General features: G+C 38.2%; 1 protein-coding gene and 1 long non-coding RNA gene across 5 annotated transcripts; one reads left to right on the top strand and one right to left on the bottom strand.

The window, feature by feature from the left end:
* Positions 1 to 2193: 2193 nt before the first annotated feature.
* On the bottom strand, positions 2194 to 7785 carry LOC125282792 (uncharacterized). Its single transcript, XR_007190074.2, has 3 exons — positions 7662 to 7785; positions 5539 to 5644; positions 2194 to 2232 (listed from the first exon to the last, which is right to left on the bottom strand). It is a non-coding gene; the product is annotated as an uncharacterized LOC125282792 (long non-coding RNA).
* A 3619-nt stretch (positions 7786 to 11404) lies between these two features.
* EPC1 (enhancer of polycomb homolog 1) lies at positions 11405 to 104912 on the top strand. Of its 4 annotated transcripts, none has more exons than XM_026483477.4 (15): positions 11405 to 11711; positions 75203 to 75362; positions 86083 to 86228; positions 86643 to 86849; positions 87218 to 87366; positions 88249 to 88408; positions 89828 to 90004; positions 90085 to 90174; positions 90258 to 90406; positions 91980 to 92332; positions 99842 to 99960; positions 100041 to 100127; positions 100940 to 101081; positions 101416 to 101779; positions 103542 to 104912. In XM_026483477.4, exons 1-15 carry the CDS (start codon positions 11709 to 11711, stop codon positions 103612 to 103614), a joined length of 2379 nt encoding a protein of 792 aa, XP_026339262.1. In that variant the 5' UTR covers positions 11405 to 11708; the 3' UTR covers positions 103615 to 104912. The 4 variants fall into 4 exon arrangements, with proteins under 4 accessions (XP_026339262.1, XP_048075311.1, XP_026339260.1 ...); XM_026483475.4 differs by lacking the exon at positions 11405 to 11711 and adding an exon at positions 36619 to 37075; XM_048219354.2 differs by lacking the exon at positions 100041 to 100127.
* The last annotated feature ends 39267 nt before the right edge of the window (positions 104913 to 144179 follow it).

A 144179-nucleotide genomic window follows, 5' to 3' on the forward strand; every position in this document is an offset into this window, starting at 1 on the left:
GGGTGGGGGGATCTTTCAAGAAAGCAGATGTGGGCAAGTGTACAACAGTGACAGAAAGAGCTCTGTGCTCTGGGAAACCCTTAAAGTCTACTAAGGACATTGTAAGTTGGGGTTCTTTGCTTGGTATTTATGGTATTTCTGTTATAGGAAGTATTCTTTTTAGCTAAAAATAATGATAAATATCTTATTTAAGTGACAGGTAGTTGCAATGGTAATTTTGTTCTTGTCAAAACCATAGGTGAGGGACAGAGAGAAGAAGGGGTAGGGAGATTGATACAAAGATCTGACCCTAAATTCTTAGCAACAGGGCAGAATTTAGAAGAGGAAGCTCATGTTTTTGTTTAAGAACAATTTTTACCAAAAATTAGAACAATATTTATTAACCTTGGGAAAGTCTTAAAACTTTTATAAGCTTCAGAGTCTTCATCTGAAAATAAAGACAGCAATAACTAACACGTCTCACACTAATTATTGTGTGGACTACACAAGATAATGAATATAAAGCACCAGGTCACACTAATGCTCAATAAATGTGACATCCCCAGGAAGCCAAAAGAACTCAGGTCAAGATCTGAATCCCATCATAGGTCAGTTTATTTATGTATGGCTCAAAATTCTCCAAAATGTATATGAGGCTGATTATAAAAATTCCAAGTAATAAAATGTACACATAAAATTTCAGAATCAGGGAAAATATAAATTAGAATAGAAAACCAAGATGAGAAGAGAAAGTATAACATAGACGTTCAGACCAATAAGTCTTTCACAAGTACCAATGTCTACTAAAGTACAAAGTTAGCTCTGGGCTTCCTAGCAACCCAAAAGAAAATGGGAAAATGTTTGATTACAAAATATCCCTTCATTCGCCATAAGGGAGAAAAATATCAAGTGCTCATGGCCATCATATTTTCAAAGCTTTAATCTCCTCATCCTTAAAATGATAAAAACATTATCTAGCTTTCAGGTTAGATGTTGAATACCAAGTGGAATAATGCATATGAAAAAGTACTTTATAAACTTAATGTGCTATCTAAATGTCACTTATTATTCTTTATACTTTAATTTATCTAATAGAGCAGGTTTCTCACACTTTGGGGTCTTCACTTAAGTTACTGAGCTAAATTATTTTTGCTATAGGAGTATCTAGCTTCCCTAGCACTATTCTAAAAATTTACATGTATCCCATTACTCCTCACAGTAATAGTAGGTACTATTTTATTTTCCTATTCAGATGAAGAGATTGGGGCACAAAGAGGTTAAGTGACCTTCCCAAGATTACTCTGCTAGCAGGTGACGGTGCTAAGATTGGAAATTTGGCCCCTGAGTCCATGCTTTTAACCACCCTTGTGCACAGATACAACTAGATATAATCGCCTTATACTGAGGGGGCTTACGTAACTATAAAAAATACTATAAATCGAATATAAACAAGCAATAAAACCAGTACGTTTTAAATTACAAGCCTTAATTTTATGTGACAGAAGATATTGCTTTTCTCATCACCACTTGTAGCATGAATTTGATAGTATGACAGTTGGGTTAAAACCAGGTGCTGCGAGACAACATTACCTCATCGCTGTGTTTCGTACAAATTACCGATAAACCATTTGTTCGTACAGCTTGTAGTGCTCTTATGCCTTCACTTGGTATAAACACATCATTGACATAGTAAGCCTGCTTTGGTTCTTTCCTCATTAATTCCCTGATTAAACTAGAATTGCTTGACGCTAATTCAATTGTAAAAACAGACTAAAATTGCACAGTAGTACTTGGCTGGAGGGAGGTCATTCAGAGGAGCCACAGTATACTTATTACTTTTAAATTATTGCTTAAATGAAAATTAAAAATTTTTAAACTGTCACAGAGAGCTCACAGACACTAGAGTCTCTTGTTGGAGAAATCCCACCAGAGAGCATTCTTTAAAAACTGGTTGAGGGGCGCCTGGGTGGCTCAGTCGTTAAGCGTCTGCCTTCAGCTCAGGGTGTGATCTTGGAGCCCTGGGATCGAGCCCCACATCAGGCTCCTCCGCTGGGAGGCTGCTTCTCCCTCTCCCACTCCCCCTGCCTGTGTTCCCTCTCTCGCTGGCTGTCTCTCTCTCCATCAAATAATAAATAAAATCTTTTAAAAAAATAAAATAAAATAAAAACCAGTTGAGCAGATGATCTCTTTGTACTAGGGTGTGCAAACCTACCCCAGTCCATTGCCAGAGAACCAGCACCAGAGCACCGCCTCCTGCCAATAAGAGAAGAAAATCTCTAAGCAATGCGTATACTCCTCCAAGTTTCCACCTCTTTCTATCATGTACTTTGGGGCATCTTCAGGTGGAGAGTTCAGCTAGTCTGAGTCCTATTTTGATGTAGGCCAGGGGAAAAGAGAGAGACCTTAGGGAGAGATTTGGCTACAATAAATCTGTTCTGATGGTACCACGTGCCCCATGCTGACCCTAAGGGGCCTCAGACTGACAAAGGGCTCTCCTGGGGTTCTTTGGGCAAGAGCAAAGTCCCTGCATCATGCTCAGCTTGAGTTCCGAGCTGAAAGGGTTGCGGTTCTCAAGGAACAGTTCAGCCCCAGGGTGAAAGCAGGTCCAGAAGATTCTAGGTAGGAATGGAGTCTTGTTGCCTAGTGCAAGTCCTCCTCAAATTATGGTTTGCAAACTCAGGTCTGTTGTATTGGTTTCCAAATATGTACAATGGACACAGCATACTGATTTGAAGATGCAAACAGTTTAAGATCTCTGTTACTGAAAATTACATATTAAGACATCTATGAGGATAGCAAATACAGTGCAACAACCTCTGCAGAGAAGCAAAGACAAGGGTCCAGCATGCCAGCTTCTGGCTTAAAATTACCATAAAATAAAGAGCCAATAGCACAGATCTTTCCTAGCAGTTCTGAGAATGAAGTCTGGGCCCTAAAATAGAGTGACTAACTCAATCTCATGATGACAGAAATCTGATCTTGGCCTCATCAACATTTTACACTAACTCCTGGGTAAGCAATCTCTTTAAAGAACCCTCAGTAAGGATAAATAACACCCACCTGGCATTTTCTTTTGCTAGTGAAAACTGATAAGAGGTAAATGATGGTGAGTCAAAAATTAAGGAAGGTAATATCAAGAACTTATATACATAACAAAAGTAGTAAGGAGTTGGCTGCCATCAGGGCTGTAGGCTTATTTATAAAAAGTTGATCTAAAATGACCGTATTTCCTGATTTTCCCCTGTATAATTCAGCCTGTTGTACCAATACAATTATTAATAGTGCCATTTGCACTCTTGAAAATGTTCTGGATTTTACTATAAATGACCTAGACACCTTATCTATGGCACCATCTCACATTATTTTAGGCTCCACTTCCTCTTCTGATCCTCTTCTCCCTCATCCCCTAGGAATCCTTTATCTTCTTTTTTGCCCATTGGCTGTCTTCCCCTGTTTTCTGAGTGTTTCATGCTCCGAAGTTACTCCTCTGTTCAGTATTCAGTCTTCACTACTATGTAACCCAATTCATTCAACTCAAATGATCCTGGTAAATGATTAGAAAGCAAGCAATCTGATTTTTACATGTAAAGCAGTTTTTATTTGTGCTCTCTGTGATTTTACAAGTAATTTAGAACTATGGAAGGGGGGACAGTTTTCTAATGCCTCATGCAAAATCTCTGCCATTTGTCAAAGGTGCAGTTGTGTTAATTATGTAATCAGTTCGGTGTGAGTTATTTTTGTGACTGCTATTATATATACACTTATTCAGTTATATAAGAGGGATCGCTGACTTGGCACCCTTTATTCTGAAAGTTTGCCAACACAAAAAGAAGTACAAGGAAAGACACTGGAAAGAGATCCAGAGAAGCAGAATTACATATAAGTGGTTAGTATATTCTTTATTACACATTTCCATATTTTCCAAATGGCTGGAATTGAGTTTATTCTACCTTTATCACCTGGGGGAAAAGATGAATACAATAGAAGAGAATAATATGTACGATAAAAGTAAAGGTCACTTAGACTATTACTTATTTTTATCAATAAGAAAATCTCAAAGCTAGACTTGACATGGGATAATAGTCTGCTGGTTATAAATATATATATTTATATCACATATATATCAAATAATGCTTCTTTCAATGGTCAAAAGTTAGAGTGAATCATCACACTAGCAATCCAGCTTTGCAAGAACTGCTTCTCTCTTATTGGTGACCCTTACTGGCCAGAGAAAGGTCCCTCTTTCCCGTTGTGTGGCACAGTAAGGTGTGAACCCAGAGAGACAGGAATAAGCCTTGTAAAGGCATGTTTTGTAAGCGGTGCTGTTTCTCTGCACCCCCTACTCTGAGCACCAGAATTTTTATTTCACTTGTTGGTTGAGAGCTATTCAGTCCCCAAATCTAACCTATAACAATGCCTAGTGTTCTTTTCATGCAGTACACTATAAAGACAGACAATTCATTATGAATAACTGACCTAAATACTAAAATACAATAAACTACCTGTATAGATTCTGTCATGAAAACAACCCCCAATCCCCCACACTGAGGAGTTATAAGAATTCTTAGCTAGATACAGCTGGGGAAATTATTTATGATTTGATCCTATTAAACCCTTCTTCCTCTGTCATCCCAGGCCCAAATTATTTGCTGAATTGTTTCCAATAAGAATTCATGTTCATTAACAATAAATGATCTTTCTTGTATGGACGCTTTAATGATTTCTTATAGAAAATTTTCATTTCTCTTTCTATAATTATTCAAAGTTCATACATTAAGCAAGAGTCCTTACCAACTGTGCTTCTATTGCTCTGATTAGCCCAGTCTCTCTCTTACCTCAAATCTACACAAGGCTTAAATTTTAAGCAGGATAGTCCCCATCAGTATATGACCTTTTTCATCACGAATCTGAAGTTGGGAGTGGTGGGGGTCATGGAGGGGCACATGTTCTCTATAGTCCTGGGGTGTTTTTTTTTTTTTAATAACAAAAAGAATAGCTTCCATATTGAATACTAGATGAAAAATTCCTCTCTGTTGAATTTTTACTACGATACTGCCTATAGCATAGTACAAGAAAACTCCAAGCTAGGTCTAGGTTTACTGTTTAACCATTTCATGTCCATAGGTCCACAATAGGTCAGTCACCAGAGAGTCTAGAATTTTGATAAGCCACATAGGAACAAGCAGCTTGAGTACCAGCTGAGATCACCCAAGATTTAGGGTTCATAAAATGAAAATGGCTGCTGCTGAAGGAGGTATGCATGTAGCTGTCAAGAATAGAAGAAAAAGAATCCTCAGAGAGTGAATAGTGATGGAACATGCAGTTCTAGAATGCTTGCCAGCAACGTGATTACAGGGTAACATATAAATATAGGAGAGCCATTCTTTAATGAGAGAAATGAGCAGCTGTCTTAGGCATTTGGAACACAGGTCATTGAATATTTTTGAAAGAATTATATCTGTCCAGCTCCTTTACTATATATGTCTACGTACAAATCATCAGATCCCATCACTCTGTAATAATTAAAATAGCTTCTTTAATTAAGAGATAACAGGGTACCTGGGCGGCTCAGTCGGTTAAGCATCTGACTCTGATCTCGGCTTGGGTCTTGATCTCATGGTCGTGGGTTCGGGCCTTGCCTTGGGCTTCAGGCTGGATGTGGAGCCTATTTAGAAAAAAAAGAGAGAGAGCGATAAGATACATACTATAAAACAGAGTTAGTGTACTAATCAATGTATAGCTCAGTAATTTTTACATAAATATGTATACATATATGACACACATACATACATACATACATACATACATATGTGCATATCTTGTATATTGGTAAGCACAACCCAGATTAAGACTAAGGATTTCTTGCATTCCAAAGTCCCCTTGTTCTCCTTCTCAGTCTAGCATACAGGACAATTAAAAAATAGCTGGTTTTAACAGAGAAAATACTTTGAAGATTACTCACACTAATTGTCTTAGAAATTGCATTAGCTGTGAAAAAGAGACCCCATAAAACAGTGCCTCAGACAAATTAGTGGTTTTCTTTTCCCCTTATGTGAAAAGAAGTCCAGATGGAATGAAGATTCCGGAGGACCTAGTTTTCGTCCATCTGTGCCGCTACCCTTCACCATGAAGGATCTTCTTGTTGTCACACAGCTCCTGACTCCACCCAGGCGTGGTGACCACACTCCAAGCAGGAAGAAGGGCGGAAGGTGAGGAGCAAAAGGCCCTGCCTCCTGAGTCAGGCCACTGTCGATGCTTTCTCAGAAGCTCCACCAAATCACGTCTGCCTGAATCTCACTGGTGAAAACTGTGTGGCAAATAGTTTTGGGTGGCAAGCCCAAAATAAAATTGGATTTTTTGAGTAAGAAAGGAAGGGAGGTTCGATATTGGTTAGTCAGAAGTCCCAGCCACACCAATGGTCACCAATTGCTCCCTTGAATGACCTTTCTTGAAAATGTCACTTTGCTTGTAATGGATAAGTGCAATCTGAAATCGTCCCACAACGGGTAATGCGTCCCGAAATAAACATTCCTAAACCCCTGCTACAGATATAATATTAAAACATTTGGAAAAGAAGTCTAATGAGGCACTACTTCAAAAATATGTTTCCCAAAAAAGCATAACTTTATTCTTAAGAAGGAAAATACAGGGAAAATATTAAAGGGTAAAATTAAAAGAACTTAAGACCACACAAATCACTAAAGAAATCTGACAGCAGGTGTGTGTTAATTCGTTAGGGCCCGCGAACGAAAGTTAGGCCATTTCCACATTGTAACTCTGTTCATAACCATGAGGATGATGAGCTTTGATTTAAACTAAATGATTTTTTTCTTTTCTTTTTTTTTTAAAGATTTTTTAAATTTATTTATTTGACAGAGATAGAGACAGCCAGCGAGAGAGGGAACACAAGCAATGGGAGTGGGAGAGGAAGAAGCAGGCTCATAGCGGAGGAGCCCGATGTGGGGCTCGATCCCAGAACGCCGGGATCACGCCCTGAGCCGAAGGCAGACGCTTAACCGCTGTGCCACCCAGGCGCCCCTAAACTAAATGATTTTTTTCAACAAACTGAACGGGACTAGCATCTACAGATGCACAATCTCTTATCTACACTTACGAATTCCCAAAATTTGAAAGCTGAAAACTTTTTCGCAAGTTGTACTATTTGTTTGGTGACAAAAGCTGACCCGAATTGACATGGGGCTACGTATAGTCTTTATTTACTCCATTCAGTATGATTGGTCATATATCTTGTTATTATATTTGGTTATGGGGTGCGGCATCATATTCCTACTTTAAAATTACGGAAGTCTCCCCCCCATTCGTGGGGGATATGTTCCTAGACCCCTAATGGATGCCTAAAACCTCAGACAGTACCAAACCCTATATATACTACGTTTTTTCCCCATACATACGTACCTTTGATAAAATTTAATTTGTAAACCAGGCACAGTAAGAGATTAACAATAACTAATAATAAATTATAACAACATACTATAATAAATAAATTATAACAACATACTATAATAAAAGTTATGTGGATGTGGTCTCTCTCTCTCAAAACATCTTATTGTGCTGTACTCACCCTTCTTGTTATGATGATGTGAGATGATAAAATGCTACGTTATGCATGAAGTGAGGTGAATGATAGAGGCACTGTGACGTAGCGTCAGGCAAGTACTGACCTTCCGATGATGGGGAAGGAGGATCGTCTGGTTTCTGTCAGAAGGTAGGCCCCGTGTAACTGAAACAGCAGAAAGCAAAACTGTGGGTAAAGGGGACGACTATATTTTAAAACTCTGAATTCCAAAACACAGCTTTCTTCACCTCACAGTTCTGAGAAGCAAAGGTCTTAAAAACTGCATTACCTAATTGGTTCACAATTTGACTTGTTTCGAGATTCCTATCACTATCAAAGCTCATTCAAGGAATTACACATCATTGCTTTCAAAATTTTTCTAAGTCTTCGAATCTAAGAAATCGAACACATTATTTCTGCCCGTGTATACACAGCATTTTGGTTTGCTGATGAAGAGTAAATTCAAAAAGGATAACTGTTTTGATTCCAAGTGTATTAGTTAAATTCTAGCTTTAATAATGCTTTGGCTCATTTGTTTTTTTAAAAAATGTGTTAATTGAGCTTTGTTCAACTGATAGGAAATACAAGGATTTTTTAATAAAAAAATACCAAAGTCAACACTTGAAAAGAAGTAGAAAATGAGGCAAATGGTTGCCTGACTTCTTTCTTTTCGTTTTACTAGTACTATGTATAATCTATTTGTTTTTTGTTCATATTCATTTATGAACTGAATCATAATCAATGACTATAATGATGCAGATGAAATGTAGATTTTTTTTATTTTTTAAAGATTTTATTTATTTATTTGTCAGGCAAAGAAAGTGCACAAGCAGGGGGAGCAGCAGGCAGAGAGAAGCAGGCTCCCCGCTGAGCAGGGAGCCCGATGTGGGACTCAATCCCCAGACCCCGAGATCATGACCTGAGCCGAAGGCAGACGTTTAACCAACTGAGCCACCCAGGCATCCCTGAAATGTAGGGGGTTTTTTTAGAATATAATACCAAAACACTGTGAGCCAGCTATGTCAATTCACAATTTGCATGGAGTTTAGTTTTGTTTTGTTTTGTTTCTCTATTTCACCAAAGTTTCTCTGGATCTTATCATCACTAAACCTCTAAAATCTCAAATTCGAACCTTCTACTCTGTGAATATGATTCACTTGCTTAGATACAGAACTCTCCCCTGTAGTTTACAAACCTCTGCAGGATATCACTTCATTTCTGACCTCATCTGATGTCATTTTCCCTTTCTCTCAATATGCTGCCCCCACATTGGCCTCATTTTACTTCCTGGAATACTTCAAGCCCTATTCAGCCTCAGGACATTAGCACACGTTGTGCCCTCCTTCTGGTCTGCTACGTCTCACATATATTTCAAGTTTGGCTCCTTCTTATCCATCAAATCTAGTTTCAATGTCACCTGCTTAGAAGCAACTTTCCTTACCACCTTATCTATGTGTTTCCCTTCCTATTTCTGTCTACAACTTCACCGTTTATTTCTTTAAAGTACTTATAATTTGCTTGTTTATTTCTCTGTCTCCCCACTAGACAGTGAACTCCTTGAAGGAGATGATAAACTGTCTCTTGTTTATTAATATATATGTAGCACCAAGCATCATGCCTGGCACATTCTAAACTCTTAAGAACCTATTTCAATAAACAACATGAGAATAATCTATCCTATGTCTTTCAGTAATAATTTATCCAAAACATCTCACTGTACATTTTACCTTTACCAAAACAAAAGATGTTCAAGTCTTGTATATCATGAATATTGGCTCAAAAACTCTGAAGAAAATTCTCCTATAAAAAAGTATATAATTAGAAACATGCACATTGTAGAATATGCACAGAAGATTCTAGTCTATAGATAAAGTATACATCAGCATGCATTTCTACGTAGGTATATACGGATGCACATATATAGTTATATATGTATAATTGTATGTATACATACATGGATGTACGTGCATATACAGGTTTGGGAGAGAAAAGAACAGGGCGAGGGTGATGGAAAGACAAAAGGACATAGTGAAACTGGACTCTAACAAATTTTTTCTATTGGAAGGAAAGCTGCTTAAAAATTACTCAAGAATTTTTGTCTACTCTCCTCATTAGATGACTTCTTAAGGATGTTTTCCTGATTATAATCAAATATCACTGAATTTTATTCTCATCGGGTCACTACTGATGAGATTACAAAATAAAATGGGTATTAAGATATTCTCTTTACCACGGTTGTTCATTAAATATATCTGAATCCAAGTCTTTTGTCATCTCCTTCAGTTGACATGAGAGCAGGGACAGAGAAGGGGTCTAGCTCAGGTTCTGTCTAAATCGGCCTACAACCCATGCCTGCAGGTGCTTTGTCTGGCAAAAGTTATCAAAGGTCTCTCTGAAGACATGGTGAGCTCTACCTCCTGGTTTACCGTGGACAATCCCTGTTTATTCCAGTCGTCATAGAATTAATAATATGCCCCCTTTCACTGTCATGTGTCCTGGTTAAGATGGCAAATTGTATAGTCACCCTAGCTATAGCTCCTTAAGGATGTTACCTACTAAATCCCAGGCAGGGCTAGGGATGCCGGACTCACAAGTTGGGGGCGGGAGGCTGGGGAAGGGATCCTGAAGGTAGGCAATTCCCCACCTCTGTCTTCATCCAATTCCTTTAAACCTTGTTCTCTCCTTGGCTCCTTAGAAATTTAGCTGGCCAAGAATTTTATCCTGAACATGTTCAATTAACACATAGATGCAGTATTTGACACATTTTGATACTTGCTGACTTTTTGACTTTACATTTGCAATCGTCGTGTCACATTTATTTAGTATTGCAATTTTTTTTAAGTCTCAGACTTCGTTTTTACTTAAAAGCCCAGTTGCAAACACCCAATACCTGACTCAGCTCACAACTAGAGACAGAGCATCAAATTTCCCAGCCCACTTAATTTGAAAGCCTGCCAAGATAGGTGAAAGACCTTATAAATATGTAAAGCAGGAAGTTCAAATTACAGCCAAGTAAATCTCTAGTGATTGATGTTCTTTTCAAAACAATCAAAAAAAAAAAAAAAAAAAACCTCATAAAAGCAGCACATGTCTGAGACCCCCCCTTACGAAAGGTTTCACCCGAGTTCAGACTGGACAATGTACTTTTCGTACTGTATTTATTTTGGATTTTTACCACTTCCTGGAGGCCAGGAGGAGGCACAGTGGGAGGATCCAAAAAAACTCAGTACCACAGCCATTTTGTTTGTAAGGCAGAGCGGTCGAATTCTGTCAGCCAGGAAAGGTTTTCGAAACAGAATTTTTAAGGAGGAAAAAAAAAAAAGTATGCCTATTGTTTTAAAATTTAACCACTACCACCCTTTTAGGCAGTTATTGCGGCTAACGAATTCTGTTTTTACAAGGAATTGAAGCTCTCTCAGCTACGGAGTCGTGCATTTCGTTCATGGACGACCGCCTTCCCTGGGTACCTAAGGATGTCAAATCCGAAATGCTCTGAGGGCCGTAGTTCTCAAATGGCCGTATTTGCATCCCCATTACACGTCGACGTTCGCGAAGTGATCAACAATTTGCTTAAGAAAAGCGGTCTATTCCGTAAAAACACCCACAGACAGGACAGGAGCGTGTTCCCCGAGCCGTTAAGAGGGCATTTTCCCGAGCTCGCAGGCAGTCGTGGGTGCTATTGTTTTGCAGTGTCACTTAATAGCGAGCTTCGACTTTCGTCGTTGGGTGGCTGTGCTTTTAAAAGCCCAGTGTAAAATGGCACACACACTGCATTTTTTTCCGAGCTGCAGGGGGCGGGGGCGCGGGGGATAGTGCAGACTGTAGGGACGCTGCGCTCCCAGCCAATCAGAGCGCGCCTGCTTGCCATCGCAAAGTTGTTAACCCCAGAGTCTTCTGGCTGCCGCTGCCTCCTCTGCTTTTAATCTTCGTGGATATTTCTCCGATTTTTTCCAAACGCCCACAGATCCTGGGGGAAGCCACCCTGTTCAGCCACCCATCATGGAAGAAAGTATTACTTTTTATTTACCAAATATTTTGAAGATGTTTGAAGATCCATATGTTGCCCGGAGGCTGTTGTTTCTAGGGACACAAGTATCCAGCCTATATTGTTACAATTATTTTTCAAGAACTGGCTTCTTCTTTGCCTACACTAATGGTAAGTTTGTAATTTTAAACATTTATGTCATTAAATCTTCCAAGGAGCCACCAGATAAAGAGGATTTTCATTGTGTTTCTTCTAACAAAACCAATCTTTGTATTTTTCTTTAGCTTTGGTCTCTGCATATTCCACCTAATCCTGTCTGGTAAATTTTTACTAAAAGAAAAAACAAACATAGTTGGTTTTTTTTTCATTATTAAAGCTAAATATTTGCGATATAAATTATACTTTAATTACTGTGAACTACAGGGGAACTCAGCTATTTCAAGATGGACTTGTTTTGTGCCAGCAGTGTTGGTAATGCCAAATATGTGCATATCCTCTTTATAAAAATTATGTATTACCTAATTTGTCCAGGACTAAATTATCAGCAGGCAAACTGTGGATGTAGTTTTGTTTCTTTTCTTTTCTTCTTTTTTTTAGTAGGCCTATTGTGGTTTTCTTGATGGATTACTTGGATACAAACTACAGAAAAGCTGCCCTTGGTATAATGAAGGTGGAGATTGACATAACCGGGTTTATATTAAGTTATGGCTGTTACTAAATAGTGGATCTTTTATTTGCTGATCAGATCTAAACTTGTATTCCCTGATATTAATTCTTTGAAGCTCTTCATTAGATGATCTTTGCAGATCTAGCTTGATTTTCTCCAAAAAGGTGCATTTGGGAGACATTTTGTAATTTTTGGCATTTTTCTAATTTTTTTTCTTTTTGCACACGGTGGGAGATCTTTTTTGTTTTGCATTGATCTGTGTTGGTGGCGCTGTAGTGCTCCTCAACAATTTATGTCAGTTTCACTAAAAGAAAAAAGGAGGAAAAAAAAGAGGTGGGGCAAGATTTGATCTATTATCTTATCCCTTTATTTCCTTAAAGAAAGTTCAATTTGGTCAGAGGAATTATTCAGTTGTATTATTTAAATGTTTGTTGTGAACTGTGAACTGTGGGTGAGAGCAGACATGTCGTCACAACCCGTCCAGGGAGCATCAGGGACAAGCATGCAGTTTGCAGTTGTGTTTTATCTGATCTGATTATCTCTAGATCAGAATTTTTCAATAATAAGCTGTTGGTTTACCTTCTCTTGCCTTGGTAACATTTTGCATTTTCTTTATACTACAATACCATATCTGCTAATGTTTTTTCAATGTAACAAAATGTTTGAGTTTTAGCTCACTCAACATTGTAAAAGTTGAATTTCATTTTGAACCTAGTGATTTCTTAGATAACTATTCTAAGTTTCTCCAGGGAATTTTCTAGTAGTTTGACATGTAGTAATGCCTACATCATTATTTATTTTGAAATGATACTTCAGTTGAATTTATGTATCTCCTTGTTTTGAAAAGAGCAAATACTTTGGAATCAGATAATTTTTTGAGAATATGTACACAACTGCTTCTAACTTTAAAAATACTGGTATTCATGTATCTAAATGCAAGTAAATGTTTTTCATCTTTGTTCTTACTGAGAGTTATCTGATCAGAGAATATGGGGTTTAGGCCCAAAGCCTCCCAAGAACAAAATGTATATTACGATATGACATAGATTATACCCGTCTCTGTGAACATTTTAGTTGTTTATGAAGATAGTAAGTATATCCTTCGTTCAAAAAGGAAGTGGGAGGAATCAATAATTGTACCGAAAAACAGATTATTTTGCCAAATAAAATAAAAACTGAAATACTATCCTAGACCACCTTACCATATGATGGAATAATTTCTTGAGAGAGTGAAAATTTCTTGAGTTATTGTTTTTATTCACTTTGAAATAGGTAAATGCTTATTTCCCTAATCATTTATAATTCTGAAGTAAAAAGAATGTGTGAAATAGTATTTCTCGTTTTTGTGTCCCTATAATTTATTTGTATAGGACTCTTTTCTTGAACTTCAAAAATAATTATGTATCATGTCCATATTTTGTTTATACTATGCTATAAAAATTTGAAAATGTCCACTGTAATATTTTATCTCTTTATAAAATTTAAATGCCCCCATCAAGACTAGTTCTGACATTATAGATTATTTATAGAATGAAATACAGCAGGTGTAAATATACTATCTAACCCTCTGGTTATTCTGGAGAGTTTAGTTCTCTGAAGTTGATCTAATGAATAAAATATACTTCCCAATATGTTTGTTGCTAAAATATTTTGTTATTCAGCTGGTGATATATTTTATTTTAATTTGTAAAAACTAAAAATGTTTATATACTGTAGCCCCCCTTTTAAAAACAAACTGATGCTATGAAGTCCATATGTAGCTATGCAATGCTCTTTGTTCTCCTACATCATTGACTATTACATCATTGATTATGAAGTAACCATTATAGTTAAATCTTCACTTTTTAAAATCACCCGTGTATATTTATGTTAAAGATATTCTTTTATATGTGCCTCTTACATCACTAGGTAAGTAGGAGGTTTAAATCTATAAGGCAAAAACAATATTCTTTTATATTATTCTCCATTTTTAAATCCACCTTGTGCTTCATTTTAGCTCTGGATTCTTTAGACATTAATTCTTTTTTTAACTGATAATATTTTTGTGGGCGTTAGTTCACAAGTTTGGTGTGATTTAGATTAGAATTATTATAAACTATGTTTTTTATCATGAAAAAAATCTTTATTTATTAAATGTAGTCTAGAGAGAACTCAGTTTTCCATAGTAACAGTTGCTAGATCATGAACAATAAAAAAATTATATTAAAAAATCCTGAAATGTCATTTTAGTTAATAATTACACATTTCTTTATTTCTTGCACACCATTTTATCAGAGATAGTAGCAAGTAGCAAAATTGACTACATTAAAATGTCATATCATATTTTTTTAACCTGCCCATCCCTCTGGTGGAAGGGAGGGGTCAATGAGTAGTGAAATAGCCAAAAACAGGTTGCAGAAAAAATAAACAAATGATACCAAAGACATGGAGAATCTATAAATCAAATTCTAACAATAAACCTCAGAAAAATGAACTTGATATTACGGAGTTTGGTCAATAACAGAAACAAGATGAAAATTTTATTAAGACTTAATGTAAGGAACCAATAAAATTCACTAATTTATTAATTTGTAGTCATTAGTATTGCTAAAAATTGAGAAAATTTTTACGTTAGCCAAACCTATTAGGAAAGATGAGATGACAAAGGGAAGAGATATTAAGATGACCTAACATAAATACTAAAAACATTAGCCAAGACCAATCTAATATACCTTGGAATGAACTTCTTTAGAAGAAGAAAAAGAGCTAAAAATTTTGTCCTCAGAAAACCAAGTTCAATACAGATCTGAAATTGTGCGTTTCAAATTCCACCCACTTCTTGTGCATATTTTCCTCTGCTGTTTCTTGGACATATCATTACTTTCCACAAGACCATACAGATTCACTACTGGCCTCAGCATGGTTGTGTGAGGAAAGAGAAGGGGAAAGTAATAGACAAAATAGGTATTTACAGTATAACTTTTTTTATGTATTTCTAAAAAGATTCTTAAATGGAGATTCTAAAGAGAAAATAAAGCAAAGAAATTATTTCTTTATGAAAAGGATGAAAGGGTTTTACTTTCTACTTGATTTGTTTAACATTTATTTTTATTTGGAGATTTATTTATTTTAGATTTTCCTACATATTATTTGCTACTCTGCTAAGGTGCTGGGGTATAATATTAAGATGAGCCAAGCATCCCTGCTTTCATGGAGTTTATTGTCCAAGACGGTTCGAGTTCTAATCTAAGGTGTTAGATATGGGGGGAGAGGGCTCCCATTTGGAAATAAAGACCAAATGAGATTTCTGGAGTAAAAATAAATAAATAAATAAATAAATAAATAAATAATAATTTAAATACAATCACATGATTTAACAAGTGTCCCTCTATTGAAGGGCCATTATTTGGGCACCAAATATTCACACACTGAGGGGGAAATAGCCCTCAGATTTTAGATATAGCCCAAATAGATGCTGTATAAATAGACAGTTGATTAATACAAAGTTCTATTGCAAAATGAGAAATAAAACACAAACTTGTTTGCTTGTGAAGAGAGATGGAGAAGATCACTCTGTTAGTAGGAATTTGGGGTGTGTCCTTGTAAGGTCCATTTGGTGAAAACTTTTGAATGTGGTAGAGCCTCATTTTGTACATTGTGTTCACTTTGTCATGAAAAAACTGTCAACGTAAATATAAATTGTGAAATGAAGCAGGAAAATATGATTACAATGTTAAAGGATTATATCAAAATTAAAATATTTGTTTTTATTTTAAAATCTTCTGTAATATTTTTAATGATAGATATGCCAAATTTTTTAAATAAAAACAAATATTTTCATTTACAGAGTAACATAATTATGCAGTTAGCTAATAGTTAATTAGTTAAGCACATCAGATATGGAGCAGGAAAGTAAGACAGCTGTTATATGCAGATGATTTGGAGAAGGATCTCTTCATTAAGAATTCTCTATGTGTGGTTTAAGATGACCTCAAGAATAAAGTCATTATATCATTTTGTCATAGAGCCAATTAATCCATACTGGCTATACATCTAGCTAGAGATGTATTATGTCATTTAGTTTGCTTTGGTACTAACATAGAACTTTACTGATAGTGGCATAAAAAATATGCTAAATTCAGCTAAATCAGTAACAGGAAGCAAGCCAGTTATAGGTTTGGTTCAGTAGCTCAACAGTGTTACCAAGTTCCTTAGCAGGTTCCATTCTTTTACATTGCCACAATGTCAGCAATGTCTTTCCTCATAGTCACAATGCGGCTGCTGCAGCTCCAGGCATCATAGCTTGATATTATAATTTCCAAAGGGAAGAGAGTTTCTCTTAATGCATCCTATAATAAAGGAAGAAATTCTTTCCCAGTGACCCACAGCACACTGCTTCTTATAGCTCTTTGACTAGGTTTATAGGACATGCTCATACCTTAACCAGTCATGGACAAGGAGGTTAAAATTCCCATGATTAATTTGGCTAGGGAAGAGCTCTTGGAAGGGTGAGTACCTGCTCAGTATCCAGTGTTCAGTATGGTTAGCTTCTATTTGCTTTGTATGAACTTTAACTGCTTTGTATGAACATTCTTGAGTAATAAAGCATAAATACTGTTTTCATAGAGACCAGACTGGGCACGAAGGCAGCTACTAAAAACAAAACTAAACTAAAAACAAACATTTAATCAGAGCTTACCATGTTCCAGCTTCTAGCCAAATGCTACCTTTATTATATCCTTAAATTCTCACACAAACTTTGGAGATAAGACAATTATTATACCCATTTTACAGACAAGGAAACTGAGGCTTAGAATGGTTTAATGGTTACCCAATAAATGAAAAAGGTGGAGTTTGAACCTGGGACGTTTGAAATCAGAAGCTGTATACTTACCTGCACCTCTATGCTATCCCATTAGACATTCGTAAAATTTATGTTCTGTAAATGGACGTATTTTAACGCACTGTACGATGTCACTGTTTAAATGAATCCTCTAGTGAATCATTTTATAAATCTAATATTTTCATTAAAACAGTAATTGGCCCCCTAACTTATCGGTTGTATACATCTGAATTTTTGTATGTTGAATTTGCTGAAGGCCCACTTGGATTGCATCTAATCTCTTCAGGAACATCTCATGAAATTCTTTCAGAAATTTGATTTTTATAGGGAAAAAAAAGATCAAAGACTAGAGATTCGGTGAGGCTTAGTTGAACTGGGTAAATTCATGATTCATAACACTAGGTCCAAATGGAATATTGGCGTCTATTTCACAACGTACAAGTTCAGTTTTATGTACAAAATGTTTTGATCTTAACCAAGTGTGGGATGTATGGAAGTCTACCCCTCTGGGACGTTTTTGGGGGATTCAGTGTACTCTAGATCACTGTATCTCAAACGTCATTGTGCACCAGAATCGCTAAAACACAGATTGCTGGGCCGCACATCTAGGGTTCGTAGCTCAGTTGGTCTGGGGTGGGGCCTGAGAAACTGTATTTCTGGCAAGCTCAGATGCTGTTGATGTTGCTGGTCCCCTTTGAGACTCTGCCCTAGAGAATCAGATGGTACCTGCCATGATAAATACTTTGACTTTGAAATATGCCGAACTTAAAAGGATGTCATTTAATATTTGGCAAATATATGAATACACATATATTGAAATATTGAATAGGGTTGTCAAGATGGCCTCACTGAAAAGGCAAGAGTTGAGCAATGACCGGAAGGAGGATTCTTCTTATGCCTCAGCATGAATATCACATTTCAGATTTATTTGCCAATGAATCATATATGTGTGTATTTTTAACCCTTTTTTAAAAAAGAAATAGCAATCCACACTTTACAAATTATTTTTTAAAGTGGGTAAAAATAGAACTTCGTTGTGTTCAATAGCAAGTTACATCTGAGAAAGACTTCTGTATCTGTGGCATTTTTCTGGTTTTTCTCAAGACGTTACCCCCCCAGCCACTAATGCCCCACATTCATTAATAGGACATGGTTTCAATGAGACTGAGGAAGAGGCTGCCATGCCAGTGACCTATATTTAGCTTTGAAACTCAGTCCACTGCCCCAGTCCACTGGAAACTCTCCATCATCCAGAACAAAGGTCGCAACCTCCAGTTGAAAAACACTATCATATGCCAAGGAGTGAAGAAGACCTTTCCCAAGAGTTTAATTGCTCCACTGCTTTGATACTTAAGAAATTTTTAATTGTGAGGGCCTCTGCTCATTTTTCATTAAAGTATAAAGTCCAAGAAACAAACTGCCAGCATAAATGAGTAAAAAACAATCAGCAAATTCAATGTCCTAATATTCTCAGAGCCTATATAAACTTTTTTCTTTTAAAGATTTTATTTATTCATTTGACAAAGATAGAGACAGCCAGTGAGAGAGGGAACACAAGCAGGGGGAGTGGGAGAGGAAGAAGCAGGCTCCCAGCGGAGGAGCCAGGACACCGGGATCACGCCCTGAGCCGAAGGCTGATGCTTAACGACTAAGCCACCCAGGCGCCCCAAGAACCTATATAAACTTTGAGCTATCCTTTCATACTACTAGAGGCTTCGTCAAGAAGCTAGCGTGAAGTACCCCGAAGAGAAAAGAGTAGTAAGAGTGGACTGGTGTGGTCCAGTATCAAAAAGAGTCATTCAGCATCTATATAATAGTAAACTCAGATCATTTTAAATTGGCCTTATCCTGCCAAACTGTACTGTCCAACACAGTAGCCACTAGCCTCCTGTAGCTATGTAAATTTAAGTTTGGATTAAAATTAAAAATTTAAGAGCTACACCTAGCTAATGGCTACCATATTGGACAACAGATTTATGGAGCATTTCTGTCTTAGTCTGTTCAGGCAGCTATAACAATACCATAGCATGGGTAGGTTATAAACAACAAAAATTACTCATGGTTACAGAGGCTGAAAGTCCAAGGTCAGGGTGCTGGCAGATTCAGTATCCGGTGAGGGTCATAGTGTCCTGGTTCATAGATAGCCATCTTCTTGCTGTGTCCTCACACAGCAGAAGGGGTGAGGGACCTCTCTGGGGTCTGTTTTACAGAGACACTAATCCCATTCCTGAGGTTTCTACCCTCGTGACCTAATCATCTCCCAAAGTCCCCACCTCCAAATACCATCACACTGGGGGTCAGGATTTCAATATATGAATTCTGGGGGGGGACATAAACATTCAGTCAATAGCAATTTCCATGATTGTAGAAAGTTCTATCGGACAGCATGGCGCTCCAGACCTTGCTAAGCTCACACTGTTACACCAACGCTTCTCAGCTCTTCCTTCAGTTACCATTATCCAGAAACTTAAAAACAATGCCCAGAGGTTTTGGTTGGTCTGGGATCAGATCTTGGCATAAGCATTTTCCAAAAGCTATTCATAGGATTCAAATATACAGCTGCAGTTGAGAATCGCTAAGTTCCCTATTGAAGAGGTCAGTGGATTAGTGCTGCTACTTATCATCTCAATATTTCAGAAGCTATAATCCCATCTCCTAGAAAGTGAGGAACGTTCAAACCAAAATAGAGAAAAACTGGACAGTCAGGCCTGTTCTGTGGGATGAAACTTTAAGTTGACCGCCTAATGAACACCAACTTTAGCTGGAAGAAAAACAGCCCGATTGCCATTGTTAGTCTTGCATACTGAACGACTATTCTGAAGTTAATTTGAGTTTTTAAAAGGTAGTTTGAAATTTATTAATGTTAATATCCAAGGAAGCTCTTCCTTATGTTTTTAAATTTAGTTTACAAATCTTACCACTGTGAATCTTATAAATTTTAGAAACCGTGGTTCTTTAAAATTTGGTCTTATTTATACTGTCACTTGATTAAATACCTTCCAACTTTTTATTCCCCTTTATACCGCATTTATAAATTTACTGCATACAGCTGCCTCCTTTGGTATCTAGTAAGTACTTTCAAGAAGTCAAGAAAGTCTTACATATCTAATAAACTTAACTTCTAAGTGTGGTGATTCTTAAGTTCTCTTTAACGTTTCAACACTATAGATAACTTTGTGGGAATTGTACTTAAAAGTCTAATAGGCTGGCCTCTTACTCCAATAGGTCAAGTGTTCTTAAACAGAATAATTACCTACATTAAAAAACACTTCTGGGGCGCCTGGGTGGCGCAGTCATTGAGCGTCTGCCTTCGGCTCAGGGCGTGGTCCCAGCGTTCTGGGATCGAGCCCCACATCAGGCTCCCCTGCTATGAGCCTGCTTCTTCCTCTCCCACTCCCCCTGCTTGTGTTCCCTCTTTCACTGGCTGTCTCTATCTCTGTCAAATAAATAAATAAAATCTTTTAAAAAAAAATTTCTGTACTAATTCTAAAATCTTTCTGGAGTTAAAAGCTTCTTACCTACTAAGAAAACAGTTAGGTCCTACCAAACGATTTTGGGTGATGCCTCGCCAAGTGAATGTTTTTATCTGCCTTGCCTTCTCAACTTATTGTGGTTCCTTGATGAGCAGAGGTTTTGGTTGGAACACACTAGATCCTTGTCTGAGACACTGATGTAACATTCTGAGCCTTACTTATATTCATTGAATCAAAAAAAAAAAAAAAAGTAAGCTTATTTGCCCAAGATAGTGAGTCGTATCTTTACCTTTTTCCAAGTCAGGTTAGAATCTTTGGTTCTTACACCCACAAGTGGCTACAATAATGAACAAATATTTAGGTTGTGCATATCTTAATCCTTTAGAATATATAACTATCCTTTATATCAAATCTAGACACCTTTGAACTTGGCAGAATCCTTCACATTCTGTCTTGTAGGACAATCAACTCTTGAAGATACAAACAGATACTTAATTGACACTGAATCTCTCTCATGGCTTTGTCTGACTATGTGGTCACAATTTCCAAGCATATTCTGTTGACAGGGTTTTGTTTTGTTTGTTTTTGGTTTTGTTTGTGTTTTTTTACCCCTCAAATAGCTAACTCGAAGCCTCCCCATACACATTTCTATTGAAGACATTATGAGAACACAGCTTTGCCCGATCTGTTGGAGTTCCTAGCTCTGCCCTTCACTACATGTGTAAACTTGGGCCAGTTGCATAACTGTGCGGACCCTCAGTTTCTTCTATGAAACAAGGTAATATTCCCTCCACACCTGGCTATTGTGAGACTATAATGAGTGAAAGCACTTAAAGCACCAAGAATAGTGCCTGATATGTCATAAGCATTCATTATATGCCATAAGTTCCTTTTTTCATAGATACCCTTGATTTCAGGGATCAAAATAGGCTTTACACAGTGTGATGGGAATTATAAAGTTCAGCCCATTTAGGCATATGGATATCACAGTATTATCAGAGAAGCTCTCATTATCCTCTGTAGCTACTCTCAGAAGTCAGGAAGTCAGATGGCCTTTCCAGCAATTAAGGTTTCTTTGTTACCTGCTCTTCACTCACCAAATAAATCTTTATTGAGGTCTACTGTATTAAAAACAACAGCAACAACACTGTCTTGAGCCTTAACAGATTAGAGAGAAGAGAAGCAGTTGGGAATTGAGCTAAACTTCATGGAGAAGATAGTTTTGACCAGAGCCTCGAAAGGCACATAGACTTTCAATATGTAGAAATTGAGAGAAGACATTCCAGGTAAAGAAAGCAGTGTGGGCACAGGCAAGAAGAGAAAACACATGGCATTTGGAAAGACCAGCTAGAAGTCCCATGTGGATAGAAAGTTAGCTATAATGTGTGGGGGTTAGTGTCCGGGAGAGATGACCTGTGATGGTAGCTTGGAACCAACACCAGGAAGATTTGGAATCCCAAGCTAGGGAATCTGGATGTCAGCCATTTCTGATAGAACAATTCAAGTGCTTGTAAGTAGCCAAAAAAAAAAAAAAAAAAAAAAAAAAAAAAAAAAAAAAAATGGTGATGGAATAAATAGGAGGAAATTAGTTCTTTCTTACATTACCATTTACCCGTTAGCCTGAGTAGAGGAAAACTTCAATGGTCTGGTTCTCTGGCCAGGTAATTTTTGATGGGGACAATAAAGAGAACTAGCAAAGGTTGAAAAGTTTGGGACAGTTTTCAGTAAGTGTGGACACTGGGCAGCAGGGGGCAGCATGAGGGCACCTAAAAGTCCAAAGAATGCATAAGGCGTTTGCTTCTGCAATATTTCTTGACAATTATAAATTTACATAATATAGGCTACATATATTAATAATAACTTAGTATTCTTTTCCCCAAAATGAATAGAAATTAAAAGAGAAAAGAAGAAAAGTAGCAGGCTGATGACAGAATGACATTGCTGTTTGAGAGCATAGAAATTAATGATTGTCTATGTGTTATTTCCTTTCAGAGTTCATGTAAATTTGAAAATGTCTAAATTTCAATTGGAAAGCAATTGCTTTTCATTTGGAAAACCTTTATGGCTCTTAAAGATTTTACATTTTTTTTGAAGGATCCTTGTTCAGTTATACTGTGTTTCTTAGAGAAACTAGTAAAACAAAGAGAGAAAACACTTGAAAATAAAATTTTAGTTAAGTAATGGATAGAAATTTTATTACATATCCTATTTTACATACCAAGTATATGGACTTTTAAATTTTTTTATGCTTATGAAATTTTTGGACTTTCAAGTGATTTTTTTTTATATATATCTAAAATTCGAGACTATCTACACTAAATTTCATTGTATTTTTCTGGTGAAATTTACCTCTTACTAACCTTTTCAAAAGTTTGGATGGTTCATGGTATAAGAGTAGAAAATTAGAAGTTTCCATGTAGATTTTTTTTTAGCTCTGGAATTTGCCATTGTGAACGCTACATTACACCCACCAGAAAATAGCTCTTTCTCTCATTGTATGAGGAAGATGGTATAACACTGCTCATATCCTATACACAGAGAAACTTTCTCTTTGTTCCTTCATGATTTCTCTCAGTGACATCACACGTGTTTAGGAGGTTGTGATCCCTGCATGGACCATCCTTCACATCCTTCCCTCATTTCACCTTTCTGTATATGCTTCTTTCCATGTATTGACAGAATATGTTACACTTATCACTTTAAACGGCCACAGAAATTGATGGCTGACTATTCCACGATTGTTGAATATCGATTTCCACCTTCATTAAGGAAAATCTGAAATGATGAACAAACTTTTGGTTTAAGGTAGTTTACCTGAAGGGCTCCTGGGTGGTGCAGTCAGTTAAGCACCTGACTCTTGGTTCGAGCTCAGCTTGTGATCTAAGGGTCGTGATATCCAGCTCCATGTTGGGCTCCATGCTCAGCACAGAATCTGCTTAAGATTCTCTCTCTCCTTCTCCCTCTGCCCCTCCTGCTTGTGTGCTCTCTCTCTCTCTCTCTAAAATAAATAAATAAATCTAAAAAAAAAGTTTACCTAAAAATTAGTTCTTAAATATCATGAAAGGAAATGAAAACAAACGACTTTGTAAATTTATGAAGCATTTCCTGTATATTTTATTTCCATCATTTCTAAATCTGAAAATATAAAAATTAAAAAAATTATTTAAGATGTTACCTTTCAAACCAGGATTACCAGGATATACATACAGGACATGCCATGTTTTTATAGGAACAAAGTTCATTAAGTGAAATAACATCTTTTTCTTTTGTATCTCCCATGGTCCATAATACAATACTTGCACAGAGGCAGGGCCCAATAAATGAAACATTAGGAAAACTTATTAAAGTATATGTAACACAGTCTAGTTTTTTGATGTAAGATTTAAATGTACTCTTCATACTTTCATCATACTTTTCAAATTGTTAAACTGGTAAAATTGTTACTCTTACTGTTCTGGTTGTTGCTATTTGGTATTTTTCCCAGTACCTGGATAATAGTATTGTGTTATTTTCTTAATTTATTACATAGAAATTCCCAGTGTTTTTCCAGTGAGAATTTCAGGCTAATTGCAGATCTTTTATCACCAGAATCTATTATTTTGATCATTTCTGCTTCAGCTTTTGTTTTTAAGTTTGTCTTTCTTTTGATATTAATTCTGACTCTTTATTTTCCAGTGTTAATGATACAAGCTACATGGATTTCTCAGGTCACATTTGACCATATTTATGGCAAAGCTGCTTTTACTAAGCATTCTCTAAGAACGTTTTGTTTAAGCATCAAGTGTTACTAATTACCAACTAACAGAGCATTGTATCTCTGACTCAGTGAAATTACTCTCCCTAGGGCATAGCTTCCAGGACTCTGTTTGCTCTTACACTCGTCATAGGGGCTTTCTTTAATATGTAAATATGTAGCCAGGAAACACTAAAGGCGTACTTACTATAGAAATCGTACATCTCAAATTTAATTATCTTTTCTTAGCTTTTTACTTTTAAAAATTTTTTGTATATCCTCATTTTTTTTCCTACCAACTATTAGTAAAGGGGAGAAATTCAAAAATTTTTTGTATATCCTCATTTTTTTTTCCTACCAACTATTAGTAAAGGGGAGATATTCGCTAATTATTTGACAGTTGGAAAAGTTGGGAGGGATCATTAAGTCTTAGTCCTTTTTTTCGAAGTTGAGGAGACTGAGGCCAAGGGATTACGATCAAGATCATACAGCTAGATATGCCTGGGTGGCTCACTGGGTTGAGCGTCTGCCTTTGGCTTGAGTCTTGGGATCGAGTGCCGCATTGGGCTCCCTGCTTGGCTGGGAGTCTGCTTCTCTCCCTGACTGTTCTCTCTCTCCTTCTCTCTCTCTGACAAATAAATAAATAAGATTTTGAAGAAAAAAATAAGATCATACAGCTAGCTGGTGGTAGAAGCAGAATTGGAACCTCTATCTTTTAACATAAAATGTTCATAAATAACCACTTGATACTGGTGAGATAGCCAAGCATGTGTTATTTTTTAATTCGTTGATGATTCAATTATAAAAATATAACATGGCTTAAAAACCTTTCCTTCCTGGTTCACCTGGGTGGCTCAGTTGGTTAAGCATCTGCCTTCAGTTCAGATCATGATCCAGGGTCCTGGGATCGAGCCCCACATCAGGCTCCCTGCCCAGCGGGGAGTCTGCTTCTCCCTCTCCCTCTGCCCCTCGCTCCTGCTCTCACTCTCTCTCAAATAAAAAAATGAAATCTTTAAAATAGTTGAAGAAAGTTTTTAAAAACCTTTTTTTTTCCTAAAAAGTCTTAAAAACCCACATGATGGAGGCAATACTATTAGAAAGTTACTCTTTTCTATACACTTAAAATTGTTTTTGTTTTTTATTCCTACTGAGAAATAACAAAATAGAATTTTAAGAAAGACCATTAGACAGAATATAGTTAAAATTACTCCTGAAGAACTATGATTTTTCAGGTAGACCATGAAAGTTTATTTGAAGAAGCACAACCCAAGAAAATAAAGGCAGGGAGTTCTATTAAGATGGAAGACTGGAACTAAATACTAACGAGACACACAATAGTGTCCCCTACAAGCCTGATATAAAATGTGTGTGTGTCCTATATGTGTACATGCTAGCATTTCTGTGAATGGAAGGACAAAAGATAGGGTTTGAAAAATTGTCGAAGAAGGAATACTTTTTCATTCCCATAGCATTTCCTTCTTTTGAAGGTTTGGGTTTTGAGTATTTCTGTTCAAAGAAAAGAAGGACTGAACAGCTAGTGTAAACCCCGTTTAGCATTTATGTTTAAGTGAAGGTAATTAGGACCTGGTTAGCCTACTCAGGGGCAACCAACTTCTCACCCTACACTGACAAATATTCCTTAATCTTTCTTTGAGAAAAATGCTCAGCTTTTTTGTGAAATAGTATTATCTAAGAATACTTACTGAAATCTTACTACAATGACAGGCACTGAAGCTGTTTTATAACATTTGTGGGATTAAACGAGATAGTATATGGAGTGCCCAGCACAAGTAAGAACTCAGTAAATTTGGTTACCTGGCTTCTTTATCTATTCCAAACAATACTTGGAAGTATGAACTATCTCCATGCTACAGAGGAGAAAACTGCAATTCATAGATGTTAATCGTTTTATTTAAGTTTACAGAGCTACAAAACCCAAATCATGTCTGACTCTACTCTGGAGCTAGTGTTTTTAACCACTACATTTTAGCCATTTGTTTTCTTAGCATGTCATCTGCTAAAAACCTGGAATGCTGCTTTTAAAATGAGGGAAATTAGAGAGCAGAGAAATTCAGGAAAAAAAAACATTTTTATTGATTTTCTGTTCTTAATAAGGTGATGATGAGGAAGCGACAATTTTGAGAAAAATACAGTAAAATTATAAAAATTTATAATTGTAGAAGTTCTAATACAGGTACATGTCTTATCTTAGAATAATTCAGTTATGATAGATTTTTTAAACTTCTATTTTGTGCTAGACACTCTTTAGAATAATTGAAAAAAATATGGCCAGATAAATTAAAAGGGGTGAAAAAAGATTATTGAAAAATAAATAAAATGGGTGAATCTCGGTGTCATGTTAAAGATTTCCCATTTACGGCAATGTCGAAAGCACTCTAGTCTCGCAGTGAAATCTTCTGTGATCAACTGGGTGATTTGGATAGGTCATAGATTTTCTCTTCCAGTGTGTTCTTTTGGGACATGTATACATATGCCTTTCCTAGCCACTATGGTGAAACTGAAATAAATTATTCTTCCTTAATATTTATATTTGTGTTTGCAGCTGTCAAGATTTTTCGCTATATTATCTCATTTGTTCATCAGAGTGGCGTAAGAGAGAGGAAAACAAGTATTCTTTAGACTAAGTATATGAGATACTTAAGGCTCAGAAATTAAATCACTTTTGGGGCACCTGGGTGGCTCAGTCGTTAAGCGTCTGCCTTTGGCCCAGGGCGTGATCACAGGGTCCTGGGATCGAGCCCCACATCAGGCTCCTCTGCTGGGAAGCCTGCTTCTTCCTCTCCCACTTCCCCTGCCTGTGTTCCCTCTCTCCCTGGCTGTCTCTCTCTGTCAAATAAATAAATAAAATCTTAAAAAAAAAAAAAGAAATTAAATTGCTTTTGTAGGGTCGTACTGCTGGTAAATGGTAGATACAGATGAGCGCCGGGCTCTTCAAAGCCAGTGTTCGTCTCACTGCACCTTGTTTCTACTTTGAATGCAAAATGTTACTTATCATTTGACTGTTTTTACACAAAGCACTCACCCTAAGGGAAACAGTAGCAGCCTGTACAGAAAGGCCCTGACCCCCTGGGGAGCTTGCTTGACCAGATTTCGAGATTGAGCAGTCCCTGGGCAGCCACCTAAGGAATCATTTGGCAATGGCGGGGGGGTGTGGGGGGGGGTGTGGGGAGGCGTACCAGAGGTCCTTGTAGATTCAAACATAGGAATGTTACAAAGCTACTAAAGAGAAACAAAAAAAAATTCTAGAAGATGGGTATAATGTTTTATACAAATTATATATGTGTGTCCATGTATATGTATGTACACTCAAATATAGTCTTTGGTTTCATTTGAGGACATTTTTAGCTTGGTTTTGTTTTGTTGCCTTAGCTAAGAGTTTTGAAAGCCTTTACAGTTAATATTGTTTTATACTGTATATATGGTGGGGGGAGCTCAGAAAAATAAAATGATCTGTGGGATAAAATAGGATTAAAATGTCCTTTAAAAATAGTTCATGTTTATTGAGCATTATTTTTGTGTCAGGTTGATGATAAACTCTTTGCATTAATGATTTTATTGCATCAAGGTATCAACCTGCATGATAGATTCTGTTGATTCCTATTTTATGGATGGAGAAGCTGCAGCTCCAAGAGCTTAAGTTAAAATAAGAATCTGAATCAAAGTGGTTCACTATGTTCTTCTTAATAGAGAAACTTTTGGAAGGAAACATAGCTAAACAATTTCATTAATTTGGTATTAATACCAAATATATTGCTATCAATCTGCTTAATTCTGTGTTGGTTAGAATTCTGTTCAGTTTTACACTTAAATGTCTTATTTTGCACTGTGTTTAACAGTATAAAAATCTTAACTGGTAATAAGGATAGTATTTATAAGATCTTATGCTTCTTCCAAAGTTCACGTGTCTGGCTTCTTAAGCAATTAAATGAAAAACTTGATTAGAAAAACTTTCATTTCCTTGTATTGCCTAGATTAGAATTTCCCAAAGTGTGCTTTTATAGAATTAAAGGTAATAATTAATAGTACATAGTAAGGGGTTGCATGGTTAGACAAATTTGAAAAATACTGTGATAAGCGTTAGTAAGTAGATTACTTTTCTGTCAAGACTTGTCCTGATACTATGCCTTGTGAGCCCATACATATTTTTAAAAGAAAGATATAATAGACAGTATTTTTCTAACTTACTGGTTTTATATGTAACTATTTATGTACCTCATCTCAGAATGTAACCTCTGGGATTAATGTTTTATGGATCATACTTTTTTAAAATGCTAAACTAATATCTGGGAAGAGATACTTACATTTTAGACCTTAAATATTGATATTTAAGATATTGAAGACCTGTATTTTGCCATCAACTCAGAATGACAGTAAAATTGTCAACCTTCATTTGTGTAGACTTGGCACTATTGTTATTTAAAGAAAGGCAGGGGTACCTGGTGGCTCAGTCTGTCGAGCATCCTGCTTTTGATTTCAGCTCAGGTCATGATCTGAGGGTGCTGGGATCCAGCCCTGAGTGGGGCTCGGTGCTCAGCAGGGAGTCTGCTTGAGGGTTCTCACCCTCTCCCTCTCTGTCAGCCCCTCCCCCTGCTTGCGTGCATGCGTACATGAGCACACACTCTCCCCCTCCCTCAAATAAATAAATCTTTAAAAAATAAAAAATAGGGCAAACCTCTTGGGTTCCCTCCCTCCTCGGGAGCTTTGTACTATCTTTTTGCTAGCTCTCAATAAACCTTGCTTTGCTGCCCACCAAAATAAATGAATGAATGACTGAATGAATAAATAATAAAAATTAAAAATAAGCAAAGAACAGCAGATATTTGTTCTGTGCCTTAAGCCATGAAAATTCAAACCCACTGTTTACTTTAAATGTTCTATTAAGGCAATATGTGTTCTTTATAATAAAGAAAAGTCAGTACATTCCATAAAGTCCCTGAAGAGGGTATGCTTAAGTGAATCATGGTATATACATAGGATAAGTATCTGTCAAAAAATAATCTTATAGAAATATTTAATGAGGTGAGAATATTCTCAGATTTATTTAGAAGGGAGGACCACAAAACAATAGTCAGGATTATTCCAATATTACAAAATAAACAAATGAAAAATAAAAGAAAATCCAGGAAAGACTGGAAGACACAAAAACATCAAAATGATAACCTGATTATAAAGAAATCAGTTAAACCCAAAATGTAATATCCAAGTACATGTGCTACCACATTGCACCTGGGTTGTGTTGTGGCTGCTGAGTCAAGTGTTTGGGAAACTTAATTCAGAAGAAATCTTCAGATCTGGATATGACGTATATCTTTATCGCTAACTCATTTAAATAAATTGGCTTAGTTTTTTGTTTACTAGTTTCTGCAACTTTAAAGATGGTAGATATGTTTTACTTCCTCCTGTAACCAGGATTTTGTTGTGAAATAATGGAATGCATTCTCTTTTAATACGTCTAATAGGGAGGTGCTGATGATGTCTCTGTCTCTGGCTATGTCCTGAAGCTAAGCTGATTCTTGGCCTCGAGGTGCTCTCATTTGGGTGGGCAAGTAACAACAGAAGTATCACAGAAAAGTAGTGGGAAATCACTTCAAAATTTTACTTGGCTTGGGCTTGCCTGGTAAATGATTAATTAACATGCTTCAGGCACCACTCAGCGGATGCCTCCTCCAATTCACGTCTCCACTCACCAGAGTGTATTTTCCGCCCATGGCGTCTTCTCGAAGTCATACTTGCTGTGATCTCCAGTGACAACCTCCGTCTTTTTGGTCCTCCTCATTGACCTTTTTGGCCCTCCTTGAAATAGTGACCTCACCTGGCTTCTCTGCATGCTTCTCCCAGCCTCTTGTCTCTCCTCTGTTCTTTCCCTGGCTTTTGTCCCTCTCCTAGATGTTGGTATTCCTCCGGCTCTATTCTCCATGTCCTCCTCTTCTCACTCCATGAATCATTCTTCACACCTATAATCTCACTCCTTGGGGCTGAAATTACTCACTTTCCCTTCCCTATTCTGGAAGAGAGGAGAAACTGGATTTAGAGTGCTTATCTAAGTAATTGGCACAACGGTTACTCACAGTAACGTGAAGAACAGAGTGAAAGTAAAACTTTAAATTTCAACAATCCTAATTTATTAGGTAATAGGGAAGATAATCCTGTGCCCCAAGTTTCAAAAAGGAAAATGATTTCCTTCCTGTAACTCACAAAAGTCTCTCTTGAAAGCCCTCTTCCCTGTCAATCTTTTTTTGTTTACCACACACTAACTTGATTTAAACCTTCCAACATAAAATTCTACTTCGTTAACAGTTTTTCTCTTATTTCTCCAAGTTTCATTTCTTCACCCCATGTACCATTTATACCACACTGATTTGTATATGTTGCTTAGTAAAATTAGTGCCTAAAGTATAGCATATTTTATGTGCTCAGACTGTAAGACACCTAAAGGTTACTACCTTCCCTTTCCCTCCCTCTCTCTCCCTTTTCCTCCTCCTCCCCTTGGCCCTTTCCTCGGGTCTCTCCCAACTCTCTTTGTACCTTGGACTAACTAATACCTGGGCTATACACAGTAGTCTGTCGGTAAGTGCCAGTCATTGGATTAAATGGGTTAATAGTAATTTAACAAAATTCAATTTAGATAAATACTACCACATATGTTTTAATATTTATGGTTTAGTTCTTCAATTTTCCTTGTTTTCTCAGACTTTTATTCTCCTGGCAAATTAATTGTTGGAACGTATGACATTCCTCTAAAGTAATAGTTAGTGTTCAAATTTCAAACGATTTCTTGCTTATGACTCCCACCTATGCATCCAACTGCATCAGAGTCTAGTAGGATCCTCATTACAATAATGCCGTACAGGTCTCATCAGCTGCCTACCAGGATTGGAGGAGGGGGAGAGCAGATGATGTATAGGACCTGGGAATTAAGGAATCCAAGTCCTAACAATGGATAAACTTACCTAATCACCTTTTTCGTTTCCAGGGGGTATGGACTAAATTTTGGCAAAATCCTTGCTGTGTTCAAAAGTAGATTTTCTATAAATTTAGAATTTTATATTCTACAATAAGATGTATTATGTTTCATTATCTATGTATTATATTTCATTATCTTTTTAATTTTTAAATTTCAATACTGTTGGCACCATTTTGTGAATTTTAAAAAATATTCTAATTCACTCTCAAACAGGCCCTATTTGTTAGTGGTTTTTTTTTTTTTTTCTTTTTCTTTTCTTTCCTTTTTTTTTCAGTTAAAGTTTGTATTGGAGATGAAGGTAAACTGAAATAACTTTGAGTCCATCCTGCTACAGTTTGCTAAGAATAATAATCTGCCCTTTATTCTTTTAAGGTAGAGATAGATTATTTCTGGATATATTCTGAATATTTTATATCAAACCTAGACCTTAAATATTACATACAGAATTCCATGTATAAATCTACTCTGTAAAGAAAACTAGTTCAGATATTGTTTCTTTGACACCCTATTAAATATATTACAATATTTAATTTCCGATATTTCCTAGGGGGGAAACACATCATGAAAGCATTTCTAGTTTTTATTTTCCTAAATGTTATGTTGGAAGAATTCTTTGATGCCATTTCCTTATATAGCTTGTCATTGAAAATAAAAAGCAGAAGGTTAAGAAAAATGATAACTTGAAGTGAAAATGTATTAAGTCAGTATTTAGTGCTTTTGCACAATGCTGTCAATTATAGCACTGTATCACTGTCTCATGATGAGATCATTATCCATTCGTACATTTTAAAGAAATTAATTTCATATTTTTCCAATTAAATGTAAAGCCAATATATCACTTCATTATTAGCTCTGTGAGGCTATATAGGGATCATGTCTTATTTATATCGTTGTTCTCCAGCACAAACTGCTTTACCTAGTTCTTAGTAAACATACAATTAATATTTGTTGAAGGCTTGAAGGAATGAAGAATCTAGACTCCTGCTAGCAACACTGGGATCATGATTTTTGAAATCTTATTATCCCATCAAAGAGAGTTTAACTTCTTTGGATCACTATCCATTCTTGCCCTCCTTCCTTCCTGCCTCAAAGGAAGACAGGTCTAAAGTTAATCCATTTACATGAGTCTTTGCTTTCAGTGTACAAACATGCCCACATCTCTCCCACCTTCAAAAACAACAAAATCTGTGACCCAAATAGCTACCCTTTTGTCTCTGCCTTTCCTCCCTTCGTTGCCAAGCCTCTTGAAAGGGTAGCCCATATTCAACATCTCTCTTTCCTCACTTCTAGTTCACTCCTCACTTCACTTTATAATCTGGTTATGGGTGCTTCACTCTGGAATCAGACACTAGGGATTTCAATGTCAGCATTGCCTCTCGCCAACTTTGTGACCATGGGCAGGTCTTGCAACCTCTCTAACATTAGGACAGATCTCATAGGACTCTCATGAAAATTAAATGAGATCATGCATTTAAAATGTACTTCTGCATTGCCTGGCACATAGTAAATGGTGGTTATTATTCTTACTGATTGAAAATGTAATAGGAGTTCAGAGATGAGAAGGAATGGTGTAGGCTTAAGAAGAATTATTTTGAGTTCACCTAACCTCTCACTCTTCAGATTAGGAAATTAGAACCTAGAGAGATTAAGTAGTCAAAATTTCATGGAGGACATGATATTTAATTGGATTTTGAAGGATAATAACAATAGTTTACAACTACTGAAGGTTTACTCTGGGTCAGAGACCATTCTAAATATTTACATCAATTGTTTTATTGAATCTTCAAAACATTTCTGTGAGGTGGCATTTCGGTAGCTAGAAATATAGTCAGTCTGAAGCTGGACGGGGAGAATAGAGAGAAAGGAATGAATGAAAATCTGGAGGCAGGAAAGACATGCTGATTTCTAAAGATGGTGATGAGACTTAGAAGCCAGAGTGAAGAGCTTGTCTTAGACAATAATGGGAAATTATGTTAGACAGAGTTAATCAAAGTTATTGAGGCGCTCTAACATCCATACAAAAAAAAAAGGTTTTATCTAATGGACAAAATAAAGAGCAGATATAAATAAGTGACGTGGGGAGGGGAGGACACACATGGAACGGGGATTTAGGCACACTGATTTGGTGGCGTGCACATGAAGCCCTGAAGGGCAGTTTGTACTGTGTTCTTCATATCCCCAGGAACCAAAGCTTCTTCCAGCCATTATTGGTTACCACTAGCCACTATGAGAGTACCTGCAGTTTCCTGTAAAGTAGGTGGTTAATAATATTTTATTAAAGGAATGCATGAATAAAGGATGAATTGGATTGGAGGCAGTTTCTAGGCCGGAAGTGATGAGAGCTGGGACTATGGTTGAGACGATGGCAATGGAAATAAGGAACGAATCCTGGGTACAATTTCCAAGAAAAAATAATAAGACTTGGGCACATATTGGACATGAACTAAAATTCAGAACCATATTTCAGGTTTATTATATATAGCAAACAGCAGTGCCAAAGCAGTTGCATTTCACACATTCTTTGTTGTTTTCAGCATAAGTTCTGTATTTGGTACAAACTGGAATGAAGCACATTTCAGCATGATGATATTATCAAGTAATTATTATCACCATTAAAACTTTATCTCTTTACTTTCTACCCCTACTCCCTCAACCCAAGTTCTTACCCGTTTTACCATATACCTGGTTGTCAGGAGTCGGGAGTCTCCTCCTGAACTCTGGCCAGATAAACCTTCTCATCTTCACACACCAGCCAGTTGCCTCCTCTCACTGTTTTGTTCATACAGTTCCTTTCTCCCATGAGTACCCTTTCTTCTACCAGTTCATTGCCATTGCCAACTGGAATAGTAGTCATCCTTCACAACCACATCACACACTATCTTCTCCATGTTGTCTGATCAGCCCAGCTGGAACTGACTTTTCCTTCCGAACTCCCATAGCACTGTACTTCACCATACTGCCTTGAAACTGGTCATTTGGTTAACTGGGTATCCCTTGATCAGAATCTTACTTGTATTCCCTGCATTGAAACCTGAACCTTTATAAGGCTGCACTCCTGCCCGTTAGGAGGGAGGGAAGTGAATTGAATTATGAGGCTTGGGATTCCAGCCTTTAGGTCCTTGGGAAACCAGTAGGACTGGGAGTCAGAAATCCAGGGCATTGAGGTGGATGGAGAATTGATGAAAAAAGAAAATGTCTCTCAGCAGGCATATTATCTGCAAAAAGCATATCTCCGAACCTGCCATGGAGGATGATTCTAGAATTTCTAGTGAACAGGAACTGATTTGTACAGTGCCCATTAGGGATGTAGAAAATATTATCCACAAGCTGTTATTTTAATGCAGTTTAAATATATATATATATATTTGTTTCCTTGGTGGTTCACTCATAACTTAAGACCCTATTTTGTTCTATAAAATTTTTAGTCCATAAAGTCTGTAAAGACTTTCCTGCATGAAGTCTTTAGTAAAATCAACAGAATTCTACTTTTAGGATTTTCAGAAATCTAGTACTGCAGACAGGAGAGAACTACTATACTAATACTGAGCCAGAACTCTTAAACCTGCCGAAATAGGTGTCTGTTCCACTGTATGGTTGGCAATTCTTGAGGCTCCCAGAATATGACGTGGGCTCTCGTGGCTGCCTTTGCACATGCTGCTTCCCTTGCCTAATATACTTTTCTTCTTTTCATTTTTTGGCAAGGTTAACTCATATTTATCCTACACAATTTTGCCTCAGATATAATCTCCTCCAAAAAAACCTTCCCTGAATGCTCTCATTAGAGCTGGTGCCTGTGGATTGCGTGCCTCTCCTGCCTGTTCCCACAATAGCCTGTGCTTTCATCATAACACTTACTTCAGGTGTGGCAGTTGTCATCTACAGGTCCTTTCCACGAGCTCTGTGGGTGACAATCAGCAGCATACTTAGAAGTCCAAAGGACTCAGTAAATGTTTGCTCATTGAATAAATGCATAGTCTTAGTATAGGAGATGTAGATGAAAGTCCCTCTGCCTCACAGAGGGAAGTTGCCAGTATTAGTTTGAGGGTAATTTTTGAGAACTGCAATCTGAGCGCTCCTTGTCTTCTCCCCACCTGGTAGAATGTAGCTAAACCAACCTGGAAGATAGCAGTTTGCCTATGTGCCTTAAGCAAGTAACAGTTCCTATCCAACCCGGTATTTAAGAATAGTGACTATTTTTACTAAGTAGCCCCCAGGGAGAAAAGCAGACTTATAAAACATTTTTGTATCTCAGTAAATGTTTGAAATTTTGCTGGCCAACCTACTAAACCCACCCCAACAGTCTCTGGATTTTTAAAATATCCCACTGAAAAGAGCTTTCTAGATACCAATTTTCATGTGGTTAATGATCGATCACATCCATCTAAATCTCTGTAATAATACAGTTCCCCCCCTTTTTTTTCTTTCGCAGGAGCACTACATATCTTTATATAATTCAATTTTAGAAAGTTTTTCAGAAAAATGATAAGTGTGAACCCATGGCTATTTTGAAGCAGCATTTTCTTTCAGTAAAAACAAAATCATGAGCTACATATAACAAAATGGCTCTAAAATTTTGAAGTAGGACTTAAAAATTTTTTCCCTTAGGGTTACAGTGTCTGATAATAACTCCTTTTGCTTCGATTACAATAAAAGAGTGAATATGGATAGATAAAATGCAAGATTAAACAAACAAAAAACCCCACCTACTTTGGAGCAGAGTAGGATGTCTACCGTTTACATTAAGCCCAATGGATGGGAACTGACCAATGATTTGTGGCGGAGCCTGTCAAATATTATAATCCAGAGTTTCATTAGACGTAAAAATAATCGCTGGTAAAAGTTCACCCAAAGTAGCATTTTGCCCCTAATTTCGTCTGTATTTTTGTTTTAAAGATCTAAAAAGCCGCGATAACTAAGACGTGCATTCACCCACTGAATTTGCCGTCGGTGCGCTGCGCTTCTTGAGCGCCCCTCCTAAGCCCCACCGAGGGCGGCTTTGGCCCCCCGGCGTCTCCCCCGCCCCTCGCGCCGGCAGCTGGTGGGGGTGACAGGTGCCGAGCCCGCCTACCCCGGGGCAATAGCACCACCCCGCAATTCTCCCGCCGTTGCCTTTCGCAAAGCCGGCGTGCGGGTGGAGATAGTTTGCCTGCACCTTCACCTGTCAGAAAACGGCGCTGGGAGGGAGCGAGCGTGAGAAAGTGAGCGCGTGCCCGAGAGGGAGAGGAGGATCGAGGAGCCGGCTCCCGGCGTCCGAGCGCCCAGTCTGCCCCGTCCCGCCCGTCCGCCTCCGGGCCCGCAAAGGGTGGGGGCCGCGAGCAGCGAGGCCGGCGGGCGCCGGGGGTTGGCGGGACGCGCGCTCCGTGCCGGCGCCCGGCCTCGAGCCCGCGCTCCCCCCCCCCGCGTGCCCGCGCCGCTGCGCGATGCAGTGTGGGGAATGGCTGGGGTTGGCTGAAGAGCGCACAGTGGAGTTTTAATGTCCGCCATGTTGGCCATGGCGTATTGAAGAGAGCGAGCGAGAGAGGAGCGGAGCGGCACAGCCTCCCACCCTCCCGGCTGGTGTTAGTGCCCGGACGGCGGGCTCTGCGCTCCGCCCCTCAAGTCCCCGGCAGCGGTAGGCAAGTGGGGACCGAACCCCCGGTTCTCCATGATCCCGCTGGCCGGGGCCGTTTCCCCAGAGCGGAGAGGTATCTGCTGCGCCTGAGATGAGTAAACTGTCGTTTCGGGCGCGGGCGCTAGACGCCTCGAAGCCGCTGCCGGTTTTCCGCTGTGAGGATCTGCCCGACCTGCACGAATACGCCTCGATAAACCGGGCCGTGCCGCAGATGCCCACCGGAATGGAGAAGGAAGAGGAGTCGGTACGTGTTAACTCCCCTGTCCGACCCAGCGCCAGGCCCCGCTCCCTCTGCTGCCTGCGGCGGCGGCGGAGCAGCATACCCACACAAAATGGCCGCCATCTTCTCTTCGCCGCCGACTCTCAGTCGCCGGCCGGGCCTTTACCCCGCCTCCCCCGGCCTCGACCCCCGGCCGCCGCGGCCCGGCGGGGCCTCCCCTCAGGCCACCCGCCGACCCCGGCCACTTGTACCCGGGTCCCGCGGAGTTCGGGAGCCCGAAAGGCACAAAGGGGTCACGTGACGAAGCTGCCGGCAGCCATTTTGTGGTCTTAGTTCTTGGGTTGGGCCTTGTGCATCCGGAGAGGGGAACGGGGTGGGTGGCGGTGGGGGTGCGGCGAGCCGGGAGCCGCGGAGGACCCGCCTGCAGCCCTCTCCGCAGTCCGCTGGGTGGCGTTCTAGGGCCACCTCGGTCTTCGCGCGCTGCCGGCGCCGGGGAGCGCAGGTTCCTTGCGCTGTGGGGGAATTTCACTTCCCGGTGGCCTGGAAAGGTGGCTGGGCTCAGTGGGGCCTGTAATGTTGACAGCACGTCTGTGAGGTTTATATTCCCTTCACCCCCTGCAACAGAATGTCGAGGGTACAGCGTGTTTGCCCGGATGACTGATTTTCATAGAAGATAAGACTTAATTTCTGTATCCTCTTTCTGGGACTTTTATTCCTCCCCAGTTCCAATTAATCGGAGGGTAATAAACTATCCCTGACTTTTTTTTTTTTTTGATCTTTGAGACTGTGTTGCAGACTTATTTTGGAGTACGTAGCTCTTCTAAAGCCTGTAACTTTATTATTGCCTTTTTTTTTTTTTAATAAAGTGTAAGTTCGACTTCTTTCTGGTTTCTCAACATAGGGGAAGAAAAGACCCAATTTAAGAAGATGTTATAGATCTAGATTTCGAAAGAGGTTCCTTCCTTATCGATAACCGAACTAAAGTTCAGTGAGTTCATTCACGGAAATCTTAACATTGAGATGTCTAAATCGGGTGGGTTTCAGTATTTAAACTGTTTACACCTAGTAGACATTTTGTCATAGCTATGGCTTTACCTTGTTGTAGAAATGGGGTTCAGACACAAGGGTAATAGAATCTTCCTCTCATTTCCCCCAGATCCTTGACAGTATAACTTGATGACTTCTAATCCTAAGGAATTGCATACCTTGGTTTTCAGGTACAGCCATTTAAACAGGGTGCAGTGTATTGACAGTTCAAGGAAATCAAGGAGTCGCTGGATTTGTGTGCTACAATTTTGTTGTGGAAAATTGTACTGTAATACTTCTATTTGGTACTGTAAGAATTTTAAATGTAGAAATTATGCTTTGTAATGTTGATTTTCAAAATAAAGCTGTTTAAACTGTTTGGGTTATTTAACCTTTTCAAGTAATATAGTTGTGACAGTTGAATGTTACTTTTGAGAGTAGTGTTTTAAATCTAACTTTGCAGATAAGCTAAGTGATAAGTGTATGTAGTAGTTGAGATTGTCTAGTGTAGTACTGACTTTTCAGCACTTATCTATGAGACAGAACCTCTTAATTTATTTTACATGTATCAACTTTAGAGTAGACTGGTGCCATTTGTTTATTTTTTAATAAGTGATTTGTTTTTAAAAATTAAAGTACTTGTGACTGCAGAATCTTGTCTTTTGGTTTTATTTTTGTTTCTGTTTATAAGTTTTACAGATAATACTTTCAAGTTGGGGTGCTGGTGTTACACTGCCTTGGAATTTAATTTATAGTTCTTGTTTTGCAGCCAGGGAAGGTGGGGAGAGCCTTGATAAAAGCAAGGTAGCACTACAGTACACTTTAGACATTTAGTTGAGTCTTGCTTCTGTGAATACTTCGGACAGTCCAAGAGCTACAACCTGAAATCAGAGCTGAGCTCAACTGAAGTATCAATACTTGTTAAATTTTACAGATAATTTTTGTTCACAGAAATAATTTTGACATTTTATAGTGCAGTGGATGTCATTAGTCACATGTGGAATCTCTATTTCTGAGGGAGATGAGGGCCTTTTTTTCATCAGACTTCTTTTTCCATCATCTATTGAGAATTTGTTTCACTTTACCTACAACTGAAACTGTGATCAGTGAAGCACAGAATTCAGGAATAGGTCTGAATACTGAATACTGAATTTAATAGAAGAATGTAAACAGTCCCAGGTAAAGCGCTGCTCTGCAGTCCTGGGTTCGTGCTGTTAGTAGTAATAAACCATGTAAATCACAGTATTGAAAGTAGCATGTTACACGATATTGAAAATGTAGACTAAGCATAAAGGTAGTTGAATTCTGAACTAGCCTTAGAAAAAGAAAACTTCTTGATAATTTGCCAAGGCAAATTATATATTTCTTAAAAAGGTGAATGGTTAAAACAAACTTTTGCTTTTGACTGATGCATTATTTATGGTATCCCTTAGGTCAGAGTGCCCTAGAACCTGAATTGAGGGTCTAGTTTAGAAAAAGTATAACGGTATGTTGATCATGAAAAATGGGGCAGACTTAAACGAGGACAGTTTTGTATACACCACCTGATTAAGAAAGCATTTCATGATCAAAATGTATCTGTAAAATTGTCATGTAAACTGTATCTGGTTATTGTTACCATATTTTGTTTCTATGGTGAATAACAAATTCTAGGTCTTAACACTGAGAAAATAAAACTTATTAATGTACTCCCATTTAACCAATTTTAATAATGTAAGTTGAACACAATGACTTAATTAGGCATGCCTCTTAATTTTTAAGAAACAGCTTTAAGCAGAAATCCTCAAGTTCTCTGCCCAAAAATGACTTAACTCAATTTTAAAATTTATTTTTTTATTACCGTAGGATTGAAAAATAACTCCAGATTGTAATAAATTGAAGGACTTGACTGAGTTTTAGATGTTTAGGGATTAAATGTTTGAATTGATACATTGTAATACATTGTAACTTGTTAAATCAAAAAAATAACTTTTTTTTTTTTTTTTTTTTTTAAGTAGGCTCCTTGCCCGGGGTGGAGCCCAACATGGGGCTTAAACTCACGACCCTGATATCAAGACCTGAGCTGATGTCAGGAGTCACCCAGGGGCCCCCAGAAGTAATTTTCAAATAGGAAATCAATAGACTGTCAGCTCTAAAATGAGATAAATGAGTCCCTTTGGGGGTTAAAAAAGACAAAAGTTTAAGCAAGTTAAGAGGGCAGATGTTGCACCATTATAATACTTGAATATTTTTGTTAAGATTATAATCTTAAATTTGAAATCTTAGCTTTGAAGTTAGGAATGTTCAAATACTAAGTTTAGTGCTATGGTATCACCTTTAATTGAAAAGGTAGATTTTCCAAGATGTCAGTACTATTGATATGTTTTTATTAAAATTGATTTATGTTGGTTAAAATTGGAGCTTTACATTAAATTATAATTTTCCCTTATGGATACTTACCCTTTAGGAAAGACATTCTGAAAACGCTGGTTTTAAAGTGATATTTAACAAATTGGAGTTCACTGGTTCCTATAGTATAACATATTCATTGGGATGTCTAGGGTGTTGTGGCTCCATTAGCAGTGGAGAGTTAACCTTTCTGCTCCTATTACCCAGTCTGATTTGGGTGGGATATGTGATGTAATTGACATACTAATTGTATCACAGCCACGTTTGAGACTGTTAGAAGTAGGGTCTAGCCATTGCAATCCAACACCTTGTTTTAATAGGGTTCTAACCAGACAAAAGGGTCTCCTACACGTGCTTTTCTCTCCTCTTCAAACTACCACCTTTCATTATTGGTCCTGTATACAATGTTATTAAACCCAAGTTAAGGACCATTCATAAAGTGGGCAGGTTTTTGTTTGTCTTTAATTAGGGGGAAATTGGAAATATGTACTTCTCTGATATGAGGAAAAATAGCCACTACATTTTCAAAACTTAAAGTCTAGTTTTCCTATTTTATAAAAAATGAAATAACTTTAAACGATCAACTTAAAAGTTTGATTTCTCATTTTTCGAAAGAAATCAAGAATCGTTTTTTCTCTTTAAAATTGTATAAACTAAGAGCTTTTAGTCCTTGTATGTGGACCTGTAAAATTAATCTAGATTTCTCCCTTCTGTCTTGGAAGTGAAGAAAAATATTAGGAGCAAAGTTTAATTTTTTCAAATAGTTTGAATTAGAAATTGAGAGGTTTTTTTGTCTTAAGTAGCAAATAGTCTATTTAGAATCAAAGATAATTGAGAAGTAGTAAATTTTTATTTCTACCTTTCCAAGATTTTTTAAATTTTTACATTTTATTTATTTTTTTTAAGTGAGCTGTACACCCAGCATGGGGCTTGAAATTATGACCCCAAGATCAAGAGTCACACTCCACTGACTGAGCCAGCCAGGTGCTGCTCCCTACCAAGAAATTTTTAAGTAGAAGTTTCTAAGCTGGGGTTCTAAGGATTATGCGGAAATGATCCTGAAAGTAATGAATTCCCACAGTACACCTATAAAATTTTATGATGGTATTTTTTTTAGGAGAAAAGTTCGTATTTGTCATCAGTTTCTCAAAGTATTGGTAATGAGGTGGAGCAGAACCCTCAAGGTTAAGCATTACTTCTAGAAATTTCAAATGAAGTTATTTTGGTTTTGTGCGTGTGACAATTACATAGACTTACTACTAGGAGAAGGATAATTGAAAAAAAGCTAATAGGCAACTCAGGAAGAAACTGAGTACTCTTAACTGCAAAAGGAACCTCTTGAAAACTGTAATTCCTAGGTGCCTAAAGAGCTCTTGTTTCGGTGTACTATTTGATATTTAAAATTTTGGATTAGTACCATTTATACTTAGACTTCATTTTCTTATAAAACAATAGTGATGACAACTGACAGGCTTACGTATCTAATCACGTTTTGTGAAAGCTTTGTGATCTGTAATGGAATTTGTGCTGAACTACCATTTCTTTTTCTTAATTAACAGTACTTAATTAAAAGTACCATCTAAATGTAGGATAGCTTTAATTTTGTAAACAAGGAATAATAACCTGTGTTTACATGTTCATGAATTTGTGGTTAGATTGAATATTAAACCAACATCCCTAAAAACTAGGTTTTAGTTTGATATTTTGCATTCTACACCGTGGGATGTGGTAGTAGTAAAGTTAAACAGATAAAAGATACATGTGTGTATGTACATACATACATAGCTAATGACAAGAGTTTTCTTTCTATATATAAAAATGTGGAGCCTGACTGTATGATTCAGTTTTCCTGAAAAGTTAGGGGTATTTGTTACCAACAGTTGGTTAAAACAGTAAGTTTAAAGCAGAAGATAGCTTTTTAAAAAGAGCAGTAATACCATGAAATGATGGTATAGTTTGTAATTCTGCTTCTTAATATAACCAACAAGGAAATGAGAATTTTATATTGTAATTTGAGAATAAAATGAGTTGTGAGTTTCTAAGTATAAAAGTGGTATGAAAATACGAAGTACTTCTAGAGACAAGGACTAGAGTATGTCTTTTACTTTTTAAAGTAATCTTTGGAATCCTTAAGGTGTGATTTACGTTAGTATTTTATAATACCTTTTCTGTAAGAATATATCAATTTATTAGAAAATCAGATGTTTTCAATAAATTGCTGAAACTACTTTCAGTCAGTTACTTGAAGCTAACTGTGTTGTCTTCAGCACTTTTATAAATTGTGGCAAGTCTTTCTCGATCAAGTTTATGTAACTTAAAGCCTGTGATTATAGGTGGTGATTTTGAGCTCTTACAGTATTTCAAACATAGTGGAGACCCAGCTTTGTTCCTTTAAATATATATGAAGTGAATTTCTTCCACCATCCTCCCAGTGGTAGGTGGGTGAAAACAAAAACATGTTGTAATTAAATCCATGACCCATTATTTGAGTTGTAGCTGTGATGAATGGGGGTATAATCAGTTCTTTAAAAGATAAAACTCTTCCTCAATTATTTGTTGTTATAGAAGTTATCTATGAAAAGTTTGGTTCAGCTTCAGTTATGCGTGGTGGCGTAGTTGCTGAATTTTGCTACATATTAGTAAAGCAAATCATTTTGTTTGAATTTATTTCAGTGTAGCAAGTTCTAGCTTAAGAAGTAGGACATTGGCCTTAGAGTCAATCCAGAGGCAAAGATAATGTGAGGTTTAAAACATCCAGTGGATGGGCAGACAGCCTCTCTGCTCCTGCCTGCTGCTTCCTGGCAGTGTATTCAGTAAACTTCTGTCTCCTGTGAAAATATATAAAATCATCCCGTGGATGATTTACTAGAGTTTCAAATCCTTTTATATATTGGGATGAACTATTTTCATAGTTGTGGGATCACAAGTAGCAGTTGTATATTCTCTGAGAAAATGTACTTTGGCTTTTATGGCCTTTGACAAATCACTTAACCTTACTGAGTGAGCTTCAGTCTCCTGTGTCTGCGGTCTTCTGACTTACTCTCACGAGGTAGCTCCAAGGAGTGAATAAGGCAGGAATATGCAAAAATGCTGTATAGATGACTTCTGTTATTACCAAATACTAACTGAATGTTTAGAATAATGGCCTTTTTCTTGATTCTGAAAAACTACTACATTTACACATTCCTTGTATTTGGGGATTATCTGATATGAACGTGTTAGATGTGTTCTTTTTCTTGTAGAGTTGTATATAGTTGCAAAAAGGGTGTCTTTAAATTTAGGTAATAATTGGGGAAATCAACCTTGGACTCAAGGCTTCATCCAGGTTCCAACACTTGCGTGCATGCGTGCATGCACGCATGCGCCCACTCACCCAGGTTTTCTTAACTGCAAAATGAAGCAAGGCTGTGATGATTTCCTGTTGTAATGAGTATATTATGTTACCAATAAATTTAAGTCTGTTTCCAGATGTGCTTTATGTGGTTATAGAATAGTCATTCAATCTTGAATTAGTTAATGATTTCATTTGCATACTATATAAACATAATTTACACAAAAATAAAAGTAGTCTGGGTGTGTGGATAATTGGTTCATTTTAGTCTAGGAAGGCTCACAAATTCTAAAGGATTTAAAGAATATAAATGGGTGTCGCAGTCACAATGCTTTTATTGTTATGAGAATTTGAAATTGGAGGCAGAATCTCGTAGTGATGTGTGCACATTTGTTTTTTACCTGTAGTGTAATGGAGGGTGAAGGGAAACAAAATATAAATATGGCTGTTGGAAGTCTAAAGCAAGAATTTGATCATTATTCTAGTAGATAAGTGGAGATATTTGAGGTAAGGTATGTTTGTTGTGCAAAGACTGGGAAGATGGAGATAAATCCCTTTGCCACTTTTGTGGCAAATATCTTGCGCATTTGCTTTGAGGCAAGGACTGTTATAGACCCTGTGGATACAACACTGAACAAACAGTTCCTTTTTTCATCGATCTTACATTCTAGTATATAGTAGGTTCTGTTGGGGCAGGAATTTTTGTCTAGCTTTATTTAACTGATGAGTTTTCAGCGCCCAAAATAATGCCTGGCATGTAGTAAGGGTTTGATATTTGTTTAATTGAATGAATTGTAATGGGAAAACACGAAAAAACAGAAGGCAAATGAAAGTAAAAAATATAACTCTTATGTGGCAGTGGAACAAGATGATTTCAGGTAGAAGGAGGAAGATCTAGTTTTCTTTGCACAGCTGGTCAAGGAACATTAGATCTGAAACTTGAATGGTGGGAATGAGCCAACCCTGTGAAGAAGATGTGGATGAAGAACATTCTACGCAGAGAGACCCATAGATGTAGAGAGCCTGAAGTAGGAATGGAAGGCTAATATGACTAGGGCAAAGCGAAAAAAGGGTAGCGTAATATGAGACTGAGGACCAGGGATAGTCAGGGGTCATATCTGGTACGGTATTATAGGCTACTACAAGAAGTTTGTAATTTTTTGAAATGAAGTAAGCCCTTAGAGAATTTCAGGCAAAGGAGTGACATGATATGAATAATCTTTTCAAGATTATTCATGCCACCATGTGGAAGAATGAGCCATATTGGCAAGAATGAAAGTTGATAGTGACTTTGACTAGGGTGGTGGTAGTGGAGATGAAGAGAATTGGGTGGATTTGAGGTATATTTTGAAGGTAGAACCAACAAAACTTGCTGGTGAATCTGAACGTACTAGATGGAGAGAAAGAATCAAGGATTAACTCCTGATTTTTACGTTAAGCACCTGGATAGGTAGGTGATTGGGCCACTTATTGAGACAGGGAAAATTGGAGGAGGGAGGATATTAAAAGAATGGATGTGTTTTGTTTGAAGTGTTTCTTGTCCGTATTTAACTGGATATGTAAGAACATAGTGCATTAGAACAGTCTGCATAGAACTGTAAAATTCAGAAGTCATCGGTTGGTACTGTAAACTTGAAGGTTTTTGGGAGATAGATGGTTTTTAAAGCTGTGCCTTGGAGCTCAGCTAGGGGCGTAGCTAATGTAGAAAAGTAGGAAGAAAAACAAGGATCAAAGGGTCTCAAAAAAGAAGGACATTGGTTAACTATGTCCACTAAGAAGATGAGTAAGGGGAAGGTAATGGTTTGATTAGATGTGTGCCATTGGCCTATTTTGATGGAATAATGGGAAGAAAAGCCCAGCGAGAATAGAAGAAATAATTAAAGATAAATAAAGGAGTCCTAGCAAATATAGATGATCCTTTGCAATAGTTCTGCTGTGAAAAGCAGCAGAAAAAATAGGACAGTGGCTGGAGTGGGCTGGGCAATCAACAAATGATTTCTTTTAAAAATGAGTCAAAATGGGGTGCCTGGGTGGCTCAGTCTGTTGTGTCCAGCTCATGATTTCAGCTCAGGTCATGATTGTGAAATCGAACCCCACGTCGAGCTCCAGGCTCCAGAATCTGCTTAGGATTCTCTTTCTCCTCCCTCTGACTCTCCCTGTGCATGCACGTGCATTCTCCCTTTCTCCCTAAAATAAATTAATTTTTAAAAAATGAGTTACAAGTTTCCAGTAAACACAAAGGAATGATAGGACAGAAATGACGGAAGCAGAGCTAGCCCTCGGTCTCCCCGTCTCTACCTAGAGAGTTTCCAGGCTGCAAGCATAGATAGGTAGGAAACGTCCCAAATAGACCCTGACAACCTCCTTCAGTTGAAGAGAAAAATTCAGAGTTTAGGGAAGCTGAAGTGACTTCAGGGGAGGATATTAGACATGCACAGAGCTCCAGAGATCTCCTTGAGTGTGGCTAAAAACTGATTGGAGCCTATCTGTGAGGAAACTAAAGAGGCTGAGGGAAAAGCAGTTGGAAAGAACTAGGAGGGACAGTTCTGGGAGCTCACATAGGGCTAGGAATATGTTGTGTCTTCACTAGCCAGAGCAGAAAGACATCCTAACACACAGGGTGTCAGATCAAAGTTCTCAAAAGAGTTACTTCCTTAGTAGTAGACCCCAATTAGCTTTCAAGACTGTTCTGGGTACAGCCTAACAAAGATTAAACACTGTTCTCAAAAGGATCAAGCTAATTTCAAGTAACTTCACTGTGTCCCAGAAAAAGCCCAAAAATGTTCACAGGAATACTAAAAGGTCCTACAACATAAAACTTAGTTTTTGGATCCAATAAAAAGTTATCAGGCATGCAAAGAAGCTGGAAAATACAACCAACAACTAAGGGAAAAACTAATCAACAGAAAAAAATATAAATAACCCAGGTAATAGGTAATTAGTAGACAAAAATGTTAAAATAGTTATTAGACTTAGTGTAATAGTTGGAATGATGTTGTCAAAAAGGATAAAATAATCCTATCCTCTCTTCTATTTGGCACTTTGTTTTTTAAAACTATTTCCTGCAAACTCTCTCTCCTGGATCAATTTCACAGTGAGGATTGGTCATTAATTAGAGCAGAAATACTTCTTCCTCTTTAAAAGTAAGAAGAAGGCAGATATGTGAGGGGGAAATGCTGATCCGTTGTTAGAATTGGCAGTGGGAGAATGAGGTAATTCATCCTATGATTCTTTCTTCTTTGTGAAGTATGAGGTGAGGTCATCACCTCAGAGTGGGGAGGGGACCTTAAGAGAGACGAAGGTATGTGTGAGAAAGCTAATTTACTAGAGAAATGTGGTCTGATTGAAGAAGGACTGGCTGAGCGCTCAATATTCGTGATCACTTAAAGTGAGACCAGTCAGCTCGCTTAAGCAGTTGAATGCAAGCGTTAAACTTGAGTTCAAGTAGGTTTTTCTACAGTGAAGGTTTTCCCAGCAAGTACAAAGGAAGAAGAGAGGGATGAGAGGTAGATTATCATGATAGGCCCTGGAATCTAAACTGGGTGGGCAGGGAAAGAAGACATCAAGGGCTGATAAAGAGTGGGGGAGTGGTAGGAGTCATTGAAATAAAAGGCTCTGTGGGAGGGAAGTGCTAGAATATGTGAAATTAAGTCACGAGAGGGTGGTGGTTAAAAAGTGAGGTGCTTGATTTTTAGATGTCTGTGGCGGCACAATTACCAGTGAAGGCAAGAGCTAGAGTATAATCACAGGAGTGGTGGCCGAGGTGGAATAGAGGAAAAAAGATCAATGTGGGTGAGGTCATGATGGCAGAAGTGTATTAGTAGTTGAGAAGAAGACTGGGAGCTCTGTGACTTGATCAAGAGGGTGTGTATGTCAGCTTTGGGAAGAGTGATGGTATGAATTTCTGAGGATTATGATTTTTGAAAGGACAGCAAACAAGAAATGGTATGGGATTGGCAGTGGGAAGCAAGGAGGATGAATAGTTGTTGTTTTTTTTTTTTTTAAGATTTTATTTATTCATTTGACAGAGATAGAGACAGCCAGCGAGAGAGGGAACACAAGCAGGGGGAGTGGGAGAGGAAGAAGCAGGCTCCCAGCGGAGGAGCCTGATGTGGGGCTCGATCCCAGAACGCCGGGATCACGCCCTGAGCCGAAGGCAGACGCTTAACCGCTGCGCCACCCAGGCGCCCCAAGGAGGATGAATAGTTAACCCACCTATAAGTATGTGGGACCTGGGAAAATAAATGGCTTCTGCTTGAAAGGGCTACAGGGAGTATGATTTCTGGAAGACTTCTGCCAGGCTTCAGGGCAGGAAGTTGAAGGAACAGTGAAAGAAGCTGAGACTTGTATGAAGACTTTACTGATAAATCTCTACTCTAGAGAACAGAGCAGAAGAGTTCGGGAAGGCAGAGAAGGGTGGAAGATTGGGTCACATTAGTTGATATTGAGGTCAGAGCCGGGGAGATGCTATTAAGTCTTGGATTCTGTTGGTAAAGAGAGGTTTATCCAGCTAACCTCAGATGCACAAACAGTTTAAGATACCTTCCTAGTTGATAATCGGAACTGTATGTAGCTATTCCTGCAGCTCGATATGGTGTGATAGCCTGAAGGAAGGGCATCCCCACTAGGTAGAAACTGGCTGCTTGATGAACTCCAAGGAGTATCTGTCACTCCTTCTGCAGTTGTATGCAGGCATACTTCAGAGAGATTGTAGGTTCAGTTCAAGACGACTGCATAAAGTAAATACCGCAATAAGGCGAGTCAAATGAATTTTTTGGTTTCCCAGTGCATTTAAAAGTTATGTTTACACTATACACTATTAAGTGTGTAATAACATTATGTAAAAAAAAATACATACCTTAATTAAAAATGCTTTATTGCTGGGGTACTTGTGTGGCTCTGTTGGTTACGCATCCGACTCTTAATCTCAGCCTCAGGTCTTGATCTCAGGGCCATGAGTTTAAACCCCCCAAAAATACTTCATTGTTGAAAAATGTTAACCATCATTTGAGCTTTTGGTGAGTTGTAATCACTGATCACAGATCACCATAACAAATAAAATAATGAAAAAATTTGAAATATTGTGAGAATGACCAAAATGTGACACAAAGACACGAAATAAGCACATGTGGCTGGAGAAATGAGTACTATACACTTGATCTATTCATGGTTGCCATGAACCTTCAGTTTGTAAAAACTGTGAAGCTCAGTGAAAGGAGGTATGCCTGCAAATATCTTTACAATGAAGGATTTTTGGTACAGTATGCTTATTTCAGGATCCAGTAAGTGGACCTTTGGGGTTGTTATTGAACATCTGAGAACTTTCCTTTCTCTGCAGTGGTTCTCCATGGGGACTGTAGTATTCTCTAATCCTCAGGACATTCTGGAAAACTGGGGATGCATTTGATTGTCACGATTTTGGAGAGATGCTTTTGGAGTCCAGAACAACGTGAGTTCCACTGTGCAAAGGGTAGTCCTGCAACACAAAGAATTGCCCTTATGACTTTAACTGTCTCCCAGAATATTTAACCTAACAGGTTAAATTTCCATTTGTAAATTATCTGAGCCTAGGACCTAATTCCGTTTTACATGCGAAGTGTTTTTGTTCACTTTTTATATATACTAACATTTTTAGCATTGCTATTAGTATATAAAGTAATATATATAAAGCAGGGAAATTGTATCCTATATTTCATTTAGAACTTTTGTAGGGTTTGTTACCATTTTGGAAATAACTTCATCAACTTCATTTGTGGGATTTGAGTCAACAGACCTAAAGCATAAAGTCTGTTCTTTTTTAACTGTTACATTCACAATGATTCTTTGTAGACTTGTAGCATCTGTGATTGCTTCATTTTGTCTTCCTAGGTACATACCCCAAGCATTTACATGTTGCAGTTCATATTTTATTATAAATTACTTTCCTTTTATTTCTCCTTTGTTTTGCAGTTAATGTTCTTGGATTGAATATTTTTAAAATGCATGAAGTAGAATAGTGAAAGAATTTGAAAAGAAGGAGCATTGGGTCTGATAGGGCTGAAAATATCTACTCAACTGGACTCAAAACATGAGCTATGGAATTAGGTTTTAGCTAAAGTTCTGGTTGTGCAATTAACCCCAAGTCTGGTTTAATTGAGATCCTATGTAAAGTTTATAACATGGTGCCTTACATAGAGTAAGTGCTCAGATGTTTTTAACTTACTATTTTAGTTTCATTTTTAGTCCTTGAAGGATTCTTAGTCCTTGAAGGATAGAAATGTGTTTTTTAGGTTGTTTTTAAAAATTTCAACGAATTTCCATTATAACAAATGATTTTTTGTTACGGAGTATTTTGATATCAAGTGAGTACTGATTTTGATACAACCTATAGTTGTGTTTATGATAGAATGTGAAGTACTAAGCAAGGTATCAAAGAACATGGCCTTAAGTAGACAAGTATGTCAACCAAATGGATTGTCTTCTCTGCTTAAACACCTGATGGGTTTCCTAGTGGATGCTAAAATGTATAAAATGTGTTTGAAAGAATTCATCAGGTGAAAAAAAAAAGTTTTCTGCACTTTTTAACAGGTTCTGTTTGCTACAATGATTTTTAGTTTTTAAGGCTGTTCCTTTACATAAATCTACATATCTGAATCTAAGAATTCCTTTTAAAAGGTGAAGACACCCTCTTATTCTGAAAGACTTATAATTGCTTCTTAATTGGTCTCCCTACTCTGGTTTTCAAAATTATAACCCCCTCTCAAAGTTGTCAGGGTGATCTTTTTAAAATTTGAATTTGGTTGTTGTTTTGATATCTAGAATCCATAAATTGTTCCTTTTTCTGATAGAATAAAATGCAAAAACTCCTTAATGGAGTTTCCTAGGCCCTGATGATCTGACCTCTGTTTCCTGTCTTTTCCCTTAACCCTGCTTAAATTCTGTATTAATTATTTATTACTGTGTAATAAATCACTCCTAAACTTCGAAGCTTAAAACAACGAACACTTATCTCACACAATTTCTGAGGGCTAGGAATGTAGGAGCAGCTTCTCTGAGCCATCCTGGCCTAGGGTCTTTTATAAGGTCCCAGTAAAACTCTTGGCAAGGACTTCAGTCTTGTAGAGGCTTGACTGAGTCTGGAGAATTTCACTTCGAAGCTCCCTCACATAGTTTTTAGCGAGCCTCAATTCCTAGCTGACTGGAGGCCTCTGTTCATGAACTTCTCCATTGCTGTCTCATTGTTGTCACAATATAGCAGCAGGCTTACCCCAAAGGCAGTGACCCAAAAGAAAAAGCACAAATGAGAGAGCATGAGAGACAGAAACAGTGCTCTTTTATGATTTTAGTTTGGAAATTATATATGGGCACTTCTGTCATACACTATTTACTGGTCATACAAACCAAGTCTGGTAAACGTAGGAGGGACCACGCAAGGCTGTGAATGCCAGGGGATGGGGATCGTTGGAGGCTGGCTACCACAGTAGCCACATGCAGAATGCTCTCACTCGCTTTCAAAGCCCCCACAAGTCTCATCCCATTATAGTATCAGCTTGTAGTCCAGACTCTCATCCAAATTGTTTTCAGATATGCTGATGCTTCTCAGATGTAGTTCCTTAGGTACAGCTTCTCAAATTTCTCTCAACCTGTTAATCTAAAGAGAAATACCTGCCCCTCCCTCACATACCCAGTATACTACACTGAGTAAGGCTTAGGATAGTCCTATAAAGCATTCCCCATTCAAAGCAGGAGGCAGAAGGTAGGGGGTGGTAGACACAAGCGGGTTCTGGTCCAAAGCATTTTTGAAATCCAGTCACACAGATTATGGTTGGTAGTTCCTTGGTTGGATGTCAGTTCCTTACTATAATTCACGTAAGACTCTCTCAGCTTTGCCCTTTTGGGCATTTGGTTCTGCTCTCTTCTCACCCTTTCTTTTTCAGGAAAGGTAGAACGTGTTTGTTACTGAGTTTCCTTAGCTTGCTTCCCACCAACATTTTGGGACTCTGAAGACCTCTTTTCATTTTGTATTGTCTCTTGTTCAAGCTGGCCGTGTTTCAAAATATGTAATTCTTTTAAAAACTTTGTGGGTCTTCTATGTATTTTATTGGGGTCTGTTTCATTAGTTGAATGCCACACCCATTCATGTCTTTAAGATAAGCCTCTTACTACCCTGAGTTCCTGCTGAGAGACCACACCCTTAAGCCTCCTAAAAAAGCCTTATTGTTGAGAGAATCTGAAGTGAGTAGTTCTCTTTACCAGACCTTTTATCTGAACAGTCTTTGATCTTTCTGAGGTTTTAACAAAAGGTTTTATAGTCCCTCGCTCCATTTAGTTTTAGACCATGTTTTTCTGTTAGTGCCCTGGATTTGATCTTGTCTCAGAGTCCATTTCTAAATTTTAGTGTTTGCATCCTGGAGAAACTGCACATTTTCAAAACCATCAAGTCCTGGCTGTTCTTTAACAGTTCGTCATTTAGTTTCTTTTCTGTCATTTTTTTACTGTATAAAGCAGAAAAACAAGTCAGCACTTTTTGGCTCTCAGTTTAAAATCTCCTTAGCTAAATCACCCAGTTTATTAGGTAAATTTTCTACTTTTCACATAACTAAAGGTAAAAGTGTTACTAAATTTTCTGCCCTTTCCTCCAGCATCTGCCTCACTTTTCTGCCCTCTGCAGCCTTAAGATAACACCGTGAAGATTTTATTAACAGTTTCTTCACTAATACTGTCCTTAGAGGCCATGGTTTACTTCCAAAGCCATTCCAACATTTTAGGTTTTTGTTATACAGTGAGGACTTGGTACCAACATATGTGTTAATTTTCTATGGCTGCATAACTACTTATGCAAATGGCAGCAGCTTAAAATAAACAATCTGACCTACCTTTTCTGGGGATCAGGAATCTAGGAGTAGCTTTTTTAGGTGATTCTGGCTTGGTATCTGCAGAAAATTGTTTAGGGTTGCAGTCATCTCAGCTGGAAGGTCTGCTTCCAGGCTCACTTATGTTGGCTGGAGTCTTCTATTCCTCATCACGTGGGCCTCTCCATTTACTACCTATTTGTCCTCACAACTTGACATCTGGCTTCCCCAGAGCAAATGATGCAATAGAAAGAGTGTGCTCAGCCTAAAACAGAAGCTGCAGTCTTTTATAACGTAATCTTGGAAGTGATACACTGTCATCTCTGCTGTATGCTACCACAAACCCTCTGCTCAATAAACTGAACTACTTAATGTAGTTAATATTCTCTTCGTTGCTCAATTCTGCCTTTGCCTACACTATCCCTCTTTTCTTTCCATGGGTTCACTCAACAAACTCCTGTTTGCTATCAACTTTGATGAAGCCTTTCTTGACATACCTTCCCAAGCCCTGTCATACAAAACCTGAACTTGTAGAAAATAAATTCACTTACATGATTATTTCTTATACTGAAAGCCCTTTGAAAGCAGAAACCGAGTTGTATCTTAAACACTTAATATTGTTCTGGCATAAATGTTTCTTAATGTTTAAGTGTTGTGAGAAAATCTAGGTATTTCACGATTTTTTTGTGTTCTAAAATGGTAATCAGATACCTATTTTAACTGTCTTCGAGCCTAATGAAGTAGGGTTTAAGCTATAATTTTTGTGTATTTTTGTAAGATTAGGAAGGACATGAAGACATTCTAATAATTACGCCAAAAGTTTAAGCCAGAGAAAATGTCATGACCTTTCCAAAAACATGTTTTATGAAACACTGTGCTAAAAGTACTTATTTTATATTGTGTTGATTTGTCAACTATTTGTAAACTTACAAAGCATAATGATAAATATTATGGGCTCTATAGATAAGTCTTTTCCTTCAAGGGGCTTTTGATTCATATGGTAAATAAACTATAATCTGAGGTAGTCTTTTTAAGTCCTTGCTGTAAAGATCAGAAATATGTATTTTTACTTTGGTTAGTTTATCACTCGGAATCTAATAAAACTGTGGAAACCAGTTTCTAAAGTGAAGTTCCTGAAAAGTCATCCCCCCCATTTAAAGTAAATATAAGTAAAATCATGTAAGATCAAATCAATCCTTTTACTCTAATTTAGTGTTTACATTGAAATGCCTTTTCTCTGATCTGAAAGTGTTTTTGCAAGCCAAGATTTTGGTTGCAAATACCACTTTATTATCTTAATTGAAGTTTTCCTTTTTCTCTACCATAGTGACATGTTGAACTGTATGTGAGAATTCTGTATGAATTTTTTGCCCTTGGTGAATTTTTTTTGCTATGTAATTCCAATAAAATAAGAGCAGTCTTCTTCTTCTTCTTCTTCTTTTTTTTTTTTTTTTTGTATATCGGTGAATATCATGGAATCAACTCCACAAAAATATGTTCTTTTGTCTTGAGTTTTTCTGTGCACTATCTAAAAACATCTATTGAATTCTATTTTTTTGTTGTTGGAAATTTTGTGTTATGATTTTGTAGAATACACTTTAGGAATTCCTCCTAACTTTCGTAGTGATGAAACATTTCTTGTTTTTTTCTGAAGATGGGACAGAGTAAAGAAATGTTTGATAGGATTCACAATTTCCCCTGGTCTTTATATTTTCCAGATTGGGTTTTTTCATATAAAATTGAACCTCAGTTGAACCTCAATTCTTGTTCATCTCTAGAAGTATTAGGAAGGATTCCTAATACTTTGTATCACTAGGAAGAAACCAGTTAAATAACTATAATGTCCCTTTATTTCCACCCAGCTACCTTAAGTCCTTCCTGGAATAAATCTTAAGTTCGAATAAAAAGCATTTGTAATTTCTAAGATTTGGATCTAGAAAGTTTTCACTAAATAGCCTGCCTTGTCATTTGGGAAATGATGGAGTATAATCTGATGTTTTCTATATGAAGTGGCATGAAACAAGATGACCACTCATTGCTAGTATATGTGCATCTTCTAAATGTATTGCTGGGGCCTGTTGGAGAGGCAGCCTTATGATATGTATATATATATATATATATATATATATGTTATGCTACCCATAACATCTTGGTTTTACACTGTCCTTTCACTCAGTTTAATGCATTCAGATTTACTAGGAATTACAATGGAGAAGTTAGAGAATCAGGATGAAAATTCAAATAGGCTAGCAAGAGCGTAAAAGACCCTGAATAAAAATTCTTAAGTAGTTCATATGTTATCGTCTCCATTGCTACTTCCCTAATTCAAAGTACTGCTATCTCTTGCCTAGGTTTAAGTACCTTCCTAACAAGTCTTCCCAAGACTGCAATTGCTGCCTTCCCCAGTATTAACAAAACCAATGGCCTTTTGCAAACTGAAATCTCTTTGTGTCACTTCCTGCTGAAAACCTATAAAGAGCTCCCATTGCTCTTAAAGTGGCTTGTATGTTAGGCCTTATGTAATCTGGCCCCTACCTCCTCTTAGTTCCTCCAAAGCCTTTCAGGTCCCATCCACAGGACTGTTTCTCATTTATTGCCATGTACTGATTCATTATTTCTCTACAGGTTGGTTTAGTAATCTCCCACAGATCCCTCAGATCCCAGCTCCAGGTCACTTCCTTAGTTATCTACCCATTACGGTAGGTCTGTTACATGCTCCCATAACATATCTTTTTTAACAATTACTGTTATAAACTTCCATTTCATTTATGTGATTATTTGATTAATCTTTACCATATGACTCTTAGTTCCAAGTACCTTTAGAATTGGAGCTTAATGCCTTCATTATTTGTTGAATTAAGGGCTGGATTGGCCTATTGTTAATTTATTTATGTGTTTCTAATTCAGTCTATCCCAGAGTTGGTATTTAGAGATTAACAGCATAACTCCCATTGTAATTTAGAATTACATGGGGGTAATGATGTTTCCATCAAATTTTTCTACCATATGGTTACTGTGTGATTAGACAAGTCATATAACTACTAGACCTCACTTTTATCATTTGTAGAAGGAACTGGAACTGGTTGATCTATAAGCTTGCTCTGACTCAGATGTTCAGTGAAGTTTAATGGTTTCCCTTCATCATCAGGACAAAGAATGATTTTTTTTTTTAAAGATTGTATTGATTTATTAGAGAGCACAGGAGTGCATAAATGAGGGGAGGGGCAGAGGGAGAGGGACAAGCAGACTCCCCACTGAGCACAGAGCCCAACATGGGGCTTAATCCCAGGATCCTGAGATCATGAGCTGAGCCCAAGTCAGACGCTTAACCAACTGAACCACCCAGGCACCCCCAAAGATTGATTTCTAACTTCATGGTCCATTGGGTTGATTTGAAAATTCTGTTCTACGTGACCCCACTCCAGGATTCAGCTGACAGAGCAGCCTCTATCCTCAACTTTGCTGGACACTGTAATAGAGGAAAGAACTCCGGAGGATCTCTTATCTTGTAACAGTTATTCAGATGCTCTGGCCAGAAATTACATGTCACCTAGGCTCACAGCTCATTGGCCAGTATGAGCCACACGGTTGTACCTAACTAACTATGAAGGGACCAGGAGGTACAATCCTACCATATGACCAGAAGGCAAAGAAAAAAAATATTTGGCAAACAACACTAATGACAGATCTGCCCTTCTGTCAACCAAAGATTTAAATCACTGTCTTTACCACAAAATATACTCATCTCCTCCCCAGTGAACCCATCCCCAAAGTCCCAGCTAAACAGCGTGAAGCTTGAAGTATTAGGATTTCCAAGTGATACACATAATTCTCTACATTGGTTTGGATGGGTTTCCTCATGATACGGAGACGTGGGAATGAAAATACTATCTGCACCGCCACCTGCTCCCCTCTACCTCTGCTATACACACACCCCGTATACGTTGGAATAATAGGGCCATGATAACTGCAATAAATACTCCCATTTGGATTATGGAAGACTGAGGGAAGCACAGCACTCCCTAATACATAGCAACTCAGAAATCCCACCGGGCTGACTTTATAAGGATCCCCTTCCCCTGGACATGGGGAATATTTTTGTTTAGGTACTAAATCTTCTCTCCTGGAGGGTCTCCCTAGTCCATTGTTTTGTGGTTCTTGACATTCTTTCTCCATCGTCTTCCTTAGCCTCATCTGAAGTGTAGGTATTGGGAAAATAAGCCCTTTGGGGAGCTAATGCAAGTGTACTTTTAGATCAAATTTTAATCTGGACTTTTGATTTTTGATTGTCAGCAGCACAACTTTGTAGGCTTCTAATGTGTTTTCATTTAGCTCCGTATTCCAGTAACCTATATTCATAGTTCTTTATCAGATGTCAGTCTCCTAATTGCTAGTAGCATAAACCTAACTTTTGCTGGAAAGCTACACTCTCAGTGTCTTCTCTTCTTTCCTGTGAGCATTTTGTTCAACTGAAAGCACTAACACAGTTTTAATTGTGTGTTTTTGAGACTCGAATTCATTCAAATGTTTTATTGTAAGTATCGTGGCCCTACTCTGATTTAAACCTTACCCTCGAGGTTGATTACTCTTCCTTTGTTAGCCAGAGGCCGCCTTGATTTTTACACTTACAGCTTGGGTTGAGAAGCATTCTTCAAATGCTACAAGTCCCTGAATTTTTGGACTCTTCATTTCTGCTTACCAACTGATCAGTTTTAAAAATTTGTTTCTTACAATACCAAACACAGCGCAGCCAACACACCATTTTAACAGATCGCCAGATCAAGAGGCAACACATCCATGCGTTCAGGGTTTTTAACCTCTCCTAGAGCTACAGGTTTATTAAGTACATTACTTGCTTTTCAAGCTATCGTAACAGACTTTTACCAAGTATTTTGTACTACCCAATATGAATTACCAGCCTTCCATCCTCTGAGAAGTTTCCTTGCTGCTTGGCCCCCAAACAAATGGCATATATTTTAGCCTTTGTGTTATAACAGTATCCCACTTCTGGAACCAATTTATGTCATTCAGGATCAACTAGATTATGATGTGATAACAAACAAGCTTAAAAGTTTATTGTTTTATGTAACATTTTTTCATGGATCAGCTGGGGAACCAGTCAGATGTAGGAGTCAGCACCTCAAGTATGGTGGCAGGTGGAAGGAGATTTCAGATCTTCACCAGCAATTAAATACTCTGGCCTAGAAATAATAAGTTGCTTTGATTCACAACTCATTGACCAGGATTAGTCACCTAGCCCCACCAGCCACAGGAGAGCCCGAAAATGCAATATTGTGTATCTGGAAGGCAGCCAGGAATGATTTGATGAACAGAACTAAAGACTATCTATTACACTTTCAGTATTTATCTTTGTGTATTGGGGGAAGAAGATGAAGAAAGGGGGATATGTGAGGACATTTGTGAAGACAGATAAAAAGCACACCTTCAGTGGCGCCTGGGTAGCTCAGTCAGTTCAGCAGACTCTTGATTTCTGCTCAGGTCTTGATCTCAAGGGTTCTAGGGTCAAGCCCCAGGTCAGGCTCCATGCTTAGCAGGGAGTCTGCTTGAGATTCTCTCTCTCTATCTCTGCCCCTCCCCCTGCTTGCTCTCACTCTCTAAAATAAATAAAAATTTTTTAAGTATACCTTCAGTAAGCTCTGTTTTATCTCTTCTGAACTTAAGATTTTTAACCCATCCTTCTTCACTCCATTTAAATAGTAAGTTTTGCATTCTGACTATGGTTTGGTCAGATTATAATATAAATATTTCACTTACCTAAGAAGTTTATTTTGGTCATCATCATCAGATTGAAAAAAACCATAAATTCCTAATTAAATACAGGTGTCTCACACAAGCCGTCTGCTACCATTTATTACTGGAAAATTAATTTGCCTTTATAGGGTTAAAAAAATGGCAATGTCTGCCACAGTTTACTTCTTTAAAATGAGGTCATGGAAGTATATTACTTACTCTTGTTTAGGTGTAGAAGAATCAACCTTTCATTCTGACCAAATTTAATGCAGCTCCTGAGATGATACAAACTTTTTAGCATGATTTACTTAATACTTTTGTAGGAAACTTAAATATTATCTGGAAACTTTATTTAGTTATTTCATCTATTTCTGCTATGAAATAAGAGAATTTGTGTAATGTTCCTATGAGCCTAAAGACCTTTGCAAGAAAGAATTTAATTTTCCTTCTTTTCCGTCTTTAAATACCAACTAAATAGAGATAATTTAAATGTGTTAGGATTAAATCTAAAACTGCTATAGGTATGTTATTCAAGTGTTGCCGCCTTTTGCCCTTCCTCCCCAAATAAAAGTTCTGCATTTTTCTCTCATTTCCATAGGAAAGAGGAAACCAGATTTTTTTTTAGATAGCATTAAATTAGATTAAAAATGTAGTTATCTCATATCCATTGTGGGATAAAGTGTATGGTAAAAATAATCTTTGAAATGAATTACTGCCATTAATTTAACTTGATCAGGAAAGCTGGGAGGATAGGGCTTCCTTATGACTCAGTGCATGTTTCTTTTTTCCTTTTGTACTTTAAAGTGTATAGAGAGACCTCATTCTTCTGCAAAAGCTGAAAAAGTGAGTGTGGTCACTATGGTATGGTGCCTGAATTTGTCATTTGAAGTTCTACAGTGAGTGAGATTTGACTGTCTTCAGAGGTTAGGGTTGTTTTAACAGTGACAGTCTGCCAATAATAATTAATTGGAGGTTTAAAATGTCCTCATTTGGGGCACCAGGGTGGCTCAGTTGGTTAAGCATCAGACGATTGATCACAGCTCAGGTCTCAATCCTCAGCGTCGTGAGTTCAAAGCCTGGCACTGGGCTCCACGCTGGGCTTGGAGCCTACTAAAATAAAATAAAATAAAATATCCTCATTTATAGGATTGGTAGGAGAAAGGATATCATTTAAGAAAACATAAGGTAAATTTGGACTTAGTCTTATTAATTTATTGATCTAAATATAGCTAGAGTAAAGCAATTTCTATTAATAATGTAGGCCATAATCTATTGAAATTTGCTGTTATAATAATAATACACCACCACTTTATAGACATAATCTCACTTACTCCTCCATGCAACCTTTATAAATTAGGTAGCATTTTCTGCCCTTTATGAATAGGGAATAAAGGTTAAGTTGGTATCGTTATTTATATTATGAAAAGCTAATAAAAGTGTATGCTAGGTTTATGCTAAGAGGTTACCTGCATTTCTTATCTCATTTTACCTTTATAATAGCAGTTACCTCATTTTACTAATAAGAAAATTTAGGATTAGAGAAGTTAAGTCACAATTAGTAAGTGGCAAAATTGGGAGTCCAGTCCAGGTTTCTGACATTAAAATGTGTGCTTTTAGAAATTTTATTTCCATACAATATGTTTTATAACTTACAAGAAGATAATTTGTGGAACAAAACAACATTAAATTAATTAGAATAATTTGAGATTATAAAATATTTATTTTCATCTAACAGTGTATTAGTTTAAATAGAGTGAGTTTGAGTAAGTGAAGGATACAGACATATAATTAAACAAGAAAGTTTTGAAACTGTCAGAGCTGCTTTTATTTTTTAGCCACTACAGAAGACACAGCTTCCAAAATTACACTGGGAGTTTTGTGATTTCGGTGAAACCAAGGGACTTGGTGTTAGTTAAGGAAGAAAATTTTGTGTGATTAGTTTTAGTGTATTATGAACTATGATTTCTTCCTATATTAGCCATGTTTTAATGTTTTCCACAGTTACCTTAAACATGCACAAATCTTAGCATTCATACAAACCCTGAAACTTTATATTTTGGATGGGTAAAACAAAATATTAATAAGAACAGTGTAATAGTTAAGTCTCAGTTGCTACATTGACTGGCAGGAAAATACAATAGATAAATCTGTTATTTTTGGTGAAAGAACAGAGAATGATCAAATTTGGTCTAACTTGAGACTGTTTCAGCCTGTTATTATGTAGATCTTATCTCTCTAGAGTGGTAAATAATTTAGTGTCCTCTTCGTTTATGGTAGATTATATAATGTACCTAAATAAAGTACTTTAAAGCCTAAATGAATTCCTTCCTAATTTACTTTTAATTCATTTATTTTTTATTAACATATAATGTATTATTTGTTTCAGGGATACAGGTCTGTGATTCATCAGTCTTACACAATACACAGTGCTCCCCACAACACTTACCCTCCCCAGCGTCCCGTCACCCAGCCACCCCATCCCTCCCACCCGCCTCCACCCCAGCAACTCTGTTTGTTTTCTGAGATTAAGAGTCTCTTGGTTTGTCTCCCTCTCTGGTTTCGTCTCATTTCATTTTTTCCTCTCTTCCCCTATGATCCTCTACCTTGTTTCTCAAGTTCCACATATCAGTGAGATCACATGATAATTGTCTTTCTCTGATTGACTTATTTCGCTTAGCATAATACCTTCTGGTTCCATCCACGTTGTTGCAAATTAATTTGCTCTTAATTCAAAGCTGATTCTATTCTCAGAGGGAAACTCCTATTATTTCTGTATATAAAGAATAAACTCCTGTTTATTTCTGTAAAGAGATTATTTTGTTTCTACATTTGGTAGATGTGGTGTCAAAGGTATAATAAGCAAAGTCTTGGAAGTCCCGAGGAAGAAGTACAAATTTTAATGTAGTTTTACTGTCTAATTCAGCAAGGTAAAACATAAACTTAATAAAGGGAAACATACTTTACTCTTTACTGTAGACCTCTATATATGTAGGGATGATAGATGATTAAAAGTAGTTACTTACACAGGAAACATGTACACCGTCTTGGTTCTCCTAGGACTTAATCTTCCGCAGTTCCATTCTTCATATCCACGGTGCCCGGTATTACCAGAGTTAAGCTTTTTAGCAGTGATTTAGTAAAGCACTCCAAAGAAAATCCTGTAAGAGAAGTTAGGAAATTGCTGTTAACTTCCTCAACTTACCAGGTTGTAACTTTCCGCTGATCCTTGTAGCTGTGATGTTGTTGTTCGTCTCTTCAGCTGTTTAAAGTCCTTTCTGCTTCTCTCTTAGTCCTCCCCTGAGTACCAGCCAGAACTCAGCCATACATGGGGAAGACAAAAGAAGACAAGAAGGAGGAATTGAACCACAGTAGAAAGATCATAGGGTTCTGGAGTCAGACCTCAATCCAAATCCTACTTCTACCACTTCGGGCAAGTGACTTAATCTTACCGAGCTTCACTTTCCCTGTAAAATAGGTATACTAATACATTTTAAGAATGAAGATGTCGTATCTAATATAGGGTCTGAACATAGAGATACAATTTTACATAATAAACTTAACTACGTCTACTGTCATTTTCACCAAGTAAATAGAGCATGCTTTTATGTCTGTCTGTGACCCACCTTACCACAACCCAACTACTGAATCTTCAGAAGTGAACAGCATAAATAACTATAGCAATGTCAGGATTCTCCAAACTTTGCGTAAGAGTCAGATAGTAAAAATTTAGGCTTTGCAGGCCTTACAGTCCATCGCAACTACTCGGCTCTGCTATTGTAGGGCACAAGCAGCATGGACAATATGTAAATGAATGAGTGTGGCTACGTTCTACTAAAACTGTTTACAAAAACATGGGGAGCTGGATTTGCCCCTCCACGAGGCTACAGTTTGCCAACTACTAATCTGTATTACTGTCCATAAAAGGGAGTTCTGTTGTCAGATTCTGTAGTCTAAAAACAGCCCCCCGATTTTAAAAATAAACTTACCGAAAAATGCCTCAGTATGAGTTGAACAGTGGAGTCATATTATATATCCCAAAATTGATAGACTCTATTATTGTAGAAGAGAATAGTTTTTATATGCCACATTTTAACATTACAACTTTAATGCTTATCATAGTTTTTAGTCCTGAAAATTAAAGGCTGGGTCCCACCAAACATTTAGATGAATCACACTAACAGTGGTCAATGAATAATTAGGACATGTTGACTTCCCTATTACTGATTTGGAAAATCATGGTGCATTTTAGTCTGTGTAAAATCTCCGAGGATTCTTCTGTAAAGAAACTGTTCGACATTGCGTATCCCTGTCTGTGCACTTCTCAAAACTAATCACAGAACTCTTCAGGTAACACTTAATGATATCTCTAGAACTACTATTCAGAAGACAGTATTCTGATGATATCTAGTTTAGATAAGGAAATTAAGAGCCAGAAAACTTGCACTGACTTACGGAGATCAGAGATTGTGCAGTTATTTGGCAGTAATTCTGGAAGATGTACTTCCATCTCTTCCTCTTGCTTTCGGGGAGTCTTTTTTTTTTTCTTTTTCTTTTTACTCTTTAAAAAAAAAAGCTATTTGGAAATAATTTCAAGCTTACAAAAAGTTAGCAAGAAAAAGAGTAGTACACCCACACATACCTGTTGTTAACATTTTGCCCAGTTTGCTTTATTGTTTGGTTTTTTTCACACACTCTTATCATACCCAAACACATGTACACACACATACACATATTTTTCCAAACAATTTAAGAGTAAGTTTCCTACATCATGGCCTTTTATTCCTAAGTATTTCAATGGATGTTTAACCTTTTATGATGCAGTTTTTGAAGATTACGGTCCCTTTGATTTTTTTTTTTAATAGAGGATCCCATTTTGAGTTTGTCTGATGTTTTCTGAATTAGATTCAGGTTTTGCACTCCCAGGTAGAATTTTACATAAAAGGATGTTGCAGTCTCATAACTATCACATCCTGAGGCACATAATTTATCTGCCCGTGATTGGTAATGTTAGTTTTGATAACCCAGTCAAGGTGTGGGCCTATTTCTCCACTGTATAGTTACTAGTTTTCCCTTACAACTAATAAGCAATCTGTGAGGAATCTGCATCCTTTTGAGAATTAATATAGTGAAGTTGTTAAGAGTTTATACTGGGAGCTCCTGGGTGAAGCAAGCGTCTGCCTTCGGCTCAGGTCACGATCTCTGGGTCCTAGGATCAAGTTTGTTTGTCCCTTTCCCTATGCCCGTCTCCCCACTCATGCCCTCTCTCTTTCTCTCTCTCTCCCAAATAAATAAAATCTTAAAAAAGAGAGAGTTCATCCTAGAGTCACAGCTGGGTTTGAATCCAGCTAATTATATGAACTTAGGCAAGTTTAGTGATATGTGAAATAGGGATGATAGTTGCCATGCCTTTCTATATATAGATATAGATAGATAGATGTATATGTAATATACAGAGAGAGAATATATATTGTTAAGAGCTTTTAATGAAGTAAGGTATATGAAGCTTAGGCCTGGCATGTAATAAATGTTCAGTATATGTTAGCTATTACTATTTTAGTTCTGGAAAGGTGAATTAACATAGTAATAAAGCCTAAAGCTTTATAATCCAAAGTTAAAAAGGAGTTCACAAAGTCATTTCTTCCAAGTAGATTAATATTTTATCCAAGATAAATGGCTCTTTAAAATCTTACTGAGCTTGTTCTCACTCTTGGTGTTCTTCCCTATCTGTGGTGCCCTGTCCTTTCTGGTATGTGTGAGGCAAGTAGTTTAGGGGTGAAAACCCCTACCAGGAAATTTTTTTCTGAATTCTGACTCTCTGAGTTTTCAATTTCATAAAGATGTTAATTGAATTTTTATGAAATAGATACTTTAAAAATCACCTATACCTGTTTTCTATTCTATCACTGTGATAGTATTATGTAGTAGTTGTAAGAGACTTTCTGAAAGGGGTAGATATCCTAGTAGAATTATAAAGAATAGAGAGGGGTTTAGATGGACTTAAAGACGGGAAACATCACATGTAGGTATTACTAGAAAGGTGTGTTAGATGTCCCCTATGGCTAGATTGTGAAATTCAGAGTAGAAAGTGGTAAGGTGTTGTACCAGAAGAATTAGCTAGAGCTAGATCATGAAGGACCCTGTTTGCCATGCCAAGAAGTTTGAATTTCATCATGAGACAGTAGAGAGCCAAGGATTAAATGTGAGGGTGATGGGAACCAACTTTTAGAGAGACCCTGGCAACTACAGCTACAGAAGGTAATTGGAGAATAATGTGATACCAGAAGTAAGGAGGCTAGTTGCTGCCTGAACTTCTAAACAAACAAACAAACACTGAATAATTTCTAGACCTAAAATGAATGAGAAATCTATAGGATCTGATGGCCTTGTTTGGAAATGGGGAAGTCGGAAGCAAGAGACAGATGGAAAAGTCAAGGCTTCTGGCTTGGGTGACTGGCAGTATGATGATGGTGGAGTTATAGGTAACACCAGAGGAAGAACAGATGTGGAGAGTCAGCAGATGGGGATGTTCGTGTTAATGAAGTCTCTGTAGAACATGTGGTAAATGGTATTTATACATGTGCCTAGAGGTTAGCAGAGATCTAGGCTAGAAATTAGGATTTCAAATCATGTCGTCAGCATACAAATGGCAGTTAAGGCCATGAAAGTGGATGAAATTGCAAGAGTGAGTATGTGCAAGAGCTAAGGACTAAGTCTTGGCATAGCTTTTGTTTGTATTAGTTATATAACCATGTTTAGTTTTAGACAAGCTTCAATTAGATTATTCAGGCTGTTGATTTAGGGTCTTAATCCCCCAAAATGAGAAACACCATTTGTATTTTATTTGACTGCATAAGTTAAAAGGCATTAAATAATGGCAGATGACTAGCTCTCCAGAATATGTTGGAGGTTTAGAAATCATCAGCATAAAGACTATAACCAAAAATCAGAGTTTCTCGAGACTTTTTAAATTTAATTTTTTAGGGAAGCATTCTACTTAGATTGTCACTTGTGAGAATAGAAAGAAACTAATTTTAGTCCCTTCCCCCTTCACATGTCAGTCATCACATTGGGCATGCAGGCTCTTAATAAGTGCAGCACAACCCAAGTCTAAAGGGATGTAAGGGCTATAAATAAAGGACATGAGAGGGCAAGCATCAAAATTGAACTTAATTTTGCCTAGGCTGCCTTTGACCACCATGCTACTTAGTAGCTTTATGTCCTGAATATTTTGTAAGAAAAGTATTAAATTGATAAGTATTTCACACTAAAGAGAAGTAACAAGACTGGCCTCTTATACCTGAACCTTAGCAATCCTTTACTGTTTTATACTCTAGAAATAAAAGTAATTTCAAGATACTGAGCTTTAAATGGGAGGAGGGGTAGAGAATCTTTTACCATTTATTCCTTGTAGAAAATAATAAGTACTGAATTGCTTTTTTCTTCCCAGGTAGTCCATATCTTCAACTATATTAACTCTTCACCCTGAGTATTTTAAATACAAAAGCAAAATGTGTTCAAGTCTTAATTTTTTTCTTTGCTTTTGTGAAATTTAACCTTAGTTTTTTATGAATTCTGTTCCAAGCCAGTATTTGTGGACCTTAAATAACTGGCACAATTTGCTGGCTCGTTTATTCAGCAAATATTTATTGGATATTTGTGTGTGTTAGGCACAGTTCTAGACCTGAGGTAAAGCTAAGCAAAAAACAAATTCCTACTTTCATGGAACTTATATTTTAAGGAGAGGAGACAAGACAATAAATAAATAAGTAAATTCAGTAGTCTATAAGGAGGTAAGTGCTATAGAGGAAAACAAAGCAGGGGGCGGATAAAGTGTTCTGGGGTGAAGAGGGGAGAGATTCCATTTTTTGCAACATTTTGTTACGAAAATTTTCAAACATACAGTAAAGTAGCAAGAATTTGCAGTGACCACCTATATACCCACCAGCTAGATACTCCTATTAACATTTTACTACACTTGCTTTATCATGTAATCCATCATCTCTCCATTTTTGGGGTGCATTTCAAAGGAAATTGCAGACAGTGCATGTTTTCCTAAATGCTTCAGCACAGATGTCATTAACTATAGTTCAGTATTCCCTATTTTTTTCTTTTGGGGTAAAATTTACATGCATAGAAATTCACTAATAATTAGTCTACAGTAGCTGAATTTTGACAGTTCGTATACTTTCATAACCCAGCCCTCATCAAGATACGGAGCATTATTACCATCATCACTGAAAATCTCTTCATTCCCCTTTCCAATCAATCCTTGCCAACACTCCCCAGAAACAGGTATTGTTGATTTTTTTCACCATAGATTAATTTTGCCTGTTTTAAAACCTCACATAAATGAACTCAAAGAATGTGGACTCTGTTGTGTAAACCTATTTTTACTTAGCTCAGTGTTTTTGGGATTTACTCATATTGTTGCATATATTAGTTGTTCCTTTTTGTTGCAGAATAATATTCCATCGTATTACTCTGCCATAGTTTGTTCATCTGTCCTATTGATGAACATCTGGGTTGTTTCCACTTTGGGACTGTTATGAATAAAACCATGTGAATGGTCTTATTCAGGTCTTGTTGGGGGCTTGGGTAAATACCTATGAGTGGCATTGCTGCGCCATGTGGACTGTATATGTTGGGATCTGCCATATGAGATCTGCCATACCTTTTTCTCACTAACACAGTGTATGAGAGTTCTAGTTATTCCACATCCTCATCATCATTTGATGGTTGTTAGCCTCAAGTTTAGCCATTCTAGTGGGTGTTTAGTGGGAGAGCTGGGAAGGAATGATCTGTTTGCAAAGATGACTTTTGAACAAAGACTTGAAGGTGAGGGAGCAAGCTGCTTAAGTTTGAAAAAAAGCAAGGAATCTAGTATGCTAGAGCAGAGTGAGTGAAAAGGAGAATAGTAAATGATGCTAGAAAAGTAACAAGGAGAGGGGAATGCAAATCATTCTGGACCTCGTAAGCAGTTTTAAGAACTTTGGCTTTTATTCTGAATGAGGTAAGAAGTAATTGGAATATTTTAAATAGAATAATGGCATGATTTGACTTGTATATTAACAGATCGGTTATTCTGTGAAGAATGAATAAAAATGGACGCAGGAAAACCAGTCAGAAAGTTATTATAATGAGCCAATCAAGAATTGGGGTGTTTGGAGGTAGAAAAACTATGGAGTCCTTGCTGGAGCCATATTCCTGAATAGGCATTGATGTTTTAGTTCTTAGAAATGTCATTAGAAAATAGGAGAGAAAGTAATTCAGCTCAGTGCTTTTGTTCAAGTAGCAATGGAGTCTAGTTCTACATGCGTAAATAATCAGGGGGTTAAATTTCTTAAGTGCCTTTTACAAGTTAGTAATCACTTATTTCCCCATAAGGAATTTTATACATTGTTGCTTATAATAACCTGTTTTTAATTCCGTAACCCAGAAGGTCCAAATGTGGTCTTAATTATTATGTCTAAGTGTTAAGGTCATTATTTGCTTAAATAAAACCTAAATGAATAAGTGAATATAATTTAATCTTTGTTTAGGAATTTGTTCAATATAACTTTGAATAGCTTTTTTTGGTTTGCTAATATGTATTAGAAATTTTAAAGTAAATACAAATATTCTTTTAATTTTTTTCATGTATTTTATTTAGGCTGCTACTTATCATTTTTCTTTAATGATATTTTATAAAGTACTGAGTATCTGTAATAAAACAAAATATTGTAGTAGATGCTGAGCAGGTTACCAAGATAGTTGTGTGTAGTCTTCATCCTTAAAAAAAAATCAGAGTCCCCAAATAATACAATAGAATACATCTTTTAAAGGAAAAAATGCAAAGGTGAATTAAACATAGTGTCTACATTTTGGAGATCAGTATATAAACAAATAACTACAATTTCTGTGTAGAGACTATAGTACTATAGAAGCACAAATTGGGGAGCATTTCTGCTAAGGGGAGAGAGGAAAGATAATTTTAAACCAAACTTTGAAGAACAAGTGGTAGTTTTCTGTGGTGGAGTGGGGGCCTGGTGAATGATAGTGTCAGCAGATGTATCTATCCCTGTGAGCAAAGGCATAGAGCAGATGTTTAAGACACATTTGCAGTACTGCCCCTTCAGATAGGTTTTATCTACACATAGCTAATGTCACTCTCATTTAATCAATAAAAATGGTGTTTTCTGATTTCTCAAATGCAAATGACATGCCCTGTTCAGAGCCAGTTAACCCTTTCACATTAACTACCAATACATTTAACAAAGACCATAAAAAGCCACCTGGAAGGACAACATTTTTCTAGGGGTAAACAAAAATAACAAAGAGGAGAGTAAAAGAAAAAACCTCAACTTCTGGAGAGAAGAGAGGGAAAGATGGGTAAGGGAGGGAAAATGATACAAATAGGTAGTAGAGTGATTTTTCTGGATTTAGGGTCTGATGAGGAAGCTATGATTCTTGAGTAGGTCTCTGTCTGTAAGACCCATGCCCTTTCAGTGTACTAGGCAGGCTGAAGTAACGAAAGTGAGTATTTTTGGAGCCCACTGCCATGATAGCAAGGTTCATAGAGACATGACAGTGTGCCTCTGAACTTTAGTCTAAAGATCATTGTTCAGTCTTTTCTGATCCTCTCTTTTATTGTTCATATTGCTTTGTATAGAAACCATAATTACTACAGTGCAAGAAGTGTTTTTAAGTTATTTGCTTAATCATAAGTTATAGTTCATCTCATTCTATTTTATATAAGGTCAAATATTAAGGAATTCTCTAGATTATTTAATTTACTTTGTTCCCTGTAAAACCAAACGAGAATTTATGCTTCTGTTATTTTATGAAAAATTGGAATTGTTCTTGGTATTTGGTATTCTTACAACTGTGTTTAATATAAATATTCTATTACATAAAGAAATTTTACCCACCCACTGTGTCAAACATGTAAGTGGTCTTCAAACATAGTTATCCCCTTTTCTTAAAACAATCTTTAACTCCCACTGCTGCAGATGTTAGCTTAAATGTCTCTAGTGAAATGATCCTGTCCTTGTAATCCTTTTCCTTTTACCATAACATACTGTACTTTTTCTTCATAGCACTTACCACACTGGTGCAGTTTATTTTTAGGACTGTTTTAGTAGTATCTGTTCTCCCTACTAGAGTGTAAGCTCTGCAGTGTTAGGAACTGTGTATTTCAGTTACAGTATTGTGTTACCAGTGGGGCACATGGTTGACACTCAATAAATGCGGACCAAATTAATGAATGAATAAACTTAATCCTAGATATTCTTCTCTGTATCTCTAATTTTTGTTCTATACCAACATTTCCCAAACTGTATTACAAAAGTTCTCTGAGCTATTAATAGATACTTTCTGAAAAAATGATTCTACAGTCATAGGCTTGAATGACTATATCCCCGCTCTGGAACAACCACAATTTATATTAGCGTGTTAAAAGTTCTTAGAAGTCCTAAAGTTAAAAAAACAAACAAACAAAAAACCTTTTAGAATCCAGCATTCTGTCTTTTTTTAACTATCAAACTCTTTATTAGACTATTTGAAGTTATTTGAACACAGCTGGCCTACTGAATGCTGCAAGTAGATTTATTCAAAAATTTCAAATGACAGTATCTTCAAGGAACTTCTAACTTTTTTATGTAATTGTAATTTAAAATTGGATTATCTTAGGTATTTAGTCAAGGCATTCAATAATTATTGAATTGAATTCAGAACTCATTCTAGTTTGTTTCATTTGTTATTTGGCTTCACCATTCTACATCTTTCTACTCAAAGCAAGAATGTCATTATAATTTAATGTTACTATTATGTAATTTAACGTTCTATTTCCTAGAAATAGATTATATAGTTTGGAGTTTTAAAAATACTTTCTTTACCTGGAAAGCTACAAGTGTATTTTACTCTTGAACTAACTTAAATGGGAAAGGTTTTACTGAACCAAATAAATTATGTCTTTTAGAAATCATCAGTGTTTTAGAAAATCATTTAGTGAAATGTACTCGTATTTCTTGTCAAGAAGTAATACAAGTACATTTTAGGAAATATGGGAAATAAAATTACAAAAGACCATTTCAAAATTGTACCACCTGGAGATAATCTATTAACTTTTTTGTGAATATACTTTGAAACTTTATGTCTGTGCATAGATACGTACATACGTCATTTATTCAGCAAATATTTAAGTGCTATGCTTTGTGCCCAGCACTATTTTAGGGTGGCAAAAATCCCTGCCTTCATGCAGCTTGGATTAAGGTGGGGGGGGAAGAAGGGGTGACAACAGTAAACAAGTATATGACATGTCAGAGGATGACAAGAGCTATGAAAAAATAAGGCAAGAAAAGGAGTAAAGGAGTATAAAGAGAAGGATTGTTTTGTATATATGCTCATCTGCTTTGAGACTTTTTTCTGAATGTGCTTATGTTCAGTTGTGTCTTTTTCTTTTAAAAAAGAGTAATTGATACAAATATTCCGAACGTCCAGTTTTCAGATCTGTCTTTTTTACTTAATAAATTGATGGGTTTTTTCCATGTCATTAAATATTATTCTGAACTGTTTAAAGGCTACACATATTCCATTTTACAGAATATGGTCTCTTGTCTATGTAGCAACCAGGGTGATCTTTTAAAGCCTTTCAGCCACTCTTGCTCTTCGTGAAAGGACAGATCCTTAACATAACCAATGACTGCATGATTCGATGCAGATCCCCTGAGCAGATAGCATCTGTTACTCTCCCCACTCACTCACCGTGCTCCAGCCATATTGCCCTATTATGGGTAACAGATTAAAACCTATTATGGATAACATATTAATAGATAACAGATGCTATCTATTATCTCTCCTCAGACATACATGGGGAGAGCATAAATAGGAATACATAAAGTTACAGTTATACCCCAGTTGTTGAAGAATACTTGCAAGACTTAGAAGAACTTAACCATAAATGCAGTATATTATACACATTTAGGATCCTTAGTACCCTGTTCTTTAACTTTGTATTATAAGAATTTTCAAACTTAGAGAAGAGCTGAACAACTATATACTCAAACTAGATTCCAAAATTGTTAATGTTTTGCTGTATTTTTTCTCATTCTGTGACAAAATATTTTTATAATTGAACCACTTGGAAGTATGTTGTACACATCCTGACACCACCCCTATAAGCCGTGTATTAAGGGGAAATCATTTTCTTGACTGTTATTGATAGGAGAAAATTGTGTAAAATATTTTATAAAACAAAAACTACAAATACAATTTTTTTAAGCTGTAAGTATTCACTCTAATATTGATAAAAATTTGAGTTCACAGTTGTGGAAAATGGACAAAACCATACGGAAAAATCTTTCTACAAAACACTTCATACTAGAGAGAATATAAATGGTTACCATTAAGCATATGGAAGACTCTTTAGCTTTTCTAATAATGAAAGATATATATTTGCTACCGTATGTTGGATAGATAGTAGGTCTCAGGCATTTTATCTTAACCACAATTCCATATGGTAGGTACACAATGTACATTTACAGATAATAAAACATCCTGGGATAAATAATGTCTCAAGACCTAAAGTCCTAGAGCTACTAAACCATCATGCCAACATTTAAATCCAGAGCCCTCTTGATTATCAAAGTCCATGTTCTTAACCAGCATTCTATATTGCCTGTAAAAAGTAATTTTATTTATGGTTCATCTAGAAAAATAAATGAGATAGCCAGGAATATTCTGTAAAAGAATTATGAAGGAGGAATTGCCTTACTAGATAATAAAATGTAGTATGAGGCTACACTTTAAAATAAGTTAAATACTGGCGTAAGAGACAGTTTGGGTAAAGTAGGAAAAAAGCTTAGGAATACTCCCAAGTGAAAGGGAAATTTATTCTATGATACAGGTACATTTTTGATCATTAAAAGGGATAGATGTTTTTATACATGACGTTAGGACAAGCAGCTTACCATTATTTTTCCTTATACAAAAACTAAAAAGATAAAACTATTTCTCACATGTTCACCTACACAAGAAATTATGATAGATCAATTGTTCTAAATTAAGAACAAAATGCAAATTAAGAATAATGTGCCTTGCTTCCCCACTCCCTCCTTGAGTTTGATATGTATGTGGGGCATAGGTCAAAGAAAATTTTTCTTGACATTTGAAGGAATCTGAGAGTAGAAGAAGTATGCATGTGACTGACCTCCCAGCTGGAGCTTATGGAGGCACCCCTGTGTCAGTAGATAAGGGCCAGTAGATACAACAACAGACTATACCAAAGTATAAGAGGATACATTTAGCCATTGGGGAGCCCGAATCAAAGATCGAATTGAGTTATAAAGAAGAAAGTATTTGTTTACACCCTAGTTTGTGACTATACAATTTATACCTGTTATTAAGCATGACAAAATTATAAAGGAAAAGATTAATAAATGTGACTAATAGAACTTTCTTGCATGGAAAAAATACTCTAAATGAGAAGTCATCCTTCAGGAAAATATTTGGAAAATTTATTACATGGGTCCTATTTCCTTAATATTAAAAAGGAAATAATCTATTTAAATGTTAAAAAGGAAAAGTAGCTCTTTTGAAAATGAGCAAATAACAGCAAAGTTTAAGAAAAAGACTGTCATTATAAAAAAGTTAACCTGAAAATGACAAGATGGATAACTTTAAAATTTAAAAGAGTCATTAAGAAGGTATTACAAGGAGGGGCACCTGGGTGGTGTGGTCGGTTAAGCATCCAGCTCTTGGTTTGGGTTCAGGTTTGATCTCTTCGGGGTCATGAGATAGAGCCCCACGTGGGGTCTGCGCTCAGCACAGAGTCTGCCTGAGACTCTCTCTCCCTCTGTCCCTCTCACTTGTGTGCTCATGCTTTCTCTCTCTCTCTTTCAAATAAATAAATAAGTCTTTAAAAAAATAGAAGATATTACAAGGAATGATAGTGTATGTTGTTGGAACCTCATATGCCCTTTGAGGACTTTTTTGTAGTTGTCCTACAGATGCTTTCACAAATCCACAAAGGTGTTTTGTGTATAATAATACAGATGTGATTTTTGTAGCTTTCAGGGAGAATAGGCATTTAGGTTGTCTCCAGTGGATTTTTTCCTATCAGTTAGTGTCTGGTTAAATAAATTATGGTACATCCATATAGTGGAATACAATGCAACTGCTGCAAAAATTGTAGAAGTGTCAGTATAGAAAGATCTCCGGGGTATATCTATTGAACCAAAGCCCTAGGGATAAAGTTCTGTATGTTGTATAGTAGAATTCTTTCTGACTTTTAAATCCTATGTGAATATATATGTATATTTTTTAATTAAAACAGGATACTTGGGGCGCCTGGGTGGCACAGCAGTTGGGCGTCTGCCTTCGGCTCAGGGCGTGATCCCGGTGTTATTGGATCGAGCCCCACATCAGGCTCCTCTGCTATGAGCCTGCTTCTTCCTCTCCCACTCCCCCTGCTTGTGTTCCCTCTCTCGCTGGCTGTCTCTATCTCTGTTGAATAAATAAATAAAATCTTAAAAAAAAAAAAAAAAAAGTAGGGCCTGCTGATTTTCAGGTATGCCCTGCTAGGAACCAAGACTTTAAAAAAAAAAACAAAAAAACAGGATACTTATGAGGACTGGAATTTCTGTTTTCATACCATTGGAATATTTTTTATCCTTGAACTTGTATTTTATGTATTTTTAAAAGCTAGTTTAAATTTAATGAAATATTTATCAAAATTCAGTAATGATAGTAATGTATTTTATGTATTTTAAAAGCTAGTTTAAATTTAATGAAATGTTTACCAAAATTCAGTGAGAACAGATATTTTTATGGCAGCTGGTAGTATCACAAACTGGTAAAATCTTCCTGTGTGGTGACTAAACCAAAGCTTACTTCGAGTGCCTGTATGCCAGGCATTATACTAAACATTTTTTGCAGATTTATCTTACTTAAATCTCCAACCAACCCTACAAAGTAGATTATTTTTCTCATACTATAGGAAACAGATTTAGAAAAGTAAAGTGTCTTTCCAGGAGTCACAGACTCTGAAGCCTATGCTTCCAACTCCTATACTGGGCTCTGGAAATTTGTAAGGGGTTATTGAGACAAAAGACTGGATTTGAGTGTGTCAGTTTCATCAAATGAAAATGGAGAGGATGCTCTGCCCTTCTTTGAGAAGATCGTATTAGTTGATTTGTATGAAAGTGCTTTCTAGATTTATGAAGCAGTCTATGAAAAGGAAATTAGAATTTTTCTTATCCAGGGGTGCCTGGGTGGTACAGTCGTTAAGCGCCTGCCTTCATCTCAGGGCGTGATCCCAGCGTTTTGGGATCCCAGCGTTCTGGGATCGAGCCCCATATCGGGCTTCTTCGCTAGGAGCCTGCTTCTTCCTGTCCCACTCTCCCTGCTTGTGTTCATTCCCTCTCTCACTGGCTGTCTCTCTCTGTCAAATAAATAAATAAAATCTTTAAAAAAAAAATTTTTTTTTTATTCATAGCCTGCTTTCTTTATACAAACGTAAATGTTTTAACCCTTTTTCTTTGAATCTCATCTGTAAAATGAAAAAGTAACAGTTTAGTCAGTTTTTTGGAATTTTGGAATCTTTTGTATAATTTAACTCAATTTTGGTGTAGTACATTTCTTAAATTGAGGAAGTATACATTGTATCTAATAAAACTTTGTTTCTACTTAAAATGTGCTTACCACTAATTGTATTGTTAGCATCCTTTCAAGGCTACAAAAATCCTTCCAGTTTAAAAAAAAAATGAACAAAAACATCTTATTAAGGCTAACACATTCTGTTTGCTATTTTTTAAATACATAAACTTACCTATTTTTTCCTGTTTTTAGGAACACCATCTTCAGCGGGCTATTTCAGCACAGCAGGTGTATGGCGAGAAGAGGGATAATATGGTCATACCAGTCCCAGAAGCAGAAAGTAATATTGCTTACTATGAGTCCATATATCCTGGGGAATTTAAGATGCCAAAGCAGCTCATTCACATACAGCGTAAGTAATTACTCTTTTAATTATTATATTTTCTATAGCTATCTTCTGCTTAACTCTTGACACATTTTTACCTGCTCAAGGCCATTTTCGGTACCCATTTCATTGAGTAGCATCAGCTAGAGGGTTCCTAGAGCCCATTTTCAACTTTTAAAATTGAGATTTCTGCCTGACAAAAAAGATGGTTTTTTCATCCTAAGTTTTTAGTTTCATCTCAACATGAGATCTTATACTACTTTAGACAAAAGGATAAAGAATATACCTGAGATGCAAAAATGGTTTTCTTACTGTTCAGAAATAATGATATGAGTAGCCTTAAAGAACATCTTAGGAAAAGTCGGGAATCAGCAAACTTTTTCTAAAAAGGGTCAGATAGTGTATATCTTAGCCTGTTGGAGTCATTCAGTCAGTGACAACTTTTCAGCTATACTGTTGAAGGAAAGGCAAAATCAGCAGTTGACAATATGTAAACAAATGGGCAGGGCTGTGTTTCAGTAAAACTTTATTGAAAAAAACAAATGGCAACCCAGTATTGGCCCATGAACCAATAGTTTGCCAGCCTCTGATCTGTGATCCTACTAACTTTTAGTGTTCTAGGTGGTAGCTTGTTTCATGTTGTAGTAATGAGTTCTTCATTAGCAATCATCCTTCAATGGTTATCACATTTAATGATGAATAGCTGAGAGCTTATAAACTTAAGAGAATACATTTCATTCACTCAATCCCCAAGTAGTTGACAACTTTAAAACGTAGTTGAAAGTTTATTAAGGTAAAATTGATGCAGCTTTCATTGTGTTGTTGACCTAATGAAGAGGGTTTTCCAGTGACCTGTCTAACAGGACCATATAAATCTGTGTTGTTTTTAGAAATTATTTAAAACTAACTGCTTTCCTCATTTAACCTTTCCTCCATATGATCTAGTTTCTGTAATGAATTCTAAACATTTATTTTACTGTTTGTTAAATATGAAAATCCAAAAATAAACACAGTGACTGTATTGGCTCTTATCAGTACTGTATTGGCATTTGCTATTTTTAGCTTCATGTTTTTTCCTCTTTAATTCTAACTTGCACCTTAATTTATTGATTTCCTTTAGAAAAAGAGTATTTTTTTCCAATTTGCTAAAGGTTACTTTGAAGTGAACTTAATAAATGGCATATGCTTTCTTGCCCACTCACATGTTTAATTACATATAAGACATAGACACAGACATCTTAAATGAATTTGACCAATATTAGAATATAAAAATTAGTTCTCTGAAAAATCATGGCAATTTGAAAGTTACAGATCATGATCAGATCCATATGTTAACTAGAGCCACACTGTATTCCACAGCCACAGGTTATATTTTCTTACAAATGCATGCTTTTAGGTTAAAGCAGGATTAAGTAAGGTGAAATTATATGAATCAATTTACATTATCATTACTATCGGAAAAAAAATTGGATGCACGTTTTACAAATAGACTGCTTATTGATGACCAAAACCCACAAAACACGTTTTACTGGTAACTATAATGGATTAAATTATGGTCAGAAGAGTCAAAGATACAGTGTTTAAAAAGGAATTGACTTCGCTGATATTGTTTTCAAATAATAGCAATAAAATGGCAGCAGAATTGTAGCTTATTTGGGGAGAAAATTTTTTGATCAGTACAAATTTGAAGTATGTTGTCTCTGCAAAGGTATATACATTGGAATATTAATTAAGATACGCTGCTAATTAGTATTAGCTGTCATTGAGTTTCTTTTAACATTTCGTTTTAAATAATTATAAATTCACAGGACAACATATGTAGCTTTGTCTACCTCAATCGAGATAACTCAACTGTAACATCACCACAGGATTCCATGTTGTTACTCCTATAAAGCCAAACCCAGCCCCTGGCAACCACTAATACATTCTCCGTTTCTGTAATTATATTAGTTCATGATTATAACATGAACAGAATCATGCAGCGTATGTCCTTTTGAGTTTGGCTTTTTTCACTTAGCATGATATCCTTGGAGTCCATCCAACTTGTTTCGTGTAATATAGATCATTCCTTCTTATTGGTGAGTAGTATTCCATAACATGTTTGTTTAACCATTGACCCAATGAAACACATTTGAGTAGTTTCCAGGTTTTGACTATTACAAATGAAGCTGCTATGAACATTCATCTGCAGGTTTTTGTGTGAACATAAATTTTTACTTCTCCTGGTATAAATACCTATGAGTTCAGTTGCTGGGTCCGTTTGTAGTTTGACAAGAACTTCCACAGTATTTCCAAGAGTATCTGCACTGTGTTACATTACCTCCAGCCGTGTGTATGTGATCCAGTTTCTTCTGTATTCTTGTCGGTATTTGGGGTTATCACTTTTCTAATTTCGCCGTTCTAATAGGTATGCAGTGATATCTCATTATACTTTAAATTTGTATTTCTCTAAATGGCTAATATGTTAAACATCTTTTCATGTGTTTATTTGCCATCTGTATATCCTCTTTGGTGAAATGATTGTGCGTGTGTTTGCCTATTTTCTAATTAGATTGTTTTAACATTGAGTTTTAGGATTCTGTTTTATTTATATATTCTAGACACAAAGTCTTTGTCATATATGTAATTTAGAAATATTTTTCCCAGTATATAATTTGCCTTTTCATTCTCATAGCAGAGTCTGTCATAGAGCAAAAGCTGTTAATTTTGATGAGATCAAGTTTAATCAATTTTCCTCTTATGGATCATGATTTTGGTATCAACTCTAAGAACTCTGCCGTTTCCTGGGTCCAAAAGAGTTTCTCCTATGTTCTATTCTAGAAGTTTACAGTTTCACATTAAGTGTATGATCAGTTTTGATTGTGTGAGGTTTATTAGGTCAAGGGTTTTTTTTTGTTTTAGGTTTGGTTTTGGTTTTTACCTCTAGATGTGCAGTTGCTCCACCATCATTTATTGAAACAGCCATCCCTCCTCCACTGAGTTGCTTTTGATTCTTGGCCAAAAATTAATTAGGCATATTGATATGCATCTGTTTCCGGGTTCTATATTCTATTCCCTTGATTTCTGTTTATTCCGAGATAGTACCGCTGTTTTGATTACTGCAACTTTATAATAACCCCTTATATCAGGGACAGTCATTCCTTCTTTATTTTTCTTTTTCAAAATTGTATTGGGTATTCTAGGGCCTTTCCATATAAATATTACAATAAGCTTCTCTGTATCTACAAAGAAACTTGCTGAGATTTTGACAGGAATTAGATTAAACCTATAGATCACTTCAGGGAGAATTGACATTTTGACTATGTTGAGTCTTCAGTCCATGACCACAGTATGACTCTGCAAGTATTTAGGTCTTCTTTGATTTCTTTCATTAACACTTTATAATTTTCATCATACAGATCCTGACCATGTTTCTTTAGATTTATACCTGAGTGTCTTATTTGCTTTGAAGCAATTGAAAATGGTATTGCAGTTTTTATTTTGGTTTCCACTTGTTCGTTGTAAGTATACAGAAATGTAGGTGAAATTGTTTATCTTATGTCCTGTGGTCTTAACTGAAATTGCTTATTAGTTCTAGGAGATGTTTGCAGAGTCTCCGGGATTTTCTACGTAGAAAATCATGCTGAAGTCTGCTAATAAATACAGTTTTATTTTTCCTTTTCAGTCTCTCTGTCTTTAATTGCTCTTTCTTCCATTATTATACTGGCTGAAACTTTAGTACTGTGTTTAAAATATAAGTGGTGAGAGCAGACATCCTCGCCTTGTTCCTGATCTTAGAAGGAAATAATTAAGTCTTTCATCATTATGTATTATATTACCTGTAGGTGTTTTTGTAGTTGCTTTTTATGAGATTGTCATATATGTGATTTGGAAATCTTTTTTCCCTGTGTAAAATGTATCTGTTCATCCTCTTAACAGAGTCTTTCACAGAGCAAAAGGTTTTTTTTTATCAGTTTTCCTCGTATGGATTGTGATTTTTATTCTTAATGTACTGAGCGTTTTCATGAGTCAGTGTTCAATTTTGTCAAATAGTTTTTCTACATCAATGGATAGCTTCATGTCACTTTTCTTCTTTAGCCTGTTGATAAGTTACACTGGTTAATTTTCAAATGTTAAACCAACCTCACATACCTGGAGTAAATCTCACTTGACTGTAGTGTATTTTTTTCATACATTTTTGGGGAGGATTTTATTGGGGAGTTTTGCATCTAGGTTCATGAGAGATTGCGTATATGTGTGTGTGCACATGTGCGTGCTCTGTCTTACTTGGTTTTGGTATCAGAGTGATAGCGGCTGTATAAAACAAGTTGGAAAATATTCTCTTATTCTCTTTTCTGGAAGAAATAGTGTAAGATTTATGTTAATTCTTTAAAACTTGGTATTGGCTTTTAACACACTACAGTAAAAAAATAATTAGAGTATAAATTTCTGCAAAGTTAGAATTGAATTTTGTCTGCTAGGTGGTCTAGTAAATTACTTATGAAGGATCTATTACCTTGAGTTATACATATGGACTGGTTCATTTTAGTTACCCTAAATCTCTTAAGCTAATGTTACACAAACGCTTCTTGGGAATTTTTAAAAGATGATAATTAGTATTCTCTAAAAAAAAGCAATGGTCAAACATGTTTGAGAATGATGGCATATTATGTTCCCCTACCTGCCCCCAGAGTCATAATGCATATTATCATATTTATAGGGTCTAGGGGTCTTGTGGCTAAAAAAAAAAGCTAATCTTAACCCAGCATTTTCCAGTTCTCTGTAAACATTTCATTGAATATTAGTTTGGAAAAGTTCAGCTCTGTCCTTATCTTCAACTGGCTTAGGGAAGAGATCATAATTTTCTTCCTTTTATCCCATCAGAGCTTTGAAGGCATAAACCCATATTATAACCATTATCCCCTTCTTTAGTGCCAGATTTTAGGTACTTTCTAAGGTATTTCACTGAGTGCTTGACACTTAGCATCTCCTGATCCAAAGGATCCTGTAATGTTTCTTTTTTGCCGCTGATCTGTAAGGCTTCTAGGTTATACAGGTAGGACTTCTTTCCTATTTATACTGGAAGAAAGGATAAAACAGTTCTGACCAGAATAGACAAGAACAAATCTTTCGCTCCCTTCTTTTTGCACTTGGGTCTCAAGGCTCTCCTGTTAAGAAAGGAAGCCTTTTTTTAAAGGGTAATCTTGATGTACATTTATATATGTATATATGCCTGTGTATGGAAATACGTGTGTGTGTGTGTGTGTGTGTATGTATCTATATCTATATCTATATCTATATATATATACACATTTGTAGCTCTGTCCACTGGAAGAGCCAAGAAGCAAGATTATTCAGTACCAATGAGCACACCAAGCACCTCTACTCTAACCCGTTCTCCATTAAATAGGACCAAGAATCTGTGGAGAAATGGCTGATTCCAGGGCTGTGGAAGGGTAGGTGCAAGATGAACTTGGAACCTCTTATTATGTCAGAAATTAAGCATTAAAAAAAAAATGACAGGGGCGTATCATAAGGACACAGGAATTTCTTCCACTGGCTGGTTCTGGGACAATTTAAGCAATTCAATAATTAAACATAATAATGAATTGTAAAGCATTGAAAAATGTAGGAATTCAGGAGTCCCTACTGATAATAAAAAATGGTGAAGAGTAGTCTCATGCTTCTGTAGCACAAAGCCAAAAGCTGAGTGGTGCAATGTGAAGAGAGTACTGGAGTTGGAAGATCATTTTTGCAATTATCATGACCAAGATTGAATCATGTTAAGAATCATCAATGTGTTCTCAATATAAGAGGAAATTTTCATGAGGAACAGGATATTTGCATGATCTTAAGCTCTCCCTACCAACTGTTTATTAGTTACAAGAGGGGGGAAAAATAGACAGTAGTTATGAGTGAAACGATTGGGCAATTTCTTGACTGGTGATGAAAATTATCATCACTTATTGGGAACAGATGACCATGGTGTGCCTTTAGATGTGATACCACGAGAAGGACGAAGAACGTTGAGTATGCCGTATGCCGTCTTAAGAATGCATAGTCTAATCATAATGGGAATAATAATAATAATAAATGTTCTGGGGAGAGGGCTGTATTCTTCAAAAACATCAGTGTCTTAAAAGATAAAAAGGGCTTTGGAAATGTTCCATGTTAAAGGAGGCCAAAGAGACCATAACAAAAATAATACCTGATCCTAGACTGGTCTTGTGCTGGAGGGGGAAATGTTATGAATTATTGGATCAGCTGATTAAAACTGGAATGTAGGCAGGAGATTAAATTGTTGTATGAGTGTAAATTTATGAAGTTGATGACTGTACTGTGATTATATAAAAGAGTCTAAGGAAATACACTCTGAAGTATTTAGCACTAAGGGGCCATTATGAATGTAATTTATCCTCCAGTGCCTCAAAAATTAAAGTGTGAGTGTACATAGATAGCTAAAGATATAAAACAGAGAACACATGCAAATGATAAAACAATAAATTTTAACAGTAGGTGAATCTGGATAAAGGATATGCAGGTGTCCCTTGTACTATTTTGTGGGGTTTTTTTTTTAATTGTATTTATTTATTTATTTATTTGAGAGAGAGACCGAGAATGCGCACGGGCACGCAAGACAGAGAGAGAGCACAAGCACGGGGAGGGCAGGAGGGAGAGGGAGAGGCAGGCTCCCCGTTTGAGCGGGGGGGCCCAGCGCGGGGCTGGATCCCAGGACCCTGGGATCATGACCTGAGCTGAAGGCAGACACGTAACTCACGGAGCCACCCAGGTGCCCCTGGACTGTTTTCATTTTGCAATTTTTAAAAGTGTGAATTTCTAAATAGGAATTTTTGATAGATCTTTGTACAACCTACTTTTAAAATTACCTCTTAGAATCGAGGTATACTGTCTTTATGCCCTCATTCTGAAAGATTGCATTGCCTCCTCTGCCTACCTCTACATCCACCTACAACATCCGGTCTTCTGCCATTATTCTTCTGGTACTACTGTCTAATATATAAAATCTATAGTATCATCCACAGAATTTTATCAAAAAGAATTTCATATCTGTGGCTTGAAATCTTTCAAATCTGGGATTTTTCATTCATTCTCCTCAAGTATATTATAAAAGTGACTCCAGGCTCTCAGTGACTTATGAATATAAAGAAGTTGAAGACTTTGATTAGCTAGCTAGCCAGTGATAGCTTTGTCTTCTTAGGTCTAAAACAAATGTCAAATACCTACCACACTATAGTAAATATCACTATTAACAATAGTATTTTCTGCTGCTCAGAATTAGTTTCAGGAACTTTACAAGTAGATATTACCAATCATTGAGGGCTAGTGCTTGAGTTGAAACCCACTTACCATTCTTGGGCTGACAAATTTCTCCTCGCCTTGTATGGTGTGCCTTCTTTTCAATCAGGGATTACATTCTGTTTCTGATCCACAATTTGTGCCATTTTGGGGCCCAAATATCCTTTCACTATTGGTGTTATACACATACATACTTAGTCTGAGCTATATATGGCATTTGACTGTAAGCATAAGGGCAAGGACTCTGTTGTGTACTACTTTGTATCTTCTTTAAAAATAATCAATTTAGGGGTGCCTGGGTGGCTCAGATGGTTGGGCATCTGCCTTCGGCTCAGGTCATGATCCCAGGGTCCTGGGATCAAGTCCTGTATCGGGCTCCCTGCTCGGCGGGAGCCTGCATCTCCCTCTCCCTCTGCTGCTCCCCCTGCTTGTGTTCCCTCTCTCGCTGTTTCTCTCTGTCAAATAAATGAATAAAATCTTTAAAAAAATAAAAATAATCAACTTGTATGTATGTACTATTGTGTTCTTTTTGCTTAGATTTATTTTCTACCGCATTTTCTCCTCCATCTGTGTATTTTGTTTAACCATACACATATCTGGGTTTATCCCTATCAAAATATTTTAAAAGGAGTTAGCCTTTATAATATGGCTCCTGTTCTTAAACAATTATTGGCTAGCTGGGTCTCATTTTAATTGACAGAAAATCACAAGATGCAATCCATTTGCCTATTTCTCTGTAGACCCTGTTTTCTACTTTGAACACATTCAGTAACATGACCCAGAAACTTTGAAGGTTCTCCTCGTTCTAGGACCATGATAACTATGCTGCATCTTTATCAGCTGCAGTTGAGCTGCCATTTGGAAGCTGCAGGTTGGGCTGAAGCTGAATTACACTTTAATCATTGGCTGTGGTTTTTTGGTCAAATGAAATCCTAAAGTGAATTTTTACATGTTAGCATTTTTCTAGGGCTTTAATATTTTTATGTCTGAACAAGATTTGGTTCTCCTCGTATTTTAAGATCTTACATGTGTTTGCACCATCTATTAAAGGAAAGCTTCTTGCAGAGGCGAGAGCAGTCTGACGCTCAGGTACTTGTCAACTTTCCGTAGAAAAGACACTGAGCTCCCTATCCTGGGGATCTTCCTTTCCAGTCTTGAGTGCCTTCCCCAGTATGTTGGATGTGACTTGTCATTCATGATGTAATATATGTCAAATATATTTTGGTAATGCAACAGTAAGGTGATATTAGGTGAGCTTGTTTTGTTTTTGTGAATAAGTTTTGTAAGTATGATTTGATCTGAAAAATTTTTAAGTGGAAGATGCCAAGTAATACATAAGTAAGACCCTAAACATACATAAAATACACCCTTAAGAAGCAGAACAATGCTAGTTGGTCCCAGTCAGTTTGGCTTCCTGGATTATGAGGATCACCACTCTTTAATAGAACTTTAAATGATGATAGAAATATTTTATAATTTGTGCTTTCTGGTACAGCACTAGCCACATGTAGCTATTTAATACTTGAAATGTGGCTACTGTGACCGAGGGACTAAATTTTTAATTTAATTTATTTAAATTAGCTAATGGTTATCCTATTGAACAATACAGTTATGAATTGTTTTGGTTAGGGACCCAAAAAAACAAGTGTTTTAATCTAACAGACAGGGTTTAATCTACTTCAGGATCTGCAAAAGCTCTGTTTACATCGCAATAACAAACAGAAATAGATCATGGAAAGTCATTGGAGGGCCTATTGGTGTAAGAAACATGGGTGCAGAGGTGTTAACATATAGAGGTTTTTATGAAGGAATCTAAATATTTTAATTAGGAGTATTACAGAAGTAATATAGGTCAAAATGGAAAACGAACAATGATCTAGTATGTTCAATTCTACAAATATTTATTGGATTCCTATAGGCCAGATACTATGTTAAACTTGAAGCAGGGAAGGCAGGTTTGGGGTAGCCAAAGGGTCCCCTCTTGTACCTATCACAGATATCACTAATGGATGACACATATTTTTTCAGGGTTTTTTCCCCCACTTTACTAGAGGCAGTATCAGAATGCTTTCCAGTAGAGTACTGTGAACAGAGTTGCATACAAGATGAACATGTTTACTGTCTTTGCAGAGATAAATAAGTCACGATGCTTCCTCTCAAGCTCAGTCATATTCTAATGTTGATCAAGTAGATTGTAAAGTATGTGTAGATAAATAGTACAAAAGAAGGGCATTGGTCTAGAACAGGAATTTTTAACCTTGGTGCCACAGCTTTTAGGAATATTTGAATTCCTTGTAATTTATGCAGAATGCTATATGTTCACACAGTCTGTTTTTCTGGGAGAGGGTTCATAGCATCAGTAAAAGATAAAAGTGGCTGGGAACCACTTACTAGTTGGGAGCAATCAGGAAGAATTCCACAGGACTTGTAGTCAGATTGTTTACAGTCATTTGCTAGGTGGGCAGGCAGAAAACAGCTCATGTAAATGCCTAAGGACATGAAATATGTGAGATTTCAGGGGCCCGACTGGCTCAGTTGGTAGAACACACGACTCTTGATCTCGGGGTGTGAGTTTGAGCCCCATGCTGGTGTAGAGATCACTTTAAAAAAAAAAAAAAGAAATATATGAAATTTGATACTGCTATATCGTAAAGTACTGATGAGACTGGAGAGATAAGTCAAAAGAGGCCTCATACAGTCCTAAGGATTTGGATTCTGAGGTGCTGGGAAGTTAAGAGGTATTAAGCAAGGGAAAGGTGTGAGACATTTTGATATCAAGCTGTTTAGTAGTTCACTTATATTATTGTTAGCCTAGTTTAATTTTGATACGTGATTGACATTTGATAAGACAGTATAGAGCAGTGGTTCTTGGCCTTTTTTTCAAATCTTAACAAATGTAAGAAATACATCACATTTCTGTCACTATGACATTGATCCCTCATGAGGAAACAAGCCTCCTTAGCAGAAGTGCACTCATTGAGTGATAGCCGTTACTGTTAGTGGCAGTGGCTTTGAACACTTGAGCTTTAAATACCACTCCCTAGACATTTGGTAAAGTAGTTAAGTAATCTATTAAGTAGGATTTAAATATTCTAGAAACAATCTTATTTAAAGACCTTTTATATTATATCAAACCATATGAAATTGCTGATATTTTATCATTTTTAGCTATAAGATTTTCATATAGTTGAATCCAATACATTTAATAATCTCTTTATTTTCTTAATAATGGGCTTCCGTTATTTGTTTTTGAGGTGGGGCGAAGGGGTCACATCCATTGTCTTTTACGACTTATGTATATGTCTATATTAGCAGTAACTTTAAATGTGGGAAGCATAAATTTCTTATTTCTTCAGAAAAATCTAGATTTTGTTTTTATCCAGACATCTGTTGAGAGGTTTTTGTCAGTGGATTCACATAGTAAATGATTGCTTATGGTTTCTTCTGTCAGCTTTTAGTTTGGATGCTGAACAGCCTGATTATGATTTGGATTCTGAAGATGAAGTATTTGTGAATAAACTGAAAAAGAAAATGGACATCTGCCCATTGCAATTTGAGGAGATGATTGACCGTCTAGAAAAAGGCAGTGGTCAGCAGGTACAACTTCACCGTATATATAATAAGTATGTGTTTCCATATATGTGTATATGGAAACAGGATGATATTGGTGAGGGTAAGTGAGCAGACTCTGGAATTAACAAGCATGAATTCACAGCCCATCTCTGCCCAGTACTAACCTGTATAATCTTAAGCAATACGTTTAAAAAAAAAAAAAAAAAATCTGTGCCTCAGTTTCCCCTTCTGTCAAATAGAGATGATAGACATGATAGGATTGTTGTGAAAATTAACTAAACTAATGTATATAAAGCGTCAGTGACTGACATGTATAAGGCACTCCACGTTTGCTGTTATTAATACCGTTGTTATTTTGATTATTGTCATTAAAGTTAGAAGTACTTTTGAACCTTATGTATGTATTATATGAAAATGACATAATGATTTTACATTTAGCCAGTCAGTCTGCAGGAAGCCAAGCTACTGCTAAAAGAAGACGATGAATTAATTAGAGAAGTTTATGAATACTGGATTAAAAAGAGAAAAAACTGTCGGGGGCCATCTCTTATCCCATCAGTAAAACAAGAGAAGCGAGATGGTTCCAGCACAAATGATCCCTATGTGGCTTTTAGAAGACGTACTGAAAAAATGCAGACTCGAAAAGTAAGTGAATTTGGAAAACTTTTTTTGTAATTTTTTTTAATGTAAGAAAAATTATTTATACTTACAAATATCTCTGCATCAGAAGGCTGTGTTTTAATTTGTATTTAAATAGACTTTCTATACGAAAAAGTGAAAAGTATTAATTTAAAATGGATCAGCCTTAGGATTCATTACACAGCTATTAATGATATGTTTTAATGTTAAACTATTTAAAAATCACATATAAAATTGATTTCCTGGTCATCCATATTCCCTTTCAGTGTCTTTAAATTCTAACTAGCCCCTCAAATATATTATGTATTCTTGTATATAAGTAGCCACTAGTTAGAAATGCTATTGACATTAAAAAAGCAACTTCATATTTGCAGAATCGCAAAAATGATGAAGCCTCTTATGAAAAAATGCTTAAACTGCGTCGAGATCTGAGTCGGGCTGTTACTATTCTAGAGATGATAAAAAGAAGAGAAAAGAGTAAAAGGGAGCTATTGCACTTAACACTGGAAATTATGGAAAAGAGGTAAAGTATACTTTAATAGGGTCAGGAAGTATGGTACCATTAGCATTTTGTATATTGAAGTATGGTACCTAAGCAATTAACCCTAGAAATACCTTCCTTTAATAATAAGTAGAGACTATTAAATGTGTGATATGATATACTTTGCATAATTTTACATGTGTTTCTCTCTTTATTTTCTTTAAAAGTGACTGAGTTCAGTAAAATTAAAATATGGCAGGTATAATCTTAGTCTTTTGTCCTTATTTGAGTTGAGTGCAAGGCTGGAAGGGAGAGAATATTTGTCAATTCTAAAGTTTTTAATTTACTCACTAGATGGTACTGATTTTTTTTTTTTTTTTTAACATATACTGGGTTTTTTAACAGAGCAGTATAAAGAAGGGAGGGGGAAAGTCCCATAATCTTAACACTAAACCACTTGGCAAGGTACAGAGTGACAACTTCAAGCCTCACTCCCCTATTTCCTAGTCAGTATCTCCAAAGAAAACCACTATTAAATTTCTCATAATTCATTTCAGGAAAATTAGTTTTATAGCACAAGCAATTCAAATTAGTAGAAAGTTCCTCAGCACCATTTTAGGCATTAATTTCAACATCTCCATCAAATCTTTCACCAAAATTGGTAAGTTAAAATTCAAAACCCTTGTTTTTTTCCCACAGTCATCTATTTATGGTGCAAAGATAAAGCTATAAGCCAAAAACTAAACGGAAGAAACAAAAGGAATTATGTAATCTTTATTTTTAATAAGCATTCAGCAAATTGTGAGAGTTTAATCTTACCTTAAGTCTACTCAGTGTTTATAATCATCTCAGTTAGGTATTAATAGTCCTAAGTGTTTACAGAACTAACTTTAACTTTTGCAGCTTTCTTTTGTATAATTTCAGGTATAATTTGGGTGACTACAATGGAGAGATCGTGTCCGAGGTTATGGCACAGAGACAGCCAATGAAACCTACTTATGCCATCCCCATCATCCCTATTACTAATAGCAGTCAATTTAAACATCAGGAAGCAATGGATGTGAAGGAGTTCAAAGCAAATAAGGTGGTAAACATTTTTGTGATAACAGTAGCTGATAACAGGGGCGCCTGGGTGGCTTAGTCATTAAGCATCTTCCTTTAGCTCAGGTCTTGATCCCAGGGTCCTGGGATCGAGTCCTGTGTCAGGCTCCTTGCTCAGTTCTCCCTCTCACACTCCCCCTGCTTGTGTTCCCTCTCTCGCTGTCTCTCTCTGTGTCAATAAATAAAATCTTAAAAAAAAAAAAAAAGCTGATAACAGAATGGCGTTTTATCGTTAGAATGAAAAAGAAAAATTCATATAAACCCTACCATGAAATATGCTGCAAAGTTAGCTTTTGATTCAAGACTGACCTGTCGAGACAACAGTAGGAATTGTAAAGGGATATACCATATAGATGAACTTCTCATCATTTACTTTTCCTGAAAAGAACCATAATGCCATAAACCACCTAAAACTTGATACAGATATTTAGTATATGTATACAACCATGATACCTGCCGTGATCTTTTTCTCCCCAACAAGTATCATTTTTGCCTCTGACCTTTCTTGCCTCTTGCATCCTTCATACTTCTAGCCTTTGCTGTCACCTGCATACATATTTCTAACATGCACTGTGTTCATCAGCTCAGTCACTTTTGCTTCTGTATTTTATCCTTGTGTTGTGCCTGTTTCATGATTTCATCTCTTGATCACCTAAAACAAAGAGTAGTAAGGATTTGGTAGCTAAACAATAAAGGCTTTCTGGAGTGAATTTGGGCAGTAACACCTCCACATTATAAGTTATCTAAGGTTTGCTTTGTGTGTATGTAAAGTTGTTTGCATTATTATTTTCCCAAAATTGATTTGTTAACTAAAGACTAGATTCCCCCCTTTTTTAATTCTCTCCTAGAATTTTCATAAAAAACTAAGAAAAAGGTACAGGAGCCAATGGTAACTACTAACTGCAGTTACAGGATTTCAGAAGCTGAAGAACTTCTATTCTCTTCTACTTTAACTGAAACAGAATATTTTATGAGATTACGTTTAGGTTGTAGGAACATTCTCCATGTTTCACAGAGACCAACCTGTAAGACTTACAATATAAGATGACAAAACATAAGTGTCTTACATCTCTTCTGAGTATGAATGACTTTTTATAGCTCTCAACTTCTTTTTAAAACTTACCCCAGGGGCGCCTGGATGGCACAGCGGTTAAGCATCTGCCTTCGGCTCAGGGCGTGATCCCGGCGTTCTGGGATCGAGCCCCACATCAGGCTCCTACGCTGGGAGCCTGCTTCTTCCTCTCCCACTCCCCCTGCTTGTGTTCCCTCTCTCGCTGGCTGTCTCTATCTCTGTCGAATAAATAAATAAATAAAATCTTTAAAAAAAAAAAAAACTTACCCCAAACTGCAGGTTTGTCGAACAGGGTTTCTAATGTCTGATTAATATATGACTTTATTGCAGCAAGATAAAGCCGATCTTATCCGACCTAAACGTAAATACGAAAAGAAGCCCAAAGTCTTACCATCGTCTGCTGCTGCTACTCCTCAACAGACGAGTCCTGCTGCACTGCCAGTCTTTAATGCTAAAGATTTAAATCAGTATGACTTTCCCAGCTCAGATGAAGAACCTCTCTCCCAGGTAAAGATACAAATTGCTCTATCAGGAGGAGGAGAAATGGAGGAAGTCACATGTTTTGACTCACTTCATTTATTTTAAAGGTTTTGTCTGGCTCTTCGGAAGCTGAAGAAGAAAATGATCCTGATGGTCCTTTTGCTTTCCGTAGGAAAGCAGGCTGTCAGTACTATGCTGTAAGTTTCAGGTTCTTTTTTTAAATAACTGTTCACCTTTAACTGAGAAAATAAAATAATTTGGATTTTTTTTTTTTTTTCAGCCTCACTTAGACCAAACTGGCAACTGGCCTTGGACTAGTCCTAAAGATGGAGGATTAGGGGATGTACGATATAGATACTGCTTAACTACCCTCACCGTACCCCAAAGGTGTATTGGATTTGCACGAAGACGGGTTGGGCGCGGTGGAAGGTAAGTACTTCTGTATTCCTAGCATAGGGATAGTAGGGACATAGACAGTAGGGTAATCAAACATAGAGCTTAAAGAGAGGGAATCCTTCTAAATAAATAGCTCATTTGTTCCCATTTTCTGTTCTTAACTGATTTTTGACTAAAATACTTAAACTGCAAAAAGTTGTTTCAGAAGTTCTGGGAGATGTTAGGAGAAAGGATTGAATAAGCAAAGAAATGTCATGTAACTAGTACACTAAGTTGTTTAACTCCTCAGTGAATACGCTCCAGGAGGGGCGCCTGGGTAGCCCAGTTGGTTGAGCTCAGGTCATAATGTCTGCGTCGTGAGATTGAACCCTACATCGGACTCCTCACTCAGGGCTCAGTATGGAGTCTGCTTGAGGTACTCTGCCTCTCCCTCTCACTTTGCACCCCCTCACAGGCACGCGCATTCTCTCTCTCTCTCTCAAATAAATAAAATCTTAAAAAAAAAAAAAAAAAAAGGCTCCAGGATCCATGCATGACCTGACCTTGACATCCCAGTTTTTCAGCATCTATTTACTCTTCTTTTGTTTAAACATGATAGAACCCCCTGTACACTCTAGATGCCTTTATGTGAGAATTTGTGTGGGAGGCAGGAGGGAATTACAGAACACATAAAAGTGAAGAAAAAGAAAGATATTCCCATGTAAGTGAAAAAAAAAAAAGACACAACATAATATCAAGGTGCTTTCAGGAAGAAACCTAAGGATGTAATTTTTAGTGAATTATGGCTTATACATGCTTCTTTCATTTTTCAAATCATGCAGTTTTTAATCACTTAAACATTAGTTTAGAATTGTCTGGGCACTGAAATATATTTTATTTAGTGCTTTCCCCCCATCATTATGTTGATATCAATAGTAGTGAAAACTCTGTGTGTTGGTTATATTTTATCCTATACTAGCATTAGTCAGTGTTAATATTTTAAGATGGAATCATTTATAAAGTTTTTATAAACAACGTAAAAATATATCCTCTAGAGTAGTGGATCTCAAATATTTTGTCAATAAGAAATTTTAATGGTATGAACTATTCCAAAGATCGCATACCTTTTACTGCTTTTCTCTTACCTCCCCCACCCCTGAAAAAAAAAAGATAAGAAAAAGAAAAGAATGAAGTTTTTGCTTAATAGAGAACACATATTTTATAAAGTGTTTTGGTGCTTCGTAATGGAAATAGAAGTCTTTGGTTGAAAAGCAGTTTGGAAAGAAAAATAGTCTCATGTTTTATCAGTAACTTCTACTGGTAGACCAACTCACTGAACTGTTAGAAGGCGCTTGCTGATGTATAATGAATAGTGTACCTTATTCTTTAAGGTGGATTACTCTCTTCTTTAATCAGATCATTATAAAGTAAAAGAACTTTTATCAGAAATTGAGAATTTACAAAAAAAATTTGAGAATTTAGCTTATAAGGCCAAATACTGAAATAATCAAATTAAGAGCTTTTAAATATTTAGTATGAGATGGCTTTGGGGAAATTGGGAGGGTCTTTTTTATATAATTTTTGAATAACTATTTTACATATATGTTCCCTGCCTTATTTTTAATAGGGTCTTACTGGACAGAGCTCACTCAGACTATGACAGTATGTTCCGCCATCTGGATTTGGAAATGCTTTCCTCTCCACAACATTCTCCAGTCAATCAGTTTGCCAATACCTCAGAAACAAATACCTCGGACAAATCTTTCTCTAAAGACCTCAGTCAGATACTAGTCAATATCAAATCATGTAGATGGCGGCATTTTAGGCCTCGGACACCATCCCTACATGACAGTGACAATGATGAACTCTCCTGTAGAAAATTATATAGGAGTATAAATCGAGCAGGAACAGCACAACCCGGGACCCAGACAAGCAGTACCTCTACGCAAAGTAAAAGTAGCAGTGGTTCAGCGCATTTTGGTATGTTTATTTGTTATGAAGTACATTTCTATAGAAATGTCCGGTTCATCCATTTTCTGAATATGTGTTTATTATATTCAAGGCTAAAAGTCCTTTTCTCTCAAAATAATGAGAAAAAAGGGACCTAGGTTAAGTATGTATTTGAATTCTGTTTGTACATGTGTTTTCACTTAAACACACCCACATGCAAAGGTGATTAATTACTACTTAATGTATGATAATTGTTTCCTGGATACACTCTGTGAACCCACAATTCACAATTCAGCACTTATATTTTCAAAGAATATGAAAAGAAATTTGCCATTAATCGTTACTATTTTATGCGTGGACACTTCTCTAGTCTTTTATTTAAACTGTTTACAAGTAGACCCGCAAGTCAGTAGATATGCAAAAGCCTTATCTACTGACAGTAATGCAGAAAAATTTATAAGAGAGAAACTAATTTTTCAGGGAATAATACTTAAAGGATTATTTTAATTTTATTGGATTATTATAATTTTGGAAACATTTCCAGATAACATCTACTTTAGCATTATGGCTACATGGTGAAATGTGTCTAAAATAAATGCTGTCTTTAAATATTCCTAAAATTTTAGCTTTCTATTTTAAAGCACAAATCTGTGTTATTTGAGGCATGAAGATTATAGAAATTCAGTGTTCAAATTATGTTGCCACAGATTTTTGTAAAGGTAATTTAAATACAGATTTTGAAGGGACTGTGAAGATATTTATTGTGTTGCCCTAGTTACCTGGTAAGGCTACAGTTAAACCTTCTAATAAATATGAAAATGTGCTGCTTATTCTTAAAGATCTCCAGAAAAGGTTCCATGAACTAATTTACTTTGTGTCTGGAAAACAAGTACTTCTATGATATGGAAGTCTTGAGCTCATAAGAAAAATAATCACATTTCAGAAATCAGCTAGAAGATAATCTAAATTATTCTGAGTCCTAACGGATTAGTACAGTCCTGTTAATTTCAGAGTATATACTATGGAGAGTCCGTTTCTTTCTCTCAGCTATTACAGTATTAAAAATCAAAATAAAGAATTTTTCAATATGAAGGAGGACTTATGTAGTGTGCGAGTGTAGAGATTTTAAAAGTGTGAACTTGTTCCTATGTTTTCCCTGGTATATATTTAAGCTGTATAAATTCCTTGAGACTTCTTGGCATGTTTCATCAATCCCTATCTTCTCACCCCTTAAAGTAGAGAACTTGAGGGGTGCCTGGCAACTCAGTCGGTGGAGCACGACTCCTGATCTCTGGGTTGTGAGTTTGAACCCCATGCTGGGTGTAGAGATAACTTAAAAAAGTAAAATCTTAAAATAAAAAAAAAGAGAGAGAGAGAGAAGTTGAATTGTATAAACTATCCTAAGGATCTTTTAATAATCTTTTTTATGTAAATATAAATCTTTTTTATGTAAATAACCACTATACTTACTACATAAGTAAGCATTGATATTATGAAACTTACTTGATTTGTGTTTGCCAAAGAATATTAAAAAGTGAACATTGAACCAGTAGTATTAGCGAAAGTTTAGCTGAAAAGCAATTTTTAGTAACTGTAATTTTCTTTTTAATCATGTCCTCCCCATATAATGTGATACAATCTTTAAAGAATGGGTTTATCAATTTTTTGTTGCACGTAATTGTTTTCAGTTTTCCCTTAATTTTTACTAGATCTTTTGTGTACTTAGAAAACAGATGCCTACAGATTGCTATTGGGTAATGCTTTATTCTTCACTTCATTTAGGGGTTAAGCATCTCACCTCCATCAGTGTAATTGTAATTTTAAAGATAAATTTTTCCGGGGCGCCTGGGTGGCACAGCGGTTAAGCGTCTGCCTTCGGCTCAGGGCGTGATCCCGGCGTTATGGGATCGAGCCCCACATCAGGCTCCTCTGCTGGGAGCCTGCTTCTTCCTCTCCCACTCCCCCTGCTTGTGTTCCCTCTCTCGCTGGCTGTCTCTGTCTCTGTCGAATAAATAAATAAAATCTTTAAAAAAAAAATAAAGATAAATTTTTCCGTATACCATGGCCCCCAAATACAAGCCTAACTGTGTCATCTGGTACTCAGCCACAGAACCTGATCTAGTCTGATGCCGGAGGAAAAACTGTCTTTTTCTGTGCTTATTGAATGCGATAACATCCATCATGGGAGACTAAGGGAATTTTCAAGGCTCAGTTTTTACTATACTGACTTTAGAACTTAACCACTATATGAGATATGAGTCAGTTGATACATACTTACTTGTCTGCTGCTTAAGCCAAATACTCAGATTTAGTCATTTTTTATTACTCTGTCGTTATTTTAAATATTAATATTTATACATATGCTGTGGCATAGTGATGCCCTCCGGACTGATTTTCCTTTTTCTAAATATCACCTATAAGAGCCTATTTATTCTCATTTTCAAATAGGAAATCCTAAATCAGGATCTCAGGAGCCCATTCTTTTTAGTAAAGGGCATGAGCTTTTTAACACACCAACTTTTGTAGCTTCTGGTGCTCAGAATTTTTTTGCTTGCTTCCCAGTCTTGGCCATTTTGCATAGTTGTGTGGCCAGATGGGCAACCTGGTTAGTCATGTGCTCGAGTGCTTGGTCCTCCTGATAACACACAGCAGAATGACACAACATTGAGGAACTTGGGAAGACTTAAATATATGTGTATTTAGAATTTCTAGGTCTAGATTTTAGTACATATGAATAAATTCTGTATTTTTAATAATCTTGAGTTAATATGTGATTTGGACAGTTTCCAAATACAGTCTACTGGGTTTTTTTTTAAATCTATAAAAGCACCTTTGAAAATTTAGTGTTTGTTCAGTGACTATTCATTTGCATCTGTTTGAGTTTGGGGGATATGATATGTTAGAATTAATACCTTTTTCATAATTAGAAAGAACTCTATAATTCAGAAAGACTGTAAATAGAAAAGTGAATTTTAAATCACCATTATATGTGATTTTCAGGATTTGAATTCCCAGTTCCCACTGAAATTGCCTCAGCATTCTAAGTAATTTTCCTAAGCTCACATATCTGCGGTTTAGTTTCATAAATTAATAGGATATATGTAGCTGGAATGATATGTTCTAAGTTTCCAGATCTGTAGCTTACTTAAATTAGTACGTTTTCCTTCATAAAATTTGTAACATATAGTTTTCAAAGGAACTCTAGATTCGAGCATTGAATATTTTCATGGTTAGCTTTTATATATCTGTAGAACCTTAATCCTTTTCCAAGTGTGTTTCACGATTCAAAATCACATCCTTAGCAGGGTGTGAGGTAGCACCCGTGGTTGTAAAATTAATGGTCCTGTAGTTGTGTGCTGAACTGCAGGATTATCCACAATAAGTGGAGATTGGACCACAAATAATCTCATGTTCAAGTAATTCACGGCCAGATGAATTCAGGTTCGTTCATGTTCGGCCATCTAAGGAAATACACCATATTTTTCTCTTCAGGTTGGATTTCTGGGTGGCTGATAAGTGCTTATGAACCTCAAAACTCATTCAAGCTTAGGTTAGGGGATCATACTTTAATACTCTCTGAAGTCATTTTATTTTATATTTATTTCTCTAACGTTACCTTTTCCTGTATTAAAATAATTTTCTGCCTGTGTAGTGCTCAAATTTCTAATCAAGGGTTATCTTTTAAAATAGGTGTTTGGGTTTTTTGGTTTTGGGTTTTGGGTTTTTTTTTAACTAACATAACGATGTACATCTTGGCAAACTTAAATCTATCTTCTCAAACTGGATTTTCAAATTGTTAATTTGTTTCTAAGTTCCTGTCACCCTCACCTACTCCCACTTCTTTGACCATTTCCTTTGGTCTGCTCTGGCTGCAGGAATGTGACTTAGAGGGCACCCGCCTGAACTATTCCAGGTGTTGGGGAGCCGTACAGTAGTTTCCTGTCCAAGTGGACTGGTAACATGTTAGATTATTTCATCTAAATTTCTGCTCCAGAGAGCTGTTAGCAACTACCAAAACCACAGTAGTTTCTGACCTTAGTCTAGACACTTTAGGGAGGGGATCAGGTTTTCTCGATCAGGTTATTCTAGAGTTGGGAATCTTGTTTAAAAGCTTGTCCCCTGGGGCGCCTGGGTAGCGCAGTCGTTAAGCATCTGCCTTCGGCTCAGGGCGTGATCCCGGCGTTCCGGGATCGAGTCCCACATCGGGCTCCTCGGCTGGGAGCCTGCTTCTTCCTCTCCCTCTCCCCTGCTCTGTTCCCTCTCTCGCTGGCTGTCTCTGTCACATAAATAAAAATAAAAATAAACAAAAATAAAAAATAAAAGCTTGTCCCTATATGAACAAAAGCTGCCTCCTTAAATTGAAATTTGTAGGTTCCTCTTTTGCCCTTAGAAGCATGAATAAGTTTTTAGTCATGGCCCTCACATGACTTCTCCCAAACCTAGACTCCTGTCAGGAGCTGTATATATGAGGGTGGTTTTTTTTTTTTTAAAGCACTTGATTCGTACTGTTGGGTACATTGAAAGTTTAATTATTTCTTGTAAATAATATTAAATCTAAAACAAACTTTTGTCTATTTCTTTTTATATTTAAAATTTCAATGGTTTGGGGGTGGGTTTTTCCCCTTCCACTACTAACTATCTTTGTGACCTCAGATGAAAGTTTCTTCATCTTTAGTGTGAAGTTGTAGGAGGAAATCACCAAGGATGCCTCCTGATCTAAAAATTTGGGGTTCTGTGAAATGCTTCTTATTCTAGGTTTGGTCATCTGTCCATGAAACCATCCTGTCCATCTTTATGTTAATTGCAAACTTGACCACCAAACCCGGTCTGGAGGTAGACCTAGAACCGTAACACTTTCTACCTTGATAGAGACTAGGGAAATACGGTCATTTTTATTCATTTCCGCTTAGCAGTTGATTAGCCTTTAATTATAATGCCGTCTGAAATCCTCTCGGTTTTCTGTATGACAGCGTAAAACCAGTTCAGATCGTATTTGTCCAAATTTACACCTTACCTTTGTCCAGGCTTTCCTGCTTATTCATACAGCCTTTTGGATTGGAAATGTATTTCTCAGAAAAAAAATATAAAATCCTTGCATCACTTGGCTGAAAATATAAAATCCTTGCATCACCTAACTTAATCTAAGTATGTTGGATAAACATAACTGAGCCCCAAAAGGTTCAGGTACTTGCCCAGATATACTCGACTAGTTATGGTAGAGCTGAGAGCTAAAAAGAAAAAAAAAAAAAAAAATCAAGATCTCCTGGCCCCTACACCCATGGTTTTTATTACCATCATTTTCAGCTTATATGTTGCTTGGCATATGCATTTCTTCTAGATCAAGTATGAAAAATGTCTGCGGATAATTTCATTAACTAGACTCCAAAAGTGTAGAAATATTTCTAAGCAATAGATTGACAGTAGTGATCTAAAATCATGATGAGTATTAGTTGCATTTTCATTTCTAAATCTTGTATTAGGAAGAAGTTAACAGTTGTTTAAAAGTGAAATTCACAAGACCCTCAGAGACCAAGGATTAAAATGTTGACTTAAGGAGAAAATGTTTGGAACTTTTTTCCAAGTCAATTTCTAATTTATTATTGCTTAATTTTTTATTAAAGCATACACAAACACAAGCAAAGTTCTATAATAATATTTTCATTCATAAAAATGGAGTTTTTTGTATTAGGTCTCCAGGGAATGCTAAATTATTGTTTTCGTAGATATGTAATAACCTGACCTTATAGAAATAAATGATCCTTTTTTTAAAAAAAATTTACTGAGTATTCCCTGCTAGGAAATTCAAGACTTTTAGGCAACTCACTCAAACTTCAGAAGTTAAAGTGTAAATCTCAAAAACTAGATACTAGCAAAACTATTTAATAAATTAAGGATCTTTAGGTTTAAAAAGTTGCTTTTTATGGATTTTTCAAAACATAGATAAATGTTACATTAATTAAATTATAAACAATCTTTCAGGGCAGCATTAATTTTTGTGATCTTGAAGTTTTGATTCAACACATTTCTATCATATGGAAATGGCCATTTTGACACAAAGTTACTTTATGGCAATATTTAGAAGTTATCCTGTTGTCAATAAAAGTCTCTTCCCTGTAGTATTCAGATCTGAAAAGTACAGCGTAGTAGGAAAAGAAACGCCTCAAAGGACAGATATCAATTAAAGTTTTTACAACAAGAAATTATGTTTTAGCTCTTGTAGACCAAGAACTTAGTTCAAGTGTAAAGCCTGTGTAGACACTTAATTTCTGGGGTTTTCCTAAATATTATTTCAGAATTTTCTGATCCATTCAAAATATGGTAGAATTTCTACCTAAACATTTTGTAGTGGTACTAAGGAAAGCTGTATCCTGGAAGATAAAGATTCTTTGCGTTACGAGTGAAAATTAGAAAACTTGATGAAGTGCTAATCTCTTCAACTAAATTATTAAAATGCAGTTAAAAACAAGTTAGGTGACAGTGTTTTGAAAACATTAAACTTTAGATTGAGGAAATTTGCATTGCATGACTTATAGATTCCCTGGTATTCAGGGATGCATGATAAACTTTTTTGTGTTTTGAAATAATTCTTACCCACACACCACGGGTTTCTTAAAGAAGCCTTTAACGTCAGATGTTGTGATTGTATGTGCCCTTTTTTTTTTTCCTTTTTTTAATTGGCAAAAATAAGAAAAAGAAAAGAAAAAGGTTTCCTTTTTAAAAACTGCACACACTTTTTTGGGGGGTAATAAATGAACATTTTTTTGTTTGTTTTTTTTAGAACTGAGCTCTCCATAGACAAACATAAGTAGCATAACACAGTGTCTTTCCTCAGACATCATTCTGTACAGTAAATCAACATAAACAACTCCGTTCTTATTGACTGGATTTTTTCCAGGTGGGTTAATTGGGTGGGGAAAATTAATTAACCTTAACATTTGGAGCCTCTTTTCTTCCTGTTAAAGGATGAGTTCTTTAAAAAAAAATAAAGGTAATAAACCAACAACCTTATAGTCCATATAGAGGGAATGTTTGTAATGGCTTAAATTAGAAAAAATGTCAAACAATTAGTATTGATACACAGAACCGTTAGGGATCATCTGAATGCATTGGGACAGTAATATAAGTAAACGAGAAACCGAATGGTAATTATCAGACTTCTTCTCAAGCTCAGTGCAAAGTTGAATTCCAAAAATGTGGATTTAAAAAGCTGGATTACCTTTTTACACTGTCTAGCACAAGTGTCACAGCTTACAAAAATAATGGTTCTGAAACTTGAGAAGTGAGTTCTCTTTCCTATGTTGTTATAACGCGGGAAGTTTATAATTTCGTGTTGATTTAAACCGAAGCCACTCCTGTTAAACGTGGTTGTAAAAATGCAGAACTTTGCCTACGGAAGTGATCTTTAGCAGCATCGTGAGCCTTTGTCAGATGCTTTAATTTTGCACAAGATTCCGTTTACTGCTAAAACTTGTCTTGGTACTGTAAGATGTGGGTGCTGTCTGTGCATCTTAATAAAGTGTTTCCTTGTTCTATGTTCAGCATTTACAGCCGAACAATACCAGCAACATCAACAGCAACTGGCACTAATGCAGAAACAGCAGCTTGCACAAATTCAGCAACAGCAAGCAAATAGTAATTCCTCCACCACCACTGCACAGGTGAGGGATTTGTCTGTCTTATGATTATCCCTCATTGTTTCCCACCAGAGTTCATCTCTAATTACCAACTGTTGTCATAGAACCTTGCATCTAACCAGCAGAAAAGTGGCTTTCGCCTGAACCTACATCATAGCCATTCTATACAGGGTTTAGAAAGAGCATTACAGGTGAGTATGGAAGCTGTTGCCTCTGCTCCCTATTTTAAAAAGTAAAACTAAAAAGCATAGTTAAATGAGATCAAGACACTGTCTTCCAAGTCTGTCCTATAGTCTGTGAATTTACCTCTTTAAAGTATAATCTCACCCAGCTCATTATCTTGGGTATTTTAATAATTATTAAAATTTATTTAAGGTTATACTAAACCTCTTTTACTATTTAAAAAAACCGCTTTTAAACCTTAAGCATGATGAATGTTTGCCGTTTAAATACTTGTAAGGCTTAAAGGCTGACATTTGAATCTCAGCATCTTAGAGGAAACATTCATTTAAAAAAACTCAAGGAGCCTCAATTTCTAGGCCAGGTTATGATATGATATTTTGTTACCTCTGTTCTAAAGGGATAGTTATCTTACTGTCCCAAAGGGGCCTTTTTTTATATGTGTATATATGTGTAAGTTAGGTGACAGAAACTTAAATACTTATTTTTCATTATATGTATTTGCAGATCACTGAAATGTTTTTTTACTAGCATATTTCTTGTCTGACACTCTGTCGGAGGTTTACTGTCTCCACATTACAGGTTTCTTTTCGTAATTAACGTGTCCATATTACATATTATCACGTATGAAGATCAAACTTCATGGTCCCTGCGTTCTTAGATCGCTTGAGCATTTTTCAAACTTATGACTGTCAAACGAGATGAAGATATCTCAGTGGCTTGCCGCTCTGGCGTAGACTCAGGCTGATTGTGGTATACCTGTGTAGCTTTAATGATAATTCGAGACCAAGCGATGCTGATTAGATTCGTTTTGTAACTTTAGGGTTTTGTTTCCAAGACTTTGGATTCTGCTAGTGCTCAATTTGCTGCTTCTGCTTTGGTGACATCAGAACAACTGATGGGATTCAAGATGAAGGATGATGTGGTGCTTGGAATTGGGGTGAATGGCGTCCTTCCAGCCTCAGGTAAAGATAAAGACATTTAGGGGCACCTGGGTGGCTCAGCCGGTGGAGCGTCCGACTCTTGATTTCAGCTGAGGTCATGATTCAGGGTCCTGGGATTGAGCCCCATGTTGGGCTCCATGCTGAGCACGGAGCGCCCTTGAGATTCTGTCTCTCCCTCTCCCCTCCAACCCCCACATGCATGCTCGCACACACTCTCTCTCTCTCTCAAATAAATAAATAAATCTTTTAAAAAGGAAAGGATAAAGACATCTAAGTTGTTCTGATGTTTGTAACATATATCTATAATGAACAGCCAAGTTGTGCGTTGTTTTGATGCTTCTTTCTTTTTCTCTAGGAGTATACAAGGGCTTACACCTCAGTAGTACTACACCAACAGCACTTGTACACACGAGTCCATCAGCGGCAGGTTCGACTTTGTTACAGCCTTCAAACGTGACACAGACTTCAAGTTCCCACAGTGCACTGAGTCATCAAGTAACTGCTGCCAATTCTGCAACAACTCAGGTTCTGATTGGGAACAACATTCGATTAACTGTCCCTTCATCAGTTGCCACTGTAAACTCTATTGCCCCCATAAATGCACGACATATACCTAGGACTTTAAGTGCTGTTCCATCGTCTGCCTTAAAGCTGGCTGCCGCAGCAAACTGTCAAGTCTCCAAGGTTCCATCTTCATCCTCTGTAGATTCAGTTCCAAGGTCAGTAGTTATTTGAAGCGTGACATGTTTGAAAAATATGAGCTCTAACTTATATCTTGTGGCAGTACTAATCATTTGTGTTTTCTGTTCTTTTCCTTATATACATTAAAAATGGCTAGATGAGAATTCCTTATTTATTCAAGAACTAAACAGATAAATGTTATAATTCAGTATTGAGAATTTGAATTAAATGATATACTGAATATCACATATGTGCTTTGAACGTCACTTTCTTAGTATAATAATAGCTTACAGTGCTCTCATTTTCCACCTTTGGGTGGAGGGAGTTCTCTTTAGAATGTTTCTTTTGTTTTCTTCCATAGCTTCTCATGTAAACAATTGATATAACCCACCCCTGGCTTATGCTAAGCTGCTCTTAATAATGTAAAGGCTTACATTATTAATGCCAGGTCAACTTTTACTCAAGTATTTTTTATCCTAATTTGTCTTGTTGGGTTTCAGTAGATGGTTTAGAATGTTGGCTCAGGCTCTCCTGTTTTAACTATTAATGGCAATTAGAATCCTGCTATTTACAAAGTACTATGGGGGGAACAAAAAGAGAAAGACAAGGGGTTTTCAGTTTAGTTAGAAGACAAGCATAAAAGTATAAAAATTAAGTAATGTTAACTGAATAATAGGTGAAAATCATTCCTGTATTACAAAGCATCATATCCTTGTCAAATTAATTGTGTAGATTATAGCTATAATTTCCAAAATAAGGAGAAATCTTTTCACACCAGCGGTATTCTGGGAAAGTTCTACAAAATAAGATCAGATTTGATCTTGGTTGGGCAGAAAGGAGAAAGAGAGAGTTGGAGAAACACAAATGTGTTCAGAGGCTAACGACTAAACTAGTTTGTCTAGAGGTTTGGGAAGGTTAGTAGTTGAAGTTGGAATGGTAGGAGGAGGGCAGACTTTGGAACACCTTGGATGCCAAGCTGATAGGCAGACTTCCTCAGCTGGGAGTGGCCCAGGAAGGAGGAGCAGCAGGCTTTGCAGCAACGGACTGTAGCCTTAAGTTTCCAAACCCCTGCATCCCTGCCTGCTTCTCAGCTTCAGTAATAGTCCTCATCTGCTCCATTCAGATCAGCATTCGGGGTCTAGTCGTAACCAGTCAATCAATTACAGTTCTTACTTAAATATATAATACCTAGTTTTCATTGCTATAGAATTATGTAACCACGGAGCACTCGCAGTGTATGGTAAACTTTTATATCACTTATTTTAGTCCCTTTGTTTTAAGGATGAGGGAGAGGAGATCCAGAGAAGCTGATGGATTTCTGCAAGCACACTCGGCAGTGTAGGTGCTAGGATCCCAGGGACCCTGGGCTTCTGATGACCAGCTCAGGAGCCGTCCTGCTCAACTGCACATACACAGTCCTGACGTGAATGAACCTCAGTCACATCTGTTCCTTTTTCAAAATTTTCATGAAAGGTTTAAAAGAAGAGGAAAGTGAAACTTGGGAATTCTTTATGTTTTTAACAGCTGGGTTGCTTGGCTGCTACTACAGTTTTGTTGGTCATATCGTTGGCCATGGAATTTACGGTGGACAGAAGCCTGACTTCCGGTCATGTATTCCTCATACTAAACTGTAAAGGTCCATATTCCTCTACTTGTGTCTTATGCCCAAAGAGAGTCACATTTCTTCCTACTATTAAAAATACTTCATTTTTTCATTGGGAAGATAGTCTTGATTTGTTAAATTTGTATTTTCTTAAATTTGTTGCGGATAAGTAATTGAACTGAACTCTATTTCAACAGGGAAAATCATGAATCAGAAAAGCCAGCATTAAACAACATAGCAGACAATACAGTGGCGATGGAGGTGACGTAGCTTCCTCCGGAGCGGAGCTGCAGCCTGGGGACTCGATTAGGTGCTATGCATCAGTAGCATTTTGAACGCAAGGGATGATGGAATGCAGCACATGCGTTTCTGTGGCAGCTGTGGGGACTTGACAGCAATGCTCATCTCTCATGCTTCAATTTTTCTTTTCTTATTGTTAATAGGAAAAAATCAACATCTGTAAATTAAGAATACAGCAATTATCTGTACAGTACTGCATATTTGTAATACCCTTGTATATATGTTACTTGAATACAGAAATGTTCATTTGTGATGCTTTGCACTTGGGGGTGGGGGGTGGGAGGGAAATAAATTGCAACAAAGAGTGTGAGATGTGAGATTGTATAGAGATGAAGTGTCATCACATCATGTGCATGGTGCGGAACCTGCTGTTTTATCTATTTATTGTGCCGTGTTTACAGTTTTTTGTACACTGTACCTTCATTGGTTCCTGTGCTGTAGTAAATGTGTTAGGTAGCTGTGGACTCCTTGGTATTTTGTAAATGGTATAACATAACTTGGTTCCCCTCTGGGTCCCTGAGTTTTCTGTGTATCATGTGAAAAAAATGGTGACATACATACAGAATTTTACAAAAAAAAAAAAAAAGGCATCAGTTTTTAAAAAATGGGGAATGTACTGTTAAATGGGGATCTTCCTGGTCTACTATCATTAGGACAAGTAACAAGCTAAAAATGAAGTCTCTTGAATCTTCCCATCCCCACCTGCCCACAGAGCTGTGGGTAGTTTCTGGTACTTAAAGCACTAATGTTATGTTGCTGCTCTGCAAACGGCCCAGTAGTCCCATTTCCTTCCACGCCAAAAAGTGTTAAATCAAGTATGCAAATGGAGTCCTTACAACTGGAGTTTATGTTGTCTTGCCCTTTTTTTAGCACAAAAAAATTGTACTTTTTTATTGTCGAATTGTTTAAAAGACTTCATTCTTTACTTGTTCTTACAAAAAGGATATAAGGGAGAAGAATGCAGTAATTGCTGTACGTGTATCATCATTCCAGTTTCTAAAAACAGCCAGCCAGCTTTTTTCCTTTTAAGATTCTCCAGAAGGCTGCAAGGCCAGAACCACAAATATCGGGTGCCTTCCTTTGGAAATATTTGACCTCTCTTCTGTGAAGAGAATGGTACTTAACAGACTACTACTAGTGCTTTGTCAGTACCGAAGTCTGAATGCCCAGTCCAATGGCATACATTATCCTTAAGGTTTTTAATCCCACCTGGAAAAATTGTGATCGAATTCTCACAAAATAAACCCAGGGCATTACATGTTGACAAACTAATGTGTAGTGGTTTTGCTTTTATTTCCAACCCAAGAGCTTCTGTGTGACTTTAATTAAAATCACTCAGTAAAGGGGGGGACATGGGAATGGGAGTGAGGACTTTAAGTTCATTTTTTTCAACGATTATTATTGAATGATTACTATGCTTAGATCCTAGAACAGTGAAAAAAAAAGCCCTGCCCTCATGGAGTTTGTAATCTCATTGAGTAATAAAATAAGGTTTAAATTGTATTATGAAAAGTATTAGGGGAAAAAATGCAAGAATGGGGAGAAGCTGTGCTAGGGTGGGGTGGAGGTTTCAGTTCCGAGCAGGGTGGGCAAGGAAGGGCTCACAGACGTGGTTACATTTGATCAGAGATTTGAAGCTGGGGGGAGAGTGTGCCAGGCAGGGAGGTCAAGTACAAAGATCCCGGGGTGGGCGTGTGCCTGGCTTGCTAAAGGAACAGCACTGTGGCTGTGCAGAGGGAAAGAGGAGACTAGGGTGGGTTGAGGAGTAACGGGAAGTCTGCTCATGGAGGGCCTAGTAGGTAGTTTTAAGAACTTTGGCTTTTCCTCTGGGAACGGTGTTTGAAGCAGAGAAGTGATGTGATCTGAACAGGTGCATCTGACTTTGGTGTTAGGATTGACAACGGGGGAGCCCAGCGAGGAAGCAAAGCCAAGCGAGACGACAGTGACAGGGATGGTAGGGCTACCGTAGTGGGCCCGTGGGCCGTCTAAGCAACAGAAATCGGTAAGAGGCCAACAGGGAGTTCCAGGCAGGGCTCTACTGGGGCTTGTGCTCAGGCACAAAGGAAAGAATCCTCAGGCTGACTCCGCAAGGAGAGATCATGGCAGGTAAAGAGTGATGTCTCCGCATGTAGAGGCAGGGATTGATAACACCTGTGCATCTAAAGGTCATGCTGCTTCATGCGTCACGCATCTAATTAACATGTTAAATCTCTACCCCCGGGCATGGTTTTTAGTATTATAATGAGAGGAAAGTTGGTGAAATGTCAGCACTGGGGTCCGTCTTGGTGCAGGCTGGTTTGGTCTGATGTTGCCTGTCTTCGTAGTAAGCGGCCTCCTTTCAGTAAGCATCCTCCCTCCACATTCCTGCAAAATAGTCTACTCAAGAGACAGAGTTGCTTTATTTTGTTTTCTGTTTTCCTTGTAGAGGCAGCCTAGGGTTGCTGGGTTTCACGGTCAGCTTGAGGGGACCCAAGTCCAGTCCCTGCTCTGTGTCAGTAGTGAGAAGCAGTTGGATTCTCTTCATATTTTGAAGGTCAGCCCAGTCAATTTTGTTCACTGGATAGATGTGAGGTACATGAGAGAATGAAGATTTAAGGATGACTCCCAAGTTTTAAGCCTGAGCTACTGGCCACAGTTGGAGAGCACTGTGGAAGGAGTGGGTTTGGGGGAAGCTCAGTTTGGGGCTGTTAGATATCTCCATTAGACATCCAAATAGAGTTGTTAAGCAAGCAGTTGCATATGAAATCTGGAATTTGGAGAAGTCTGGGCTGGAGATCAAACCCTGAGAGTTCTCTCCCTAGATGAAGTTTAAAGCCATGAATCGGTGAGATCACCAAGAAAGTGGGATTAAATCTTGGTGTAACAAATACAGCTATTACTGATTGTGGGGTTTAGAGTTATTCTTACCTTTAAGAGACTTCCCTGTCTCAAAGAGATAGACTTCCAATTTATATAACTACTTGTCTTTTATTCTGTTCTTCATTCTTTAAGGAGAGAAGACAAAAAGCTGCCTTTCAGTGCTAGTGGCTGGTACTTGTGACTAAAATTCAAACTGCTGGTTTAAATGTACTCAAGAATAATTAGGATTAAAATTTCTAAACAAAGTCCAGCAGAGGGAGTGAGGCCTGGGCTCCCAAAGTCCCCTAGTAATGCCTACTGTTCATGGGCAAATTTAGAAATGGATTGAGGACCAAGAAAATGAATCTTCATCAAGCATACCCAGTTAGGAATTTGAAATGAGTCTGGCAACGGGGTAGTGAAGTGGCAGACAGGCAAGTAATCATCAAATCCGTGTGGCACTCACTCTTGCATTTTAGTACCAACACTGAGATGCAGACAATACAGATTCATATTGTTCACATTTTAAAATAATGACGTTTATTCAAAACGGAGACTTCAGCCTCTCAATGTCTTGCTATTTTTCCATAGATTTCATTACCAGGTTTATAACAGCCGAAAGTGAAGGATAATACAACAGAACAATTTAAACACTGAGAAAAGAGAGAAAGAGAGAAATCGGTCATCAAGGGAACTTTGACATCTAGTCTAGTTAATAACTATCATTTATTGAGTATTTACAAGATAACATCCCATGCATAGTAATTATTTCGTTTAATCCTTAGAGTCCTTTTATACAGATGCCTGGATTACCACCATATTATAGGTGAGATCCACTCAAAGTTACTCAGTGAGTGGCAGTCCAGGATTGGAACTCATCTGCCGAGTTCCAAAGCTGTTGCTATTTGCTTCCCCCTACTTAGTGGCTAAGCCCAGAAACCGATTTCTAACATAATTTCTTAGTAACTTTTGTTCCTGTCGTGCTCCTAAAGAACTGGCTGATTCTGTTACTCTGGTATTTGTTATGCTTTTTTTCATGAGCAGAAGCCCGGAAAACCTCCCACACTGACTTTTTACCTAGATATAAATTTTGTTTCTTAAAAAAGCCTACGTAAATAATGTTTTCTGAACTCCAAATGCGAGAGCTTTGTGACTATTGTAACAATGCATAATACGCTACAATATTAATGTGTCATATGTTACAGACAGGTAAGCAGGACTTCACACTGCTCACTAAGAGCTGATCTACTTGTATCTATTTTATATGTTAATGTTCTGTATAAAATATATATCCAACAAAGGGATTCTGCTGTTTTTAAAAAGTTTGAAAAAAACAGCGATAGAGAAACAAACAGCACATTGATGCAACAAATATTTATGAACTGTGCCAGGTACTGTTAGATGTTGGGAACCCGTCAATGACTGAAGTCCCTACTTCAGCGTCAGTGACATTTCATAGAATATGCATTGATCAGCATTGGAAGAACCAGATGACAATTCTAGTATTTTTTCCAAAGAGTATATTCTGAACAAATTAGCCACAAAAGAAAAAAAAAAAGTTTCACATAGGCAAATGTATAACCGTGCATTGTGAAAGAGAGTCCAGTCTTAGAGAATAATCCACCCTATTTTTGTAGTTCTGTAAAACACAAAGGGGGTTAGTACATAGGCCTATTAGCATCACAGAGCTTTCGTCTTTACTGAAGACTTTTTTGCCGACCACATGTATTCGTTACCTGTGGCTTCAATACTAAATTACCAAATGATGGCCTTAAAACAGCAGAAACGTATTCTCTCACGGCTCTGAAGACCGGAAGTCCACAGCAAGTTTTTGGTGAGCTGAAATCAAGCTGTCAGCAGAGCCGTGCTCCCTTTGTATGCTCTGGGGAGAATCTGTTTCTTGCCTCTTCCAGCTTCTGACGGCTGCCTGGCATTCCTTGGTCTATGGTGGCGGCACTCCAGACTCTGTCCATCTCTGGGTTCACATTTCCTTCTCTTGAGTGTGTCTGAAAACTCCATCTTTTCCGAGTACACATGCAGTTGCTTCTAGGGCCCGCCCACATAACCCAGGATAAACCCTTCAAAGTCCTCAATCTAATCACATCATTTGCCATCTAAGGTAATAGTCACAGGTTCTGGGGATTAGGATTTGGACATATATTTGAGGCCACCATTCAACCCGCTATACCATGATACTTTTGTGGCTCCAAATATCCTACGAAAGGATAGTAAAAAAGCAAAACCAAGTTCACCCTTGTATCAAGCCATTGTTGTAAGTAGCTGCAATTTTTTAAAAAAATTCCGGTTTGTCTATCTCAAGAAAAAAATCCTCAGGTTTCCTGAAAAAGCATCTAGAATGATCATGGATATAAGAAAATTGTATTGTGGATAGACCGAGCATCGATTTTGTTCACCAAATACTGAAACTCTAGAAAACAAGAGAGCCTCCCTACGTCACCCACCCACACACACATCTGTTTCTGGGAAAATATTTATGATTGGAAGAAGAACTATGCAAGTTTACAGTGAGTGAATTTAAGGTACCAACTGTGCTTAGAAGTTAGCAGCTAAGTTATGGGCGCCTGGGTGGCGCAGTCATTAAGAGTCTGCCTTCAGCTTGGGGCGTGATCCCAAAGTTCTGGGATCGAGCCCCGCATCAGGCTCCTCTGCTGGGAGCCTGCTTCTTCCTCTCCCACTCCCCCTGCTGTGTTCCCTCTCTCACTGCCTCTCTCTCTGTCAAAAAAATAAAATCTTAAAAAAAAAAAAAGCTAAATTAAAAAGTTCAAAACAGGCTTAATGTATGTAATAAAATGATATGCTGTTATGGTCAAACTAGAGATTCTGTAAGATAAATCTTTATTCCAAGGTAGCCATCATAAAACCATCTAATTTCCCTTAGACTAATCTGATTTGACTCAAGTCAGATTTTATTATTTATCACTTGAGCTCTTGACTCTACACTCCACGCCTGTGCAGTTCAATGTGCTAACTACTAACTACATGGCAACTTAAATGTAAATTAATTAAAATTAAATAAAATTAAAGATTCAGCTCCTTAGTCACACTAGCCACATTTCTAATGCTCAACGGCTATTTGGCTTAGTAGGCACCATATTGGACACATTCACATCACTACAGAAAGTTCTATTAGACAGTGATGTTCCAAAGCCATATAGATTTTGATCATTTCACTGTGCTCCACACTAAGGTCCTCTTTCCTCTTCCTCACCCCTAAAGAACCCACATGTGCAATCTGGGTCTTCTCTAGTTTCTCTGTCCTAATTAATAGCACCACTGGTTATCCATCTTAGTGAGAAAACTGAGATCCTTATTTCTTTCTTCCTTCTACCTAACCTCCCACATTCATCAGGCAAAAATAATTTTTAAAAAGTTCCGTATGTATTCAGTTGGTATACTTTCCATCTCTGCGACTGCCACATTTGTTCAGACCACCATCATCTCTCTTCAGGACTGGTTCCCTAACTGCTCTCCCTGCTCCCAGTCTTAATTCTAAACCTTCCCCCATCTCATTCTGCTGCCAGAACTGTCTTTCTAAAACTCAAATCTAACTATATTGAATACTCTTGGAGGTGAGTTCCAAACTTCTTCACATGGTATACAAAGACCATCTTGAGCCATTTTCCCCTCACACAGGGCTTTGCACTCCAGCCCTAATGATAGGTAAGAGATATTGAGCGCTTACCAGGTCCCAGCACTGCTCTAATCACTTTGTTTGCATTCTCTCGTGTAATCCTCACAACCAAGCCACTGGGTATGGTGGTACAGTTCTGCTACTATTATCTATGTGGTCTCACGTAAATGGCACACTCCCAACTCCACACTGCACAACTTACAGATGAGAAATCACAACTTACAGATGAGAAAGCAGCCTGCCTCGGGTGGGATAGAACTCCGAACCATTTGAACTCCTGAGTCCACATATGTAACTATAGGCCCTATTTTAAATAACAGTCTAGCTTTAGTGAGGACGAGTGCAAAGTATTACATTTGTGAATAAATAATACAAAACATATGTAGAAGATTGTGCTTTCAAAGCTAAGAGTTATAAAAACCAAAGACGCTTCATTTCCAGGAAGAAATATTCCCTCTTTCTTCAGATTAGAAAGTGGAAGAAATTCTTACAACTGCACAACTTTTCTAAAGCAAAGCAGCAAATCTTTGTGTTATTTCTTGGCCATCCCAAGAAATGTGATAGTTTAGGCATAAATGGCATCCTAATAGTTTGATTATTATGAATCTGGGGCCTGAACTTGTGAAAGGCAAAAAATAAAAAAATATATATAATTATTAAATCTCATTTAGTAAAGCCCAATCTTGTGTTTTTGTAGTTTTAAAATTTTTGTGGAAATAATGAAGTACTTGGTCCATAAAACCAATATAGGACATTCAGAGAGTTTAAAACCACAAGAAAAACTAACCTTAGTCATGTGCAAGTGAGTCTTTTATATCATGGTAAAATTAGAGTGAAGACATAAAGCTGGTTGTAAACCAATTTTATTAACTCTTATTTGTACAAAAATTCATTTATTCAGCAGGACCATTATACCAACCGTGCTCTACTACACATTATAAAATCTGTATTTCTAAATCAAACTGTTCAAGTCTTTAAATTATGCTTAAAAACTCTGAATGTGAGCTTCTAATTCTGGCCAAGATGGAGTAACAAAGATGAGATTTACTCTCTCACCTAAAACACAAAATTGAACAAAGTATAAAACACTCATTTTTAGGTATCAAACATAGGCAACAGAGGATAGTGAGCCCTGGGAGAGAGGAAACAAATGAGGTGAGTTCTGAGGGGGCACTGCAAGGAGGAGGAACTCAGAGCCTAGCAGAGTCACAGAGTCGAGGAAATGGAGCTAGAAATTCAAGAGGTCAAAGGCCAGTTCACTGAACAAGTACCATAGAGTGCTGAAAAGAAAGACAACCCCAGAGATTTGCAGAGGTCCTCTCTGATTATTCAGTTGTAAACTTAAAAATGCATGTGTGTGAAGAAACTGCACAAGGATGAGGAAAAGCCACCAGAAAGATCTAGAGGTAACAACTCTTAAAGCTTAATCAGGTCTGGGAGCAGTTTTCGTACGTATTGGCCACAGAGTGGAAACCCTCATAATTCACGAGGCATCAGGCAAGAGTATTCAGAAGGGTATTGCCTCAGTAGTAGGGCAAATTAGACTTTCTGCTCTGGATCTGCCTAATAAATCTGAAGAGCTAACTTCAAAAGAATCAAATCATTTCCAAGTAATCTAACTTCTTCCCAAAACAAAGCTCAAGAATTTTTTTTTAAATACAAAAATTTTTAGAGGAACCTAGGTGGCTCAGTCGGTTAAGCATCTACTTTTGGCTCAGGTCATAATCTCAGAGTCCTGGGATTGAACCCCACATAGGGCTCCCTGTTCAGCGGGGGTCTGCTTCTTCCTCTCCTTCTGCCCCTCCCCCTGCTCATGCTCACTCATGCGCATGTGCTGTCTCTCTCTCAAATAAATAAATAAATAAAATCTTTTAAAAAAATTTTTTAACACCCCACAAAGTAAAACTCACAATCTCCAGCATCCAATTCAAAATTATCTGGCATGCAAAGAAGCAGGGAAATACAATTGAATCAGGAGAGAAATCATGTGGAAGAGCTCTAAATGGCACAGATGAAAGAATTAGTAGATTTTAAAAAATGTAAAATCTGTTACAACTACATTTTATACGTTCCAGAAGTTACAGGAAAACTTGATCATAATAAGTGCAGACATTGAAAATATTAAAAAGACTCAAATAGAACTTCAAGATATGAAAAATACAATGTCTGAGATGAAATTAAGAGTAGATTAGATACTACAGAAGAAAAGACTAGTGAAATTGAAAACATGCAATAGAAGCAATCCAAAATAAAACATGGGTGAAGATTAAAAAAAAATGATCAGCTGTGGTATAATTTCTAATGTATACGTAATTGGGGTATAGGAAAGACAGGAAAGGAAGGCCATACTTAAATAATGACCAAAACTTTCCCAAATATGTTCAAAACAATTCATAGTCCTAAGAAAATCAACAAAACACAAGCAAAAAAGAAAGAAGAAAGAAAGAAAAGAAGAAAGAAAGAAAGTTCACCAAAGCATATCATAGAAAAAATTGCTAAATATCATTGATAAAGAGAAATTTATTTATTTATTTTAAAGATTTTATTTATTTGACAGAAAGAGACACAGCCAGCGAGAGAGGGAACACAAGCAGGGGGAGTGGGAGAGGAAGAAGCAGGCTCCCAGCAGAGGAGCCTGATGCGGGGCTCGATCCCAGAACGCCAGGATCACGCCCTGAGACGAAGGGAGATGCTTAACATCTGAGCCACCCAGGCGCCCCTGATAAAGAGAAATTTTTTTAAAACAACTAGTAAAAAAATAAACAACTAGTAAAAAAATAAAACACAGACAAAAATAAGAATGACAGGAGATATTCATTGGAAGATGTGAAAGCTAAAACAGAGGAGCAATATCTTTATTGAACAAAAAACAACCTATCAACCTAGAATTCTATACTTAGCAAAATTGTCTTTTGAAGGTGAAGGTGAAATTGTTTTTTCGACATACAAAATTGACAGACTTTATCACAAGCAGACATCCACTACCAGAAATATTAAAGCCTTCATTGAGGCTGATGAAAATATCAGATCAAAATCTGGACGTATACAAATAAAGAACATCAGAAATGGAAAATATGGGGGCGCCTGGGTGGCTCAGTCAGTTAAGCATCCAGCTCTTGATTTCTGCTCTGTTCATGATCTAAGGATTTTGAGATCAAGCCCCACATGGGGCTTCATGATGGGCATGGAGCCTGCTTAAGATTCTCTCCCTTTATCCCCCTCCAGAAAAAAAGGTTTAAAAAAAAAGAAATGAAAAATATGTATGTACAAATAAAAACCCTTTTCCCTTATTTTTTTAAGTCTTTTAAAAAGAAAATTGACCTTTTGAAGCAAAAATAACAATGTATTATGGCATTATAACAGAAAGAAAACATATGACACTAGCACGAAGGTCCTGAGAAGGACCGGAATAAAGAGTCTTACGCTATACTTAAAGTGGTGTAATATCACTTGAAGGTACACTATAATAAGTTAAAGATGTGTACCAGAAGTCCAAAAGCAGGGGCGCCTGGGTGGCGCAGCGGTTAAGCATCTGCCTTCGGCTCAGGGCGTGATCCCGGTGTTACGGGATCGAGTCCCACATCAGGCTCCTCCGTTATGAGCCCGCTTCTTCCTCTCTCACTCCCCCTGCTTGTGTTCCCTCTCTCGAACATACAAATTTGTTTCTATCGAATAAATAAATAAAATCTTAAAAAAAAAAAAAAAGTCCAAAAGCAGCCACTGAAATAAAGAAAAGAGTTAGAGCTAATAAGCCAGGGAAGAAGATGAAGTAAAATCATAAACAATATTCTATTGACCCAAAAGAAAGCAGAAAAAGAAGAAAAGGGACAAAGCAAATAGAAAACAAATATGAACATGGTAGGTTTAAACCCAACCCCATAAGTACTATTAATTGCTAATGATCTAAACAGCCCAACGGAAAGACAAAGTTTGTAGTTTGTTCAACTATATAAAAAAGAAAACTCTGGGGCACTTAGGTGTTGCAGTTGGTTGAGCAACCCACTCTTGGTTTCAGCTTGGGTTTTGAGATCAAGCCCCCCATTGGGCTTTGTACTCAGAGCAGAATCTACTCAGTTACTCTCTCCCTCTCCCTCTGTCCCTCCCCCCCTGCACACCCTCTCTTTCTCTCTCTCTTTAAAATAGATGAATGAATCTTTTTTAAAAAAAATTTTTTTAAAGAAAAACCCATCTACACATTGCCTACAAGGAACTCACAAATCTAAAAACACAAACAGGATAAACAAACCATGTTAATACTAATCAAAAGAAATCTAGAGTAGCTATATTAATATATTAGACATAGTAAATTTCAGAATAAAGACTATTGCCAATAAGAGAATGAAGCAAACTATAATAGACTCTTGACTATTTGAGAACAGACTGAGGGTTGATGGAAGGAGGTGGGTGGGGATGGGCTTAGATGGGTGATGGGTATTAAGGAGGGCATTTGTTTTGTTTTGTTTTGTTTTGTTTTTTTAAGATTTTATTTATTTATTTGACAGAGACAGCCAGCGAGAGAGGGAACACAAGCAGGGGGAGTGGGAGAGGAAGAAGCAGGCTCCTAGTGGAGGAGCCTGATGTGGGGCTCGATCCCAGAACGCTGGAATCACGCCCTGAGCTGAAGGCAGACGCTTAACGACTGCGCCACCCAGGCGCCCCTAAGGAGGGCATTTGTTGTGATGAGCACTGGGTGTTACATATGTAACTGATGAATCACTTAATTCCCCTATAAACCAACTTGACCTAATTGACATTTATAGACTCTGTCCCACAACTGCAAGTACACATCTGCTTCAAATGCACATGAAACATTTATCAAGATAAACCATACTGTGGGCCATAAAACAAGTAACAATAAATTTAAATGGCATTAAATCATAAAAAGTATTTTCACTAACCACCCTGGAATTAAATTAGGATTATTAACAGAAATCTAGAATCTTAAATATTTGGAAACTAATGACAAACTTCTAAACGTATGTGTCAAAGCAGAAATCAAAAGAGGAATTAGGACATTTTGAACTAAAGGAAAATGGAAGTACAGATCAAAAGTTGTGAGATAGAGTCAAAACAGTGCTTCGAAGAAAATTTATAGCAAAAAAAAAAAAAAAAAAGAAAGAAAGAAATCAATGATCTACACTTTTACCTCTATAGGAAACTAGAATAAGAAGTACAAATTAAATCTAAAGTAGACAGAAGAAAGGAAATAATGAGGATCAGAACAGAAATCAAAGATATTTTTAAAAAGTAAAACAATACAGAAAATCAATGATACCAAAAGCTGGTTCTGTAATTCAATAAGATTGATAAATCTCTAACCAGACTAATTAGAATAAAGAGAAAGAAGTATGGCGTATGAGGAGTATGGGGGGAGATATCACTACAGATTGTACTGAAATTAAAATGATAAGGAAATATTTAAAATTGTGTGTCAATAAATTTGACAACTTAGGTGAAGTAGAAAAATTCCTTAAAAGACACAAATTACCAAAGCTCCCTCCAAAAGAAATAGATAAAAAAAAGAAAGAAAGAAACTACAGATCAATACAAAAAAAAAAAAATCTTTAAAAAATTTTAGTGAATCAGTTGTTATAAATATATTTGAAGGATACTACATTATGACCAAATAGGAACCACCCCAAAAGTGACTGTGTGGCATAGCTAAGCGACTAATACCTGAGACACCTACATAGTTTCCCAGAGTCCTTGTAAAGTGGCTGAAATTTACCCCATGCTTCCTAAGACGGTGTGGATAGAATTCAGATGGAGCTAGAGCTGTAGAGACTCTGTATTAGAAGACAGGAACACAGTTATACATCAACAGCCATCAGCCAATGGGGCAATTTATATCCTACCATGTGTCAGTGTATGATCAGATGACAACTGAAACCCAGGTGGTTCTGGTTCAAATCCTGGATGTAAGCTGTGTGGCTTTGTGTGAGTTACTGAACCTATCTACACTGCATTTTATCTCTAAAATGAGGGAAATAATAGTACCTACTTGTTGGGAGAATTAAATGAGATGATAAAAGTAAAGTATGCAGTTGGGTCAATGTTAAACAAAAGAGAAAGAGAGAGAAAAAGAGAAACAAAGTCTATAGTGCCTTCCCTGAAAAAGAACTGAATTTCATGCTGTCAAGATGATGCAGTCAGATGGGAACTGGGAAAAAAATTTGCAACTTAATACTACTTGTTCTGGATTTTTGTTTGTTTGCCAAATAAGTTGACTTATAGAAGTAATCTTTATCTCTTGTCGTTCCTGTTGTTATGCAAATTAACCGAGGCTCTAAATTCACTGTGCCCCAAATTGCAAAAGGAAAAGAGACACAAAAGTCTAGCCAGCAATGTGTTAAAACCTGCACACATTGACTCATGAGAATCAATTTTTTAATTTTTAGGAATTTAATGAACTGGCTGTTAAACATTGTTTAAAAATAAATTATAGGGGTGCCTGGGTAGCGCAGTCGTTAAAAGCGTCTGCCTTCGGCTCAGGGCGTGATCCTGGCGTACTGGGATCGAGTCCCACATCGGGCTCCTCCGCTATGAGCCTGCTTCTTCCTCTCCCACTCCCCCTGCTGTGTTCCCTCTCTCTCTGGCTGTCTCTCTGTCACATAAATAAATAAAATCTTTAAAAAAAATAAATAAATAAAAATAAAAATAAATTATATAAGCTTAGAGGTAAATAAATTATATAATAACAAAGATAATGATACAAGAAAACTACAGAACAATCTCCCTGATGAATATTAATGCAAAATCTTAAACAAAATTCAACAGAATTCAATAGTGCTTTAAAAGGATTTTATACCATGACCAAGTGAGATTTTTTCTTGAAATCCAATGATGGTTCAACATATAAAAATCAATCAATATAATATAACACATTAACAGAATGATGGGGAAAAATACATCATCATCTCAATTGATGCAGAAAAGGCAATTGACAAAATTCAACACTTTCTCACGATAAAAACAACAAACTAGGAATAGAAGAAAACTATCTCAACGTAATAAAGATCTATATGAAAACACCACTAACATCATACTAAATGGTGAAAGACTGAAAGCTTTTCCTCTAATATCAGAAACAACACAAGGTTGCTTGCTTTCACCACTTCTATTCAGAATAATACAGTAAGTCCTAGCCAGAGCAATTAGGTAAGAAAAAGAAATAAAAGAAAAAAAATAAAAGGCATGCCAAGTAGAAAAAAAAAATAAAATTATCTCTGCTCATAGACTATATGACTTTTTATGTAGAGAACCCTAAAGATTCCTCAAAAAACTTGTTAGAGGATGCCTGGGTGACTCAGTCAGTTAAGTATCTGCCTTCAGCTCAGGTCACGATCCTGGAGTCCTGGGATCGAGTCCCACCATCAGACTCCCTCTGCCCTTCACCGTACTTGTGCTCTCTCTCTCCCCCTCTCTCTCAAACAAATAAATAAAATATTTTTTAAAAACTTGTTAGAACAAATAAACCAGTTCAGCAAAGTTGTAGGATATAAAACAAAAGTATTAGTGTTTCTATACACCAACAATGAACAATCTGAAAGGCAAATTTTATTATTTATTTATTTATTTATTTTTAAAGATTTTATTTATTTATTCAACAGAGATAGAGACAGCCAGCGAGAGAGGGAACACAAGCAGGGGGAGTGGGAGAGGAAGAAGCAGGCTCATAGCGGAGGAGCCTGATGTGGGGCTTGATCCCATAACGCCGGGATCACGCCCTGAGCCGAAGGCAGACGATTAACCGCTGTGCCACCCAGGCGCCCCTGAAAGACAAATTTTAAAGTAATTCCATTTACAACAGTATCAAAAAGAATGCAATACTTAGGAATAAATTTAACCAAGAAGGTGAAAGACTTATATACACTGAAAAGTACAAAACATTGCTGAAAGACATTAAGCTCTCACCAACAAATGGAAGAATAGCCTGTGTTCATGGACTGGAAGACCTAATATTGTTAATATTATTATTGTTCCATCCGAAGTGATCTACAGAATCAGCGCAATCCTTCTCAAATTCCAAATGGCAATTTTTGCAGGAAAGAAAAATCCATCCTAAAATTCATATGGAATCTCAAGGGACCCTGAATAGCCAAAATAATCTTGAAAAAGAACAAAGTTGGAGGTCTCACACTTCCTGATTTCAGAAGTTACCACAAAGCTACAATAATCGAAGCTGTGGAGCCGGCATAAAAACAGACAAATAGACCAATGGAATAGAATAGAGTGTCCAGAAATAAACCCTCATTTATACGGCCAAATGATCTTTGACAAGAATGCCAAGATAATTCAATGGGAAAAGCATGTTCTTTTCAACAAGTAGTGTTGGGACTTTACACCATATACACAAATTAACTCAAAATGGATCAAAGACCTACACGTAAGACCGAAAACTATAAAAATCTTAAAAGCAAACATAGGGGGAACCCTTCATGACATTGGATTTAGCAATGATTTCTTGAATATGACACCAAAAGCATAGGGAACAAAAGTAGAAATAGATATATTAGACTGCATGAAGATTTAAATCTTCTATAGATTAGAGGATACCATCGACAGGGTGAAAAAGCAATCTATAGAATGGGAAGAAATACTTGAAAATCATGTATCTGATAAGAGATTAATATCAAGAATGTATACAGTACTCCTATAATAACAACAAAAACAACGCAAAAACAAACAAAAACCAAACAAAAAAACCCCAGGCAGATGACTTGAATAGAAGTTTCTCCAAAGTACTTACACAAATAGCCATAAGCATATGAAAAGATGTTCGACATCACTAATCATTAGAGAAATACAAATTAAGACCACAAGGAGATACAACCCCATACCCATTAGGATAGTGACTATTTCTTTTTTTTAAAGCAGAAAATAACAAATGGTGAAGTAGAGAAATTGGAACCCTCGTGCAGCACTGGCAAAAATGGAAAATGGTGCAGCTGCTGTGGAAAACAGTATGGCAGCCCCTCCAAAAATTAAAAATGGAATTACCATATAATCCAGCAATCCCGCTTTTCTGTTGAGATATATATATGTATACATATATATAAAGCGGTATCTCAAAGAGTTATTTATACACCATATTCATAGCAGCATTATTTAAGATAGCCAATGGGTGGAAGCAACCCAAGGTTCATCAACAGACAAATGGATAAAGACGATGTGTTATATACACACATTGGAATACAATTCAGTCTTTAAAAGGAAGGAAATTCTGTCACATGCTGCAATATGGGTGAATCTTGAGGACATTATGCTAAGTGAAATAAACCAGCCACAAAAAGACAAATACTGTGTGATTCCACTTACACAGGTATCTAAAGTAGTCAAATTCATAGAAACAGGAAGTAGAATGGTGGTTGTCAGGGGCTAAGGGAGGAGGAAGCGAGGAGTTGTTTTGGGTGTGGAGATGGACTTTTACAAGATGAGAACAGTTCTGCACAACAATGGGAATATACTTAACACTACTGAACTGTACACTTAAAAATAGTTCAGAGGGTAAATTTTATCTCATGTGTGTTTAGCACCATTAAAAGATGTTAAGAACAAGGATAATAGACACTCAAGCCCCATAACTTTGTAGCTGTTTTCTACATGTGCTCTTGGGGTCACATCTATTCCATTTATGTAGTAAACATGCCCTATAGAGGTGGGCTTCTGCACATCTCTTCCAGGCTTGGCATTTAGTAAGAGCACCTTGATAGCTTGGAATCAGCCATGATGAAAGTATTTATCCCCACAGAGATCGATTAAGGCTAAAAATCGTTTGTTTGCTGGTTAAACATTTGCCCGCACACCCCTCCCTGGGTCTAGCAGAGATGTAGATTTGGGCCCTTTCTGCCACTGAAAAACACACTAACCATTGGCACGGCGGTGCCCTTCTTTTCTAAGACGGTGCTAGGGGATGATGAGGGTGGGTACTGAGATCACATGCAGAGTGTTATTTTCACTCCCTGGCCTCAGGGAGAAAGAATGTAAAAAAGATCATTAGGACTTGACGGGGAAAGTGTGTCAAACCTGCAGTTCTGTATTTGAGCCTTTACACAACCGCTGTGCTATTCACAGCTATGCTCTCTGCCCAGCACAGCCGGGACCAAACCCCTCAGGCGGAAGTCCCCAGGCGCAGTCCAACCTGGCACACCCCACATCCCCAGGCACATAATCTCCTTAACCATCCATGGAGCAAGGCCCAAAGTCAGCAGTTCTGGGATCCATTCTAATGTGGTCAGAGGTGAAAAGCTCCAGATCTTTGAGGCCATGGGTAGTAGTCTGGCTGATAAAACATCCCATGACTCTTCCTTCAAAAACTTGCTAACTGCTTGCCAATTTGGCATTTTAATTAGCAGTCCGACTACTACTAGGAGGAAGTCGCTGGTGCCCCCTTGTGGCAAACTTGGAGGAGGCACGAGCCCAGAACTGCCCAGAAAACAGGGAAAACCAAAGGGCACGTCAGGTGACAAGGCGGAGTGCAAAACAGGGTGCGCCCTTGTGCTTCCCCTTTTGTTACGAAAGGAAGTAGGGACGGGAGTGCAGGTCTATACCATCTCTAAAAATGTTAGTATATTACTGTAATGCTTAAAAAAATATATCTGAAAGAAATAGAGACAGCTTGTCATTGTATCAGGAGAGATTCCATGGCAAGTGTTCGCTCAAGCAGTGCTGGCCGCTGCCGGGCAGGGGTTCTCAGAACCTGGTCCTCGGGTGCCTGCATCTGTCACCGGCAGGACATCAGAAGGATATTCCCAACACGAGCCAAACCTTACGGGCTTCGTTTCTCTGGGAGCGAACATGTAAAAACAATCTGGGTGCTTCTTACGAACACTAATGTTTGAAAAGCAGCTGAATGCAAAGATGAGTAAGACATTCAGGTGGGCTGTCACTGTCGGTATGGCCATCTGTCACCGAGAGCCTCTCACGTCATCGGTCCCACATCAAAGGAGACTGAAGAGACAAGACAGTGAACTAGGACATGTGATCCTGAGTGGATCCTGCTCCAGAAAGAAGGCACGAGTGAGGCAATTGAAGAAATTTTTTTAAATGTCTGAAGATTAGTTAATAGTATTATTTCAATGTCAATTTCCTTGTTTTAGTAATAGCACTATGATTATATATAAGGTATTAACATTTGGGGAAGTTGGGTAAAGGGTCTCTGGGAATTCTTTGTATTGCTTTCGTTTTTACTTTTTGCAAGGACAACATTATTTCCAAATTTTAATTTACAAATTTAAAAAGAAACTTGGGTCTCCCACTTGGTAAGGGCTTTGTATCCTTGCTGCCTGAAGTGTGGCCCATGGTCCAGCTGCATGAGCTGCACCTGGGAACTTGTCAGCAGTGTAGATTCTTGGCGACCGCAACGCAGCACGGAGCCAGAATCCGGGTAATTCATATGCTCATTCAAGTTTGAGAAACACCAAAGTTTATACACATTACCCCATTAACTCTTCCAACAACACTACAATTCAGATAGTATTCCCGTTTTACTGATGTGGGGGCTGCAGCTCTCAGAATTGTCACTTGCCCTATGTCCCATGAGCAAATGAATAGAAAGGCCAGATTTGAACCCATGTCTATCTAACGCTAAAACCCGTTTTTCTAAAGTGCTACCTGGCATCCGGTTGCAGATATAAAATTTCCAATTATATGCAAGCCTAGGAGTCTACTCTTACCCATCCTATCTTCCGGCTTCTGTCCTGAAGGCAGCTATATTTGAGGGAGCGCTGCACCATGAGGTCAGGGCAGCTCCGGTCACTCCTTGCCACTTTGTTGGTTTGGAACTTCAGGAGTTCTGCGGATGAAATCTGAGACTGGTCCCCATACGTGGAGGGCAAGGAGAGACAGAAGAGGCAGACCACTCCCAGATGATTGGTAGATGGTAGTTTGAATGAGCAAGGGAACTTACAAGTGGGGCTTGTCTTGCGTAGCTGCAAAATGAGTACATTTTTGCACCCACCCATCAGAATCTTAGACGTTTATAGAGGCCTTAACTGGTTTCGGTCATGCATTCGGTCCAGATGGTCGCAACAGTTTACTCTCTCAAGACTATGAGACTGTGTCCTTGAAGCAGCTGCTAGTATGGGAATAGCAGGCTGACCGTATGTTCCAAGGACAAGGGAGGGGTAAGGAGCCTCTGGTTGCTCGCATCCAGCTCTCCGGTCCACTGGAGGTCACCGCCTCTCGATGATCTCCCCCAACACACTTCCACAGCCCACTTCATGGAGGCTGCCCGGCCCCTCTGGGTGCTCGCATGCAGAGTGAACGGGCGCCACAGACCTTCTGCGTGGTCCCTTCCAGCGCCAGCCTCCAGTGAGCCTTCTGTCACCTTGATCCAGGCCCCACAGCTAGCTGGAGGGGTGGGGTGAGAGATACATGGCCATCGTAGGCCTTCCTCTGAGCCTGCGAAGGCTCCCGACCCGCGAAGTAAAGACCTCTCCCTCTCCCCCCTTCTCCACCTGACCGCCACTGTGTCTAAAGGCCGCAAGCCCCTCTCTTCCCCGGCTCCTGGCCTTTCACCCAGGCCGGCGGATTAGGCTCTCGAAGAGGTGACGGGCTCGGAAAGACCTGAGTGGACAAATGCACTTTGCAGCGTTAGCCGGAGCGGCCTGCGGCGGAGTCCTCCTCGGGGTGTGCGTGCGCCGCCCGAGACGCACGACGTGACCCTCAACTGGTGACACGGATGTGACTGCAAACTGGCAGGAGATGCGGCCCAGGAGCCCTTGGGTCTCATCACGCACGTCTCTCTACTCAGAGCCAGCCCTTCGAGGGAGAAGCCGCCACGTCAGGAACGCTACTGCCTAAAGGGGGGGAAGAAGGCGGGTAGGGCCACACCGAGCGCTGACAACACACTGGGCAGCTACCCAGAGCCAAGGGCGGTGGAAGGTCCGAGCCTCACGGCCGCGTAGAGTTCAGGCCTCAGACGGTTAATGTGCAAATGTTGTCTTCCTCTGACTCCCAATCTTATCTTAACCCCATCGCGGGAGTGCGTGTCTGGGCGTGTGTGTGCCTGTGTGCAAGAGAGAAGTTGAGACTGAGAAAATGGAATATGGCAAAGATACATCCTTAAAAATTCATTCAAACTGGGGTGTGGGGTCGGAGCCTCCTGCAGTCCCACTAGCACAGAGAGTTTCGCTTCTCTCTCCCCCTATCACATGCTCATTGAGAAACCTCACATCTTAGAAGTGGTTCCCAAAGAAGGGAGTTTTGAGGGGTGGGGGAGAGTATCTGAATCATAAGGGTAGCTTTTTTTTTTTTAAGATTTTATTTATTTATTTGAGAGAGAGAGAGAGCACAGGATTAGGGGAGAGGCAGAGGGAGAGGGACAAGCAGACTCCTCGCTGAGCAGGGAGCCCGATGTGGGTTGATCCCAGGACCCAGCGATCATGCCCTGAGCCGCAGGCAGACGCTTAACCGACTGAGCCACCCAGGCGCCCCCAGAGTAGCTTTTCAAACCACTTTTTTTTTTTTTAAGAACTACAGCAATGGTTCTCAAGCTAGTTTGCCTAAGCCCCACATGGGGTAATTTTCATGGGTCTTGGGCAGGACCCAGGAGTATGCATTTGGAATGAGTATTCCCAGGGAATTTTGCTGAGGGAGGTGTAAAAGCCACCCTCTGAGAAACCGTGCCCGATAGCAATGATTCTCAAACTTTAATGAGCACTCTTAGGAATTTTGTTAAAATGCAGCTTCTGATTCAGCGGGTCTTGGGCGGGGTTGCAGATCCTGCCCTTCTTAACAAGCTCAGAGAACACACTAATGGTACTGGTCTGAGAACCAGCTCAGGGTAGCAGGGCTCCCAGGGTTGAAGGGGTTTTTAATCAGTTGCACACTCTCATTCGGATGTTTTTCAATAATATGCGCTTTGCTCTGTTATAAGCTTCCTGAGTTATCAAAGTTACAACTTGATGTAGGAAAGATAGGATAGTAATTTTGTATTCTCCTCCCTGCTAAAAAACAAAGTATTGTGTGATGCCTGAGCGCAGAGAAAAGTGTGTTAGATAACCGAACGTAACTCAATCTTGCCAGTCAGCTAAGAATTAGTCTATTTTTGAAAACCATATAAAATTCAGTAGAAAGTCTGCTGGGACCAGGTGTTTTCCGGTCTTTGGAGACAAAACTGCTAATTCAGGCTCCAGCTGCAAACATTTTCTTCTTCTCAATGTTTCTTTCCCTCTTGGGAAAAAGACTCTTAAATTCAGTGACAGCAGAGCTCTAGCGCTCATTTAGAAGGAACTTAAAATGTTCTCCAGTTTGTCATCTGCTGAGCTATGTGATTCCAAAGGCCCTGGTAGAAGGACATCTTCACTGTACCCATGGCGTGGTGATGGGGACGGCGACCCCGTGGCCAGGATGATCATGCAGAATTGGGGGTTCAGAAAGGCCAGAAAATGTCCCTTACAGTCTTTGTTGTTTTGGAGTTTTTCCTCCTATTAAAAAAAAGAAAGAAAGAAAGACCCGGGGTGCCTGGTGGCTCAGTCAGTTAAGCGTCTGCCCTCGGCTCACGTGTTCATCTCAGGGTCCTGGGATGGAGCCCTTGTGGGGCTCTCAGCTCAGTGGGGAGCCTGCTACTCCCTCTCCCTCTGACCCTCTGCTTGTGTGTGCTTGCGCTCTCTGTCTCAAATAAATAAAATCTTTTTTAAAAAAAGACACTTTAAAAAAAAATTGTGGTAAAATATGCCTAACATAAAATGTACTATTTTAACCATTTTTAAGTATACAGTTCAGTGGCATTAAGTATATTTTCATTGTTTGCAACCATCACCACCATCCGTCTCCAGAACTCGATCATCCTACACTGAAACTCTGTACCAGATTCCGTCCCCCTCCCCGCAGCCCGTGTTGGAAGGTGAAGCAGCCTCAGACCCAGAAGGCACTCTCGTACCAAAACCCGAGGCAAACCACGCCATACTGTTTACACCGAGTTGATGTTGTTGTTTAAGATTTTATTTCTTCATTTGAGACAGAGAGATAGAGCATGAGCAGGGGGAGAGGGAGAAACAGACTCCCTGTTGAGCAGGGAGGACCCTGAGAGCATGACCTGAGCAGAAGGCAGACACTGAACCATCTGAGCCACCGAGGCGCCCCTACAGCGAGTTTTACTGGAACTTACTGATGGGCAATCGGGCAGAGGGACGGACGATCCGGTGGTACCACGCAGCCATTCTCCACCCAGCCCAGCCCTCAGCCCACGTCTTTACAGAGCGGCTGGTGGTGCGGTCACGGGGTAGTTTCTAAAGCGGCAGCACCTGTGCACCAGCGGGGAGCACGGGCTGGACAGCCACAGACGCAGTCCGCGCTGGCAGCGGTCCTACACTCCACCCCCACGGCCTCATGGCCCGTATGATCCTTGCACACAGTTCTTCCACAATGACCCTAGAATCAGGTATCAGGAGGCAACTTGCATCCTCTCCCTTTGCTACAGCAGCAATAGAAACGGCAGCGTGAGATGTCCCAGCGGCCTGGGAAGGAGGCCGTCTCCTCACAGCCAGCAGAGCAACTGCGAACTTCGGCGTAAGTCGTGGCCCATGACAAGAAGGTGCTTCCTGATGCGACAGGAGGGAGCGCCAGGGATGCGAGGCCAGAGTTGAGAAGACAAATGGCAACAGAGATGGCAAATCTTCCTTAGCAACAACATGATAGCGGTTTGGTCCCCTCGAGCCAATACCACCCCAAGCTTTGGTAGTTTCGCTGGGTGATGATACCATGCAGTTTGCCCCTTTATATTATCAGAGGATGTGTCTATATTGTACAGAGGCATTTCGCTTGCACCCATACCGACAACGCTAACCTCAGTGCCAAGTATCAGAGGTTCAGAAACAGTTATTTGTGTGTGTCTTGGCCCTGACCAATGTAGAACAAGGGGTTAATAGCAGACGTGAGCCCTTGGCCCCAAGGGATTAGGACACCAAGACACCTGGGGGGGCACTCCAACCTAATTTCCAGTGCACTGAAGTCTTGCCATGTGTGGGGTCTCCTGGCAATTGCAAAGTGAGCCCCCCTCCAGCAGATAGACCTCAAGCTGCCTCACAGCCCCTGCAACCATAGGGAGCCAGCTGAGGGGCCGTGGTTGGTTAGACGTTCACATGCTCTGGGTGAGTGTTAAGAAGTCGAATTGCCTCAGTTAGTCTTGGAGACCACCCTTTGAGAGAACTGTCTGGTGGGTCTTTAACGTGTTTTTTTTTATTAGTCCCTTCGTCCTCTCCATCAGGCCTGCAGGGTGGGATTGTATGGAGGGATGGAAAGTCCATAATATATCCCGGGCCTCCGCCTCCGCTTGGACGTCATGGCTGGTGGACCGTGTGCCTTGATCACTGTCTGAGTTGGCATTGGTACGCGCCCTCTGGTTTTGTTCGTCCCTTTGTAGCTGCAGCCGGATGGACTCTTTTACAGGCCAACTCTTGTTCAAGTCCTGTGGAAATGTGGCACAGGTCAGCGTATATTCGTGTCCTTCCGATACCAGCAAAGGGGCCTATATCGTCTATCTGCAGCGAGAAACAGGGCATGAAGTCCACCCAGTATGCCCAGCATGCCCCAGCTCTACAACCCTCAGGTGGCATTGGGGGCAGTCCTCCTCAGCAGCTTGCAGCTTTTAAAGGCAAATGTAATCTTTTTACTATTCCCTAAGTAGTGTTGGGATCTGGGTGTCCCGATTTAGAGTGGACTCATTCTGCTCCATCGGATGGGATCAGCATTTCCTCTGGCAGAAGGGCTCAGGCTCAGGCTAACTCGTCTGCCTCGCAATTGCCTGGTAGTGTGGCTGCGGAGTGAGTGGACACAGGCCATACTTGGATAGCTGCATCGGGTTTAGTGCCCCTTCCCCAGCATCTTGCCATAGATCTGCTCCCCACAGGGGTCTGTTTAATGCAGCCCAGGCTTCTCTGCGCCACTGTAGCATCTGTGTTGTTAACCATTTCCACACTGCCCAGGTGCCGCTGGTCTGTCAACACAGGTTCACGTGTCAACACAATCCGTGCTGCTCGCTACTTTCAGTTCCTTCTTCCAAGCAAAGCACACCAGGATCCGTGACAGAGGAACGCCCAATAGGTGGGTTTCCTGGTACGGCCATCAGTGTGCCATGTGTCCCCCAGGGGCCAGCCTACCCCTTCCTTTACTTGGGAAGGCATACTGTTGGGCTGGGGTTGCCATAAGTGACTGGCCCCTATAACCAGTGCAGTTCAGTGTACTTTCTCCTCTGCTGTAGTGGGTAAATGTGCCATTCCGTAAGGTGCTTTTCTGGGCACGGACACTCTTCGGTCTGCTGAATGTGTTCTTAATCCATCCTTCTACTGGCAGGGAGGTTCCATCATCATGGGCAGGTCAGCAGTCGGTCCTTCCCATTTTGTCAGTGCCACAAGCCCCAGCTAGACCCTTCTGGATATGAACTCACGTCAAATTCACAACTCACCTTTGGCATCAATACCCCCATCAATACGTTTTACTACCATTTCTGCCTTTAAGAAAGCCTCTTGTTGGTCAATACCCCAATCCCATCGGCTTTCCTTCTTAACCAAGGTGTATGAAGGTCTTAATATCTGCTCTTGATGGGGAACAAAAGGTCTCCAGTAACCCAATAAACCAATGAAAGTCTGTTGGGAAGGCTTGTATCTCATCATTGACCACCTCTGGCATCACTTTGTCTTACCCAACCAGATGACACCAAGGACCTTAACTGATTGACCCAGCCCACGGATCTCCTCATGACTTTAAGTACGCCTGTAATGTCACCGCTACTTGAGACAAGGAGAATAAATCGTTACAAGTTAACATGACATCATCTACATAATGATAAAGCACCATCTTCTCTAGCAATATCCATCTTCCCAAATCTCTGGCTACCATCCTGTGACCAATTGTGGAACTATGGAGATACCCTTGGGAGCAATGCCTGGAAGGTCCATTGTCTCCTGTTCCACATGAAGGCAAATTGGTCCCTGGATTCAAGTCCTAATGGAATGTTGAAAAAGCCTACATAGGTCCAATACATAATGATATGTCTTGATGGATGCCATGATTTTCTTCTAACAAGGCTATATAAGGCACCTCTACAAGGATGGATAGAGTAACTTTATTGAGTTCCCTATAATCCATTGCTACTCACCAGGTCCCATTACATTTCTTTACAGGCCAAACTAGACTAATGAATGGATTTGAGCAGGCCTGATTACCCCTGCCTTTTCTAATTCTTTAATGATGGCTGTAATCTCATCATGCCCTCGCCACCCCACCCGGTAGCTTATATTGTTTTATGTTTATTACTCTCTGGGAACAGGCGGCTATCTAGGTTCCTGTTTTGCATGACCCATAGGACATATTTCACTACTTGGATACACCACTCAAATTCACCAGTCATTGTAGTCAGATTCAAAATCTACGCCCAAAATATACTCAGGAATGGGTGAAATATGCACTAGAAAACAGCCAGGATCAAAGTCTGCCAATCTGTAGGGGAGAGACTAGTTCGTCTAACCTTGATAATTTGTCACCCCCCCCCCCCAAGCATCGAAAGCCTTTATTTGTCCCTGAAATTTTTAGGGGTTTCCCTAGATAAATGTGCATTCCGCTTGTGTCTATTAGAGCTAGTACAGTCTGTTTGTTAGTGCAAGACCAGTAAATGGTTAACTCAACATGGGGCTTCCAGTCACCTCCTGTCGCAGGCCCTAGAGGGCTGCGCTGCCTGACACCTTGTGTCTAGGGGTAGGTGATATCCAACCCTGAAGTCCCTCCATCAGTGGAACGGCACTCAGTGACACATCTAGCTTTTTGAGCCTTCCTTCAAAGGAGAAACTCTTTTCTCTTAGGCAACGCCTTCCATAATCTTAGAAGACCTCATTGGGTTGTTTGTCTTTATTTTCTCTCCAGGTCCCACATAATATTTAGATATTGCCATAATTGTTTCTGAGAGACCTTGATGGGCCCCCTGTCCATCATTTTATTGTGGTAGGATCTTTTGTTCTCCCCCACTTTTCCATCCATCTATTTCCCTTAATGACAGATTCTCTCAGTTTCACTGAAGTCGGCCACCACAGCGGTTACTCTAGCAACGGGCCACTTGACCACAGCGGCAAGGACAGATACCAAAGTCCCGTACATGCTCCCAGGGCTGAATGTAAGCTACCATCTTTCATACCAAAGGAAACTGATTCTTCATCTGGGCCTCTAAAATGCTGGGCATACATGGCTTATTTCATTCCTAATTCACGTATGATTTCTTGTAGTTCTTCCACAGAGGTTCAGGGTAATGGAAGGGAGCGAGCATCCCCTTCGTTAGGCCAGCTTATCTCAATGCTAACATGTATCCAGTCAACCAAATTAGCTAAGCACCTGCAGTTCTCACTCATGCCTGCGGCACACAGTCTCTGTCTGAGGCAGGTCGAGCAGTAACTGCAACATTCAAACCCATTTGACACAATACCAAATCTCCCAATATCCCATGGTTGTAACACCTAAGCTGCCAACCCTTCTTGGTCCCTTTGCTTCAAAAACTCATTAGCTCCACCAATTCCACGGACAACGGGCTCTCCCCCAGCAAGAACAACAGGCATTCCCCAGGCACAGCCCCTTTACCCACTCTCATTTTGTTTTCTGTATCTTGCTGACTACTTCAACAGTTAGAAGGTGGAGAATCCGTAATGTATCCTCCAGACTGAGAAGGCACTTTAATATGGAAAAACGAAGCAAGCCACTCCATACCATTCACACCAGGTAACTTACAGGGTAAGTTACAGACAGGGTAATAGACAGCTATTCAGGGTAACTTACAGACAGGGACCAATCGGGCAGGTGGGTAGATGGACAGATGATCCAGGCGGTACCACGCAGCTCCTCCCTGCCCAGCCCGGACCTCAACCCACAGCTTTTGTAGAGTGAGGAGCATGGTGGTGAGCCCACAGGGTAGTTATCTAAAGTGGTGTCATCTGTGTGCCCAACAGAAGAACAAGATGGAGGGCCGAAGATGGAGTCAGTGTTGGCAATGCTCCCACGCCCAGCTAACCACTGTTCTACAATCTATCTCTGCGAATCTGACTCCTCTGGGTCCCTCATGTATGTCGTCAGTCAGCTCAGGCTGCCATAACAGAATAAGACAGACTGTGTGGCTCAAACAATGGACATTTATTTCCTCCCAGTTCTGAAGGCTGGGAGCCGAGATCAGGGTGCCAAGATGGTTCCGGTGACAGCTCTCTTCCTGGTTTGCAGACGGCCACCTTCTCACCTGTTCTCACATGGCAGGTAGGGAGGAAAAGAGAGGGAGAGCGAGTGAGTAAGAAAGGAGGAAGACTGAGAGAGAGAAACCTCTCTGGGGTCTCTTTTTATAAGGACACAAGTTTTGTTTTTTAAAGTTTTTATTTAAATTCCAGTTAGTTAACATACAGTATGATATTAGTTTCAGGTGTACAATATAGTGATTCAACACTTCCATACAACACCCGGTGCCCATCACAAATGCACAAGGACACTAGTCTTACTGGATCAGAGCCTTACTTTTATGACCTCATTTAACCGTAATTACCTTCATAAAGGCCCTATTGCCAAACACTGGGAGCTGGGGCTTCGACATGTGAATTGTAGGAGAACACCGTTCAGGCCATAACATCGTAGAAGAGGAATCAGACAATATTTGTCCTTTTGTGCCCGGCTTATTTTGCTTAGTATAATGTCCTCAAGATTCATCCATGTTATAGCGTTGATCAGAATTTCATTCCCTTTTAAGCTCAAACAACATCCCATTGTATGTATACGCTACATTTTGTTTATTCATCTGTTGAGGAACATTTGGGTTTGTACCATCTTTGGACCATTGTGAATAATACTCTTATGAACATTGGCATCCAGGTGTCTGTTTGAATCTCTGCTTTCAGTTCTTTTGTGTATATATCTGGAAATGGAATCATTGGATTAAATGGTAATTCTATATTTAATCTTTTAAGGAACTGTCCTATGTCCTTTGGAGTCTTGAGCCAGGACATATGCTAACATGTGCTACCAAGGCCGCATCATAGCACCTCAACCCAGGGCTGACCCTGGCAGAATCAGAAAGGGAGAATTTTATTCTTCTATCTCTGAAATGGATTTAGCATCTCTAATCCTTCCTCTGTACTGCCCAGCATCCCAGATATGCCCATGATGGACCCTTCCCCTTTCCCTACAAGAGAAATCAAACTCCTAGATGCAATCAAGGCCAGGACCAGGTATAAGATTTCCAAAATGCCAAAGGAGAGCCAACGAATGCCAGGGATGCTTTTCCTCCTCCACTATGTCTCAAAATTGGAAACTCACAAGGAGTGTGACCCAATGATCACTTCTCGCACTTACAAGCATATTGTGCAGGGCTACTCATTGTCAAACATGTCAGCTTTCCCTTTACGACTTCTGAGTTTTATCTTTTGAGAAAAGGCTTTCCATCCTCAAGATTATATATTTTTTCTCCAATATTTTTTTCTAATTCTTTCATGCTTATTTACCAGCTCTTCTGGATTTCAAATTTAGTTGTTAAGTAGGGATTTGGTGTTTTTCAAATTGATGGCCAGATGTCCCCCAAACAATGTATTGAATGAACCATATTTTCTTCACTGACTTAAAATACTATTTTTTAAAAAGATCCCATTCATTTATTTGATAGAGAGAGAGCACAAGCAGGGGGAGCGGCAGGCAGAGGGAGAGGGAGAAGCAGACTCCCCGCTGAGCAGAGAGCCCACTGTGGGGCTTGATCCCAGGACCCCAAGATCATGACCTGAGCCAAAGGCAGACGCTTAACCGACTAAGCCACCCAGGCAACCCTTAAAATACTGTTTTATCACAAGCTAAATTCCCTCATGTACCTGGATATAAAATGGAGAAAAGTGAAGAGCCCTGTCTGTCTGCTTTGAATGGTGGTGTCAATATAAATTCACAATTTTGTGTATGTGTGTATTTGTTTATTTCCTAGGTCTGTCCACAGAAATGGTCTTAAAACAACATTACAGAACACTGAGCATATCTAATGTCTATTTCTTGGTTTCTAAATACCATTGCCCATTAAAAAGAATTAGGGTCCTTGGAGAAATTGGGAATCCTGTGTCTTACTCCAGACCCTGAGGCAGGGAAAGTCCAAGGTAAGCATGAAACGTCAACATCTTGCTCCCAAAAGAAGAAAGGGCTTAAAGACTAATAAGGTAATATCAAAAGGGCATAGAAGTCATTTTGGAGGAGATCCTATAAGCCAAATCTGAGAAAATTTGAGAAGGGAGGGAGGGAGGGAGGGAGGAAGGAAGGAAGGAAGGAAGGAAGGAAGGAAGGAAAGAAGGGGAATTAAATTTATGGATTACAACTTCCTGAGCTTTAACAATCCATAAGTCCATAGTGATAGTCACAAAAACGGATACAGAAAAGAGGGGGAGAAGAAGAGTTTTTCTTTACTGAATGCCAGCTAATAAATACAGGAAGAATGATAAAATAAAAACCATTCTTTTGTAACTCCCAGTTGAATATCAATGATACTAAAACCATCAGGTAAGAACACCTGGGTGGCTCAGTCAGTGAAGCGTCTGCCTTTGGCTCAGGTCATGACACCAGGGTCCTGGGACTGAACCCCTCATCGGGCTCCCTGCTCAGTGGGGAGCCTGCTTCTCCCTCTCCCTCTGCCGCTCCCCCTGCTTATACTCTCTCTCTCTGTCAAATAAATAAATTAAAAAAAAATCTTTAAAAAATCAAAATAAAACCATCAGGTAAAGAAGTTGAGAAACAAGATTCACATGACTTCAAAGAATAATCCCATAGTTATGTATTAATACAAAGAAAAAGTGTGTCTTACAGCAGATTGTTTAGACATGGCCACTATAATTCCCCTCCTTGTATTCAATTCTATCAACCATGTGAATTCCTTTGGCTAATGGACAATAGATCATGTTAAAGAAGCAGGAGCATGAAACGTTTGTGAATTGGGAATTACTTTCTTGCTGCTGATAATATTTCCACTACCATAGAAACAAGCTTGGGCTAGTTTGATGGAAGATGAGAGATTGTGTGAATGAAGGCTCCAGAAATCCCACTTATCCAAGCCATCCCAGACGTATAAATAAGCCCAGCTGAGAAGAGCCAAGCCTGGCCCAGACCAGGAAGCTCTGTCAGCTACAGGTGCTGGGCTGCAGAATTGTGAGCTAAGCAAATGATTGTCGCTTGAAGGCAGTAAGTTTTGGGGTGTTTGTTCTGCAGCAAGGAATGACCACTACATAAGCTGGTTCCAGGAGTGGTGAGCCGTTAAAACAAAAAATTTAAATTTATAGCCTTGGGACTGGGCAGTGGGCAGAGGCTAGAAACTCCTATGTGAAGAAACTCCTATGACCAATTTTCCAAACCCTTCCTAATATACTGTCAGGGAAGTTTTAGGAACTCCACTTTATGTACTGTGGGCCCTCATGATCTCCAAGTATCAAGGAGCCGTTCTCACAACGTGTGAGGCATCCTTGCCAGGATGTCGAGTCATCAGTCATGGGATACTCATCCGATGTAAACGCCCATATCAATAAACTCTCCCCATCAAGATGTACATTCCAGTCCCCGCCCTGTCAAACCATACCTTTCATATGCACTCCCAGACTCACTCTCCTGGTTCCTGCCAAGTCCTGCAGATTTGACGATGGGGGAAGTCATCCATTTTCTCTCATTGTGGGGACAGTACTTCCTTGTTCAGGTCATTTGGAGACGGAAACCTAGTCTTTGTATGGATGCCATGAGGGTAAACAAAAGCAGTTAGAGGACATGCTCCATCTTGTGTGGCGTGTGCTTCTGATGAGAACTTTGCATGGTCTGCAGGCAGCAGGAGTCTACTCTTCTCTAGCAAGAGAAAGCATCTGCTTCTCTTAGCCGAATGTTGAAGAGATTCAGGTGTTTTAATGTTTTCGACTGCAAATGCTCCCATCCCACATCTCTGGATCCTCATTTTGGCCAAGGAGACTTTCTGGAGCTATGAATTTAGTTTCCCAAGTAACTCTGCCACACTACAAATTTTGGACCTGATTTTTAATAGAACCTTTAGCTACCAAAGGGAAAAAAGAACATATTATGGGCAGAACAACAAAAATCAGAATTCTCATCAAAAACTATGCAGATAAGAAGATAATGGAGCAACATTAAGGAATATTTTTAAGGGGAGCCTGGGTGGCTCAGTCGGTTAAGCGTCTGCCTTCGGCTCAGGTCATGATCTCAGGGTCCTGGGATCGAGCCCCGTGTCGGGCTCCCTGCTCAATGGGGAGCCTGCTTCCCCCATTGCCTCTGACCCTCTCCCTGCTCATTCTCTCACTCGCACACTTGCTCTCTCTCAAATAAATAAAAATTTTTAAAAATATATTTTTAAAAACACAGATTGACAGAGAAAGACAAATACCATACGATTTCTCTCATATGTGGAATTTAAGAAAAAAACAGATAAACATAGGGGGGATAAACGAGGCAAACCATAAAACAGACTCTTAGCTACAGAGAACAAACTGAGGCTTCCTGGAGGGGAGGTGGTGGGGGGATGGGTTAAAAGGGAATGGGTATTAAGGAGGGCACTTGTGATGAGCACTGGGTGTTGTATGCAAGTGATAAGTCACTAAATTCAACACCTGAAACATATTACACTGCACATTTTAACCAACTGGAATTTAAATTAAAACATGGCGGGGGGGAAGGAAAAAATAAGAATACAGACCTAGAATTCTATAACCAGAGAAAATATCTTTCAATTTGAAGGTGAAATAAAGAATTCTCAAAAGGAAAAGATGCAATAATTGATCACCAGCAGATCTTCACTATAAGAAATGTTTAAAGCAATTCTTTAGACAAAAGAAAAATAATTCCATGTGGCAATCTGAATATGAACCAAAGAATGAAGAGCATTGGATATGGCAAATATATATAAATATATTTATATATATGTTTATAAATATACTTATATATAAATATAAAAGATATTTTTGTCCTTTCATTTTTAATCTCTTCAAAAGATCATGGAGTATTTAAGGAGAAATAATAACAATGTATTTTGGGACTATAACATGTAGAAGTAAATGACATGACAGCAGTCGTATGATAGATAAAGAAGAAATAAAATATGCTGTTGGAAGATTCTTTCACTATATGTGAAGTGATATAATATTAGCTGAAGGTAGACTGTGATAAGTTAAAGATGTATATTATGAAGCTAAAAAATAGAGATATAACGTAGTAAGCCAATAATGGAGATAAAATTATATCATAAAAAATTACTCAAATAATCCAGAGAAAAGCAAGAAAAAAAGAAAAGAAAGAACAGGTGCGATTGACACTTAGAAGCAATAGGAAGATGGTAGATTTAAGCCCAACTATTTAGACTATTTAGACATTAAATTGTCTAAACATTCCAATTAAAAGGCGGAGATTTTCACATTGGATAAAAAAATCAAGACCCGATAATATTTTGTCACTGACATTTGAAACTGACATTAAATATAAAGGCATAGATAAATGGGTAGATAAAATATACCAAACAAAAACTAATTGAAGGAAAGCTGATGGCTATATCACCGTCACACAAAACAGAAGAGAAAACAAGAAATACTACCATGGGAAAAGTGACACATTTTATAAGAATAAAAGGCTTAATTCATCAATAAAACTCAACAATCCTAAATTTATATGCACTTAATAATAGCGTAGCAAAATACACAAAGCAAAACCAGATAAAACTGAAAGGAAAAGTGGGCCAATTCTGCAGGACAGCTGAGATTTCAACACTCCTCTCTAAGCAGTTGTAAACAAATAAATCAAAAATCAGTAAGGATACTGAAATCTTGAACAACAGTGTCAGCCAAATGCCCTAATGGACATAACACTCCACCACGAAACAGCAGAATACTCATATACGTGTACGTAAAAATAGAATAAGACCATATTCTAGGCCATAATATAAGTTTCAATAAACTTGAAAGAAGTCAAAATATATTTCCTGATCACAATGGAATTATATTAGAAATGAGTAACAGAAAGATATCTGGAAAATCCCTCAAATATTTGGGAATTAAATAACAGGCTTTCTAAATTACCCTTGGATCAAGAAAATAATTTCAAATATTAGGAATATCTTGAATTAAAATGAAAACACAATCTCTCAAAACTTGTGGGATATGAGTAAAGTAAGACTTATAGGGAACGTTATACCATCAAAAGCTTATACTGGAAAAGAAGAAAGCTGGTAAATCAGTAGTCTAAGCTCCCATATTAAGAAACTAGAAAAATCAGAGTAGAGTAAACCCAAAGTAAGCAAAAAGAAGGAAAAAAAGATAAATAATAAATGAAGGAAATAAAGATAACAGTGGAAGCCAGTACAAATCAGTACGTGTAAAATAGAAAAACAGGAAAAAAACAAATAAAAAGCTGACTTTTGGCTATCAATAATAATTGATAAACATCTAGCTGAAATTATCAAGTAACAAAGAGAAGGCAAGAAATTGCTAATTCCAGGAATGAAAGTGGAGACATTTCTAAAGAATTTACAAATATTACGAGAATAATAAGGGGATATATAAGCAAATTTTTACCAATAAATTTGACGACTTAAGTAAAATAAAGAGCTTCCTTGAACGACACAGATAACCAAGGCTTACGCCAGAGGAAATACCTAGATCTAGCAGGTATCGCCCTAGATCTGGTAAAGAAATTGAATGCATGCCTAAAAAAATTTCCACAGAGAAAATTCCAGGCCTATAAAACTGACATTACCCAAATCCTTCTCCTTCTGATTTTGCTTTCAAAAGTTTGAGGCTGGAAAGATTTGGAAAGCATGGACAAGCCTTCTGACTCCTTACACGAAGGGAGAATGAAATCCTAATCCAAGAATGGTATTTTCCCAGGCTGGGCAAGTGAGAGCAAAGGGACCATGCTTCCCAGAGTGGAGGGATCTGGGCCCCCGTTCCTGACAGCAGGGCAGAGAAGCAGCAAACTGAGAGACACACGGCCATAGGCTACAGCATAGCAGACGCGAGCCAAGTCGGCCTGAGCCAAGTCTTGATTACACGTGAGGCACAAAATCTTCAGAGACACCAAGGCTGAAAAGCCCACATGGAGGGGGACAGTGGCCCTCTCAGGATACCGTGTGGCCCAGTGACTTGAGGCCAGTTAGACTCCACCCAAAGCTTTTACACTTTGTGACAAGCCCCAGGAACCTTGATACAAGCCTAAAAATGGCTATGATGCATTTCCCACCAGCCCAGCAAGAATGGGTCTCGAGCAAAAAATGGAGTTGTTAAATTATGCACTTGAGGGTATATGCTGAAAGATACACCCACAAAAATCCTCCCCAAATAGGAAATGACATAAAACAGTATCAAAAGGAAAGCATCAGGATGAAGAAAAATACGTACACTGTCGTTTACAACCTTTGAGGACGAACACTATCTCAAAGAGAGGAAAAAATGACCTGGCACAGATTTCCCCCGGAGAAGAAGAAAAAAGAGAGCGGGACAGGCTGCTACGTAGATGGAAGTAGAAAGAAACTACCACGTGGAGAATGCACTGCTTCTGTAGAGCAGCCCAGGCGCCAGCCGACGACCCCCGCCCTGTGCTGAGGTTGTGCTAAGCTAGAACTCTGGATGGCAAATTCGCTCAATATCAAAGAGCGCTGCAAATTCTGGAGAGCGTGTATCTTACGGCCACCGAGGCCACTGAACAATTCACCTCCCAGGGGCTGCCTTCTAGGACTCATTCCTCTCTCACCACGTACTGTATCCTGGAAGCTTTTGACTTAGCGAGAAGCTCCTTAGTACAGGGAGGAAGAACGAAGAGCCAGATGGCGTTCTTTTCCCTCTGACTCACTAACAAAAGAATCTTTATTCTCCAAAGAGAATAATTTACTCTCATCCTCCCTTGCTCGTGTCAAGGGGCCAGCCCGGAGTCAACACCTCCCAACCGCTTCTTACACCCTTATGAAAACAACCTCCATGCACCGTTGAGCCCCACACCATCTGCCTGCACCGCACCACCTCCCCATCCTCATTCGCGGACGCCTGGTCACTCCCAGCCCAACCCTGGACGTTATCCTGGGTGTTTTGATGTAAATGTCCCTTCTGGCGCGCGAGCTAGCCGCCTCCTCCCACCTGTCCTGTAGCTGCGCCCGGTTTGTACGGTGGAGTACCGAGTCAGCAGCAACTTCAAGGCCATCATGACTACCGACCGCGTATCAAAGTCTCATCGTTCCCGTAAAATATCCGCGGTTGCCACGCTCCTAGAGTGTGAGGCTGCTTGCGCAGAACAGTTCCTTGGCCTGACGGACGAGTACACACCTCACATCGATGGTTTTCGACCTCAGCTGTGTCCCCAGCACTGCTCAGCAATCCTCCTCCCGGCCTCTACCCCGCGGTTCCCCTCTGTCCCACGACCTTCAGCGCCTAACCAGAACTCAGCTCTCATTCTCGGAGAAGAGGGGGGACTCTCCGGCATGAACTCCAGTTTTCCATCCCCCCGCCCTGCAGAACGGCTTGTATCTGCCCCCACACATGCCTTCCTTGCCTCTGCCCCTCCCTGAAGGAGAAGGTGCCCCCCCCCCCATCAAAAGCGATTTCCACCTCTTGTGCTTGGGACGCATCTCCCCATCTCAGACACGTTGCTTTTCAAATATTCCCTCCTTTTCCTAGGTCTTCGATCCCCCCCCCTTTCTGTTGGCTTCTTCACTTAAATAAATACACATGCTCACATTTCTTAAATTCTCAGGGAAAACAAAAACAACCTAAATCTTTCTTTTCGTAGCAACCTTTTCTGTTCTTCATCCCCATTTACTCTGTTTTTTCCATTGAAAATATTTATCGTTATTTCTGACTACCAAAAAAATACATCTTTACTGCAGAACAACTTTTACATTTGCCGAAATTATACACAGCCTACTTTAATTTTCCCTAACTTGGCTACATGTATCAAATGTAGTAGGCTCAAGCCCTTAGAAAAGGGAAGAGGCCAATTTGGTGGGAACTGTGACCAAAAACTCGGCAGATTCAACTACCATTCCCGTCTTCCTTGCCCCTGTCTACCGCTGCCCTCCCTCCCCTATCCCCAAAGACCAACACTGCCGTTCTCGGAACATTCTTCACCGTAGGGTAGTTGTGGCTGGTGACAGCTGAGGATTTTGATGGCTCTTCTGGTCCGTGTCTTGACTGTTCTAAGCTCGGGTCCTGGAGGCGCAAGGAGGTCACAAGCGTGGAAGTGAGTAAGATGGATGTTTGGCAACATTTCTTTTAAGAATGTTCCTGTCCCCCAACTTAAGTTCATCCCCTCTAAAGCTATCAGGTTTAACTGGCTTATTTCCTCTTAAACTAAGAGGAATAGGGGGCAGTAATTACTATAGACTGAATTATTTTACTTGGTAATAATTGGAAATAATTAGAAATCAAGGGACGCCCAGGTGGCTCAGTTGGTTAAGCATCTGCCTTCCGCACAGGTCATGGTCCCAGGGTCCTGGGATCAAGCCCCGTGTCAGGCTCTCTGCTCTGCTGGGAGCCTGCTTCTCCCTCTCCCTCTGCCTGCTGCTCCCCCTGCCTATGCTCTCTCTGTCAAATAAATAAATAAAATCTTAAAAGAAAAAAGGAAATACTTAGGACTCAAAACATTCTTTTGGCCAAGTCTCATAGACCTACACGAAGTCACACCTCTGTGATCCTTCTTCATTGTCACATCTCTCTCTGGCCACAGCCAGGAAAGCTTCTCTGCTTTTAAGGACTCATGGGATTAGGCTGGGCCCAGGCAGGTAATCCAAGACAATCTCACATCATACAGTTCTTCACCTTAATCACATCTGTAAAATCTCTTCACCCACACAAGGTAACAAGGTCACAGGTTCTAGGGATTAGAAAGTGGACATTTTTGGAGGGTCATCATTCTGTCTACCACACACGATACACTTTGAACCTTCAATAACTGAATCGCGTGCCATGATCTTTTACACGTGGGAGCGTGTAGCACAGCGGTCTGGCGCACTAGTGTCAACTGTTGTGTCAGGGAGCCCGTGTTGCATGCATGTGGCTAAAATCAAGAGGACTTGTTCTGTCTACTCAAGCTACTATTTCAGATGTGAAGTCGAAAATCTACACGCTTTTAGAAACACAGAGAAGCCCTCAACTGTGTGAAGAGAAAGGGAAGGACTTAGGTTTGGTTTTTTGCTTTTTTTTTTTTTTTGCCATTTGCAAAAGACAAACTTTATTTTATTTTTTTAATGTTTTTTTATTATATTATGTTAGTCACCATACAGTACATCCCTGGTTTCTGATGCAAGGTTCGATGATTCATTAGTTGCGTATAACACCCAGTGCACTATGCACCCACGTGCCCTCCTTACTACTCATCACCGGTCTATCCCATTCCCCCACCCTCTCCCCTCTGAAGTCCTCAGTTTGTTTCTCATAGTCCATAGTCTCTCATGTTTCATTCCCCCTTCTGATTACCCCCCTTTCTTTATCCCTTTCTTCCCCTACCGATCTTCCTAGTTCTTATGTTCCATAGATGAGAGAAATCATATGATAATTGTCTTTCTCTGCTTGACTTATTTCACTTAGCATTATCTCCTCCAATGCCGTCCATGTTGCAGCAAATGTTGAGAACTCGTTCTTTTTGATAGCTGAGTAATATTCCATTGTATATATGGACCACAGCTTCTTAATCCAGTTATCTGTTGAAGGGCATCTCGGCTCCTTCCACGATTTAGCTATTGTGGACAATGCTGCTATGAACATTGGGTTGCATAAGGCCCTTCTCTTCACTACGTCTGTATCTTTGGGGTAAATACCCAGTATTGCTAGTTATTTTTAAAAGCTGTTTAAATTGTTGTGTTTGTCCATTTTCACTGAATTCTCAGCTTTTCTTCAGCTTTGTGTAGAGAAAGGCAGTGACTCCAAACAGCGACTGTTTCACATTGAAGCTTTTTGGTTTTCCCAGTGTCCATCCAAACCATGAGGACAAAGTCATTCTGAAAGAAACTTTTATTCTCCGAGTTAATATCCGTGATTGGGTAACTGCGAATTAGCATAATTTCAATCACATTTGGTCATCCGAACAATCTGAGTTTATTCCTACAAAGCAGCATGCCGCAGGAGAGGCAAAGTGGGCACAATGGCCATACCATTAGATCCGGGAAGGGGCACTCGTTGGTTATGACATGCTTGATCCCTTTTGTTAGGTGAACAAATTGGTTTTGAGCTCAGCCAAAGATCTTGCCAGGAAGATTTTGAACAAAAAAAGAGATTCAAATAACTTAATAAAAAGAAGGTTCTCGTAAGTGTTTTTCCAATCTCAATGGCAGCCTCGAGTGAATAAGGGATTTTTTTTCCTGCGTCATTTTGGGCATCATTACCAAATAACACAAGTACGAATTCTGGTAATCTCCTCAGATGGCTTCTTTTAACGAAAATTCGTTGAACAAAAATAACGTACATCACTTTTGTTAGGCACTATCAAAAGAGTAAATTATATGTAATCACCTCTCAAGCTATGAATACACGTGAATTAGAAATCTTGGTGCAAGTTTACATCAAAACTAAAACATTCTCATTAATGTGGATTCTCATAAATTTTTCTTAAACTATGTGAAATTGAGCTGAATATCCTAATTTCCTGACTGATCTTAAATACTTTTCTTCTTCTCCTTGGAGAACATTTTGGCGAATTAATTAGATATACTACTGTTTATATTACATAGTTCACTTCTTTATTTCCATTTATGACAGTAATACTAACTTTGACATGCGGTAATAATATAAAATTTTCCTTTCAAATACATTTATCTTAGTAAAAATGAGTCAAACTAAATAAAACAGTCTGCACTGGAATTTGGGAAACTTGTAACAAAATCAAAAGCATCTGGCGAATAGTAAATACATGATGAAAGATAGCTACTATTTTAGAAACATTTTTACTTATTTTTTAGTTAAATCATTGTGAAAATTTACATTTCTATTATTTAATTTACAATTTCAAATTTATTCAACAAGTAGGTACTGCCCGTGACGTGCCAGGCCCTGGGAATTCAAAGATGAAAAGGAAGGAAATAACCCTGCTTTCAAGGAGCTATCATTTTAGTGGAGAGAGCTACTGAACAACCAGTAACAACCTAATTTTTTTTTTAAGATTTTATTTATTTACTTGCCAGGGAGAGAGCACAGGCAGGCAGAGGGAGAGGGAAAAGCAGGCTCCCCGCTGAGCAGAGAGCTCAATGTTGGGTTCGATCCCAGGATCCTAGGATCATGACCTGAGCCCCAGGTAGACCCTTAATCGACTGAGCCACCCAAGCTTCTCCAAAATGTTTTTTTCTTATTATGAAGCTACGTACAAAGTGCTGTCTGAGCACAGGGGAAGGCTCCCTAGGTTTGCCGGCAGGATAAGGGAATTCTTTACAGAGGAAAGCAATTGAGCAGAAGTATGAAAACGGCAAGTAAAGGGAGCCACAAGCAGCTCCATACTCCAGAGGATGAAGCTTAGGGAACGGAACAGAGGGAGATGAGGCTTAACAGGAAGGCAGAGGCAACCGTGATGGTCTTCGTATGTCAAGGGCAAAAGTTGTGGTTGTATCATGTGGCTAGTGAGCAGGGAGCTGCTGACCAGCTTCGATCAGGGAAGTAAAATATTCAGCGTGTTAGAAAAATCACTCAGGCAGAAGCCACATGGGCAAGCCGCTGGAGGGACAAGGCTGGAGGCGGAAGAGTGGCAGGTAGTTCGACAACAGTCCATGTGAGAGCTGAGGCCGACCACGCCCAGCAGAGGCCACGGAGAGGAGGGGCGCAGGGGAGCCGCGGCCGGGTGCAAGTGCCCGCCGGACTCGGGAAGGATGGGATGCGGAGGGGAAGGGAAGACCCTCTCCAGCTCTCCTCTCAATCTACCAGACTTCTGGATAATCCTGCAGTCCGTTCCATTTTCTCTTAGTCAAGCCAGAACAGCGTGCTTCGCAGCCGCACTCTGACACTGTCATGCTAAATAACAGGAACCATTTCGTTTCCAAATCAAGCCACTGTTGATTGCCTTGTCTTTGGAAATCAGTATTCCATTCACAATACTGCAAATGACTGCTAATGAATAGGACTTGAACAGATGTTAAAATAATGTTTTGAGTAAGTAGGGTGCTCTGTGAACAAGGTTAGAATCTCCCCATTACAATTTTCCAACACCACACACCTGGCATCTTTGCTAATTGAAACTGTTAGATATCGTTCCCCATAAATCCTGCTTATATGGCTAATGTAGCGTGAAATTATGCCAACTGAAGCAAAACATAGTGCATAATAAACATTGGCAAAACCAGCATGACTATGTTAGCAGTTTTGCATACAGAGTACAGAATCAGGGTTTCTTCTTGGAACATGTGGCCAATTCTTTTTTTTTTTTTTAAGTTGAATGTACAAAACAAAATAAGGAATGTTTATTAAATTTGCATCGTAAAGTGAAATTGTATTGGTGATAGAAAAGGCAATAAGGATCACAACAAGGATCCTACTCAAGGTTTTCTTTGATTTCTGAAAGGTGGTTTTTGACAACTTGGTTCCTTGAAAGTGTGTGCAGGTCTTCATCAAATACTCAAGACAAACCTGGCTGTTTAGGGCCAGTCACCAAAGACATTAAATTCTCCCGTCCTCTGCAGTGTCTCTCCATTTCTTTGCCCTCACCTCCCTTGAGTTAGGTAATGCGTGATGGGCACGAAGGAGGACACTCGATGGGAAGGAGCACTGGGAGTTCTACGCAAATGATGGATCACTAAATTCTCCCTCTGAAACTAATAATACACTGTATGTTAATTAAATTGAATTTAAATTTTAAAAAGAGGGAATCCTTAATAACAACGACTAACATTTATTGAGTGCTTCCTGGAAGGCCGATATGTTGTAAAAGCTTTATTACATATATCACCTCAATGAATCCTCATGACTATCCTACGAAGCAACTACTATTATTCCTTACCTTTTTTATCTGAGGAAACCGAGGCCCAGAGAGGTTTACCAGTTTGCTGACAGTCAGACAGCTAGGAAGGGGCAGAATCAGTATTCAGACCTCAAGACTCCTAACTGCTTTGCTCTACTGT

Source organism: Ursus arctos, unplaced genomic scaffold (genome assembly GCF_023065955.2).
Source record: "Ursus arctos isolate Adak ecotype North America unplaced genomic scaffold, UrsArc2.0 scaffold_30, whole genome shotgun sequence".
NCBI lineage: Eukaryota > Metazoa > Chordata > Mammalia > Carnivora > Ursidae > Ursus > Ursus arctos.

Excerpts from the sequence above, each read along its gene's own strand:
- EPC1 (XM_026483475.4), top strand. The coding sequence starts at position 36,923 with ATGAGTAAACTGTCGTTTCGGGCGCGGGCGCTAGACGCCTCGAAGCCG. Across the intron at positions 86,850-87,217 it reads AAAAAATGCAGACTCGAAAA|AATCGCAAAAATGATGAAGC; the intron begins GTAAGTGAATTT and ends TCATATTTGCAG. Across the intron at positions 90,175-90,257 it reads CAGGCTGTCAGTACTATGCT|CCTCACTTAGACCAAACTGG; the intron begins GTAAGTTTCAGG and ends TTTTTTTTTCAG.